At 41.3% G+C, this 144,179-nt stretch overlaps 1 protein-coding gene across 3 annotated transcripts; it reads right to left on the reverse strand.

The window, feature by feature from the left end:
* Positions 1-12,753: 12,753 nt before the first annotated feature.
* On the reverse strand, positions 12,754-85,401 carry LPAR1 (lysophosphatidic acid receptor 1). Of its 3 annotated transcripts, XM_066569201.1 has the most exons (5): positions 85,290-85,337; positions 74,157-74,307; positions 60,848-61,018; positions 48,693-49,440; positions 12,754-18,451 (listed from the first exon to the last, which is right to left on the reverse strand). In XM_066569201.1, exons 3-5 carry the CDS (start codon positions 60,905-60,907, stop codon positions 18,150-18,152), a joined length of 1,110 nt encoding a protein of 369 aa, XP_066425298.1. In that variant the 5' UTR covers positions 60,908-61,018; positions 74,157-74,307; positions 85,290-85,337; the 3' UTR covers positions 12,754-18,149. The 3 variants fall into 3 exon arrangements, with proteins under 3 accessions (XP_066425298.1, XP_066425297.1, XP_066425299.1); XM_066569200.1 differs by lacking the exon at positions 74,157-74,307 and having other exon boundaries at positions 85,290-85,401; XM_066569202.1 differs by lacking the exons at positions 74,157-74,307; positions 85,290-85,337 and adding an exon at positions 84,689-84,776.
* Between the last annotated feature and the right edge of the window lie 58,778 nt (positions 85,402-144,179).

The raw sequence follows: 144,179 nt of genomic DNA on the forward strand, positions 1-144,179 counted from the left end.
GTGAAAAAAGGGGAAAAATGGCCAGGAAATGCAAATCTATCTTTCCAAAATCATGTTAACTACTCCCCAAAGAACTGACTTTGTTTTCTCCAGCAAGATTATTTCAACTTGTGGAATCTAGAGAGCATCAGAAAATCTCTTGCCTGGTTCATATCTTCACTGATCCAAAAGACAGTTTTACAATGGAATCAGTCCTTGGAGGAGTAACTGTCTATTTGTTCGAAAGCATTTTAAAGGGCTTAGCAACAGAGTGAGACAGAATCTCACATGTGACACTCCACACTACCAAGTATGCAGCTTATGAGTTTAGCATGCCATTTCTCTGACAGCACAAACTCTATCTTGCTTTAACATGCAAGGATGGGCAGAAAAGAACCTCCCAGATACTTCTTTCTGTAGGGCGGGCTCATTTGGGATAAAAACCAGTATAATTTTCTAATGATCATTGCATGTATAAAATGCCAAACCTTTTATTTCTTCCTACTGGAACAAATCCTCAAAACATATCGTTTGACTCTAACTTAAGGGGTTTAAATTTGCTGCAAAAATCTTGGTGGTATCCAAGGGCTCTCTGTAAAGAGTTAGGACTTTATGGTGCTAGGTGATGCAGAAGCATTCAGGAAATAGAAAAAAAAATGTCCTATATTTATGAAAACATGCAACAGATGGGGAAACAAGAGGGCAGGGAGAGAAAGAAGAGAGAGTGAGGTAGCAAAAAAACATATTTTCAGATAGACAAGTGCAGCTAATTTGTTGAGAGCTTTCATTGTAAGACCACCTTCTGGAGCTGTGTTTCTTCCTAGATTGTGTAAACTGCTTTTGCTTTTCTTACAGCACTTGGACACAAAGAAATGCTGAGATTGAATATTCCTGAAGAATTGTGCTTGGGACAGCCAGAGCTAGTGATGAAAGGTTTTTTCATGAGACTAAGAGTTGAGCTCAAACCAGAGAGGTGTGTACCTTAACTGAATGTTCTGAAAGATAGAAAGATTGAGTTCATCTTCATGTTCTGCTCTTGCAGAGGGTATGACCCAGAAATAGAAGAAATTTTAATGGAAAGTATGTGAAGAAGCTGTGGTCAAAGCAAGTAATCAACAGGGAGTAAACTGACTGTCAGAGCATCACTGAGTCAGGAAGCACTTGGAAGATGAGGAGCATGGTCAAAGAAAAATGGAGAAATGGAGAGGTGAAGAGGGAAGAGCCCTGGTATGTGGCAACAGAGCTGAAGCAATCAACATCCCAGCTAGTGGAAAATTAGGAATTCTCCTTTGTTTTTAAGGAAGACAGTTTGCTTCTGCAGTGGTCAAACTAAGTTTTAGCAGCTTGGAGTTATTACAAGCAGTCGGATTTTTCCAGACCACCTCTAGATTTTTATAGGAGAAAGGTCACTTAATAACACCCTTTCTTGCAAGAATCCATTCCACAAGAATTTCCATTAATCCCTTGGCCATCACATTGCTGAAATATGTATTTTCCAGCTGCAGGAAGAGACTTGTCAATATGAGCAGCCCTAAGTACTGGGATAGTTTTTTACAGCACATCTCACATGATTATGGTTCTTTGTGCAGTTTCTTCAGAAGCACATGTTTTGATTCACTTTAAGATAATTTAGAAGACAGACTAGATGATTAATCTGCCTGTTCTGGATGCAGAGCTAAGGTATGCAATGACAATGTATTTCCATATTCTTGTTTCACTACAGAAAGACAACAGCTGTGGATGAAGAGATCCTCCTGTGCCAACACAAAGTTTGATCTGTTTCTCCCAAGGCCCACGGTCATCCTGGGGGCTAGCATCAATACAGACATTCTGTAAAGTGCTTTGGGGCCCTCTGGCATGCATGAACTTCTTGGTGGAAGATGGTGACATTTTCTACTTGCTGCATCAATGTTTCTTTTTTCCTTTCAGGTGCCTCAGGACAGATGCCTGCCTGCCTGCCTTTCCCCTTCTCAGGTCTGCTGGTAGCTCAGATTTCAGCTGGGTTCACAAGCATTTCCTGGTGTTTGGGTTGTGTCAGCATTTCCATACTTATTTCCATCTCATAGTAGTTAATGAATGATACTCTAAACAGACAAATATTTTGTACTGGTTTTTGCTGTTTTCCTCCCTGTAGTGGCATTGTAGCAGCAATTTCAGAAACAGAGTAGTGTTAAATCTTATGGAAAAAGACACCTCTGAAATAATGAGGAAGTTGTTTTAAACAACTACATGAAAGAGACATTTTCCTGGGTGAAAAACTGTGTGCATTGGATTGGAATATCCAAAGCAGTAATTCTCAAACTACTTTGTAGTGACACCGCTGCCTGGGTTAGAGAGAAAATCCTCCATTTATGAAGGCTGTGCTTTCAGTTTCCATTTCCTCTTTGTGGGTCCCACACTTCCTTTTTCCAAAAATTTCTCCCTTCCTGCTGTTAACACCTCTGCATACTGTGAATGTTGTTGTGACATCCCTTTCCTAGAATCATCATTCAGCTAAGTTCTCTCCCTATCACAATAACTACAAGTGCTCATTCACAAAATAATAGGAAATGAAGTCAGCAATCCTGACATGTCCGTGCTAATGTATGATGGATCATTTCTGGAAAGACCTCCAGCAGCCCGTCCTAATTCAACTGCATTATTTCTGTTTACTCTGTCAGAGTTTGCTGTCTTGTGCTTCAGAGTTTGCTGAAGACAAGTCATTACAGAGCAGCTCTGGCCCCTCAGCCCTTCTGCTGCAGCTGGAGATGGGAGAGGCACATTCTGGGATTTACTAGGGCTGGTGAGATACTGGAACCAGCCTTCTAACTCCCAAAAATAATTCTTGGAGGCCAGATATTCTAGGTATTTTCTAAAGATGGCTCATCTTTATGCCTGAAACTGTGAGCATTCTTCAGCTGATTAAGATCATCCTTTTGGCCAATAAAGCATACACCAAAAGTATCCTTCAGCCAGTCTCCTATACATTCCCTAAGCTTTCCTCTCTCCACACCACCCCATGACCTCTATTTATAATAAACATCACAACACCATGAGGATTTTCGCACGAGGGAGTGAGTTGCCCCTCAGCAGATGAACAAACTCAGGAAATGCCTTCTGGGAACAGCTCACCACAGTGTCAAACTGAGGTGAAGAAGGAACTTATACGCCAAACACTGCACCTGTATTTCTGCTCATCCTTCTTTTCAGTTTACTTTTGGATGCCAACTTATTTGCTGAAAAATAAGTACCTTACAGAAAGTCACTGTATACCAGTGAAAAATTTATTGTAGGTGGCTATCTGACTATGTAGCAGATAAAAACAGTGAATATCAAACTAAATGGGAAATAGTGTTATTCTCAGCTATTCTTTAGATTTCTAGAAGAACAGTGGGTAGACAAACACTTTTGAAAAATTGAAAAGTAAATACATTTCTGTGTTCAGGTTCTATGAACACAAGGTTTTAAATGCCTACAATATATAAAAACAACTACAGGAAAAGCAGGTTGTTCCACTTACTATAAAACCTACCTTTGATAATATTGGCAGCGCCTCTGTCTCTTGCCAAGGGTGCCACCGTGTCACTGGCTCTCCAAACACATGCTTGCCTCCCCAAAGAGGATAATGTACCAGGGAACAGGCATTATCTCCACTGGATGTTGATCACTACCTGATTTCAGAGCTCCAGTTTTTTGACAACCACTCCTGACTGAAAATTCTCCAAAATATGTCTGCTATGAATGGCCCACACAGTGTAGTGGCAGTTTTGTAGGAGACTGTGAGGTAGGGTGGAAATGTTTCTCTGAAACTCATTTGCACTGTTGGTTTAAGATTCTCACTGGTTGTGACAAGGTTAGGACTAATTCCATCTAAAATAATGTGGAAAGGTTTTCTTTGGAATTCTCAGCCATTGCATTGGTATAATTTCAAATTACAAACTTCATCTTCACTTTTAAAAAACCCCAAAAATATTATGAGGATAATGATTAGGACAGTAGGAAATCCAGGATCCAGGTCAACACTCACCCAGCTACTGTGAGTGACCCACAGCCATGCTTGTGCCATCCACAGCCTGATCACTTGCTGTCACAGACACACCTCAGAGTCCTAATACCAGTCCTTGGTACAGGGAACCTTTGCTCTTGTCCTGAATATTGGTATGGACTTTGGCCTTTGTTTTTATTTTCATGAGTTTTCAGAGATTATGTCAAAGACAGGTATAACTCCTATTTAAAAAAGTATAGAAGGCAGTGCCCAGGTTTTGATCGTGGTCTTAGGAGCACACCTGGATTTGATCTTCTGATTGCAATAGGATCATCTGGCATTTCCAGAGAAATGAGATAAGACCATGACTGTTTGGGAGATAGTAACACCACTTCCTGTATTTCATCCTATGAGGTTCTGTAAACAGCTTAAAAGATCTATTTTAGTAGGAATTTAAACCCGTGACAATTGATTTTTCCAGGGTATGCTATCTGCAAAACTGTGCAAACAAGTTAATGATCTTATTGCAGAAGTAGTTCCCACCTGTGCACTGAACATTGCAGCAAATTTGATGGAGAATTGATAAAAAAGGGATACTATTTTTCTTCCTAAAAAGGGCCACTGGCTTGCCTGAAGGGCACTTGTTTTACCTAACAGAAAAATGTGCTTATAAAGTAGACATGAATGGCTGGTGTTGTGCATTCCAGTTAAACGCCTGGTGTGCTACCTTCTTTTCTGCTTCCAGGGAGATGTCCAAGGGCTGAGTGGGTACTGACATCCTGAGCATCCTGAACATCCCATACAGATGCTAGATGCTGGGCAATATGGGAAGCTCTGTGCTAGCTTCAGCCCCTGGAGCCATTGGTGAAACTCCTGCTTCCTTCCACGGCAGGGATGTTTCCACCCAAAAGTCCCTGAAATCAGCAAGACTTTCATTGCATCACCTTTAGTGTCCTGGGAGGAGATTACAGACCTCTGAACTCAATGATCTTGCAAAACAACTTAAATGAGAAGGCTTTCATGTGGCACGACACCATTTGAATTTCATACTTTCAGTTATGCTAGAAGGAAATCCCTTCCAATAGCACCAGCCTTGTCTGTCTTGGATGCCTCATTCACATTCAGTTATGTTTGTACTTGTAGGGGAATATCCTTTCTGCCTTTTGGTCTGTCTCTACAGAGAGACATAAACACTCTGTCCTAAGGCTTATTTTGAGCAAATGTACTACCTTCCTTCTGAATTTAATTGTTACAACAAAATTTAGCAAGAGACTGTCAGGTTGATTATTTCAGCAAAACATAGCTTTGGCCATGGCCTTGGCTCTGGTGTGGGAAGCAAGGAATATGCTTCTAGCCATCAGAAAGGGGAGGAAAGAAATAAGTCCAACTGAACTAAACACAACAGGAAACTGTGGCTGGCAGCTGGATGGCTTGGCCTCCATCCTGCAAAGAGTGTGGTGGAAATCAGTCCCAGTGAGCTTGCAGCTGGCACACAGAGGGTCAGTTTGACATGGTCACCAGAGCCCTTTTTATCCCATTTCATCTTAGGATTTGTGAATGAAAATTCTTGGTTGCCCCTGAGGAATCACCAAGCCTGAAAGGACCATAACCCGAGGGGAGAAACCCAGGGAAAATTCAGGTCATGTTTTTTCATAGAGTGTTGTGGATTCATGCTCCCATCCAGCAGCCATCTCAGCCGCTGGTGAGTTTGATGCTGTAGGCTCCAGCCAAGATCCTCCATAATGGATCTCTTGTTAACTACGTCTGCTCTAACAGATGCTGCTCTGTGCTTTAGTCATATTTTGGAGCTGAATGTCTCTGCTCCCTGTTTTTCAAGCAAAGCCCATTCCTTTATTTCTCTCCTCCCAAGCACCACAGGTTCCCCCTTCAACACCACTCCACAGGCCTACATGGTCCCATTGATTTTCCATAACCTTCCTCAGCAGCTGTAAGGGGTTTGTTTAAATGATAAACCTGCTGAGTAACTCAATCCTTCCAGGTTTTCAGGAAACAGCCATTTCCTGGTGGACTCTACTTCAGCATCCTACTTTTCAGCAAGTCTTTGATGGCTTCCTCATTTCCAGGCCTGCAGAAAATCAAGCTTAGCAGCCCATTAGTTTCCTGTCTGTGGTTCAGCAAAGCTTAATTGCAAGGAGTTTCTCACCTTTACATTTAATCCATTAATTTTATTTTTTTCTACAATTTTCCTTTTAGTTTATAATCCCTGAACATTTATTTTGCTTTCTTCCTTCGTTACTACTTCTTGGTGTCCAACTGATTCTTATGTAATTCTCTCTCTCTTGTCCAAACTCTCCTCCAAGAATGAGGTAAAAATATTACCAACCAGCTCACGCCCGAGTTGACAGTGAGTCAGTGGGGTGACAGAGCTGTTTAACAGAGTGACTCGAGTCCTGATGTAGAAATGGCCTCATCTGCTGTTGGAAATGTTTTCCCATGAACACATTCATTTATTGCTCTGGGTTCTGCAAAAACACATTACAAAGAGGTATTTCCCGTACTGTAGAACTCATGGTAAAAAGGGAGCAGAGGGCATAAACCTAATACCCCTTACTGAAATGGAAAACTTAAATACTGAAGGCTAATTGCCTAGTTGTATATAACATGTGGCAGAGCCAGGCGTAATTTCTGTGTTCGGATTCTTGGCACAGTATTTTATTCATCTGGCTGTATTTCCTCTTTCTTTTGATTATTCCTTGCATTTGTTGACTTTGTCCTGGGTGTCTGGACTAGAGGCAGACCAGAAGGTAAGGCACGGGGTGGCACGGTGTCTGGACTTCTGCATTGTATCATGTGGTAGCCTTGTGCTTTGGCACTGAGCTCCAGGAGAGGGGCAAACACTGGGACTAGAACCACCTCCTCAGTGTGGTGCTTCACTGCTGACTGTGGGGGCAAATCCAGCCAGGAATGGGCTGGTCATGATTAGGGAAGAAGGAGGAGGGGGAGGAGGCAGAAGCCCACCCAGACCGGTGGTGGGATTGCAAAGGCTTAGGAGCTTATTGATGGACAATTCTTTGATGAATGACTGGATCTGCTTTGTTTTTCACTGTATGCTTGACTTGCAGACAGTGTTAACTAATGAAATTATGGGGTTTCTTACTAAAATCAAATGTATGTCACTGCTAGTTCATAGCAAACAACATGGCTTCATTGTAAATTTATACGCTGTGTAATTTTTTTTTCACTCTTAATGGAAAACACACTGTTTTGTTTGGACCATCTCCAGGCATTTCAGTTATGGAGTTACTCACTGAAGGTGAAGCATGTGGGAGGTTGCTTTAAGCAACATTACTAGTAAAGCCACTTACTCTGAATATTGGCCGCTCTTTTACTTTATTTGGATGAAGAGCAATATTTTCAAAAGTGTCTGAGCTACTTAGGAGTCCATGGCTTACACGAGAAAAATTTCACTGGCACATGTTGGACTGGATGTGATGTTTTTTCTTCAATGCTTATACCTTCAGATAGAAGTACAAGACACTGGAACAAAAGTGCCTTTTACTAGTGCAGTTTCTTTTAGTTCCTGAACCAGATTAACCTGGACTGGCACAAGCAATAGGAGACTAACATGGATACCTTGACACAAACTGAGTTGTGTCTCTTCTATCAAACTCAGTAAAATGAATGCAGCCACCTTTGTGCACATTTAAGGCAGTTGTGAAGAAAACTGTTTTTGAATTTTTTAAGAGCCAAATTACTCTAATAAAACTTGATGCTTCTTCAGCTATGCAAATGCTTTTTGAAAATGCTAGCCTTGCAAGTAAAAGAACAGAACACAGACATTAGGGAAAAAACAATGCTATAAAGGCTTCCTTTTATACCACTGTTCATTAGAAAATGAGTAGAAAAAGCAAGAATTTGACTTTTGCAGAGATGACTTAGATGTTTTTTCTTTCACCACTGTCTGGTGCTCACTAATTAATAATTAAACAGTAATAATTAAATAATTAATAATTAATTAATAAAATTTCTACCTCGGCTGTTACTGTGCTGCAATAAACTTTTAAAATGTTACTCAAATGCTAGACAGAAAAAAACCTCCCACAATGTGCTTCTATGTGCAGGATACATGCATCCTTCTGGCAGTACCTGCTGTGGGATGGATTCTGCTGCTGTAGTGCAGCCTTTGGGGCAGGCAAGCAATCCAGAGTTGTTCCTCTGTGCAGTACACACTGCAGAGGCAGAGGGGCCAGGAGGCTGTCATTTTTAACACACCCCTGGAAGAAGCCTCTCACATTTTCAAAGCCATATATGTTATTTTTTTGGAGCTTGCCCAGGAGGGCACAGGCCAGATACTGGCCACACAGCCACATCACAGACAAGAAACAGTGAGCCTCAAGAAATAAGAAGCCACAACTGATGACATCCAGACAGCTCATGATGAGGAGTAAAGGACTCACCAAGGACTCTGGGACCAGTTGGGGGTGGCCATGCAAATCAACAGCCCAGAAGGCTTCTAGAACATTCTATGAGAGACTCTCTCTCTCTCTCTCTCTATATATATACACACATATATATGTGTGTGTGTGTTTGTGTGTGTATGTGTCAGCCTCACATCAGGGTCTTCTGAAGCAGCCTTTTTATCCCCTTTTTATGTTTTGTTTTTCACCCTTGTTTGTGTCCTTTTATTTATTTAATAAATATCTTCAGTTTTGGCACTTTAGTTGTACCCGTCCCTTTCTTATTGCCCATGACCACACCACTGTTGAGCTCCCAGAACCAGAGAGTTTTCCTGCACGCCCTGAAGATCCCTCGGGGTGTGCCAGCCCATCTCCAGCCGGGTCAGAGATCACTGGTGGTTGGACGCACGCTGCAATTATTTCGCCTGTCCTTTTTGGCTTTTAAAGCACGATTTAGGGACAGTGCAGAGGATCCCATCCTGAGTTCATTGTGGAGAACTCTGATACCTCCTCCTTCTCAAGTCTCATCCCAGACAAAATTTATATCCTTGCTCTCTGGGCCAGGTCTTGAATCTTTACAATCCATTTTATGGGTTCATTATAACCACATAGTCCTTCAATCCCAATTTAGTGGTGTTCTGCTGTATCTCTACAGAGATTCCACCTCTTTGTAAAGTGCTAGAGGCAGACAAGAGGGTAGTCCAGCTTGTCTCCATTTCATATAACTCCTTCCAAACATTTTTTGCTATGTCCCTCTTGCAACATGGCCCTGTGGCTCGTTTGTGGCTGCCTCACCTGGCCGGGCTGCTCTGGCACAGCTGCCCACCTGGGCTGATTTCACACCTCAGAGAAACAAGTGACCCCCCACTCCACAGCCTGTTTGGTCCCTGCTGCCCGCTACACCATGCAGCCATGGCAGGGGGGTGAGCAAAACCTCCCTGACTGCTTCCCCTTCCCTGAGTTCACAGGGGGCAGGGCAGGTTCAGAAGCTGGCAGCAGTTTTCAAGCACAGTAATCTTCCTACAGCAGCTAGGTTAGACATGGTTTGTTTGAAAAAGGAAGCTGTCATCCATGGATTGCAATTAAAAAAAGAAAAAAGTAGTTCCTCCTTTCAGTCTTGTTGTTTCTGCTTTCTCAGGATTTTGGAACTCTTACTTAGATTCAGGGTATGTTCTTGACTAAAAAAAAAAAAAAATTAATGCTGCCCACTGTTATCCAGTTTTCTGCACAGAAGTAAAAAATAGAAATAAAAAAATATACCCTTCAAGTTTTCCCTGAAAGTTTTCCAGTCCTGCAAGTTTTCATGGAGTTTGGCTAAACAAAATAATTGCCTGTGTCACAATTGTGTTTTATGTGTACCCTCAGAATAAGCCATTAAACACGTCTGGTATTCTCAGACCAAAGGAGACCTCAAAACACAGACTGTGCATGTGACCAGCTGTCAAGTAAAGAGGTCTGACAGTCAAGGTCTCACAGTTCCCACTCTGCTGTGCACTCTCTGGTAGATCAGGTGTGAATGCTTTGTGCTTTTAAGCATGTGGACTGAAAATCAGGTTTTCCACTATATAGAAAATATGCAGGCTCTTTCAGGAGCACAAATAGGAATGTGCATACATTGAACAGCAGGAAAAAGGACAGATGATCTGGAGACTAAACAACAGCTCACCTCTAAGCATGTTCATGCAAAGATGTAGGAATGATGTTTCAAAAATGAAAGAAAGGTCGGTCACCTTTATCAAATTCTTAACCCCGTCCAGCTCAGGAAAGTCTGTTTTCCTGATGAGTCTCTTTAAGAAACACAACATGGGCAGCCAGCCTGCCCGAAGAACATTGCGTTAGCTGTAGAGACATATATATGATACTGACATTTGCCCTGACACAAGAATTTCTAAACAAAATAATTGTCACTTGTTAGCATATATTTGTGGCTCAAAATCAGACCTCACTGTGATCAGACAGGAGAGGGGTCTGGAAGGCAGTAGCAGCTGGACTAGCTCAAATCAGGCACATTTTTGAGTAACTCCCTTGAACTAAGGAGTGTTTACATATTTTGAAAAGCAGGATTGCGAAGAGACACTTGAGGACAAGAAGAATGTACAAACTTAAAAATCTGTCGCAGAATAAGCAACAAAATATCCAGATGTCATGAACTCTGGAAAGACAGAGAAATAGAGAAACCCCAACCTATATCAGTGATCCTTGAAGCATCGTTCAATCTTTTGAGTGGTAAACACGCTTTATATAAAAACAGTTTAATTTTGTACTCAGTGTGGGTGGTAAATGGGAAGGCTTCTACTTGTTTCAGTTGGCCTTTTGATCTCTTAACAAATTAGATACACCTAAACCAACAAAGTTTTTCATCAGAAACAAAAAAAGTAATGCCATGGAAGGGACATTATTCTTTCCTTTTGAACAAAAGCAACAACCAAGAATTCTTTCCTGAACTTGCCAGAAAGCCTTTGAAAGGCTTCTGCACAGAAGGTAGGGGAGTATCCTCTGCATTGTCTCTTCCTTCTCGCAATTTTTCATTTCCTTTTTCTCTATATATTGTATTTATTTATTTCCCATTAAACATAGAATGGTTTTGGTTATAAAAGATCTTTAAGACCATTGACTATCACTGTCAGGCCCAGCAGCAATCCATGGTCCTAAGTGCCACATCAACACATCTTTTAAATATCTCCAGGGATAGTGACACCCTTCAGGCATCATAGATAAAGATATTAAACCAAACTGGCCCCAAAACTGGGCCCTGGGGAACACCACTTGAGACAGGCTGCCTACTGACTTTAACTCCATTTCCACCTTGTCCTCCAGGGAATTACAAAGGAACTGCATCTGTGGTGTAAAATGCCTGGCTGTCACCTTGAATCTTGCCACAAAGATGGTTTAGGCTTTCTAGAGGAGGCACAGAGAAAGGCAACACAAATGAGGAACTGGAAGGACTCTGAAGGGTGGAAAAAAATGTTCAGCAAGATGTTGGGCATGCAAAGACTGGAGGAGTGAGTAGCAGATCTGTAACCATGTGAAGTCTAAGCAGCTAAGGAGAGAAGGGCTTTGATTAACATGAAAGAGGCTGACTTGCATTTGGTCCTGCTGGGTCCAGCTTGTGAGAGGCAGTGCTGCCAACCCAGACACACCTATTCTGAAGGGGCACAAAAAGACACAAAGCAGGAAGGGAGTGTTGGCCCAGGCGATGCAGGGAAGTGCACTGCGGGCTCTGGGCACTGTGATCTCAAATGTGCTCTGGATCTCTGCTCTCAGAGATCCAGCTCTGCGCGTCTCCTACTGTGCGCCGAGGCTGAGAGCTGCAACACTGCATGTGTTGTGTATTTATTGTTAACAGATAGCCATATAAACAGTCTGGCTTTCCCAGCAAATGGTGATCCAGGGCTGAAGCAGAAAATCCCAGAGGTATTGCAGTGCATTTTCATGAGACGTGATTTATTTTGGAATTGTGTGTTTTGGCTTTCTGCTCATTGTGTCCAGTAATCAAGCTCTATGCAGCTTCTTTACATTACACATGCCATGCCATGGAAAGCCCAGCACCAAGGCATTAGTCATGAATCACCAGGATCTGGGGAGATGAAAAAACTTGAACTCTTCTCATTTTTTATTTTTGTATGTAATAATGCTTAGAGTGATTAGGAACACCAACTTCTTTTTCTGTTATTTTGCTGAAGCAGACACTTGGCTCCCATCAGTGTGTAAGTGATTGGCTTCTCTAGCAAAAGGCAGGGGGCTAATGAACCCTTTACATAAATCCTCTTTTCTTCAAAATGTGAACTAGGATTTAGCAGAAAAATAGAGTCATAAAGACCTATACTCAAACAGCATTGAAAGAATAATTTTATTTCATTTCTGCCCTCTTCTTATGGCTATGCAGATCTATGTGTGCACACATCCATTTCTATACATAAGCCAACCAGATTTGGTTCAGTTAACCTTCTGTGGTTAAATCCAAACTGGGGACACATTGTAGGACAAAAATGTCCATGCACAAAAAAAAAAAAAAAAAAAGGAAAGGAAGGTGAAGAGCAAAAGGAAAAGGAAGAAAGCAGAGGGAGGAAGGAGGGAATAGGAAGAGGGAAAAGAAGCAGTAAGTTTGTTTTCTCTGTGCAGGAAATGTTTTCTCTATAGCAACAAGATGAGGTCTGAGGTTAAATAGTGCAAATATGGACTTCAAAGAAAGGAAGGTGGGCATATAAAAATCACAGAGTGGATTAAGTGATTTACTGGAAATAACCTGTCCCTTTGCTGCCCCTGTGTTTTAGCCCTATGCTATCTCCTGGAAGAGACAAGCCTGTGTCTTGATACAGCTTTTGATTAATTCCCCTCCACATTCAAAAATACCAGCTCTCCCGAAAAAGGGTATTTCTTTCACGCTCCATATTACACATGCCAAATACTTTATTGTACTAGATACAACCTCTAAACATTTACAGTAAGTGCACTTAGTAACAAAATTGTTTTCCAAAGCTCATTGGCTCTCTCAATACTTTTGAATTACAAACATGGCTTTATTTAAACAGGAAAAATTAACAGATTCCTGAGTCTCCCACAAACACTTCTGGTTATCAGAATTTTATCACAGGCAAAAGGGAACACTTCATGGAGGTTCTTGTTAAAATGTTGGCAGCTATCAGTGTATTGGATTTCCATGTGCCACAGAAAACAGCAGCATAGTTTAATATCCATGTGCTCTGTGTTTTTCTTGTGGCTTTTTTAGTTTGTTTTGTGAGGTTTTTGTTGTAATTGTTTCGTTTTGGTTTGGCTGTTTTGTTTGTTTTCTTTAAACATAAACCTCTTTTTTGTCTTCTTGATAGATTTAGAAAAGAGAAGCTGGGTCAATAGCTTCTTAGAAAATCCTCTAAGAGAGGAAAATGGAAGGAAAGATAAGGGCACATTTTCTTAAGGAGCTGTGGCTGGACAGGTGTAGATGCCAGTAAAGCTAACTCTCTATTGGAAGTGGCCTTTCCAATAAAATGGAAAAGCCAAGCAATTTGTCTGAACAAATGAGATTGCAGTTGCAAATCCCCTCCTTACAGACATCAGAGTACAGCACAGACTGATGCCTCACAGCAAGAACTGGTTTGAAAGGACACGACAGGTACACTTGCAATAACAGGAAAGCCCTTAACAGGACCAGAAAAAGGAAAAGCCTGTATTTACCTCTGCAGTGAGTGGAAAAAATTTGCCAGTTTGCTAAGACTGACCTCTGCCAGCTACATCCAGTCTTGAAGTCAGAAGAGACAACGACAGGAACACCAGGGACGGGGTCATGCCTCCTGCACAGGGTGGGGACAATGCCCAGAGAAATGCCTTTGCCCACTCTGCTTTGCATCACCTCGATTCACACAGACTGAAAGACAGACCAGAGGTGTTTGCATCAAAGCCTCTCCATTGGTGGTCTTCTTTCTAATTCCACCTGGTAAGACCAATCTGCATGGTGGACTTCTATTTCTTTCACAGAAAAATCTGCATGTTTTTTGTCTGAGGATACCCACTGCAGACAGACCTGGCTGCAGCAGTGTCACAGACAGAAACCCTAGATGGCTTTATAGTAAAATATGATATCTGGTAGTATGCTACTGGAGCAACACAAAGGTCAGAAAAAGCTACAAAACCTGCTTCAGAAGCAGAGCCCACTTCAGTTTCCCCTGACACACTGCTCCTGGAATCCAGGCTGGCCATGGTTAAACCCCTGCCCACCACACCAGTACAGATCAAAAGATAGCCCATGCTGTGACCTGAAAAGTTTAATTTCAGTGCAATCCTATACTGGGACAAATTTATGTTGATATTCAGAAGTTACATAGCAGAGGAAGGAGAACTTTTGACATCCAAGTTACCCAGGCAAACCCAGGTGTAGTTTGCCCCATGAAGATAGCAGGCCTGCCCTTTCCTTTTCACCAAGTGGCCTACTCCAAGCCTTTGCTGCCTGATTGTTTAAATGCTGCTACAGCTGTGACTCTTTGGTAAAGGCAGAGTTAAAAACAAACAATGCAGCAATTATTTAAAAAAACTCCATTACTGGTGCACTATGGACAGATTCCATTTTTAGGAATCAGTGCAAAAGCCTTTTTTCGGTCTGCCCTCTCTTCTATCTGCCCAGCTTTTGGTATCTCAGACAGAAGCCAGCCTCAAGCTGCCAAGGGATCCCAGAAAACTCAGAACAAAAAAAAGGTGCTGACAAGAAAATCAATGTGTCAAACATACATAGAATATATTTTCAATCTTTTATAGAAAAAGTTGTGCTTTTTCTGACCAATGGGTTACCTAGCTTCTGTATATATCACAGCAACAGGGAATTAAAATTCAAAGGCCATCTTTTTAATTAGTTTTCAGATTTATACTGCCACTGAAAATACATGAAGTAGAAAAACACATTTTCCTTGATCTGCATATTCCTTTTATTACACAACTTCCCACCACTACAATTGCTGACATGAACACCATTACATTTGAACTTCAAGAGGATTTACTTGGACCAGAAGCAATCAGCAACAAAAGAATTTTAATGACTGTGGGAGGATCGTTGGTATTTTAAGAAGTCTTCTAAAACCTTTTGAAGAATTTGAGATAAGTAAAAATAAGTGGGGCAATCTTTTTCCCTAAGTACTTTGCACCATGTTTTCACATAGCAGAAGTGAGCTCTACAACTGCACAATGTGGCTGGAAAAACTGAATAGAAGATCAAAACATAAAAAAAATTCTGAGATGACAACAAATGGCTGGGAACCATTCTAAGGAACACAGGAAATGGGTCCTTCCATTCCAGGCTCTGATTTTTATTCTTTTTGCTCACTGGAGCTTTAATTTCATTAGCTTGCAAAGAACTACTCAATTCACAGATCAGATTTCTTAAGGATATAGGAACAACATGTCAACAACACAAAGCACTAATCAAATTGTTATACAGCAGCCATAGGCTCGGTGAGCTCCTCTAGCAGAATTGTACAAGCAATATTCTTCCTGCTGCATTTGATCTGAAACATCACACTTCACCTTTTAGAAGAAAAGCCACCTGCTGTCAGACATGCTCCTGGATTAATATACCTGACAACGGAATTTAACTGCTGCTAAGAGTTCAAAAGGTTCACCTTCTTGAATTGTTGAGTGACTCCTTGGGTTGAACTATGTACCTGGACAGTAACTGCCCTCTGTCACAATTACAGTGAGGACAGAAAACCTCCCTGGGCATCTGTCTTCACAAGAGGCCTTTGGATCCACCCATGTTCAAACAACCACACCCCTCCTGTTTTCAAGTTATTCACCCATGGCTTTTCAAAACCCACCAGACTTCCAGCAGGTAAAACTAGGGTGAATGATTTGCTGCTATTTTGTAACATCATCCTCCCACCCTATCCAGATGAGATTCAATAAAAGCATGCAAATAGCAGTGAAAAGAACACTTGGAAAGGACAACCCTCAGCTCAAAAACCTCCAAACCTTAGCCTAAAGTGTCTACGATCTTCTACTTTCGTGGGGATGTTAGGGACAGGAAAAAGTGCTCTTGCTGGATCCAAGGAAGAAAGGAACTCCAAGCACTCTTGAGAAAAATAATTTTTTTTTTACTGAGATATCTGTCTTTGGAGGCAGTCTTACTCTCTCCTTTCTTCTGCTTACCTGCACTAGTTCAAGTATCAAGCAGGCACTAAGGAAAAAATATGAGTGGATTAGCAAGCAGATGCTTTTAAATGAAAAAGTTCATGCAGACTGCTTTTCTGTTTCTCAGTACAGTTCTGCAAATAAAACCAAATCCATCTGTACATTCACTTGCTCTCAAATACAGTCAGAAAAAAGACTGGTTTTGTTCAAAGCCAGTGGATATATTCAAAACTTTGGTCAACTGGCAGACAATGTAATGTTTATTCTCTCTGCCTACTCCACCTTCCACAGCGTCCACAAAAAACTAGCTTGACTGTTCAGGTGGATTTCAGTTTTACTGAAAGCAGTGTCATAACTCTCACTTCATTCCTTGGAGGCAGGATTTGTTCACTTGTTTCTCTTCCCTCTCTAAGCAAGGAACTGCCTATTCCAAGCAATTTTTTGCTTGGAAGCACAAAATCCAAGCATCTCCTCAAAGCAAGAAATGCTGAAAACACTGGATTTTGCTGAGCTGACCCTCCACCCTCCATTTTTTCCCTGCCCAAATGGGAGAATATCATCCCTTAAGTTACATTCCAGTATGGTACAATGAAGGATATATATCTCTGGGTTTTTTTGTTTTGTTTTGCAGGGTTATTTTTTTGTGAGTGTGGTCTTTTTTCCCTTGGATTTTTTGTTGGTTTTTTGTTTGTTTTTTTGTTTGTTTGTTTGTTCCCCCCCCTTTTTTTTTTCTTTTCGTTATAGAGACAAATTACAATGACGAGAACAGCACCAGGAATTTACTGTTGATATATTTTACATTGTTAGGATAACAGAGTTTCCTGGAAAGAGGTCCCAAGATTTTTATCAGCAAGATCCCACCTTTGCTCACATGTATCCCTCTTGATGAGTTTTGTTTACTATCAGTGATTCTTGGTAACTGATATTCACATGAGTGACATTTCTCTTCAAAACAGTCTCATATGAAAAAAACACACCTGTTAGCTTAGGTATTTATAACAGTGTACATGTGTGGCTATTATCTGTAATACGGTCTAGTCATTTGCATTGGATGACTATCTTATAAAGTGTTGACTTCACAACATAAAATTGTGCCATGGTTCTTAGTAGCCCACTGCTTCTGAAATGAAGGAGGCATCATTTGAATGGTACCCTACAATATTTCTCAGTGCAAAAATGCAGAAGGTGTTTTGTTTTCAATTATAAGAAAGGTTCCATAAAAACATACCTTTTCTTTTTTGCCATTAAAAATGAATATGCTTTTTGCCATGAACAAGAAAAGCATTCCAAGAATATGCCATAAATACAATTTTTCTAATCTACCAACCTGACTGTAGCCCTTTAAGAGCCTTAGGGATGTGTCCTACTTTAAGAACTTACCCATAAAAAACTTGGTACCCCTCACATGTTACAAATTTCATACTGTACTTCAAAGAAGAACCTTATATACATTGTGACTAATGTACTGTTTATTTCATAATCTAAACAAACACTGGAATACAGTCTATGTTTTTCTACTTTCTGGCAGACTTTACAAAGAGATTTTTTTTTCATAATTAAAACAATCTGCATACACACAGAACATGCATTCTCTAACACCAGTAATGAAGGTAAGAAGAGTCAGTTTCCCTCATCTTCCTGTTGCCTGTGTTAGAAAAAAAAACTTTTCTTTTTACTGTAGTTATGACAGTGTGGCTAAGGATACAAAGACTAGAGCACAGTTTTACTCCCTGCACAGAAAATGTTCATCACAAGCATGCTGATGGTGATACATATTACATGTCTATTAAATGATAGGCATATTTTTATCCCCTTTACTCCCTTTTTAAAAATACTAAGTGGCTACATGTAAATGCAGTGAAGCAGGTATAAGCTTAATTAATCAGAGTTTATTCAGACTGGCACCAAGATGCAGCAAAGTCCAACAAAGTCTCAGCAAGGCTTTTGCGGGTCACTGATGGCCTCTTCTGCAAAGCAACTACTTTCTACTTTTTCAAAGCAGAAATCAAAGGCTTTGCAGCATGGCCAGTCCTGTGGACAGGGCAATCTGCGCTGGTATGCCAGGCCCTCTGGAAAAGATGCACTTGTAGTCCATTAGTGTTTGAGAAAACGTGAGTGGGTTACCTTCCCTGGGGCCACGCCTGCTGCTCTGTGTGGGCCAGGGGCAGGCCGTGGTGTCACACCACGGAGTGGTCGTTGCTGTGGACGCCAGCCAGGATGGTGTGGTTCAGGGAGGAGGCCGAGCGGTCCGAGCCTTCGGTGGGGCCGTTGGCGCTCTCGCTGCGCTGGCAGCACAGGATCTGCTTGAACGTCGCGCTCATCTCCTTGTCCCGGTAGGAGTAGATGATGGGGTTCATGGCAGAGTTGAACTCTGCCAGGAGCAGGAAGAATTTTTCATAGGCCAGGACATTGCACTGGGGACAGCAAACATCGAGGAGCAGCAAGACTAATCCTGGGGTCCAGCAGATTATGAAAGCACCTAGAAAGAGAAAGAATGGACAAAACACAAAGTCTACAAATATACTAATACACCATTACTTGTCAAAATTCCAAAAGAACCATCCAGACAGAAGCAGCAATGGTTAATTTTCTCTTTCAGGACCATTGTTCCCACACTCTCTTTTCATTGACCCAATGAGAGGGATGCCTTTCAAAGATCTGTAAATGGTTATGGGCAGCACATCAAAAGAGCAAGACACACCCCCAAGCCCCAGCCCCAGCCCCCCACCATCTGAAACTCTGCTTGGCAAATACATTTACATTTAAAGTTGATAATGAGGAACATTTTTTCCCTTCAGCTAGAGACCTCTGACTAATCAATCTCTTGATCAGAAGAAATAATACTGCAATTTACTTCTCAAACTTATAACAACAAAGAAAACCTTTCTGTGAGTGCTGAAAAAGAAAAAGAGAAAGAAAAAGAGTGGTGCAGGCAGCAATTCTCAAGAAAAAGAAAGCCTGGTTCTTGTTAACCCATTTCAGCCCCATTATGTAATGGCAAGTCCTAAACACACATCCTTCTTGCACTGAAATGCCGTCCTTCAACGGATCTACTTCTTTTCTTATGGGTCTATTCAATCAAAATTCAGAGGCTCATCAGGCTTCAATAGTGTCAAAGCCACAGAGTCTTACCCAGATTAAAATGCTTCCCCCCTCCTTTCTCTGTTTTCCAAAGCTCTGAGGAGAACAAAGCCCAGAAAAAAATTCAGAGCTCAATGCAGAAATTAAGTCAAATGCTTTGTACTTTATTTGGAATACTGAATTAAAGGAAGATTGTAACTCCTTGCAGGAGTTACAGGAGGTTAGAGAGACTTTAAATATAAGCTCTGCTGGGGAAGCCCTTACACACCAGTCATGTCAGAACAAAGACAGGGCTCCTGAGATTTTCCAGGCTGCTTTACTGAGGTGGAAACCAAAGTCTTATCAACACTGAGCAGGATTAGCACGGGCAGCAGCAATAAGGACTTCCCAGCACTATGCTGAGAGTGCTGCTTTCAAACTGGTTCTCCCGTCACTGTGGTATTTATTTGTTTATATACTGCTCCCGTTTTTATTACAGTGATGGCCTCTTGCAGTACTAGCACCTAAGTCAATTCCCACACCAGGCAGACTTTGCCATGCCTGCCAAGAAGGTGCCAGCAATTTCCAGCTTGGTCAGTGACAACTGTAAACTCTGCAGTTTGGACAGCAAACCCAGGTAGATCAAATAGAAGAAGATTTTCCAAAGGGTCTTCAAGCCTGCAATATACACCAGGGGACAGACACTGATTACCAGCCAGGAAACCACATACACAGGCTTTTTACACACCAAAAAGCATCCCTAAACTGAGTTGGCTTGCAACTAATGGTGCCACTCAATGCCTATCACTTTGCTGACCAACAAAGCTCATCAATGGAAAGAAGCTGGGGGATGGATGAATTGCCAGCTGCCAGGTCAAAGCATTGAGCTCTTTCACCAAATGACTTTGTTAGGGTCCCTGGCAGCAATTTGACAGCATGGGGATGAAACTCTCCCAGTCTGAGGTGGAATCAAATACATGAACCTGCTTCATAGCTTTTGTCTTTTTGCAGCTATTTTGGATTCCAGCAGTCCTAGAAAAGAGTAATTGAAACCCATGCAAAGGACTAGAGGCTTTTGTCCCTTCCTTTTCCTGTTGCCATAAGAGTAGAAAACTGCATTTCTTTATTTGCAGCATTGTCCATGCTGATAGAATTTGCCCCCTGCACAGAAAAGCTCTGCTGAGCTGCTTTTTGCAGAAACAAAGTCATTAATTCAAATTCAACAAGTCACTGTTGAAATTGTGCATGTTGTGTTCAGCCTCCTAGCTAGTAAGGCAGCAGTGCACTTTGTTTTAGTTTAAGCATATATTTTCTTCACTACAGGCTGCCTTGGGAGAACAACATCAGAGATGGGAACACTGCGAGTCATGGGATCTACAGTGAAGGACAAAAGACAATGACAGCAACCTCACCAGGCCTGTAGCAGGAAAGTCCAATGTGGAAACAATGGAACTAGCAGGAAAGCTCTCTTAGCATTGTTCAAAGTTGCAATTGAAGGCTTCCAATTTTCCATTTTTTTAAAAATCTGTTGCTAAAGAATAACAGAACGCTCTGTTGGCATAATTTTTGATATGTTAGAAACAGCAACAAAAAGCTCTATGGTGAGGCAAATAGGAATTTGCTCCTGAGAAAGTCCCAAAGTCATCCAGAAAAATCCACATGCACGGCACTGCACTGCACTGAACACTTGTCTCAGATGGAGTTCCTGAGCCTCTCTGGGCTCCTCAGTATCTCAGACAGGTCTGATAACCTATGTGCTGAGGCTTGATTGGCTGCACTCAAGAAAAAGTGGACTGTGGTTGACAACCAACTACTTGCTCTGTGCAGCTCAGGCTACACTGAAAAATGATAAAAACAAAAGTTGTGTTCCCACCCAGCTCTGGAAGGAAGTCACCATTGTGCAAGTTGTCACTCTTCTGCTCCTAGCAAAACATCCCCCCATGCTAATGGCTCTGGCAGCTTATTAAGTGCTTGTAAATGGTGACACAAAAATGCCTCAGCTTTGCTTTATTTAACTGCTGGTACACTGGAAAATACTGAGACGCATCACTCAGGTAAGGATGTGTTTGAATTAGGTACAGAGGAAAACATAAATGTCAGGCTCTTAATACTTCAGATTTAGGAAACTTCATCTGGTTAAACATGGAATTCTTTTTCTGCATGAAAAAGGAAAACAAGGATTGATTTTTTTTTTCCCCTCTTACTTAGAATATTTGTTGAAGTAAGCTGGAAGTGAAATTAAATTCTTCCCCTCCCAGAAATCTGTTGTGAATTGACTTCACCAAGAATGAAGATCTAAAAATACCACATTTAATAAAACAGAGACATCCAAAAGCTTCCTGCTGCCATATACTGGAAAGCCTTAATCATACACCAAAATATTGATGTTTTTCTGCTCAGGATCAGAACTAAGAGCAGTCTAAAGTACAGTATTAGTAATTTCCAGGTGCATCTTAACATTTTACAAACTTGGTCAAACCTAAATTACAATAACAAACAAAGAAGATCTGTTGCATTCAGTTACTTGAACCTTTGTGGATATGCCAGAGTTGTACCAAATTTATGTCTTTGGCACTAGGAGAGCCCAACACACTTGAAAAAACGTGCAGACTTTATGTCTTTGGGTGGCTGAAGAGCAGTGGACAGAGAGCACCTTGGGATATTACCTCCAGCTCTGGCAGTCCTTCAAAGGTGATGGCACTGCAAGAAGCTAAATGAGCTCTTCAGTTGCAGCAGAAGAGCGTTCCCATGGAGCATGGCCAAGGTCTGTCCTGTGGGTCAGGCCACAGAGGGCTGGGTGAAGAAGGAATGCCAATCAGGCTGAATGCCCATCAGGGGTGAATGGCTAGCCATTAGACAGGAAAACTTGAGGGAACCAGAAAAATAGCACATCTTAAAAGAGTGAAGGATTCCTATGGACTGAGAAGCATGTTTTACAGCAGGAATGAGTTACAAAAAAGCACTTATGACCTAATCTAATTTTCTGCTGAAGTGTGATACCTCTCGTCACAATAAGAAATGAAACTCTGACTCTTTGTGCATTGTCTGTCTTGCGGAGCTGTGGTAGAAGTCCACTGGAGGCTTTCCAGTGTCCATGATATGACTACATCTCATCTGTCTTGAGCCTCTGTCTGGTGCATCAGTGCAGATTATGTTTCCATGGTAGCTGGATGTTACCCTTGGGTAAATGAGACAAGGCCTCATAGCTAGGTTTGATTGCAAGAGACTAAAAACTATTGTAGGCAGTAGGCATATGAAACCAGCCATGATAAATCACACAAAAATCAGTGAGAGCAAGAACAAAAGAGAAAACTCCAAAAACCAGCAGCAGAAAAGAAATAAGCTACACAAGAATAAACACTGATGAGCTAGTCACTCATTACTAGGATACCAGACTGGATGGCTACTCATGAAGCTTCTTGTGTTAGCAGGCAAAGTGTTTCCTAAGCAGCACTCTTTTTTGTTTTTTTTTTTTTTTTTGTCTTTTGCCTTGGAGAGCCTATGTCTGTGTTTATTCTGTGAACATTTGTTTTCCTCTAACTCAAAAAAGCAAAATAAAAGAAGCACTTCTGCTTCTGCCAAGTCATACACTGCTGTCCTTCAGAGGCTCCAGAGGGATGTAGCTCTTGTCAATGCACACCTATTCTGAAACACCCTTCTTCTCTGCCTTAACCACACTGTGTCCCTTTCATGTGCTCTCTTCTATTCATCTTGTGTGTTAACCCTGATATCTGGCATGGGCTCACACTCAGCCTGCAAATTCCTCAGTCTGTGTGGAGAGGAAAAATACTGAAAGGGCCTCTTTTAGGGAGTGAGAGAAGAAAAAAAAAAAATCTCTCCTGTATTTGCAGTTTTTTAAGGATTACAGGAATAGGATAAAGAACTAGCATATCAAAGACAGAAAAGCAAAAAAGATCCATTCCAGCTGAACTGCAGGAACATTTATAATCTGCTGCTGTTGCCCTTCTACTCTTGTCCATCTGCTGTCCTCTCCAGATCCCCTCCTGCCCTCAGAGTGGTACTTGTGGCAGGCAGCTGCACCCCCTCTTCCTCTGGGACAACAGCGACTGAGAGAGGAAAGGGCATTGAACGTCACTGTTATCACTGTTATCACAGCTACCAGCAGGGAGAAGAGTCCTTCTGCACTTGGTGCAGGCTAAATGCAATGCCCTGGGAGAATGATTTGTTTTAATTAACAAAACCGTAGCCAAAAAGGGCTGTAGAAGTGCTTGGCATTTTCGACATTCTGATTCAATCCCACCCTCATCAGGGAAAGCCACTTGCTATGCTAGCTGAGGTGCAAGCTCATCAGCTGCAACACAACTGCACTTCTTCATGTCCTAGCCATCTGTAAACTGTATTAATAGTCATTCTTATCACACTGAGCATTCTCTTGTGCATGGCTTGAACAGAGAGAGATAAGTACTGCAAGTACTGCAATAGTGCCTGTTTACAGCTGTGTACTGTTTTCCCCTGACACAAACATGACAGCATGAAATCTAAAATGAATGAATGATTATAGATGCCAAAGATCATGAAGAGTATTTATCATGCTCTAAACATACAGAGTGCAGAAGCGATTCTTCTAATTCTAGTCTGACCTAATTTTTCCCAATTTTGACACAACACTATTACAATATATGCTAATAGTTCTTAGCTGATGAAAACACTGTTGTTGTTTTTCATATTTTTTGCTGGAAATAATTAACCTAGAGGTAATGTTTGCTTTGACCCATGGAATTTTCATGTGAAGAGATAAAATGTGACTACCACATTTTGATCAGATTAATAGATTTAATTGTGTGCTAAACTTGAAAAATTATGAAGAACTTGATATATGAAAGGCTTGCCTCTCAATCCACAGACTCTAAAAGATTTGAGAAGGATGACAGTGAAGGAAAGTCCTTGAAAAATACCCCTGGTGGGGGAGAACTGCCTACAGGGTAGAGGTAATGATGGCCATGCTGAAAAAGGTGCTATCAGAACAGCTTCATTTATTGAAGCTGTTTATTTTTATTTTATATTATTATTTATTGTCTTTATTTAAGAAACCTGTATGAATTATGAAAGAGTGAGAGATTCATAGCACACTCCTGCAGTTTTTGATTGATTGTAAAATGCTGCCTTCTCTGACGTGCCTATGGGAGACTTTAACACTATGGGTGCCTTTGTGTTTCAAGCCAAACATTCATCTTGTGAGGCTGTGTGTGAAAGAAAGAGGAAATATCCCCAGAAAGAAAAATGTAAAACAGTGTAAAACAGGAAATGAGAAACAATGCAAACATAAAAAAAACTACATTAATATTCATGCAACACTGTCTTACATATACTTTTCTAAGATGATTTAAAGCAAGAGGATGTGAGCACGTAAGAGAAAATACACAACTAGAGACCATATGAAAGGAGCTGGGCGATACAAGCCACTATCTTGTCTTTCATGACAGTATCTATGCCCCGTCCCTAGGGACCTGTGTTCTAGTCTCCTGGGAGCTGAGCAGCTCTAAATGTGCAAGTTATAGATAAAACCCTATCCTCAGCTTTATCAAATATCTTAACTCTGCATGAATTCTGTAACTGTCAGGTCTGGGAGATTTTTCAGTCTACTGTACCCATGGTTTGTAAAGAGATTTTGGAATAAACTGGTTATGCTAGTATTGCATCAGATCCCTGATTCCCTACTTTTCCACAGATACATGCACATGCTCAGTCCAACCCCTTGCTGAATCTTGTTTTGGGAATTTCAGCTAGCAAGTTTGGCCAGACTTTGTACAAAATAATGGCAGGATTGTGTAGGAATAGAGAAATCATGTCCTGCTCAAAAATGTGTTTCCTCTTCTCAGCAGGAATTCAGAATGTGTTTGCTTCAAACATTTGTTTTCACCTTTGAAGGTGCACATAATTTTTTGGTGTTTAAGGCATGGCTATCTTTGTCAACAAACCATCCCTCCTCAGAAGAACCCATCTGCTTCCATCTTCACACATTTGTCTGGCTGAAAACATGTTAATGACTTAACATGAAAGCAGCCTTGGGGCTCTGCCTGTGCTCTGGCTGAGCTGGGAGGACCAGCAAGCCTCAAACCCAAAGAGTTAAATCCTGTGTATATTACCATCACTTCTTTCTGGGCCTTAATATTTAGTATTTCATGTGTGTCTTTTCACCCATCCAGTCCTCATCACCTTCTTTCATTTAAAATAAAAGAAAGTAAAAAACTCTTTCTCTTGACTACCAATGATACTTCTGCTGGCACCTAGACTCCTTTGCTACAGGCTGGCCTCTGCTCTACCTGCTGTCTTCCAGCACTCACATCATCACATTGCCCCCATTGGAAAACACATAAATATCTTGGCGAAATCTTTAGGTCAAAGTCTTTCTTTTAAACCAGACACACTTTGGCACTTATACCTGCTACACAAAGGGTTAACTGAAGAAACATCTGACCTTTTATGGTGTTACACAGGGAGCTGACAACAACCATTAGCCAATAATCCCACTGGCATTGCTAGCTGCATGGCCACCATCTCTGAGCAGCATGGAGACACACAGACACAAAATGCCTGTGGTCAGTAGGGCTGCATCTACAGTGATCATACCTTCCCTTACCTCAGAGCGAGCCAACATCTTTCATCTTCTCTCCCTGCTTCACTTTGCAAATCCAGACCAGAGGTGATGAAGAGCAGATTTTCCCTCAGCCAGACTCCCAAGTGGCAGCTGTGGGAATCTTTGTGACCTTGCTCTCTGCAGCACCTTGTGCTTACTGCCCCGAGTGCTCACTGGCATGTGCTGGAGGCAGGGTATGCTGACATTCAGACTCCTGGCTTTCCTTCTGGAGATCCTACCTGCTGCATGGCTTCCCACCTGGACACCACCAGGTGGTCCTTCCACAGAGCCTGGTACCAGATGTGGATGTTTCCAATACCGCACGGTCTCCAAGCACTGTGGTATCCCTGTAGCATCTGAAGCTTTGACAGTGTGAAACAGCAAAAAGACAGAAAAGACTGGGGAGGACCAATAAGAGAATAAAACTAACTGAAGAGAAAATGAAACTGGGCAGTAGCAACCCACCAGAAGTGATCTGCTTATTTCATGGGTACTTGCCAAACTCTAGCCCAGGTTAACACCTGACGTAATTCCCCACCTGATGCTTACAGTCTTGCAAATGGTGTACTGGTTTTTGGCCAGCTGATCCAGCTGCCCTCAAGTATTCCGCAGCTGACATCTCTGAAGGAGAACTCCAGTGCTAATGCAAATGGAGGAGACCAGGAGGGTTTCTCAATTGACATCTGCAAACCAAAGGTGTCTGAATAGCCCTCTTGTAGAACATACTTGTAATGGTTTTAAAGAACAACTTGCACAGAGGAATGTGCAAAACATATTCTAAAAATAAAAGCAAAAGCTTAATCCTGCTGCAATTTATCTGTATCCATTTGAATCCCTCAACACAAGAAAAATGGAATTTGTTCCTGACCTAGTAACTGCAGGAGAGAGATGGTGCACTGCCCCTCTTAAAAGGGAGAAACTAAGGCTTTTATCTATAGAAAGCATTTTAAACAAAAACAGGAAGTCATTAAATGCCAGTGGTCAGCATTTCAACTGATTTCTAAATTCATAAAGATATGTGAAGCTCATGTCTGAATAAAAGCTTGGCTGTTGCCAAAGCAATCTGATTATTTATCTCTGTGTAAAGAAAAACAGTAGTCCTCATGGAGTTTCTCTGTTGCCAAAAAACCTGACACACAGAGGAAATTTTGGTGTCTCTTTCAATTTTCTGGTGTTCTAGACAAGTCTTTATGCTCTAACTTGAAAACAAATACTCCTACAGTCCCAAATCAGTGCTGGTAGCTTGGCTGGAAAATGAACACGTAAGCCCAGCTGATAACAGGCTCCTGGTACTGGTCTCCCTGGGTCACAGGAAAAAGAAAAGCAGGCAAGAGATATCTGGGGAAAACTAGAAGCAAGAACCATAGAATCCCAGAAAGACTTGGGTTGAAAAGGACCTTAAACATCTAATTCTAACCTCCCACCATGAGAAGGGATGCCACGCATTTCATCAGGTTGTTCAGAGCCCTGTCTACCAACCCTTCCAGTAATGGGCCAATTTCTCTGGGCAAACTTTCCAGTGCCTCATCACCCTCATAGTAAAGAATTTAATCCTAATTTCTAATCTTAATCTACTCCTTTTCTATTTAAAGCCATTCCCACTTGTTCTATCACTCCATGCTCTTGTAAAAAGTCCCTTTTCAGTGTTCTTGAAGGCCCCTTTCTGGTATTGAGAGCTGCTATAGGCTCTTCCCAGAGCCTTTTCTTCTTCAGGCTGAACAAGCCCAATGCTCTCAGCCTCTGCTCCAGCCCTCTGATCATCTTGGCCCTTCTCTGAATCTGCTCTAATGGGTCCAATAAACAACCTTTAGCTCATACCTGGCAACCTGTTTCCACCCCCTAGTCCAAACTCGGTTAGGATTCTCTTTGGGCCCTGATTGCTCATAGGAATGACTTGGGACTTCTGGTGGGGGAGAGACCTCTCCCTGAACAGCAAGAAGACCCTGTCTGAAGGGTCTGGGTGAGGCTTTCAGGTCCCATATGCGGGGCAGCTGGAGGTCACCAGGTCTCCTAAAACGTGAAGACGCTTCTGCAGAAGTGAAGGCTCACTGCAAGAGGTGGTGTGAGGCCAGGGCAGGACAGCTGGCACATGCAAGCAGGGCTCGCAGGCTGGACTGTCCTCTGCCTGCTTCTGCAAAGTACATTTAGTGTGCTCGGGACTTGGGTGTTTCACTGCTTTTTTAGCAGCTGCAGTTTCCAATCACAGAAAAATAATTCACAGCCATGTTGTAAAAGCCCTGTCCATTTTTCCTACAGAAATCAATATAACTTCTGTGGTACTCTGCTACACAGTCAGAATGCTACGCTCAAACAATACAGCATATTTAGCAGATATCAAACAACTTTGCTATGTGAGATTGTTTAATTGTATTTTCCTTTGTTGTTAAGGACATTAAGTGTAACTGGTATTATGTTTGGATAAGCTCCAGTTGCAACACAAGATTCCAAATGAAGCCTGGGTGGATGCAATTTAATACGTAAAGGACTGCCTTGATTCCTACATAAGATTAAAATAATAATATAAGAAGAAAAATATTAGCCTCTGTTGGTTCGCTTAATAGGAATAAAACTTATTTTATTTAACATGCTAATACCAGACTCTGAGTAGGAGAAAGCGTTACCAAGTGTTACCAGCTCTACCTGAACTGCAAGAAAACTGTGTGTGCTTTTAATTTATATAGTCATACTAACATTTACCTATAGCTATCTGGTTAAGCTGTGGTAGACATCCTTTGAGGGAACTGAATTAAGATCAGTCACCCAAAGTGATTTTAAGAAGCGAATCCATGCTGACAGCTGTGCTTCTCAGAAAATGAAGAGTACAAGCTCCAAAGTGAAATAGGCAACAGGGTAAACCCCTAAGGATAAGGGAATGCCACTCTAGGATAAACCTGCTCGGGAAAATCTGTCTGCCTTTGGACAAGTTAGAAACGCCTTTCTAGTCCTCACCTGACTATAACAAATCAAACTACTGCCTTAAAGCAAAAGCAGCCTTGTACAGACTGCACATGAATGGCACTATCACCTGAGTTGTCTGCACACCTCACCATCCAAGCTGCGTTAAGGTAATGCAGACATTATTCAGGCTATCAGACCATCAGGGAGGCACCTACAAATGGCACTGCTAAAACGGAGGGGAGCAGACAGATGTGGCATTGCATATCACAGGAGAAGCACTGAGTACAGAACCACCTGTGTTTTGATTGTGGGAAGCATATACTTACAGATTATCAAAAGGGTAAATTCTAGGTTTTGGCACTTAATTCTACATGTACCTTTTAAAAATTATCTGGATGAAGCTGGTATCTAGGGCAGAAAATATAGGTTTTGTTCTGCATTTCCACAATGTGAAGATAAGACATTGTTTAAAGGGATGCAGCTACCTTTTGGCTCTCACAGATTTCTCTGGATTCCCCATTAGGATGTTTGCTGCATAATTTCAGTGTAGTAACAACAGTATTTTCCATACTTCAAATGAGAAATTCAGTGAATAGGACTGGAAATGTTTAACTGCTGCTGATGGATTCCAGGGGCAGCTTCTCTGATGCTTCTCTAATAATTTACCATATCAGAATCTAGATTGATTTAAAATTTTCAGACAAATACAGAAGAGAGCTCTAATAAAACCTAGCCTTTCTTTCATGTCATATCATCAAGAATCACACTGCCACGCATTATCTGGGGAGAAAAGGGTGTATCTTCACCTAGCTCCTTCTCTCAGCAGTACACACTGGTGTAAAACCCTGGGTATGTGGCTACACCCTCATGACTACAAATGAGGGCATCCCAGTCTCATCCACTTAGAGGATTAGTCACTAAAACTGCTCCTGGGTTAGACAAGGGATGTGTTTTCCCCCTATGCCTTCTCCCTTTCCCCTACAACTGAGCTTCCCCAAAATCACTGCATTTGTTGGAGAAGTGAGCTTGATTTGGCTTACAGAACAGATCCTTGTGTTTCCATTGGCTTACAGGAACAGTCTTCTACCTTTGGCAGTCTGCTCTCCTGTTCTAAATTTAACCTCTGCTAAGAAAAGTATGGCATCTAAAAGTACCCAAGAGTAGTGCTTGGACTGTGCTAGCACCACATCCTTGGTTGCTTGGCTTAAAGATTGCCATATAAATAGCCTCTGAAACCACAAAAAAGCACATTATCATGCTTTTTTGAAGGTTACTCAGTCTGCATATTTCTGAGGATATGACTCCTTTGACCTCTTGCAGAGAGTTTGCTCCAGTGTCCCTATAAAAAACTGTACATTTTGGCTATATATAACAGGGGACAACAATGATGAAGTTTAAAAAAAAAAAGGTGCTAAGTCTCTTAACTTTCAGTTCCCTTACTCCCACCCTCTTATGAAAGAGCAATTGAATAGCAACAAAAAACTGAAATAACTGTCTGTGCTAAAAGTGGGCTGACTCCCAGCCACCTTCATCTCTTTCAGGGGTGTTCATGAGAAGTGCCAGACAAAGGTCATTTAGATCCAGCCCCTCTCCTACCATGCAAGGAAAGCAGAGGTGTTAACACTGGTGCTTTCTCTGCAGCATGCCTTCCTTGCTGCTTGCCTTTGTCCTGGGTTTTCTGCTGCTGGGCACGAGCAGGAGTTCCCACTGAACTCTTGGCCTCTCTAATGAGGCTGTCAAAGACAACAGTTATCATTCTCTTCTGTCACCTGTCTTCAGCCCAAGGGCAATGCAAACTTGTTTCTCACAGTGACACAGAGAAGAGATGCTGCTGCCAGGGCAGAGCTCATGGCTATGCTCACACAGGGGCTGGTCCCCATGGATCTGCCAGTGAATGTGCTGCTTCTGCAGGGCAAGAACTTGAACACTCTTCCCTTTTAGCACTCTGTTTGCCATGGACTTCAGTCCTCAAGTGATGAGGGATTTATATGCCATCCAAAGTAAAATCTTTGCCAGCTGAAAATTAAACAATATAGAATTTTTCAAAACAGAAAAGACAGTTTAAACAACTCTTTAAGATGCAGACCAAGCTGATCTGGTAAAAAAGCAGACCGCCATTATGTACAGCAGGGTAGAACTCTACTTTTAAAAATAACCGCTAATAACAGTTCCTTAAGATGTGGCAGATAATGACATACCATGCAGATCACACCATGGCTGCTAGAGACAGAAAATACTTGTGAAAGCATTTGCTTCACACTTGGAATGCCTGAGACTTTGTGCAGACAGTGTCGAAGCATCCAGAAAGCAAGCCTAATATGTTCTGTCTCATCTGATGGCCCTTATAGCTGTCTAATCCCCTCCGTCTGATCCTGTGCCATCCCCAGGCACGTCTGTGGAGCATTCTGCCCTGACCCTCCGTGTGAACAGGCTCTAGGTGCAGGGCTGGGATGTTGGTTTCAAGGGAGGGGACAACATAAAAGCAGGGAGTCAGCCATCAAAGATACTGCACTCCACTAACTCCCACAAGCAATTGCAAAAACAAACAACTGCAATCACCACAGCTGCATTGAAAGCTAGCCTCTGAAAGGAAAACAAAAGGCTCCTCCACACTCTGTGGAAACCCACAAGAAGTTTTGGCATAGTTATCAGTCCTCAAAAGAAGGTCTTAGTATGCATAGGCTATCTACTGTTTTGTGTCCTGCTTTAAACAATACATTGGATGCAGGATTGTGAAATAGAAAACCGAACTAGCACACGTCAGTTGTTGCCTGATGGAAGAGGAAGTAAAGGACCAAGACTGCTACCAAACCACAAAGACCATTTCCACTTGCATTACATTCAGCAGCTGCACATTCAGCTGCAGCCCACCTAAGGGGCTGAGGAGGCGTAAACTGACAGAGTAGCAGAAGGGGTAAAACAGGATCTAAAAGCATTTTGAGAGGATCAAAAAAAAGACACCTCCTCAAATCCCTGCTCCCAGCTTTTGTATTGCTCCATGTTAAAAAAAAAAGCACTACACCAAGCAGAAAGGCTGTGCCCGCCAGCACTGCTCAATATTACCAGCACATGCCCAGGAGGTAGAACCTGGGGACACAGGAAATATGTTTTATTGCAATCCTAACTAATCAAAGCTCTTCCACTGAATACTCCTCCTCCAATACCCCTCCCCGCCCCCCCCCCTCCCCCCCCCAAATTAGTCCCGGTAAGATCATTCTTAGTTTTAGTTCACGTTGATGTTTTAGTTCATCATTAGCCCACAGTAGTTCAAGTCAGATTATTTTGGGACAGACATGCTGATATATGAATCTGAAAGACTTCTCCAGGATTGTGGTTTTTTATTTTGTTTTAGCAGATACTTGTAGGCTTGCGCCTAAAGTAAACAGGAAACTGCATGAGATAAAATGAGACCTTCCAGGCAAAAAGGCCCTCCACTGAGGAATTTTTGGGTTTAAAATAAAAGAGATAAACAAGCAATTAGTACATTGAAAGAAAATCGCTTGCAAAATCCTTCTATTCAGCAATTTAATTGCTTCTAAGAAGTACCTCTGCTGTTCTAAATGAAATACAAAGTTTTTCTTTCTCAGAAAAGATTAAAATTCTCCTAACTACTCAGCAATGTGCTGAAGGGCACCACTCAGGAATGACTTTATTTTCTTTTAAAATGTTTTAACAATGGAATATTCAAGCAACACTGAGGTAAACTCCAACAAAGCCGCAGTGTGTATGGAAGATGCATAAAGAAAAAGCCCTGAGGCAAACTCAGATCAGCTTTTGCTGGACTTCATTTGAAGTTCCTGGTGATACTTGCTGGCTTCTCCTCATTTTTCTACAGAGTTCAGAGCAGCGGCCACACCAAAGTCAGGCTAGCTAAATGAGAGACAAATGCAAGGCAGAGGGGCCATTTCAGTGCTGTAGGAAAAGCCCATGCTTCCAGCTCCTTATAAACTTTATGGCCTGGAGATCGATCACAGCTGTGCCTTAAATAATAAGGAGCTAAACCAAACACCACTGCAAGCTTTTTATCTGCTGGGCTCTAACTGTTCTGCAAGCTACAAGGGGAGAAAAGGAGCAGAGATTTCTTTGTCCCTGGTGTTTTCTAGGAGAGACAAGCAACAAGGTATGAGCCCACTTCTTTGCCCTTCAAAAGAATGAGCACTCAGTTTCCTTAGGCATCCTGTGACACCACAAGCATTTTACTGTCATTGGTGTTCTTGCTGTTGTATGCTATCCAAACCCTGATATTGTAATCTTGCTCATTAATTATCTATGAGCATGAGAATACATAGCCATGAACAGTCTGACCTACTGCAAATTTGTTGATTTCACAGTATTTCCAGTACATATTTTTCTGAAAACAAGCATTCACTAATTATATTTTTCGTTGTGTGTCCTCTTGTTTTTAATTGTATTTATTAGAGAAGGCTCATTCAAGTTTCACCACCTGGAAGTCCTTTAAGAATGCAGCATCAGTGGCTAAGTTACAGGTATGGGGCAAGTAACATGGTCTGTGCAGGACAGTTTTCACTCCCTGACACTTTAATCCACTTTTTGTGGAGCTCATGTGCGAAGCTGGCTGAGCACTCTGCAAAGCCTGCAGTGTTGGGATGCCACAGGAGTCTCTTGGGCTGGTGAGTTCCATGCCCCAGTGCACAAAATATCATCCTGGTTACAGTCCAGCCACCCTTCCCCCTTACTGACATGGCTTTTAGATGAACTTTGCTCTCCTCCCACCTGACCCATGGTTGGAGAAGCTTGCATCAGTCCCTGAACCATGGGGTTTTGTAAAACCCGAGGTGTGTGTGACTGGGGGAGGGAATGAATGAGAATGGGGAGAAGCAGTACTGCTGGACCCCTCTTACCCTCCCCAGACAGGAGAGTTTTGTTCCAGTAAGTTATAAACAGTGTTACTGTCTCAAATGGTACTGGATCTCATATTTTCTCTGTGGGCCAGGGGAGCTCCCTACAGATTAAAACTGCAACTGTTGAAGTTCACCTTTTGGATGTTCACTGGCTTTGATGTGTTCCATGTTTATGCAATTATGGCAGCATGTTACTGCAGATATGGCTGTATGTTTCATTCATAAAAGAAACAAACAAAAAACCAATAAAAAAGGCACCTGTAACTGACCCACAGCCTTCATCTCTTCCTTATTCTTCATGACAGACTAATTCCCATATCCATAAGGGTTACTTTGTGCAGGAGTTCAGGGCTGATGGGAAAGGGCTTAATGCAGAGATCTCCCAAGGTTCACTTGTGGCTGTAAAACACGGCTGCTAGCTGTGAAGTCTGAGCTTGAATGTTGCTGCAATGCAAGCTTTTTCTCAGTGGAAAATTCACATGTTCAGAGTAGACGATGCAGTGCACAGGCAAGAGCAAAATCATCAATAAGTAAAGAAATGAGTTGGTTAGCTGATTGCAGTAGACATTGTCAGGAGGCTTTGAGATAAGCAGTGAGATGATCATATACAGGGGTCACCATCTGAGCACTGTCCAAGAGCACAGAGAAAGGGAGAGGCAGAGGAGGCAATGCCAGCAAGAACAATGCATATCACTGCAACAGACACATGTAAAAGTTTATGGACACAACAAAAACTCGGTCTTTTCCAGAGAAATGTTGTGTTGTGTCAGCCAGATGGAAAGAGAAAAACCCAAGAGTTATTTTTTGTCAGAAGAGAGCCATTTCTAACTTGCCACCTCTCCATCTTTAACCCTACTGTCCTTTCTCAATGTATCCAGGCATGGTCAATGGGCTGTACACATCTCCTCACCCACAGGAACACCTATTGGGTCAGACTCGGCTATACTAAGTGTTTTACTAAGGGGAAATTCAGAAAGCTAGCTTATGTTGTCATCACACTTCTAGCACATATACTTCTCTCACAACTTAATGCATTTTTTGTCACCTGCATTATTTGTATGTTAAGTATTCAAGCATGCTTTCACAGAGAGTGTATTGATTATGAGCAATCCAAGAAGAACTCACATCTCTGTTGCTCATGAAATGATACTGTTTTGTACCTGCTGGTGAGTGCTATTGAATGCCACCAGACCTTTTTGTTCTGGCTGTGACGGTTCACTGGGCATGACTAGGCTTACAGTGTATTGCATGGTATTGTTCTACCTGTGAGTCTGTAATAGGAGTAGTGCTTATTGGACATTGCTGGATTTAGAGTGCTGCATTGCCTCTGCATTTCTGTTACTTAGTGTGGACTTGTCTATGACCCAGAATCTAAGCCCAGCCACCACCAGCCCCTTTGACATCTGAGGACCAGCTGGAACACAAAGGCGTTTATTTCCCTGTTAAATTTCTTTACTCTTCATGTGTCAGAAAGGTTTGCCTTACTCTTAATGTGACAGCACCACAGAAGTGTCTTTATCAGCTCTTGAGTGTTTTGAACTCCAAGCAAGTCCTAGAGCCAGAAGACACTGCCATGAAGACGGCAGTTGTGGTCACAGCAATAAGGGGTCTCCTTGAAAACCCTCATACCAAGGGCACAAACTGCAATATGCCTACACACCCTTTAATCAAAAAGGGTGAAAATATTCTAACACAAGTCCTCCATCTAAATTAAAGAACAATTCATACATGAACTGAGCTACTGAATCATTAAATATTTCCAGATATTTCTCTTGCTGATACCTCTCATGTTGGTTCATCAAATTTCCAAACCCACAGCTAGCCTAATAACTATTTTCACAGGTCTTAAAAAAGCTGGTAATGTGCCTCGTGTTTCCAATAACTCTGTGTTTCATTTTTCTGAGGCGTGAGAAATAGAGGTGTTTAAACAACAAAAAAGTACACTACCCATCTTCTAAGTATGTGGACTTCTCTCGTTTTTTTGAAAGCGGTCAGTCTGTGTCACAGAAGTGGAGGATATTGTTTCAAGATGTGGCAACAAACATCTCTTACTATCACAGACGTCAGCACACACAGAAGCCCTACCATAACACACTGCTGCAAAATGCTGCCTTCAAAATTACCTACATGCAGATATTTAGGCAATTCTATCAGGGTACTAGAGGACTAGAGGCTGTGCACTGTACTAACAGTACTTCCTGTTAAAAAAATCCAACTTAACTCTTTACAACAGAAGCTTTCTGCTTGGGCTGGTATTTTTACTTGTGCTTTCTGCTTTCTTACACACATCTGAGGAAACGCTCAGTGAAACTGCTGCATCTGTTAGACATTTATCTCTTCTGTTTGAAAGCAACTGCAGCAAAAAGAGGCAGTGAACCTAAATTTCAAATGAAAAGCATGTCAAGCTTCTCTAATAAAGGCAAGTATAACATTTTCTTTGTTATTTTGGGGGAAATCTGCATTCAACAGTGCAATATGCCACGAAGACATCCCATAAGAGACACTTTGCAAGATTCCCTCTACTGTAGGAGTCAAAGGTAATTCTTGGTAGCCTCTGGATGCAGAAGACACTCTGCAAACTCTGGGGTGAATTGTTTTAAAGTGAAGTGCATAAAGTACAAAGCTTATGAACACTTTGTGGTCAAGGTTTTAATGTGTTTCATCACTGGTTTCAAGGTCAAGGCCAGGTTTGAAATCTGGTTCATGTCCCTGCAAAGATTTCAACAGTACACGTGGAGAAATCCATGTGTTTATACAGACAAATGCAGAACTTGTGCTTCAGCCAGCTCTCTCAGCTCATTTTAAATGCAGGAGATTTTGGAATTTGAGGCACTGTTGTAGGCACTGCATGCTAGAAAATTGCTGCATCTCTGGGTGTACATGCCTCCCAGATGCAATTTCCTTATGAATCAAACCTTAACTGGCCATTATTTCTGGGCAATCCACTTTTTGAATTACTGATGATCAATGAAGTCCTGGACTTAGGAACTGAAAGTGCAAGACAACTACAAAAATGAAATGAAATAAAATAAAATGAAAAAATAATAATTAAAAAAAAATAATGTAAAATAATATAAAATAAAATAAAGTAAAATAAAATAAAATAAAATAAAATAAAATAAAATAAAATAAAATAAAATAAAATAAAATAAAATAAAATAAAATAAAATAGTATCTTTTTGATGTTGGGTTTCCCAGGGCACTGAGGAGAAGTTATAGCCCTGGAAAGTCATGTACCCTCTACACCTTTAACCAGAGGATGTGTCTCAGCCCCAGCTGGTTTCTCTGAACTCCTGTGGGATGCAGAGGGAGCTAGCTAAGGAAAAAACCCAACCCCTCTACCCCCAAAATCTCAGCAGCAGTAGTAAATTAACTTGTGCCTGGCCAGTGGCCAAAGACAGCAGGCTCTTTTGCATCCTGGTGCCCCCCTTTCTTGGATCAGCATAGTCAGGGAAGCTGGGAAGCAAATGGCTGCCTACCCAGCAGGCAAAGCATTCAGTACTCCTCCCACTGAGGTACTTCTCTCCTACAATCAAAGAGATAAATCAATCAGAGGCCTAAACGGTGAACTGCCAGGGTAAAAATGGAACAGATGGGCCTGCACAACCTGGTTCCAATAATTCAGGAAAAAACCCATTTGTTCTTTCTTCTAAGGGTAAATCTCTATATATGGGATATTTATGCCTACGATAGTGGTTTGCAGGAAGGTGGCTACATTTTATTTTCTGGAAATAGGCCTGGAATTGCTTTTCTATGCCATGCCACAAGCCAGGACAGTCTGGCAGCCCAATCCAGCTCTGAGGCATGTGATATGGGGCACCCCTTCTCCAGGACAGGGTGGTCTCTACTGTGAAGGCCCCAGAACATCCTTTGACAGCTCAGGCTCCCACAAATTACATTGGCAGTTAAGCTGGCTGTCAGAGGTGCTGCTCCTGCCTGCCAGCCAAATAGGGGCAAGGCAACACTGAGAAATAAAGAGAGCAGAAGAGATGGGAACAGAGGGAAAGGAGAGGCAGGAGTATATGAATAATAATAAAAAAAATAAATAAAAGGAAAATCTCAAGGGAAACAGCATCAATCAGTACTGTGTTCTCTGGAATGTGCTTAAAAGCTAGTATTTCTGGAGTGCATATGGCTTTATCCACACCTCTCGCCCTCCTTGCTGGGGCCAGGCCAGTGTACCTGAACGCCTTCTGCTTTATCACAGGACTACACATGGTGAGTGCAGCACTCAGGTATTTGATGGCTGAATTGGCTGAAAGTTCTTCTAAAGAATGCTACATTACTTATTTCAAACTAAGTACTTTGCTTACTTAAATTGATCCCTCTTCCCCATAGAGTGAACCAAGCCAAGCTTTTCTGCTGGAAAGACAGATACCCACACAATTCATCTTGTGCAGAACTCTAGCTAAATAGGCAAGGATCAGATGCAGATCACCCTCAATGAAGGACCATTTTCAGCCCCTATGGTTTACAGGGGCATTACAGTCTATTAACCAATATGCATTCATTTCACCTTTTCTTTCTGTGTGTGTGGGTAACAACAATAGGAAAGAAGTTATGCTACAATATACTCAGATATTACACTGTCCTTGCTGAAGGGGGGTAAATACAAAATGCAACTGGAAGGCCAGACGTGCTCACAAGGCTGAGTATCAGACAGCAAGCAGGCTGCTAGCAATGATCCCTGGGCACCCAGCACCTTTAGAGCTATGTCTCCCAACATGGCATCTATCCATTTTCAATTTTAGTCTACAGAAAAAGTACCAACCATTCTACAAAACCACAATAGTTTTACACAATATTTTTTTACTTTCTATATACTAAACTTTTGCTTAGAAAATTCATCTCTAAATTACTCTCTGTACTTTTCTAGAAAAGTAAAAAATGAGCACCTTAAAGCAACTTAAAACAAGGAAGATGAGAATTATCAATGCCATGTGTCAGAACAAGTTCTTTCTAAGGTTATATCAATACCAGAAGATGTGAAACAGTTCCTTTAAAACTGCTTTTAGAAGAACAAGAAAAGTACTGAATCCAGGAGAGCTTGGCAGCCTTTCCTCCTTTTAACAGCTAAATCCCCTCCCTTTTCTTCAGGAGATGACTTCTTTAATGAAGGAAGGTATTTCAAAAATCTTAACTGTTCTCGCATATCTATGGTTATATTAACAAACTTGTAATCAGATACCAAGTACTTTATTAAAACAGAAAGACCCAGGCAGATAGCTCTTACTCAAACACAAAAAATGCAACAGAATTACTCTTTCACTTCTCTCAAACACGTCTCAACCTTTTTTCTTTATAGTAACCTCACAGTCTTTTAATGCCAACATCAAGGAATTAATTACTTCAACCTCTGCAGCACACAAGAGGCTACTCTCCTACCAGCAGCAGATGGCCACCCCCATGGCAGATATGTCTGGGGCAGTTTTACAGACCAAGTTCTCACTTTTCCAGTTGCAAAACTTTACATCACCCTATCCACAAACTTCAAAGCGCTCATCCCTGTTCAAATTCCTCCTGTTTGCTAGTGGGTTTGGAAATAAAGGATTTTCACTTAGAGCAATTCCCTTTGCTCCAGTACGTCACTAAGTAGCGCAGACTGATGGACAACACCAGAGCATGCAAATTAAATACCTCAGATTAACAAATGATGTCATAGCTTCCAAAGTCTCATCACCTTCCATATAAACTCTGAGCCCTTGCTGTCCTCTAGGCATTGATGGGAGAGGATATGTGTCCAGCAGTGGACCTGCCACACTACACAAGCAGCACGCTTGGACATAATATCACCATTTGTCCACATGGATAGAGGAAAATTAACTTCAGAGACATTATCTTATGCTGAGGAAGTGTGACACAAAGTTTTCCCAAACAAGAACTACAGAAAGGACGGGGATCTTCTGCTGTGATTGTTGCTTCCAGCTTTAAAGAAGGGTACCAAATGTGTAAGTGTTTGAGAGAAACTTATGGTGGACCAGCTGGGAAAAAAAAAAAAAAAGGAAGGAAAAAATCCTAAAAATATCTTTGAAAGAAAAAAAAGAAAGTAAAAGTAGCCCATCAATGAGCTCAGTGACAGCATCCCCATGAGCAGGAAACATGCAAAGAGGAAGCTGTTCTGCTGCCACCAGAAGAACTCAATCATATAATCCTTCCATATTCAGATTCTAAATATCTTTAATTTAAAAAAATGCAGAAACTAAGCCTTTTTGATAAACATTTTTTATGCTGAGGCTAGAAGGATAGAACCATGGCTGCTGTCTGAAAGCTATCAATCATTGCTGACCATTTCCCACTGCACTGACTGGCTGCTGTACCTCAAATGTCTCAGCAAGTTTTGTCAGCAGCAGTAACTCTGTGATTTGATGTTAAGAGCCATAGTTTCACTGAAACTCTAAAGGCAAAAGTAATATTGAAAATTGAAATTGAAATTTGATATTGAAAATTGTTTTTCTTCTGTTTTCACAGATAATCCCAGAAAAAACAAGCCTAGAATACTTAATCATACTGCTCATATGCAATGAAGCAATGCAGAAGGAGGACCACTGCTTCTCTTGCACAAAACAGTCTGTTGTTGTCAGTGCTTTCTTTCCACTGGTGGAAACAAACAAGAGTTCAGTGCCTCATTGAATGCAGTTTTACATTGAGACTAGTTAACAGCTGGCATTTTTGTTCACAAAATTTCTGAAGCTGAGGTCTAGCTGTAAATTAGCACTTAGCACTTGGATGGTGTGCTGAACCACGGGAAAGACAAATGGTATCACAAAGGTGAAAACAGAAGCCAGTGGGTGGACAAGGACCTTACCCCATACCTTCAGACTGCAAATGCTTTCCTTTAGGAGTTGCCAAAGATATATCAGTTTTAGCTGAGGGGGCAAGAAATATAATCTGGAAGGTCCATGAACAAAATAAGCAAAACATTTAGAAGAAAATTTTCCATGCAACCATGTGCTTTCTAGAGGACAAAAATGTTATTTTGTGAGCAGCCATTTTGTAAAAGCACTGTTGTTGCCTTTTCTAAAGAAAGGACGGGTTCCCATCTTCTCTTCCAAAAAATTCAAAATTCTCAAATTTTGAGAGATCAGCAGGACTTGGCCATGTGCTGGCATTTCACTGTAAGCCTTCTTGTACATGCTGATTTTCAAAATTCTTGGTAACAATTTCTGACCTGGGTATTCAGCAAAGTTTACCAAGGCCTCTGTTTTAGGGCAAATGTCCCACAAAACATGCCCATCTGCATTGTTTTGCAGAAGCCCAGGTTGATGATTCCTAACTCATGGATGGAGCACTGCTAAGTGGAGTCTGATATCAGAGCAAGATAGGTTACCAATTAATTTTTGATTTTGGTGTGGATTTTCAGTAAGTGAATATCACTTCTTAGTCAGCATTTTGTTATTTTACCTGGATCCAAGTGAAAAGTCTTGGATTCTACTTTTCAAGGTCAAGGTGTGATTTCCAAATCCTATTATCAAATTAAAGGAAAATACAAATCAATTCTCAGGGCCTGTTGAGAAATATACCTACTTTTGCCATTGCAATTATTTTTTAGAAGCTTCTTGGTAAAGGTCAAAACCTATGCAAGCAAGAAGAATCAGTTTTTTGTTTATAATTTTTTTAAAATCAAAATGTGAAGTGTAAGAACTACTTAAGGCTTACTCCTTTCTGGCCATTCCTGGAAAAATGAAGAGATCTTTCATCTGCCCTTTAAATTTATTTTTTCCCTGAAAAGGTAATAAATTATACTGAAGTCAGGGGAAAGACTTTTGTTAAACAAGGCCTCATTTTCATCATACTTAAAAGAATGTATTTACTAGAGACATTTTTCCCTCTCAAGAATAAAATAAAATAAAACCACATTCCTGTCTTGGGAAATGATGGAGGGTCCTCAAAGTGCATTTTCAAAGGATTTTGAATGAAAATAAATAATTCTGATTCTTAGCTGAAGGGGGAAAGAAGGAGAAAACTTCTAAATGGACTCCCCAGGGCAAAGCATTGAATGCTGTAGGGATACCTGGAATACTTTAGAGAAAAGACATTCACCAGGGATGTATCAGCTTTAACTGAGAGAGTCAGTGAAGAAATAAAACAAAACATTTACAGTGAGACTTCCCACACATCCAGCCGTACTCTGGGTTCGGTGAAAGTTGCCTGAATAGAAGGCATCAGTAACTTCTGCTTCATCAAGTGGAGCTTGCATGGGCTTGTTTTGGAAAAGAAAACTACTTATGAAGTTTCTCACACAAACAAACTGACCTCACTCTAATTTCCAGATCCTGTGCTTCCTTATTATTTTTCCTTTCAGCATTCTCACCAGCCAGCCAGTAACAGGAAGACTTTGGCTTGGGACTACTAGAAAAAATTCAAGAAGATCCACCAGAATTCATTTGCTGGACTATAAATGACAATAAAAATGATTAGTGACTGACATTTTGAGACAGAGCACACACTTCTGTACTGCTTCTACCAGCAGCATGAAATATATCAAGCAATCAAGAAAAATCCTACAAAGGGTGTTAAATTTAAAACACACTACAATCACTGCATAATCACGTACATATTGTACATAGATCCTTGGCAAGTTTTCATGCCTCCACTATTTTAACTGGAAAAGAATACCTAATGGAGTTTTAACAATTCTTTGTGAAAATTTCTCTTCCTGTTAGAAAACAGTGCTAGACCTGTCTAATATAGTGATCAAGCTGTATTTATCAAGAAAATAGAAAACAGATATTTACATTTACAAACATAAAAATATTAGTACACTTGTTATGAATCACTGACTAAGAGTTAAAGTTCTTGTTATCAAATCACAATGATTTCACAATTAAACCTTCTAACAAATATGAATGAATACATTTTATCCCCCTTCATCTACTGGCAAATTGTAAGTACACTGTTACTTAAGTCAATACTAAAATGTCATTAAGATGCACAGGGGAAATAAAAAAATACAACAACAAAACCAAAAAGATAATACATAATTCACAGTAAGTGGAAATGGCAAGGCCTGGAAACCATGGATTCTCTAAACTGCATGTTTTTTCCCTCAAGGAGGCTTTTGAGCAGCAATCAGAACTATTCCTAAGGCCAGAGGGAGAAGAGGGAGAAGAGGGGGAAGAGGGGGAAGAGTGAAAAATCCAAGTCATCCAAAATCCAGTAGGATAGATAAGGTGTGCTAAAATAATAATTTTAATCAAGATTTCACTTTTTCATGCAAATATTTGATGATACAGCTTGAAAGTACTGCTGTCACACTGCATCTCTGAAAGCATGTTACAAACCTTTGCTCTCCATACTATGAAACAAGATTTTATCCTTTAAACTTATGAGCCCTCCATTTAGGCTACAGTCATGGGCAACAATTTCCCAGATTACTTGATTGTAGGGTTAAATTCACAGTATATGCACATTTAAAATATACTGATCTAAAAACACTGGGACTGCACATAACTGCAACCTCTATGCTAGAACAGAAATTCATTGATGCTTAGACTTGTATTGTCTGCACCAACTACAGAGTTTATTGCCCTGTTTTTCTGTCAGGATTAAATCAATACACAAGTGACATTTCTGTGGCGCAGGGGTCAGGCAGGGTTGGTGACTCTGAACTGGCCCCCTGTGCAGACCACAGGGTAACACAGTATTTATGGCTTCACATTGCACCACTTCCAGACAAGAACCCTTGAAAAATGCTGCTCTCATCTGAACTTCAGCATGATGTTACTGCCCAGCCCAACTCTCTATGAAAAATGTAATAATTACAAAGAAAAACACCTGACTGGATGCTGCTCTTCTCCCCACAAGGCCACTGCTACCTGGTCGAAGGACATCTCCAAGCTAAGACAACATCCTCAATTTCAGTCATCTCAGGAAAAATGCTGCTGCAAAGCTCATCTCTCCCAACAGCAGTAGGACTCCTCAAGGAGGAGGTAAATAGGTGAAGTTGTCCTCTTACAGTCACTGGGCTCAGAGTTAAACCCTGGCTTCTCCAAAAGATCATCTTTTAAGCTGCGCTGTGCAAAGAGGGCTGATGCTTCCTGTGGCCCACAGGAATAATGTTCTACAGGCAGGAAGGTCTGTCAAAGTTTGAGAGATGCCATAACCAAGCTCTGTCTAGATATGATCATCTTCATCTCAGTCCAGGACCACAGCCTTGGTAACTGATGAAATGTATTTCATATTGTTCAAGCCTTAAGGCCAACAAAGATAAACCATTCCAGTTAATTACTTGACTGAGGCTGCATGAGGGATATGGAAACAAAGACATGCCTCTGTCACGACACCATGTGCTGTCAGTCAGGTTGTAGCATTATTTCATAGTCTTTTTATATTTTACTGATAATCAAGTGCTTTTAGTGCATGAGAAGGAAAAGGAAGTGAAAATGCAGACTGCCTGTCAAAACAACCATTCCGAAAAGTAAAGTTATCAATAATGTACTTTATTTTCTTCAATGGTGTAGCTACAGTATATGTGAATGCTCATGTGCATTAACAGTTTGTTTTTGTTTTTTTTTTTTGTTTGTTTTCCACTCACATTTGGTACCTAGATGTGAAAGAAAAGCTAGAAAAGTTCAAAAATAAGTCTCGTGCAATTCATAACTGCTGCAGAGAGGGCAGGAAAAAAGCTGTTGCTGAGCAGTTCTACCCTTCCAGATGTTTATACTGAACTTCCAGATGTTTTTCTTACATTTATTTCTTCATTATAATAAGTAAAGGACTGTCTTCAAACACTGTGAGACTCCTTTAAATCAAAATTTATACAAACTCAGAGTTTATACAAAAAGAACCTTCAGCTTTTTTATCTGTGCCCACATTAATGTCCCAATATTACAGAGTAAACCACATTTCTGCAAACAAAGGGGATGATTCTACAGGCAGGAAGGTCCTAAGTGTCTTTTTACTTCCCAGGAACATAAAGGGTAAACAATTCTGATTTCATTGTTTGGTCTCCCTACATCCTGGGGGCTAGCTGTGGTTCTTGGCTCAACAGGCATGCCTAATTTTGGCCAAACAACATTGAGAGCTCACCCAACATCGAAAGTTAATCATCAGGATTAGTAAAATACAAATAAGGATTGTTGGTATCGTGCTTATTTGAAATTCAGTTATAAACCCTCAGTATCACAATCTCACAGTCTAAATTCTAAATAGAGACAAATGCCCAAATATGCATATGGAGGTATATGGCAGAGTTATCCACACTGTAAAAATGAGAGGTGACAAATTAGGATGGATATTTAATCAGCATTTAGGTAGGAGAAATAAAGACTAACTTTTCAACAGCAACATTCTAAGCCAGTACTTCTCTAGAAATGCAGGTATGCACCTGAAAACTTCAGAAAGACCCTAGCCTTTCACGACTGATTCAAAGCCAAGGAAATCCAGACCAGAGCTAGTTTATCTAGGCCTGGGCTCTGAAATCCTTAAGTTGGTGCTTTCACTATTTCTTAAAACAATAGTTAGATATTGTCATCCATTTTTGGGCCAAACTGGCCCCGACAAATGCTTTCAGAGTCTATGATCCCAGCAGAAAAACAGTTTAGCTTTGTCTTTAAATGTAACATGAGAAAAAGTGGAGAACAGAAGAGAGGATGCCAAGTTTCAGCTGATGTATCTGCTCAGTTTCTGCCAGTTCCCTGATTGCTCATTTAAAGGGAACACATGGTGGTGGTGAAAGGCAAAGTGTCACTGAGCTGCAAGCCAAACCAGACATGATTTTATGGCTGTGTGCAGTACACAGATCAGTTCTTCCTTAGTTCCAATGCAAAGGAAAGGCATGGTTTAGAGAAAGAGCTTTATGTTCCTTGTTACTTTTGAAAGATTTCAAAAGCAGCCTTGTTAAAAGAAAAAAGAGCTCAGCTATGAAATCACTTCCTTCTGTTTAAACTATTTCACTCAAGGAAAAAAACAAGAGGGCATGAAAAAAAAATAAAAATCTGTTCTCTGCTTTTGACTTGTTGCTAGGACTCAGCATCCCACCCGCTCTGTGGGATGACGCAGTGTGCCAGATCCCGACCGCTCCAGTCAGTGCGTCAAGCGGCCATAGCCCTCCCCACACAATCACCCTCTTGTCAGAGGCAGCTGGCACCCTCCCTGCACATGCTGACAGCATCACTGCCTGGAGGACTGTACCCCTTTGGGGCAGCTCTTCTCCTGTTGGAGCAAGGCAGCAAGGCATGAAGAGGGCAGGCCGTGTTAGGCAGCTAACAAACAAGAAGCTCTTGTGTTATTCCCTCCCCCTCCTGCCTCCCAAACACAGTGAGAATGCAGGCAGGGGAAAAGATGCTCTTCTGCTTGCAGCAGCAGCAGCAGCATGGCTTTGCCTGGGAGTAAGCAGGACAAGTCCAGGACACCCGTTTATGGAAGTTTAAAAGTCAAATGAACAGTTCACTGCTGCCCAATTCACAATGGGGTTACTTATGGCTAAGCAGCATTTTAACAAAGATTCTAAAATGAGGAATGGTTTGCCTCCCTCTGCCAATGCTCACAGGGTTACCCAGAGCCCCAGTTCTGTTTTCCTTTCAATCCCAGGGCACCCTCCCTCTCCTCCAGAATGAATTGTCTTCTCTTGTGTAAAGCAAGCTGACACAAACCAGCTCCCTTCCCCACTCAACTGTGGGGAAGGAGAGGAGGGAGGAGCATCTTCAGAATAAACTACTCTCCTTCCTAGCTTCACTTCCTGCAAAAAGTTGGTTTCTGCCTCAAACCTCATTGCTCAATGTATTGAGCAATGTATTATTACTCTGATCTGCACCGTTAAGAAAGGCAGGGATTCTTTTCCTGCATGTTTTTGAGGTTCACTGATGTAGAAAAAGCCAGATAACATGAGATAAATGTTCAGCAAATTGCTCCATGCAGACTAACACACTCACCTTTTCTGCCCTTCCCAAAGCTCCAGTAGATAAACATGAAGCACTACCTTTTCAAGAAGGCACTCAGGATGTATGACCCTTGAAATTAAATCTTCTGCTTAAGAAAACTTTAAGCCAGACTTACAAGTAGACTGTAAACAGTGATAGAGCATCACCAGACCTGCCTGATCAACATGCTGACCACACTATTTGCTTGAGAGATACCTGCTGATATCTGTGATATCTGTTGCCCAGAAGTCCTTTGAAGTGAAGCTTAGCTTTTCTTCTTTAGAACCACAAAACAATCCTCCCCTGAAGTGCAAATTCAGCAATATGGGATGATACTCCCAGGTGATGGCAACTAATGAAAATTTCTCATGGTGTACATAGCAGTCTGGTAACACCTTGATGCACAAATATTTAACTCCCTCAAAGTCTCTGTGGTTACTCCAAAGCCTAACTCTTGACTTCAGTCTATTCTTTATTTATTTATTTCTTAAATTAAAAGAATTTACTCAGCAAACCCACAGCTGTTTCCCAACCATCTTTATTTTGCAACTGTGCCTCCCAGGTGGTAAGGAGGTGAAAGCACTGCTGCTTCTTTACACTACAGGCCTATGACTGACCTCCTCTAGCTTTCCTCTAGAAACCACATTGCTTAGGGAAAAAACCAAACCGAACCAAACCCCAAACTCTTTGCAAAATAATACCAAGGTGGGAGCTGCAAAAATGATAAAGAGTGTCTACAAGCACTTTTGTTTCCTTTGAACAGATTCAATAAAATAGTAAGTTACTTAATAAAATAATAAGTTATTTAATAAAATAACTTATTAATCCCATACATGCTTGGGATTAGCTGACATTTGCCATTTATTCAGTGACTGCTTACTGCTACAACTCCACATTGCATTGATAGAAATGCCTACTATTTTCCATCCACCTTTTTTAGTAGGTGTTTTTGGGGTCTTTTGCCTTATTTTTTTTTTTTTTTTTAAGTCTGAGCCAGTCTTTCACCTCATAGGAAATACTGTATGAACAATAATGTCTTCAGGAAGGAAAACAAAGAGCTATTTCCTAAAAGAGGACTGCAACCCCCAAATTTTCTTGGTATTCTTAAGCTCATCTTTCATTCTGCCATAAGAATCATGGAGATGGGAAAGGACAGATTTTTGAACCAACTGGAGGTCAGGAGAGGTTTCACCAACCACTACAGTCTCCCTTGGAAAACTCATATAAGTTCCTTCCTTGAAGAGAAGAGCGGGACATGAAGGAATACATCTTATCAATGGTTTAGCAGGTTAGTTAACTGCACAATTCATATTCTGGTTAGAAAGCAAATTACTAGGTCAGAGTACAACATGTAAATTCTTGAACTAAAAAGTGAGTTGACACAGTGACTCACACCCAATCTCTGCCACCATTCTGCTACGTTTGTGATAGAAAGATCAAGTCACAGCATAAACCTATGGGAATCATAATGTCAAGGAGAGAAATGAGGCTAAGTTTTGGGTTTTGTGGACTGCATAACAATTGCATTTATGAACTGTTAGGGCAACCATCTGATGCAACAGGATACTGGGATACCTGGAGACACATGTACTGTACTGGGAGACCTAATAGGTGAGAACACATATTGGGACAAGGAGACAACCTGCACAATCACTATCATCTGCAGGAACAAAGAACAGAACAAACAGCAAAGAAGATCAACAGGAAATGGTACTCAGCCTTTAGGCTGTGCTTCTGCATAAGGAAACTGGGAGCCCTAGACAAAACCCTAGTAAAACTATACACAAAATTACAATAACCTCCTGAATCCAAAATGTGTTATGGTATTTCCCTCATGCCAAACACTGAAGCCTACGCACCTCCTGAGCAGTGTGCTGAACACCAGTATCTCACATGCTACCTTCCTGTAATAGCAAATGCACCAAACACTATAGGACTGGGTACATGCAGTCCTGCTTAACACACAATCTTTTTGTGAATAGCCTGTAGCTCCTGAGGTGTTCCATATACTGGAATTTCATATGAATACACACAACACCTTTTTTGGTGGCAAAAAGGAGACAACAGATATTTCAGTGGAATACCAAGCCTTCCCTGTACTACTTTAAGTTGGAAGCCATTGGCATCTTCAAAGGCAAAAGGACAAACATTATGTAATAGGTTGCTACAAAAGGTTTTAAACATGTGCTGCTGCAAAAAACCACCACATTACATTTTCACTGGTTTCATGTTACAGGGCTGAGTGACCATGTCACATCAACTTCCATAAATAAGCTTGATAGTCCTAGTGGTCACAGTAGTGAACTCTGGGTGTCCTTATTGTCTGCACCTCTTCCAGTGTCTTCCAAATTCTGCTGACTCCCAGGAGCTGAGCATGCATTACTGAAATCACCTGATAAGAAACAGAGCAGGGAGAACAGGGTGGGCAAAGTAGGCACTTACCAAGCACAATGACCACAGTCTTCAGGAGGCTCATCATGGTGTCCCGATTCCTGCGAGGTCCAGAACTGTGCCTGGACATTCTCATAGTCCTTTGGCGAACGTACCCAAAGATGTGAGCATATAGGACCACCATGACCACAAAAGTGACCAGGTTGAAAATAGCCCAGAAGACCAGGTAGGAGTCACTATAGAGCGGTGCCATGTTGGAGCAGTGGGTGATATCACAAATGCAGTTCCATCCGACACTCGGGATGGCCCCCATGACGATGGCCATAGTCCAGATAACAACAATGACAACGACCACCCGGCGGTTGCTCATCCGAGTGTGCAGCTGCATTCGGAAAACCGTAATGTGCCGCTCAATGGCAATGGCCAACAAGTTGGCTACAGAGGCTGTCAGACTGGTATCAATGAGACCCTGACGGAGAAGCCAGGTGCTTACAGTCAGTCTTCTAGTGTTGGGTCCTGTGTTGAACATTAAGTAAAAGTAGGCCAGCCCTGCAAAAAAGTCCGCAGCAGCTAAGTTGGCCATTAAGTAATAAATAGGAAAGTGGAATCGGCGATTGACATAAATAGCCACCATAACCAAGAGGTTGGCCAGCATTATGAAGATGCAGACGGTAATCCCCAGTCCCATTACAAGCTTGCTGACAGTGTTCCATTCAGTGGCTAGATATTTTCCACTTCGGTTATAAAAGAAGGCAATGGTTTCATTGTAGTAGCACTGTGGTTCACTCATGGCTGTGGACTGAAAGAAGAGAGAAAAAAAAGAGAGAGAAAAAAAAATCCAGATGACATCAGAGCTGAGAACATGATTGCCTTCATGGCTAAGACATACACAAAGAGCTGGGAGGGGGACAGGAAAGGAACATGCCTCAGAACAAATAAATTGTTGCAGACTACATGGTATTCCACAACTCACAAACAATTGCTCTGAGGAATCTAGTAACAGCAACCAGATTAGAAACAACCAGAAATGGTTCCATCTGCTCTGGGAGCCAGCATGATTTCTGATGTAGTTGTAAATTGCATAGAAAAAGAGCTTCTGGCCAAGCAGTTCTGCAGAGAGATTCAGTTAAAGGCATGCAATTCATAATTAAGAAAAATTAACTCTGCTAAACACCTTATTTATGTTATCAGTGCACAGAACTGTTGTTTGATTGTAGTGGAAGAATAGTTCTTCAAAGAGGAGGAAATATGCATTACGTTCCCAAGTAGGTTTTAACTCATTCCATTTCCCATCATGGGTATTCCTTCTTGTCCCATCTTAAAATGTGGGAAGAGCACCCTAAATAACGATTGTCAGTATGTTCTGAGACCGTGAATTACAAGGGATAATGTATGTCCGTAAAAAGTGCTTTTATGAACAGTAAAGGAAGCATGACATAGCATTTCTATGAGCACCAGCCACGTTTCTAGAAATGGTTTGAAATACACAATGCTTTTAAATATAACCCACCAGAACTGACTTATTCCAATTTGAAATAGGAGTAAGCCAAGAAATAAGAAAAGTAGTATTTGGCTTAACTAGTGTTAAAAGCATTCACCCTTATTTCCTGCAATAACTATTGTTGTGGCTATGTCAGAGAACACATGATTAATTTTTTTTGCAGAGTACTCTGCTGAGAACGGCAAGGGGAGCAACAAACCAGCCCATATTCCACACTGGAATGTGGAAGTTTTGGATAAAACTGTTGGCTTATAAGAAAATGTCTAATGAGTTTCCTTTTCCAGTTCCATTTAATTTCTGAAGGTGCAATTCCCAAAAGGCAAACCTTAGGAAAAGAAACCCCTCTGAATAAAATCTGGTTTCTTGTTTAGCATGGGTAAACAGCAAATATGTAAAAATAATAATTAAAAAAAATCAAACCAAGAAACACATGTCAAAAAAGTCTTTTTCTATATACGATCTGCCTTTGCCTCTCTGCTTTTATTGCTCTGGAACTCTATTGACTAAACTTGAATTTTTACAAAAACAGGACCAGTTTTAGTAATGCAGGTAAGAAGCCAAATCAAGGAACAGATCAACAACACTAAAAGATGGCAATTTCTTCCCATTAAAACATACAAAGTTAACCATAGGTTTTGGACAGCTCCAGTTACTCTGCAGGAAGTCTTACAGCCAACCTAACCTTCTTGTTGAAAACAAAAACATACAGAATTGGGAAACAGAATTCATAGCTTGACTGAAGTGAAAATAGTATCTGATAAAGATCTCCTTAGAATTACCCAAAACTGTTTATCTTTCTTTTCATTTCTACATTTGTCAATGCAATTAAGCCAATTCCAATAAAGCAATATACAAAACTTTCCACCTATATCCCAAATGGACTACATGACGTTTAAATTTATGTTAAAGAAAAAAGGTCTTTTAAGAAAGATTTTACCTCCAGCCTAAACATTGACCAGAAACATTTGCAGTCCCAGGATAATAAAAAGTTAGAGTAAATAGTATTTCTCAGCCAGTGAGTATAATACCTTTATTGCTCCTCTAGGATACATCAACCCTTGGGTTTGAAGCCTTTTAGCCTTAATTATTTAAGAAATTTTGAAAGTTCTCATGTAGGATCTGTTGCATATATAAAAAAAAAATTATTATAAGGGATGTTTAACAAAAGGAGACCTAGCTACAAGACATCTGGCTTTAATTCTTTGGTTAAAGACCTTGTAGTAATAACAGGTCAAGTATAAGAACCCTTGAGGGAGAGAGGAAGTAATATGAATGAATTAGTGGCCCTTATAAAAGCTTGCCAACATCTGCATTAATTATGTAATGCACAGGATTTTTAGTCTCTGTAGGGATATCTGGATGCAGGATCTAGTGGACACTTGTGATCTTGAATAAATTCTCTTTGCCTGTGTATTTGTCACTCTGTTTTTTTCCTTCAGATGTCTGCTGCCCATATGTAATGATTCCTGCTTCACTGTTGCTCCTATGGAAAGAGGCGTGCTACACCTGGAAAAACATGAATTTTTAATTCAAAAATTTAAAATGTGGCCAGTATTATGCTTTTTATTTTCTTTTTCCTTCTTTTTTTCTTTGTAGTTTTGTTTTGCACATGGGCTTAAAATGTGAATTATTCCCTGATTGTGCAATGTTCTCCCCTACTTTTTAGTTTGAAATCTGAAACAAAGTATGACAAAAAATATGACTTAATCATGAAATGCCAAGCCAAGGTGGAATGAACATGGACACATAAGGGTATGTAAAATGCTACAGAGCCAGACTTGTTCAATTTAAAACTATGACAGCACTTGAGCAATCTCAGAGAAGTTAGCATGAGGCTCACTTGCTGCCTCTCTCATTTTGAAGACAGAAAAACAAAATGCTGTGTTCATGTAAGGGATTTTGGAGAAGCTTTGTTTTTAAGGCATTCTAATCTAAAATCTAGGATCTCCTGTAAAAGTAATCTTTTTGTGCCCTGCACCCCCCACCCCCCCAAGGGGAAGAAGAGAAGAAGATGAGACAGTTTGCTAGCAAAAATTCCAGCAGGGGACTTCCAGATTATCAGCTTTCTTGGATGCCACTGTATATCTTAAAGGAAGGTTTTGACCTCTCAGGTCACAAACATAAAAATCCCAAGGCATCACATTTAGCTGTGATACTGACTGGAAAGGCTCAAGCAGGAGAGAAATGCACTATATCCCTCAGTATTCAAAGTGTTAACATACCACAAAGGCATATCCAAGCAGGCAGACCCCATCTCCTCTCCTGCCCCTGCAGGAAAAGGGGCAGGGAAGTTTATATTTTAATTTCCTGAAGTTTCACTCAGTGTGTTTCACTGCCTGTGTAAGCCAGATGTGTGGTGCCCGGAGATTTACCTCATCCATTCAGTATATCTCAACAGAAGTTTAAAACAAACTGAGCTGCAAATTGTCCATGTTAACTAAACCTCTAGGATGAATCTGTGGAAGAAGTAAACATTGAGTTATAAACCAACAAGACAGATAAAGAAAAATAGAGTAAAAGCAGGCTAAAAGCGAAGTCTCCTCTTGCTGTATGAAAATGACCCAAGACACATTTGTCCCAAATCAAAGAAGAAGAAAATGTACTTTTCTTTGGAAAATGGAATTCAATCTCTTAATATCATGAGACATAGTTATAACCACAGCACAGTGCACACAAACCAGGGAATTTGGGACCAGGACTTAATAAATAAAAGTCACTCTTCTTCAGCAATGAGTCATTCAATTCACCTTGGCACTGGCCTTTTCAGGCATTATTTGCCTGGTTGTCTTCTCTCCTCTGGTTATATGGTATCACACCACAGGGGTGCCAGTGGGAACACTGGGAAGAAGAGTCCATGTAAGCTTTCCCATGTTTTGTGCCTGATTCATCTTGCTTCTGTGCCACCTCTGCATCACACCCCAAAGAACAGGATGAGGATTTGGATCCACAATAGCCTGACCACTGGATGTCCTTGGGAGAGCAGCCCATTACTACCTGCGCCTCCTGGGGCAGAGACAGCAGTGGAGAACACACAGCCTGCCTGGAGCAGAAGGGGAGAGGGGATCTCTGCATCCTGCCAGCTCCATAGTGAGTGACAGCTCACCTAGTGAGGGCTGCTCACCTGGTAAGGTGTATGGAGAGATGCTTGGGGTGGAAAACAAACATCAAAAAGTTTTCAAATACCATTGACTGATCCTGCCTAAAAAAAGCATTAATTAGCATGAGGTGCCGGAGGGGAAGATGATCAGTTTACAAACCCCTCTGCAGTCTCAGAGGTTGAGAGTTCCTTGATCCACAAAACAAAAAAAGGCAGGTTACTGTCTCCCCACCCCCAGTACCCATGGGTGCACCTATTTCTTGTTGAGAGAAGCAGAGTGGAACATTCTTAGAATACTAAGGTATGACTTTTACAGCACTTTTCAAACTTGTAAGCCACAAATAAAGAATCCATATCCAGGAAATCTCTTAAAAATATCTTAACCCTAGACCCTCTAAACACACTCTGCTCCTCTCTTTTTTGTCTTTTGCTGAATTCTGAACCCAGAACACAGAGGAGATGAAAAACAATTTTTCTAATATTGTTGTGGTAAACTAAGACTAAAAAACCATAATAACTCTCTTATATCTTTACTTTTTGAGAAGCAGTGAATGGAAATCAGTATCCCTGCTTTCAGCTTGTGTAAATATCTTAAGGTTACCAACATATTGAAAGGGGTCAAGCTGAAAAACTTCAGGGAACTACCAACTTCAAAATCCCCAAAGAAGGGTAAAAATAAGAATGTCTTTAAAATAAGGACAAGCAAGTAAGTATAGGCATAATTGAATCAATATGTAAATACTTCATCAACCCACAACTGCTAAACATGGGGTTTATGAAAGTAAAGTTGCAACAGATGAGGAAAAAAATCCAATTTGCAAAAACAGTTGTCCATTACCTAATGAGAAACATAGACTACTTTTCAAACTGCAGAACATGAAAGAAAAGATTTAAAATAAGGCAGAAAAGATGTGTTTCCTTCAAAGATAAAAGTAGAAGTAAAAACAAAACCAACATGAAGTCACAAGACAAGGGTTCTGATTCATTATAGCCTTATGCACAGACATATTTTTCATCTGCACAATGGAAGTAGGAAACCCTGTCACCAACACAGAATGGCTCCTCCTCTTCAAAATTGCATTTCCCAACATAACCATTCAACAGACTTAAAGATAAATCTGTATAATAAGATGGGGTGGGTCTGTCACAGCAGGTTACTTCATTTCACTAGATTCATTTTGGCCTTCACAAAGATGACAAGACAGAAGCAAATTAATCTCTCTCTTAATCTCTAAAGGGGATCCCTTTAATGCTATTAAAACATCCTAAAGCATAAAGTTACTTAAGGATTGTGTGGCAACAATACTTAAGGATTGTGTAGCTAGTACATCCAGTAATTTTTAGGATGCTTCCGTAGCAGACTGTATTACTACAGAGTCTCGGAGCTGACAAATTGTCAAGCTGACAACTACTTGAAATTGAACTGAGAATTTCTCTGTATCCTCCAGTTTATACCTGAAAATGCAGCTTAACATTCTAGGCACTCAGTGTATTAAAGAGACCCAGCTCCCAGCAACAGTGAGAAAACAGGCAGTTTTACTCTTGGAAGGTATAATTCACAAGTGACACAGATCCCATTGATTAACTATGATTATACAGATTGGCTAAAAAACCAGAGAGGTTGTTGACCTTCCAAAATTCTGCAAGTAAAAGGAGATTTAAGAAATTAAAAGCTAGAATTAATTAAAAAGAAGAATTGAAAAAGAAAAGACAGAGTGGCCTTATCCAGCCACAACTTAGCCAGCAATTCACACACTGTTGTATTGCTGCTCCTTTTCCACAGATCCAGCATTTTTTCATGAGCTGTGTCCCTCCCAAGTACTACATAAATGTTCATAGAGAAGTTTTCCAGTAGAGGAGGAAATGAAGACTGTTTGAATCAGGGCATAGTTCTACATATCACACCCTCACTTACATTCCTAGAATGGCTTATATATGTTGATTACTAAGGACTTATTTTTTCTCTGCCATCCCTTATCTGTCATCCCAGCTCAAAGGGAGATCCTCACTGTAATGTGGAGATATTTGCAAAAAAAAAAGTAATTGGCTGTGGTGCAGGTAGAGCAAATTGAGCCCAAAATGGGTACTTAAGTCCAAATGCTCCAAAGTACAGAAAGGGCTTCTGCAAAGCTCTTAAAACTTTTTTTCCTGTGGGGTAGCTTTCATGACAAGCTGAGCTTCACAAAAACTAGCCAAACATGGGCACAGGCTCAACATTTCGCGGCTTTGTGGGAGACACAGGAAGACAATTATATTTCATCATCTCATTCAGCGACTGAAATATTCCACCTCTTATGCCTTCAGAAAATGTCTTTGCCATGATGCTGATTGGGCTGCTCCACTTTTTTGCCCAGCTCACCCCCTGTTGCCCTGTTGGAAACAACTGTGTGTCCCTGAATGCTGCTGTGAGGATGAGTGCAGTGCAGGACAGACCTTTATCGGAGACCCCCACCTTGGGACGGATTTTCTGGAGAGAGGTGCAGCACAGAGTCCTATCTGTGCACTGCGAAAGCCAGAGTGAAAGCAGTCGGAGGGGAAAAAAGTCTGCACCTATAACATCCCAAATGAGTTTCCATGCATAAATCATTTCATTATTTACAATGTGCATCCTTTAAGCCCAGTTAGTAAACCAAGCTGGGAGTTAATTATTGGCTACAGCAGCTCAAAGATAGCAATTTTATGCTGAAAAAATGCTATGGGCTACACTGGGGCTGCTTCCACCTCCAGGGCACACCTCCCATCACCCCTCACCAAGCAAACCAGCAAAGTGAGCACTTGGGAGAGTTTAACCTACAAGCAAAATGCATAGCAAATTTCATTTTGGGACTCAAAATAGAGATTTACAGATGGAAATAAGAAGACTGTTCTGTATTTACAATACAGTAAAGTAAAACAAGTACATTTATTTAATGAAATATATGCTAGACAATTAGGGTTTCTTTTGCTTTGATATATTGAGATATTTGTGAAATATATAAACAATATAGAAAAATCTTTGTCTCAAAACTTTAGAAACAATGTGGTCTCTATAACTAACTTGTACACACTTTACTGAGCAGTTGCGTTTAAGGCAGTATTGGTCTACTTTAAACAAAATGGAGATGCATTTTGAACCTCCAGTAATCTCATCTAGTAAAATAATTTTTGAAAAAGGTGTACTGGTATTTTAGTTTTTCCTATGATGTCTGTAACTGGATGGATATACAGCTAATCACAAATTGTTTCTTCCAGCCCCACCATTTCCTTTTGTTCTCCTGTTTGCTTTTTTACCACCACAAGAGGTCTGTTTTGGTAACAAGGCTAATTTGTTTATTCAGCTCAAGGGGGACAAAAAAATCCACACACTTGTTGACTGCAGAAACTTGGGCACCAAATTCAAAATGCAAATTTTGTTGCACTTCGTTGGGGAAAGCTGTGCCAGCTCACGGCAGACAATTCTCAAGCAAATTATAAGAAGGATAACCATTCTGTGGCAATGATAGCTTAAATCTCTTCCCCCCCAGTTCAAACAAAGTGAGGAGAAAATAGAGATGTTGTGGCACAGAGTGGGAGAAGTGGTTTTTGGCTCTGGCCATGAAAGGCCATTCTAATGGAAACTGCTCTGGATTTCTCTTTGGAACAGCTGCAAGGCAGTTATTTAAGGCAGTACTCATTTGCTTCTAGTATTTGGCTGGCAGGATCCACTGCTGGCAAAAGCAAAGAGAGAATGATGAATTTTTGTTGTTTTCTTGTTTTAAGCATTTCTGAGGCACTGTTGGAAGTCCCTGGTTCATTAAGTAACTGGAGCTCAAATCATTACTTCTTCAAAGCTTTTACTGCAGAATTCATCTCATGCCATTCACAAAGAGAAAATACTAATTACTTCAGAGAATACTTTAATCAGTATTGGTCACTACTTGTGATGTTTCTTTTTTTTGCAAACAGCAAAGCCCTCTGGGATGCTAAATAATTATTACAGAATTATTTAACTTTGTTTAATGCATTATCAGACTAGTCAGGTTTCTATGAGATCATTTTACTTATCCATATTTGAGGTATGAAGTCATAACATGTATGAAAATATCTCCAAATTAAAAATCATAAATTTCTTTTACATTTTATTTCTCTTTAAGAACAGAACAGCTTATCTAATCAGAAGTCACTAGATTGTGGTTTATTGTGATTAACTTGAGATCATTTTGCCTTACAATGACATCCTGTGGCAAAAAGCTCAAAGCATATATAGGAAATTTTTTGTTTCATTGACTTCTTTGACATTTTGTGAATGCTGTCCCCTAACTATTTTCTGTTTCAGATCACAGCTATAGACAGGTAAACTACCTTGAAACTTTACTTATCCTTCACCTTTACACATGACCAGGATGCCTCTGCTCTTACCATTACTTGTGTCTGGTAAGAAGATTCTGGGGGTGGAAAAGAAGAGGGGGGATTTGAATAAATTAGTGTGGTGAGAGGATATGAAGAAACATGACTGTGGCAAATGCATTGCTTCAATAGAGGGTTGTAGAGCAGCACCAGAAGCAGGCCCTATGTTGACACACTAGCTGTAAGAATATTTAAGCTGTAAGAATATTAGCAATTTCACATTGCAGTACATCTGGTACCCAGGAGTGACTTTCAAAAACTTTTATAAAATGTGAGCCTTTTGTTACCTGACTCAGAGGACACAAATCTTGGGAAAATGCCATTTGCCGCTAAATTAACAGAAACTTCTCTTATTGTGGTGCCACAATGAGCAGCTGTAAGACTGAAGTCCAAGCAAAAATCTATCAGAAGGAGCTCTGGCTTAAAAAAAAGGTCTTGCTGAGGTCTCTGAGAATCTCTCCCAGGGAAATAAACTTGTTTGCCTGGTGGAGTTAAAGACTGATGATAAGTAGTGGAGTATTTTTTACTGCAATGTGTAAACATGTATGCGTATACATATGAAGGTATGCAAAATAGGTAGTATTTACTTCTGAGTCTAAATTGACCAAATGGGAAGGAAGCCAACTATGCTGGCAATGCCAAAGGAAAGTTTAAAGACAAGGATTAAAAAAAAAAAAGAAAATTAAAAGTAAAGTCGCAAAACTCTTCTTTTGCAACTAAGATGCTGTCTAGCTCATGCAAAAGGCATGCAAGGTTATTTCCAAGTTTAAAAAAATCCTTCCTTAAAACACTAGTCTCTAAATTACTTCTGCAGCACACCATGGCACCTCAATTTCAAAAAGCAAAATAATGTCTTCTGGGGGAAAAAAAATAAAAATTTAGTCAATGTTGTTTTCTAAACTGTATCCAAAAATTCATTCCAAACATGAAAGGCAAAAGCTGCCCATGCAGCGAAAGTATAAGAAGTGCTTTACTTCAATATTTAATCTAGTAATTGTCTCTTTACATATGTATCTCACTATGTCCTTGTGTGTTTAAAAGGTCTTCCTTATTCTCAGAAACATATAGATGGCTCCCAGCATATTGTCTGGAGATGCTTGAAGATATTTATATATGATTGAAGACTTTTATAAACTGTCATATCCACAATGATTTACTGAAATCTGTGGGAATTCATGTAAACAGTGTCTTCTTGTACAGACACCTATTTTGAGCCTACTTTTGCAACTTAAGGATGAGAGAATGGTACTTCTTCTACCATAATCTCCTACACTGAGATACCAGTCTTTCCTCTGCTTCTTGTTGTCATTTATTTTTGGCTCCCAAGTCAAACCTCATTGAAGCAGAGATCCTAAACCTTGAGTGTGGAGAGAGACCTCTCTATTACTAATCAATGAACCTATTTATTTCTAGTCTTTGGCCTAGTGATCCAGGCAGATTTATTAAGTGAAAACTTTCTGTAGACCCAGGATATGTGCATTTATAGAACACAACAGAAAGGTGACCATGCTGATCATCAAGTCCCTTACAAGTGATAGCATTCCTTCTGCTCATTCTCACACTACAGCTGCTCTTATTCTCCTTTTGAGAAGGCATTTGTCTTGAACAAAAATCCTTAGATGCACACAAATATGAAACATACTGCAATCAAGCAAACTACATGAGTGAAATCTCCTCGGAATAGAGGGTGGTGGCTAGGTTTCCAAAATGGTGAGGGCTGGCAAAATGACTACATTGTGCCACTGCCACAAACGCACCAAAGCAAGAGCTGCATATTCACCATGGTAGAGGCAACAACTGTCTGGCTGTAAGCATGCCCTGTAAACCATTGCCACTCCTTGGAATGCCATCTGAGGCCTTGAGGGACAGATTTTGTAGTGATATGGTACACCAGAGGGAATCTAATCAGACAATGGGACTCATTTCCAAAAAAACCTCAGAAAGTCTTGGGCAAAGAAACACAGCATTGAATGGATATATCATATTCCTTATAGCCCAGGAGCCTCTGGGAAGATTCAGAGGTATAATGGACTGCTGAAGACCATATTAAGAGCATTAGGGAATCGGGCATGGTAGCACTGGGATGCAAATTTAGCAGAAGCCATTTGGCTGGTAAACACTAGGGGATCTGCTACAAAATCCCTTCACACTGTGGGAAGAGATACAGTTCCTGCAATACACAGGGAAGTGGCTGGGGAAGTCAGAGTGGGTTTCTCCTCCCACTAAAGCAAACCCATTTGTGGGATTGTCTTTACCCAAGGACCTAGGTGTACTTGGTGGGTAATGATTGGTGGGTAATGTGGAAGGACATGGTGTGTGCCTCAAGGAGATTTAATCCTGGTGGAGAAAACATTCTGTGGTGTAAGTTGTATGTTGCAGGAAGTAAAGTAGCAGGAGTGACATGAACTGATGAAGAATGAATTTTGTGAGGAGCAAGGAGAATGCAATGACAACCCAGGCAAGGATGGTGTTGGTGTTCAATGATCAAGTATACCATTGGGTCCTGTCCTGACCACTCATCCCGATGCACTGGAGATCTGGAGGGATGAAAGAAGCCCATGAAACAGGAAAATAATAATATCTATCTGCCAAAGAGCAGTAGTTAATGAAAACGTATGTTTGGTAGAGAGATGGTTTAAGGATGTAGTTTAAGTTGTGTGTGTGGGTAAGAAGGGGCTCCAGTAATGAGAAATAAATACAAAGGAACAGTCAGAAGATACATTAATTATGTGGGATCTGAGTGTGACATAAATGGTATGGAATAAGGGGTGGAGATTATAATGGGTCTGGCTGAGCAGGAGCTCATTTCCCCTTTAACAGCTCCCAGAGCGCTGCTGCACTTTGCACTGGTAATTGGAAAGGTGCTGATAACCCACCGCTGTTTTGGCTATTGCTGAGCAGCACTGACACAGCCTCCACCGCCTCCATCAAGGGGGCTGGGGGTGGGCAAGATCCTGGGAGGGGACACAACCAGGCCAGCTGACCCAAACTGACCAAAGCTATATCCCATGGCATTTGATGTCAGCTCAGATATAAAAACTACAAATAGTACTATAACACAGCAATGTCATGTCTCAAAGTATAACAACAGTCTTAGTAAGCGTTGAGTGTCTTTAATACAGTATTTCCAGAAAAGTCCCCTGAGTACTCAAAATAAGAGAGGAGAAAAGGCTAGGATTCAATGAGGAAATAAAAAAGAGGTTTAATCAGTTCACCTGCTAGAGTTTCATCATGTGTACTCACCTCAATCACCTCAGGTTGGGACATCATGGATGATGGCACCAAATCGGTGGGGACATCCATGGTAGCTCAAAACACCCCTGCTGCTCTCTTTGCCTGTTCCTCTGCACCAGCAAGCTTTTGGTAGGAACACAGAAGCCCTTCCTCAGACTCTAGTCATACTGATATTTACTCCTAAAAGTAAAGAAAAAAAACCTGTTGAGAATAACAAGAGAACTGGGTAGGCAATCAACACCTAAGATCCTGGGCTGCTGCAAAACCACTCTGAGTTTGTACAGCTCCACTTGCTGACATGACCACTCACAACAGATTTGCAGAAGTCTCAATAGGTATACTGGAATTTGATCCAGAACAGGAAAAAAATTCACTTTGCAACACAAACTAGACTCACACAAACTGAAATCAGCAAGAAGGCTAACACACAGACTGCTTTTCTTTTGCAAGGAAATATGGTTACCTACAGAACATTGTGTTGAGTTTTTTTCCCCCACAAAAAAAGGAAAAAAAAAAGTCCCCACAAAAGAGTACTCATAGAATTGCTCCCTGGAATTCAGGAGACATTTATTCCCTCAGTTAAGTGATCACATGAACTCTTCTTCTTTGTTAAGAAAAACAGCTTACACATTATGACTTAAAAATATGACAGCCATTTTTCCCAGGTAGTCGCAGATTTGCAGTACGTGAATATACCAAACTGTAAAATCTGCTCAGCTGATTTAACAGAATGAAGTTATCTCCACAGCTATCATGTTTATCAAGGTCAGTCTAGCTTCCATATATATGTTCTTCTCTTTTTCTACTCTTGTGTGCACAGAAAACAAGCTAACAAAGAGGTGGAGGGGGAAACCCCTGTAAATGTCCAAGATAATAATTCCATTAAAAAAATATTAAAGTAAAGTAAAAAATTAAAGTAGACTAAGACAACTGGTGGCTTTTTCCCTTAGTGAGACCAGACATATACAACACAACCCACAAATTAGTCACCACAGAAAGGATTTTGGAGAGACACATATTGCTGTCTTCATCTGTCACTTCCTATTCTGCAAGTCATTGCAGAAATCTACTCATGCAAAGTGTAATCAGCATCCAATAAACATACCAAAAATTACTCCAAACTTCTGTGGTATTTTTCAAACTGAGGACATGCTATAGTTACACAGACAATGCCAGTAACTTTCCTTGCCATAAGCTCATTTTTTCAAAGGCAACACTTACCAAGCCAAGAAAGAACAGATAAGTGCTGTAGGAAAGTTATGCTCCACATGCTTTTCTGATTCAGTTATGTCTTTGTTTTTGGTCTTGTTAATTTAAACTCAGCCTTTGCACGCCACTGTGGAAATTATTCCTCCTTCTTAAAAAGCATCATCTTGAAATGCCTGCTTCACATTTCAACACATCCCCACATGCCTTACGTCACATGTAGCTGTCTCATCTTCCAAGCTCTAGGATCACTTTTTCCATCTTTATATAGCTTTCCAGTGACCCCTATTCTTTCCTACTCAATTCTGGCTAGTAACCTTTCATTCTTTCCACTCCCTACTCCAAATTTCTTCTCCTATACTCATGGGGAGGGCAGAAAATGGAGCTGCAGCATCTCTCCAAGATAGTCTCCACACAGTAAAAGAACAAACACAACCTTCGGGCTTCCTGTTTTATTTAAAAAATGAGAATTTAACGAATTTTCTGAAATCCATTAATTTTTCTATGGACAGATAAGGGAAACAGATAGCATCAGCTTGGAGTTCTGACTTAGGAAAGTTTCTGCAACTTGACAGTAAAGTTTTCTATCAACAGCCTGAAATCCTCAACCAACATATCTCATCAATGTCTTGTGAACTGTTACAACTGTAACTTAAATATGATCTCAGAAGAAATTTTTCCATTCTTCTTATGGCATGCTTAAAAGCAGTAGTTTCAGTGCACCTACTTTACAACAGTCATTGTTAGTTTCTTTTAAAATTTTTCTCTTAATTCTGAAATGCTGCCATTTTTGGATAATGAAGGGGGGGGAAATAATTACAGTTAAAGTTGACTTTAGAGAAAAATGTCAGAACCAAAACCAAAGGTATGCTTAGAATCCTGTCTGTCAAACAAAAAGGAGAGAAAACAAATATTTTTACTATGGAGCATCATAAAGGAAAAAAAGTGAAAAACTAAGGAAAAAAAATTCTGAAGTCTGTTCAGCTCATAGTGTAAAGCACTAATTGATCCCAGATGGTTAGGTTCTGTAAACTCATCAAAGAAAATAAAACATTTGAACACCATGTAAAAAAGGTGAGAAAGTAAGAAAAAGATCTCACACAAATGTCACACTTCCAGATGTCACATTTGAATTTCTGCCATCTGAAAGTATTCATTTGGCATCACTTGCCTCTGGCAGCCTTCACTAAACAATCCTGCTTGCAATTAATTCATTCAGCTCACAAATAAATACATCACCCCACCATGGCAGCCTTACCAGTCACAAGGACAAGTGAATGCCATCCAGGGAAGGGCAACAGCAATGATATGTCCTGTAATTTCATTTTACTACTTGTTGAAGTGATAGGTAGGACAACGGGTGTTTTTCTGCTGTCTCAAGTTGAGATAAGAACAATTTACTGGAAACAGCATTGAGATAAGAATACAAACAGTAACAGCAACACTGTTAATAACATAAGTATACATAGAGAAGGTGATATACATGCAGAAGTGCTCAAAGACCAACCTGGTGCCATGCTGCCCCTAAGATGATGAACCATGCACAGACTGCCTGTACCCATGTTTTTCCTCCTGACTGCAAGCCTCTCCTGTTTCTTGGAAGCAAGATTCCCTTACTTCCAGCCCCCTGTGGTGACCTGGGCCATAGAACAACCACCTAGGCATGCCCACAGGGCTCCGGGCTCTGACCCCTCCCAGCTCCTGTGAGAAAATTAACTGTCCTGGCCAAAAATCAAGTACTATCCACTCCTTACTCCATGCCATCTGCATCATGCCCCAGTGTTACACCTTCCAACTTTACACACATTCATATACAGATACACACAAACACAGGTATCAATTCCATAGTCAGTGGCCGTCCCTCCAAGATGTTTGTTGTGTTCATTTAGTCCCTGACTGTGGGCTCTGTGAGGAGCTCACAACTGCTGTATCTGGAGCATCCATACCCATTGTCCTTGGTAGTTATGGAATATAGTGGCAGTGTCATTCTGCAACCAACATTACAGACTCTTCTCACCCAAAAAGCAAATCCTTTTGAGGTACACACCATGTTTCCCCATCCCTCTGCATTATCTGCCAAGTGCACTCAGTTCTTGAACAAAAACAATCCCATGGAGGGGTTTGCCTTTTCTTGAGGCAGCACTAATCCAAATTGTCTTCTCTTACACATTTCTCATATGCACCACAGCAACTTTATCCCCTTCCACAGTACGTGGAGGTTTGGATTGGGCACGGCCAGGTCAAACAGTAGAGCCTCCAATACAAGAGGCTCTAGTGTCAACTAACCAGGTGGCCTTCTCTAAATGTAGATGCCAATGTTTGAAGGTCCCACTCACTAGCCATTGCTTTCAATGTGGTTTCTAGCAGTCCATTGCATTGCTCAAATTTCACAGAGACTGGTGCATGATAGGGAGGGACTATGATAAACCCACTCAATCCTCTGCTTTCTAGGCCAGCTGTCTATTTTTGAAATGACTCCTGTTGTCACACTCTGTTCTCTGGGGGGTACCATGCCTCCACAGGACTTGCTTTTCCAGGCCCAGGATGGTGTTCCAGGCAGTGGTGTGAGGCACAGGGTAGGTTTCCAACCATTCAGTGGTGGCTTCCACCATGGTCAGCATGTAGCACTTGCCTTGGCGTGTCTGGGGCAGTGGGATATAGTCAATCTGCCAGGCCTCCCCATACTTGTACTTGGACCATCGCCCACCATACCATAGGGGCTTCACTCGCTTGGCCTGCTTGATCACAGCACAGGTCTCACAGTCATGGATAACTTGGGAGGTAGTGCCGTGGTTAGATCCACTCCTAGATCACAAGCCCAACTGTGTGTTGCATCTCTTCTCTGATGATCTGAAGCATTATGGGCCCACTGAGCCAGAAGCAATTCTTGTTGCCAGTCCAGATCCACCCGAGACACTTCAACCGTAGCAGCTCATCCACCTGTCTGCTGTTTCAATGCTCTTCACAAGCCTGACTCTTGGGTGCATGTGCATCTACAGCACACACATTTACAGCAACTCCCCTACCCAGGCAGAGATGTCTTGCTAAAATTCAGAAGCCCAGATGTGTTTCCCTCTGTGCTGCCAACTGTCTTTTTTCCATCATTCCAGCCATCCCCACAGAGCATTTGCCACCATCCATGAGTCAGTGCAGAGATAGAGCACTGGCCACTTCTCTCATTCAGTGATATCCAAAGCCAGCTGGATGGCTTTAAGCCCTGCAACCTGACTTGATCCAACTTTTCCATCAACAGCTTCGCAGCTTGCCATACAGGACTCCATAGAGCAGCTTTTCATTTTTGACATACCCGTAAGACATGGCACAAACTGTCAGTAAAGAAAGAGTAAATAGTTTCCCATTTTCAGGTAGCTGACAATATGGTAAGGTCTCCTCAGTACATCACCACTACCTCCTCCTCCACTTCTGATGATAATCTGAAATTTTTGCTTTTGTACCAGTCCATGATTACTTCCAGTGATTTGGATTTCCTATTTGATTTTGCTGTGTGATCAAGCGCACCCCACTTATTTCACATGGCATCAGTGGCATGAAGTGTGGAAGGGACTTTCCTTTTGAATATCCAGCCCAGCACTGGGCAGACAGTGTGCCAGGAGGAGCTATACTTTCGTGCCAATCACTTCTGAAGCAGATTAATCCCTCCCATAAGCTGCCAGATATGCTTTTTCAGCCAGGCTGTAGGATGCCTTGGATCCTTTGTATTGCTGACTTCAGAATCCCACAGGTTCTGAGTCCTTGAGTCTCTCCAGGTACTTGCAAGAGATTCCAGGATGGTCCATTCTCCCTGGCCGCAGTGTAGAGTACACTTTTTACATCCTGTCTCGTCCTGTCTGGCCCAAGGGCTACTGCATGAACAATCTAGTGTTTAATTTGACAACATCCATCTTGTCATTTTACTTCTAAAAACTGAATTTCCTGGGCAGATCCCTTGAGTTTACTTCACCAAAAACCATGATACCACCAAAGCATAAGGACAAGCCAAAATAATTTAAGTTGTTTTGAATATATTTAATGAAGATAGCTCAGTGTGTGCAGATTGCAAGCCAAGCTATCTGCATTTAGTGTATTCTTCAGTGGAAGTGGTTATGATCTTTACAATTTCCTCCTAATTCTCCCCTCTCTCTCTTCCATGGGATATTGTATATGCAGCTGAGGAAAACCCCCTGCACTCTGTTCAGTAGCTGCAAGAAGGTAATAGCCATGATTCAGTGTTGGGCAAAAGAAGCAGAAAAGAAATAAAAGAGAAGATTTCCAGACAGATGGTGAAGCCCACTGTTGTACACTTGCCCTAAAGTTCTTCTGATCAACAGTGAGCAACTTTTTTTCCATTTAATGAGACTCTCTACCATCTCCCCATCACTTTCTGATGTCTGAGCAAAGAGACTATGGTTTCTCTTGCCTCAGCAGATGCACTAACAGTTTGGAAGCTAGCACAAAATTAACGGTCCCCGTCAAATTTTGCTGATAGGGTGTGCTTGGATACACATATTTTACAGAGCAAATTCTGCATAGTGGTTGGTATCAGCCTGGCTCTATTACCTGACACCCCTCTCCAGAAGGCAGGATAAAGAGTGTCATCACATCCACTATCTAGTACCATGGCAATAAGTACTGAAATAGATCTAGTATATGGCATTGATTAAGCATGTTCAATAGTGGTGACTGCAACAATCAGCACACCTTCAGACCAATTACTGTCTTAGGTTACAATGTAAGATGTAACCAAAAGTATGTATTCTATCACCATTTTCATAAGCTGTTAAAACCAGGTGGGGGAGTGCTCTTTATCTCTTCCATGACTCATCCCTGATAGCTCTCTCTGAGGGATATCTTCTGCTAATGGAACATCAAGGTCTCACTGCATGACTCATAAATTACATCAGCCCTTTGTGAGATGCTCTGCCCAGAGGGAGGAACCAAGCATTCCTACCTGGATATACTCTGAGGATTGGAACACCAGAGCATCTACTGCTGGATTCCCAGAGTTCAAGAACTCACAACCACCACTGGAGCAGGACGAGACTTTACTACAGGATCACCACTTCAACAGAACCACATCCACCATTTAACTGGACTGCTATCACCACCCTGACCAACAGAGTGTCATGTTGTATTCTGACTTTGTCAGTTTAAGGCAGTGTTTTCTGCCTTTATTTCAATTTTCCTTTTAAACTGTAGTTCTGACTTGGAATCTCTCATTGGTTCGCTATCAAACTGGTACAACTGCCAACAAAATGCGCAGGTTACACCTGTTCTTACAGCACATTCAGTGCCTCCGTCATCCCAGTGAAGACCAGTTCTACAAATATGTCCACCCCCAAGCCTTCCTGTCTGCTGTTTCTAATCACTGGTCAGACTGCTTGAAAAAACTACAGAGCTATAACTTCTCACCCAGTTGGAAGCTCTTCATAAGAATGAATAAATTCACTGTGAAAACGGATTTGTGAAGTATTGCTGAGGGGTTGTGGAAGTCTGGAAGGGGAGTTCCAAAAACAAGGGACAAGCTCACCACATTTCCTGTGCTAGGCTGCACCATAGACCCTCCTGGAAACAGTCCCTGCCAGTAAAGCCAGACATTTCTTGACTCCAACTTCACTGTCTAGAAAAATAGAATGGAATTTGCTAACATATGAAAAGGTTCAGACACAGCAATAGGAAATCTCTACCTTGCAAACACTGAAATAAAAACAAAACAAAACCGAAACTGATAGTAAAACATACCTGACTCTGCCATTTCCCAGCATTAAAAGTGGGATACTTTTGGTATTAGTTACAAAAACTTACAAAATTAACAAAAGTTACAATAAACCCTAAGAAATTTGCCAGATTTTTAAGTTTAAGACTAAAGATCAAAGACAGACTGAAGTTACAACAAAACTGAGCTTATTTGTTCACTTCTGCAGAAGAAACTGAGATACTCACAGGAAACAAGGTGAATTTTTCATGCTGCTGTTGGACTAGCATGCTATATAGGGGCAAAAGCTCTTACATATGCACCAAAGACAGGCAATAATTACACAGAATAAAAGATGCTTATATAAATAATACCTCATCCCCAAAACACAGTGCATATATTTACCCAAACCACAACAGGAAATCAATTTATATCTAGAAACATTTTTCCATTAAATCCCTGTCTCTGTGGAGGAATCCTCTAGGGACCCAGTAATTTCTTTGCAGTTGTCAATAGTTCATTCACTTTGACATTAAATCTAAATTCCTTGCAGATATTGTTTAAGAGACCAGAATTTTCTCTTGCAATCTGAGAATGAGAATCAACAGCATCAATTTCTATCCAGGCCACTTCTGCTCACAGAACTCATGCTGTTGATGAAGCATTGTACTTTTTGAGCACAAACATACCCAGAGCAATTATTAAAAATTGTCATTTTCCAACGGCATAATAAATACAAAACACAGAAACTGCCTAAACAAAATATCATTGAGGCTTAAAAGGGAGGGAAGGAGAGGGAAGAAGACCTGCAACAAGAATAATGTAGTGTTTTGAAAGTTTCACTGTCATTAAAAAAATAAATTGTGGTGTGTGGGATTTTTTTGTTTTGGTTTGGTTTTTTCTTGTTTTTCTGTCTTTGGTTTTTTTGGTTTTTTTTTTGTGTATGAGTGTGTGGTTTTGTAGGATTCTTTTTCTTTGTTTTCAGCAATCTGAGCACTCAGGACTTTGACAACCAGAAAAACAGGACAAAAATCTCTCCCAATTACAGAGGAAACCTAATCACTGAACATGTCAAAACAGGTAATGCCGACACCACTGCTGCCCCTTCAGAACGACAGTGTCTTAAACAATTGTCTTGGAAGTAATTCTGTGATACAACAAAGAATCAAGGCTTTTATTACTGCTATGGTTCCATATAAGTAATGCATCTGCTTTTGTGTGGTATGATGCCTGCTTTGATTGCAATTTGTCACCCAAAGCATACATTAATCTTAATATTAAGTGCAACCACCTCTTTAGCCATGAACAGCATTAAAAGCAGAACATGTTTAGCTGTCTATCAGCTTGCAGATTGCTTCACTGAAACAGCATCAGCTGGCCAGAGCACTCAGCTTTTATTTAAGCAAACCAAGACAACACCTTGGAAAAATTAACTTCAAGATGCCCAGGTACCTGAAAAGCATCTGACAAAAAACCCCAAACCAAAATGTACATGAAAGCTCACTTAAAGATCAAACTAAACTGCAGAAGTTCCAAAGTGCATTACTAACCAGAAAAAAAAGAAAAAAAGAAGCTCATGTTTCCTATCTTCTCTTCTGTCTTCCACCAAATCACACTGTACACCTCAAAGACTTTTAGACTTTTTAAAAGCTGCCGCAGGGATGCTTGCAACTTCCTGGGGCTACAAGAGATTTCCAGTTTCCATTACCTCAGTCTTTACTTTTCAAAATTTCAAAATACGGCTGTTGGCCTTTCTTAGGTAAGTAAAAAAGATGAAGAATTCAGTAGTGATTAGAGGCTAGAAATTTATTTCTATACAAATTTTAAAAACTGCCCTTAGATTCAGTGGGCTCTTCCACAACACAAGGTTACAACAGAGGCTCTCAAATTGAATCCATTTGCATTCACAGTGCAGTCTGTGCTTCAAACAAGAAAAAAATAATTATGTCATTCAAACCTTTTTGAATAGAAGCTCTGTGGCTAATCTGGGGAAGATCATTGTTCTGGCTTCAATAATACAAGCACTGCAAGATTGCTCCTAAGGCTTCCCATGATAGAATAGAGCCTGCAAGTTCAGCAAAGATGTCCCAGGTGGAGCCTCCTTAACCAAGCTAGTTTCATGAACTCTGTAGAGGGAATGTGGTCTGAAACTGTCCTCTTTCCCCATGCTAAGATTAGGGAGATGATCGATCACCTTAACAATTTATCATGCACTGAATTAATTTACAACAATAAAATAGTATCATCATGCAGTTGCACTCCCTCAGAGAGATCATCTGCTGTCACAAAGAACGTGGTTCAGCAAAGGCACCTTCACAATGACCCCACCAGGGCAAGGTTAGAGAGCCTGCCCACATCCCCAAATAAAAGCAGAAGAGCAATCTGAATATATAAAAGGACAGAAACCTCTCTTCCCAGATTTTCAATGAAAATAACCAAACAAACCAGTAGATAGAACAATATCCTCAAGCCTTTACCTTGCAGGGTAATCTTTTCCATATGCCACTCTAATTTGCCTCATACCCCTTCTGAGGATGACAAAAGCAGACTGACCACAGTCACGACAGGGGTTCCACCAAAGGGCAGACAGCTCAAGAGTCTGTAATTAAACTACACATGTCTACCCTTCTCCTCTATGTGCTCTGAGGTCCCGCCCCAGAAAGGACATCCAGATGATCTTAAGTGAGTAGATTATTCCCAAAATTACAAGATGTTAATTCTTTCAGGAATTGTTTTTGTCTTAGTATTGTGTATTTTGTTATTTTGGGGTTTTTGGAGGGAAAAGAAAATGTCACATTTTATTAAGTGACAGAAAGCATCCTTTGAAAGGACAAACCCATAGGATATGGCATTGTAACATATGAAGTCATGAACACATTCACCCTAAGTCATTCCAGTAATGATACAAACTGGATTCACATCAGCAGCAGGCCAATCCTGCAGATTAGCCAATTTTTTCTGCATACTGATGAAGAGAAATTAACCAAAATCAAGGAAATGAGACAATAGAAAATTAGGAGTGTAACATCTAAACTTTTTTTTTGCTAGAACTGCCATGACTGTGCTCCCAAAAACTGAATCATATGCCTTTTCCTTGCTGAACACAGGATACCTTTTTCTCTGCTGCAGATTGAGGCACTTATTCTCATTCGCAGTCAGACAAAACTTTCACTTATTTTATGAAGTTGTCCTTTTCCAGAATCCTTTCCATACTTCCCTGACCTAGGTCAGTTTGCACCATTCTGTGCAATTCTCTCACTTGCTAAACCTCCCTTCCTGATTATTTCCATATTGTATCTATTCCACACCCATCTCTTGGGGAGCATTTTGTTGCTGTTTTTTCAACCCAGAATGATACCTCATCTTATATTGAAGCCTCGTACTTCTCTGAAAAGCAGAACTGTGTGAGAACTCAAAAATAGTTCTGTATGGCTTCCTCAGTTTTCTCATTTTCCTGCAGTTTGCCCTTTAAAGCCAACACATCAGTCTGCCTTCCCATTACTATCCAGCACCCCTAGAACTATTTCAGTCATTATCTAGCTTCTCCTAATGACTTCCATAAGTGTTTGCTTGTTAGGAATTGCTTAGAGATGATTGTTCCTTTGCCACTCATTAAGGCTGGAGAACCTCTTCCCACTCCCTGGGGGAAAAGTAAGCATCTGCCTTAATGCAAGGGATGCTGGCTGGTAGATGCACATCTCTTGGGAAGTATTAGGAGCTTCTTCAACACAATGAACAGGTCAGTGTAAAAATAATCACACCAAACACACAGACATACAAAAATTGCTTTAAAGCACCATCTTCAAGAAATGAAGAAGCAGCTCCACAGTGTTTTTTTTTAATTGGTAAATACCAGAACAGGAAGATATTCCTGAAAGTGAATTTTTAATTTTTGCATTTCAAGTAAAAGAGACTTAAAGAACTAGGAAGATTCCAGAGTGATAATTCATGCAATCATCTGATTTCAACATTATCTCACTACTTTAAACTTCCAGAATCACAAGAAAATAAACAGGAAAAATACAGCTAGACACCAACTCCAGGAGAATAATGCCTGCTTAGGCTTATGAAAACAAGTCACTACAATATGGATGGTCTCTCATAGCACAACCACAATGAAGTTGCTGTCATGTGACTGTATTTTCAAAATATACACTTTCATCATATTGACATCTATAGTACCAAGTACTCCTAAAAGAAGTAATTTCAAAACAGTTTCTGAAACTCTTTTGAAATTGTTTATTTCTACTGACAGACATGAAATTTGAACTAGTTAATGAAGAGGCAGAAAAGTTCAAAGTAACCGTAGATAGCTCATAATCTAAGATACATTATTAACTGTTGCCAGCACTATGTGCACATGTGTGTATAAAAGAAAGTATGGTGCATGCTTTTGTCCTCTTCTGTCTCTTCTGTTATTAGAAAGAAAAAAAAAATAAAAAGAGAGGGAGAAAAAGAGTGACAGAGCAAGGAGATGCTCATTAAAATTATTCTGAGCACTGGAATTGCAAAGGTAGTGGACAGAATTTCTCTCAAAATATATTGTCATTATTATTTTGCTTATTAATTAATATAATTAAAGAAGATAACAGAGGACAAAGGCTTTTGAATCAGCTTTATTAATGACATAGCCAGAAGGATAGAGTGCACCCTCAGCAAATTTGCAGATAGATATCATCCAGAGGGACCCGGAAAAGTTTGAGAAGTGGGGTCATGGGAATCTCATGAGGTTTAACAAGACCAAGAACAGGTGCTGCACCTGGGTCAGGACACTCCCAGTATCAGCACAGGCTGGGGGATGAACGAATGGAGAGCAGCCCTGTGAGCAGGACTGGGGGGTGCTGCTGGGTGAGAGGCTGGACATGACCCAGCCATGGGCACTCACAGCCCAGAAAGCCAAATGTGCCCTGGGCTGCATCCAAAGCAGTGTGGGCAGCAGGGGAGGGAGGGGATTCTGCTCCACCTGGAACCCTGCATCCAGCTTTGGGGTCCTAGCACAGGAAGGACATGGACCTGATAGACTCTGTCCATAGGAGATGTTGAGAGGGATGGAGTACCTCTCCTATAGGAAAAGGCTGAGGGAATTGGGATTGTTCAGCTGGGAAAAGAGAAGGCTGCAGGGTGACCTAATTGCAGCCTACAAGGACCTGAAGAGAGTCTTCAAGAAAGATAGAGGGACTTTTTAGAAGAGCATGTAGAGACAGGAGGAGAGGGAATGGATTCCAACTGAAAGAGCGTAGTCATATATTTAGGTCATATATTAGGAAGAAATCCTCTACTGTGAGGGTGGTGAGACACTGGCACAGGTTGCACATAGAAACTGTGGATGCTCCATCTCTGGAAGTGTTTAAGGTCAGGATGGATGGGGCTTTGAGCAACCTTGTCTAGGGAAAGTGCCCCTGTCCATAGCAGAGGGCATGGAACTAGATGATCTTTAAGGTCCCTTCCAAGCCATTATATGATTATGATTCTAGCTATATCAGAAATCAGGATACTTTTCTCCAAACTATGACTTCTCAGCAGAAAAAGCACAAGAACTTAATCTCCTAAAAAACTTCTAAAAAGAATTTTAATATTTTTTCCAAGAAGAAATAACAAATTCAACACTTCATGGATCAGCAACAGAGACTCCATTTGTAAACTCCACCTTTTGTTTTAAACTCAGAAAAGTAGCAGAAGGCTGGTACTCTTCTGAAACAAGTTTGTATTTAAACATTCAGGCAATATCCTTTTGCTAGATAAAAAAAAAAAAATCTGGATGATAACAAAGTGTCACAATTCTCTAAGCAGCTTTGAGAGGGGCCAGCCTTAAAACAAATACTTCCTTTTAACCCCACATCCACAAAACAGATGTTCAATCTTCAGGCAGAATAAACCACCACAAAATACAATAATTTGGAAAAGCTGAAGCCAAGGAAGTTCACAATTAAGCATGCCAAACCTCAAATCCCAAATTACAAAGGCACCACCTCAGTATAGATCTACATGTGCCATGACCAATGATACAAAAACAGGAGTTTAGTTTAGTTTATCTGAAGCAGAAATTTGCCAACTATTCCACTCACTCACAACAATACATTAGAGACTCTAAGGCAATAGCTTAACATGGTTCAGGCCACCACCAGTGCAGACACAGGAACTATTTATCAACCCCTCAAACCAGAAATAACAGTCATGCTCCTTCAGAAATATTTATGCAACATCTGCATTGGTTCAACTGACTGCTCTCCAGACACTTTCTGCAGTGCTGTATTTTGCAAAGTTAACCTGAATGAAGTTTGAAAGAGCTTAGAATTAACAATAAGAAAGAATTATCTTAATGACAGGATTTAAATTCCCTATTCTCATGTCACTGCTCTTTCCCAAGGCCACAAACAAACTTATCTGATAGACAGCAATGACCCAGAAATAAGATCTTACCTTTGATCTTGTCAAAATGGCGGGGGAGCAAACCCAGTAGCTCAAGACAACAAAAATCCTGATGTTGACGAATGAAAGGGAATTACTTCTTGTCCATCATGCAAGTATCTGGTGTCCTCAGAACAATACACCCAGAATTTGTGAGTCCCTGCTGTAAAATTGGGGCTGGTTATTAATTTCTTGGCAGAGGTCAACAGGGCTTCCTAGTCCTCACAGTCTGCATCATAGTCCCTGCTGCTTACAGTATACCATCTTAACTGGTCGGATTTTTTGTGGAATAGTTGTTATGGATGATCAAGAAGTAACAGACTTTGCAAAATACCCTGGGAGCAGCAGCAGGCTCTGTCAGGGATGCTTAGTAGAGAACTGCAGCAGAGTACTGGGTTTTGGCCTTGGGTAGCTTATGCTGATCATTCTATGAATTCAAGATTTATAAATGTAAAGCACAATTGAAATATGCCCTGAAGGGAGAGATACGAAGAAAACACCAAGACTTCATCACCTTTCCTCTGACCCTTCCCCTTTCCATTATCAAGTGAAGTTTAAAGCAACTTAGGCTTCTGGCTATCTGAACAAGCAGGTAAACACAGAGGATTAGCTCACAGCTTGACTAATTCACTTTAAAAATTGACTTGGATTAGCTCTGAGTTGTGTTTAGCAGACAGGCTCTTAGTGCTTGCAAGAGGTCACATGAATTAAGTAGGCTGTTGTAAATTCACACCATACTTCAGTGATTATTTTGCTTCTCTGACTAAGTCCTCAATATATACAATGCCCAACAGAAACAACAAATATTCAATCAGAATATTTGGGAGATGCCACAAATTCAAGTGAAAATAGAAAGCCAGGAGGCAGAATGGAGTTGATGTAAAAACAGAACAAAACCAAAAAATCCTATCTTCTAACACATATGATGACCGAAAGGTTAGTGTCCGAGCACTATCTAGTCTGTCTCACCACTTTTTAGATAAACTCCTTTTGCATCTTTGTTAAAGAATAAGAAATGCAAAAAACCCAATCCTATTGGACAAAAGCACAACTGAATATCAATGGATTATTCTTAAAGGAAAAAGAAAATAAGAACTAACTAGTAGTTTGCCTCCAGCTCTTCCATTGGATCTTGGTGCACATTAGCATGGGTACAAACTTTAAACAATGCACACTTCAAAGCCTGCTTCAGACAGTTTTGTAACAAAAGCATAAGCCATAAAGCATTACTTGGGAACCACTAAGACTTTTTTTGTGACCACACAAATAAACTAAGAAGTTCAAGGGATCCAGGCCACAAAAGGAGAACGTACTGAAATCCACCCACAAACCAGACTTTTTAGGCATGCCACAATTGCACACACCAGCTGTGTCCATGACACCAACGCCAGAGGCCCATGCACAGCTACTCTCATCCCTGACACACTTAGTCATGCTGGGTCTGATTTTCAGCCTCCCAGTACTGAGTGGCCTCTCTTTGGTCAGCCAACCTTATACTCCCCTCTCAGGAGATCCTGCCTGGAGTGCTGCATCCAGCTCTGGATCTCTTAACAGAAGAAAGAGCAAGTTCAGAGAGGACCATAGAAATGATGAGAAGGCTGAAGCACCTCTCTTATGAAGACATGCTGAGAGAGTGGGGTTGTTCAGCCTGGAGAAGTCAAGGTTCTTATAGCACCTTCCAGTACCTAAAGAGGGCTCATAAAAAAAGCTGGAAAGGGACAAGGGTATGTAGTGATAGGACAGGGGGTAATTGACCACGAAAGAGGGTATGCATAAATTAATATTTGGAATAAATTATTTAGTGTGAGAGTAATGAGACACGGGAACAGGCTGCCCAGAGAAGCTGTGGATACCTCAATCCCTGGAACTGTTCAAGGTTATGCTGCACAGGTCTTTGAGCAACCTGGTCTAGTGGAAAGAGTTCCTATATGTGGCAGGGGCCTGGGACCTACCTGACCATTAAGGTCCCTTCCAACCCAATTCTATACAAAAATGCACTATGGCATGCTGCCAGTACAGTGTTTTGGAGTAGCCCAATATCTACTACTTAGTCAGCTGCTGCCTTCAGTCTTGCAGCAGCCTTCTTCCAAGAATACTCCACTTAACCCAACAGGCAACACTGCCAGGTGAGAAGGAAGAGTAAAGCACCGTAACTTACCAAATCCTCAAAATTTCCTACTGCAGCAACACTGGCACCCCCCTCTAGTGGAGACACAGCTAATACAAGCAGGAGATGACACTTGCAGGGTCTTGGGAAGAAAGTTAATCAAACCACAAAAGGAACAGTCAGAGGAATACACAGAGCACAGAATGACTACTGGAGCAATTGCAAGAGGCAGATGCATGGCGAGTGCACGTTCGGGTTTCCTACCAATTAGGAAATGTTACCTCATCTTGGGAGCTCCAAGAAAACTCAGTATTTCCCTCCCCCCTTTCTCACATGAAGCACAAAGGAGCACAGTGTGGCTTCTTTGCCAAAGCTCTTCCCACACTTTTGTGCCGCTCTTCTGAGGGAAAAAGTAACTGTTTTCACACAAAAATTACACCAAAGATCCCCACAGAGATCCCCTCCTAATATTTATAGCATATTAGGAACAATTTAGAAAGAAGAACTGAAAAAGCTGTAAGCAAGTCTCTCAAACAGAACTTGGTCATAAAAATCTGTGCAACTGATGGCAAGAAACTTTGTGGAAGAGATGTTGGGGATGGAAATATGCAGGACCGTGGCATAAGCCTTTGCTCAGGCACATTATTTTTAAGACATTTATGTTTTCTAAAATCTTATAATTCCCTCCTGTCATCAGATTGTCATCAGCTTGCACATCTCCCACTGAATTTTTTTCCTCTAGGCTGAACCTCCTAGGATGCTTTTGCATGTGAAACTTAGGCAATCCACGGCAGGAAACAAAAACACACTGTACTTCTTGGAGAAGCAGGCATTAACCTATGCTATTCCTATAAACTCTTTGCAAAATTGAATAATTCTAAAGACCCATTTTTAATTCATTCATTAATAGCAGGATTGTTCTGATTATAATATTACCCTGAAGTCTCAGTCAGTTTCCAGTCCCACTAGCATGGAAATAGGACACTGTAACTACTGTAAACAAGAAAGCTAAAAGACTAGGAGTGCAAACACTAATTCAGAAAAGTCTTCTTTTTTTTTGCAAGGCTTCTGTACAGGGAAATACACTGCTCTGAGGTAAAGTTTTCAGCAGTTCCATCAAAATATTTAGGAGGAGCAAAACAATCCTGAAATGTTGCAAGCTCTCAAAGCCCTATGCAGAAACCATGCCCAGGGCAGCTCAAAGATACGTGGCTCATTTCCACAGAATTGCTCTCCACATATGACACATCTTTGGGTGGGATAGAAAGGAAAAGGAAAGACAGAAAGACCAACAAACTCAATAGACATTTATAATATAGACATTTCAAGTACAAGTCACATTCAGGATGATACTCCTTGAATGCTGGGTACCTATCCACACATCCATTTCCCTGAAGTTGTTTGTCCTGCTGCAGTATCTCAGGAAAACAATTTGGGAATTCCATTTCCTTGGCAAGAGGAATGAAGGGGCAATGACCTATTGATGCATTGGACTTGTGTCTGCAGGAATGGAACAACAAACAGGGAGACACAGCTGAAAATCCCAATGACTTCTTCACTGAAAGCCCAGGCTTTGCTCCTCTACCAAATCTAATGCTTACATGGATGGTTAACATATGCTCAAACACCACTCCTAGTACATCCCAGTGTCACTGAGGCACACAGGACATCATGCTCTTACTAGCTGGCTGGTTCATCCTGACAAGACAGAAATTCCTGTAGACATTCTCAGATGGATGCAGGAAATGTTCAGGTTATTCTCTTGTACTAATAATTTGCCAGTACAACATACAACACTTTAGCAGGGCTGTGTACACTTTTGCAAAGACACCTTCCAAGTGCAATAGTCACTGACTTGCAACAGAGTAGCAATACAGACCTTGCTGCACTTTACTCTCCTTTGGGATTGACAAACTGACCATTATCAGTCTGAATTTATGCTTCTGTATCTAACATTCCCCTCCCAATTTCCCAAGTGCTTTTTACTTCAATAATTAGTTTTATATATTCAAACTTAGCATGCAAGTACAGAAACACGCTATGAAGTTTACTCCTATAAGCACAACCTTAGGCAAGGTAGCCAAATTTCCACTTTACATTCTACATTACAGCTTCACAACCACATGAAACCCCTTCCACTGCAACTCATATGAGGACTGTACATATCTTGTAAAATACTGATCCAGTCCCTACAATCACTGAAATACTGATCCAGTCCCTACAGACAATCACTGAAAACACACCTATCACAATAGGCATTGAAACAACAACTCAATTATGCACAAAAGCACACAATTGACTTATATTAGCTGGAGTATCAATGAAAGAGCTCGGAAGTGTCTGGAGTCAGGCACACATACACACTGCCACCCTTTGCTACTTCACATTTGGTTACAAGTAACTGTGAAAATAGTAACACAACCACAAAACCTTGAAAGCTCCAGGGCCCAAGAAGCGACACAACTGTTGCAGTAAGAGATTGTAAAAAAACCCACAGTAGCCACGAGAAAACAGATCCCACCAGGAGAGTCAGTGAACACCTAAGGTAGACACACAAACCAAAAAAAACCAGACCACAATAACGACCACCACAGTCCCTCCCAGTGCAAGGCAACATCTAGGGGCAAGGTGACCTTTTCCTGACACTGCCACTGGCTTGAGGTACTAACCTGAACTCCTCCCCCGAGGTGTTCTGCCACCAGCCATCCAGCTGGCAGCAGCAGCAGGTGCGACTGACAATTTGTTTGTCCTTGATCCAAAGCAGCAGGAAGGTAGGGGTGCTCAACACCCCCTGGGTTTCTGTGCTTTGAGCTGAAGGGACAGTGAATGTTGCACTGGTGGCACCCCCAGAGCCTTCCACCCCTCCTTCAGCCCTTCCACCTCACTTGACACCAGCAACGCTGATTCAGAATTGAGCAGCAAGCAAACTTGAGTTTTCTTCTGCACAAGCACCCTGGCTGTGTGAGGCGTGACACCCACCCTGACACCCACATCCTGGCTGGGTGAGGCTTGCTGTCCTTCTCACATTGCAGCTCTGCAATACCATCCCAGCTCCCTTGCCCTGTCACCAGCAGCAGCTCAAGGACATTGTTTGGCAGATCTGACAACCACAACAGGTCAGAAACAGACTGCACTATCAAAGACTAAACACTTAATGAAATCCAGCAGCTACAGTCCCTTTATCAAAACCCCTTCAGAGTAGACAAAACAACACTTGCCACACTCAAAAGCTGTGTACCTATGAAAGCTTGAGAGTTTATCAGCCTTTCTCCTTTCCTACAAACACCAACCTGAAGTATTACCACCTTAAAAACAGGTGTGACCTGTACAGCATCTCTCTTCTCTGCTTGGATTCCAGTAAGTCTTTGCTAGAGCTCATGTTCAGCTCACTGCTATTAAATAATCACCCACTTACTCAAAGAAGATACAAATTTCTCTATGCTGCAAACATTCAATACTCATCCAACATTTATTGCTGTAGCTAACTTCTTCTAAATAAAAAATGGATACTACTTTAGCTATATTTTGGGTGAGGAGGATGAAAACAATCCTCCTCAAATGGCAAAAATACTTCTAAGGAAAACTTCTGCTCCCATAAATAATGTACCAGCACCATTTCATATCTGCCATACACACCCTAAAAAGATGGAGGAGGGAGGGAAAGGGGCTTGCAATGAAAAACAGTATGCATTTCCTTTGCCAGATTTTTACCCCTCTCACAATCTCCAGCATTCTGTACAGAAAGATCTTGCCTTTGATGTCAATCCAATGCTTTCAGGCTTGCTCCTGCAAGCACTGCAATATGCAATACATTTTCTAGCTGGCAAAGAAATGGATGTATTGCATTTAGTGCCTGTTAAATTCATCCTACTCCAAAGGTCACTGTGGCATGTAAATTCCTAGAGAAAAGCCAGAATGGTTTGTAATTTGGCAACATGAGGCCCACACTGAACTAAGAATTATCATATGTGACTATCAAACTCACAGACTTTTTTTTCAGCAGTTTCAAAAATCTACTTCAGGAGGTGTTTGCCTCTTAGTCACACTAAGAAGCAAAACCAGAGAGATAATATTGGTCTCTCATATTTATCACCTTTGTATTTTTAAAAAGAAAATAAGAGGACCTCTGAATTTTATCTAGAGTATATCACATGGAAGCCAAAAAAAAAAAAAAAGGTAGTTCCAATTCCTCTCAAGTTAAGTAAGTCTAAAATAAAGGTAATTCAGTTGGCACAGAAGTCTACATATAGTTCTCTGCATCATAGTATCTGTACTCCCAAAATACTTTTCCTTCTAAAAGAGATCCAGCCTCCCCACTTCTGCAACTGAAGGCATTTCTTGTGCCACTGATCCACACTGCCTACCATCATTTCAGCAGCAGACCACATTGCAATGCATGAGTGGGAAACAGTAAGGCACAACCCTTTGCTCCTGTTTCCCCAGCAGCCAGGCCATTATCCATCAAAGAGTGCAGGAGCACAAATCTTCAAGGCACTTGGAAAGCAAAACACTCTGCACACACCCCAGGCCAGAACCCTGTCCAGGCTATTTATCCTGGGAGTGGCTTGAGGAGGAGGGATGTGGCTCCCCCTCTCTGGCTGTGCTGCTGGCAGGGGCAGGCATGCCTTACCCAGATGCCTTGAACCACAGCAGCCCCGCAAGTCTGTGGCTGCTTTTGCCTGCCAGAAGCAAAGGGAGAAGATTCACTTTCTTTTTAAGAAGAAATACATCTTTACTTCTGAGGAAAAGGCACCAGTGCTCTCCTCTTTAAGTGCACTAACCTAACTGCCTACAGTATCTGGGTCAAGAAGGACCCAGATCCAGTAGGAAATCAGGACAGGACTGAAAAAAACATGATCCACAAACTATTCCAGGCTGTGCCTATCGGGAAATTCTGGACACTTTGCACTAATCCAAGCTAGGCTATTGTTCCTCTGTAGAGAAATACAATGCCTTAACAACCTCAAAGGTGTTTGTCAAGAGTTTATAAGAGAAATACCACGGTCACCTGAGTTGCCATGTGAGATGGGGACACACATATACTACCCAAACCAGCACGAGCACATAAGCCCTTTTCTTTTCTGGTTGCTCAATGTTGTACAAATAGAAACAGTATTTCAACAATTAGAGACACCAGCCATTTAAAAATGAAAATTGACCCTAGAATGCAACATTCATCCAAGCAATTACCAAGATTTTGCAAGCCAGGTGTGCTGTTAATCAGCTTGGGAGTACAGAAAGTGTGTCAGGCAGTCAATAAACACCAATGGAGATGAGAAGGAGAGGTCTGGGTACACAAAGACATTCTTAGAATTCTCCCCTACTTTCAACAAAAATCAAACCAAGGTACCAGACATTCAGATGTTCACCATCGCATATATCAATACATCTATGAAAGTGCAAGAAAGCACAGGCAATGCTTCTACATGTTAAAATCTAAGCTTGAAAACATAAACGGAGAAAACCAAAATTCAAGTTCCCTGACATGTAAGTAGAACAGCAGCTCTCATTTCCTTGAACTTTCTTCTGCCCTGGGAATACTTTTGTATTTCTGTCAAAGCAACCCATCAGCCTTGCACATGATCCAAAGTAATTCAGTGCCACTACAGATTTTGCCATTGACATTTGTGGGCCATGGATGAAGTCTTAAGCTTCTGCTTTAGCTATGAAGAAAAACACAGGGGAGAAAACATGAAGTGTGTAAGTTTAGCCCTCATGCAGCACTGCTGAGGAGTGCCACATCTCTACGGTATCACCTTGTGACATCTGGAAAAGTCAAAAACACATCAGATGCTACATAACCCCTGCCAGCTGAAGCCACTACTGCCTCAAGTCCCTCATGATCAAACATTTCTGGAGAGCAGTGTTCTCCCTTCAAATTATCAAAACTCCTAAGGCAACAAATGAGGACCATATACCTAAACTGAAAGCAATCTTAAAGAAAAGGACATGGGAAGATGGAAAAAGAAAAGACACACTTTCTTTTCTCAAAAGTTGGGTTTCTTTTCACCCTACTAAAGTGACAGAAAAAATAATACAGCCCATTGTGAAAGATGAAGTAGTGAAATGCACAACATATAAAGAACTAATCCAGTAACTAAAGATGCTGGAAGGATCAAATATTGATTGCTCTATTCTTCTTTCAGTAAAACAGTTGAATGCATCTTTCTCTTGGCTTTATGTGTAGCAGGAGCTCTTCAAATATCCCACTTAGATGGATTTAAGCTGAATTTAAGTGTCCCTTAAATTACATGCACTTTTCTTTCTGAAAGGGAGGAAATTGCATTTGTGTAGCAAATTCTAATTTTGTGAGGGAAATAGCAGTGAAAAGGACAATTGCCATACAGTACTGGTTACCACTCTCAAATTCTTCCACATATCCTTGAGCATTACCAAGACCATAAGTAATGGCCTCTGAAGGGTTCCCCACTCAGCCCTGATGGCAAAAGAGCTGCATTCAATTTTCTCTGCATCCATATGATACAAAAAACCAGATACACAGCAAGAGTGCTCAGTAAGTGCTGGCAGGTCACCACCTAGAGGTGCTCAAAGCCAGCTCTTCTGACATCTGGAGAAGGCAGCTCACCTCTAAGAGTGCTCAAACTGCTGGGTATTCAAAGGGAGTATTCCTTTGGTGGTCTCCCAAAGGAATAAAGTGCTCAGAAGAATTACTTGCCTTTTAATTTAAACCTCTGAATATGAGACAGAGCAAGCTCAGTATGGATAGGCCACTGAGAAACAGCAAACTATTCATTAACGTGTTATTAAGAGCTCATCACAGTGATATCAAAGTGAATCCCATGCAAGTACAAAGCAGAGCAAAGCACTTTCTTCATCAACCTCTCCTGGATTCCCCAAATAGTTTAACTGTGTAACACTATAAGACCAAGTTAAAGTCAGATTTTTATTTTTTCCCATTTTTAAGCAAAGAAGGAGTTATATTTTAGCTACAATCTTCCAGAGCTACTGATTAAAACCACATGACCATAAAGTATTTTTGCTCACAGTGATAAGATTGTCTGTTACTCACACGTGGAGTTCACATATTAAAGCTGGGTATGCAGTGTAGCATTACTTTAATTTTGCATTTTCCATGTGGTTCATCTCAAAAGCTGTTTAACCTTTTGACCCTCAATATTTGTTTTGAAGAGCAAAGGAAGAGAAAGCAGACACCAGCCAATGTTTTCCTCTCTTCAACCAGCACCGCTACTGCTAAGTTCTCAGAACAAGGTTTATAACAGCCAAGGGTCTAACTACTGCAGTCTGTAATAGGGAGTGATAGAGACAGCTCCACACTGATCATGCAGCAGTGCTTCCCAGTATTCCTAAGAAACATTTCCTTAGTTATTTGCCATAGAAAAAGGAAAACAATCACCATTCATGAACAATTGTACAGGATGAGACAGAGTCAAGCTATTCTGGAGCAGAACAGCATTTAATTTTGTGTGGTTAATATTTAATAAAAACAACAGTAAAACACAGGCCTATCAAGTTGCTTTGTAAGTCCGAGCCCATATCAGTTAAGGAAAAACACGCGGCACGCCTAGAGCCAGTAATAGCAAGCTGCAGGGCAGAGCTTCACTTACGCCTGTGCACAAACAGTATTGCTTCAGTCCACTGCTGAAATTGCCAGAAATATTATTTTAGTGCTGCTGTATAGCCATCCTCACACAAGAGTAACAGGCTGCACGGCACACAGCCCTGGCCGCCAAATTGAAACATGACTCTCAGACCTGAAAGTGATTCATTTTAGACCAAATGGTACAACACTGCAAACCTGAACTAGCATGCAAAAACTTTCTTTGAAAAGATAAGAGTTGCAGCAGTTCTTGGCAGCAAAAGCATTGCTGCTAAAACAATTTTGCTAAACATTGCTAAAACAATTCCACCACACTTCGAGAAAACAAGTTGCCTTCAGGGTCTCCCCCAAGTTATTTTGCCTTGAAACTTCAAAAAAACCCCAACCAAACAAAAACCCAACCAAACAAGCAAACAACAACAATTAAGAAAAAGATGCACAGAAAACCAACCTAAACCTGGAGCAAATAAGGATGGGGAAAAAAAAAAGAAGAAAGGGGGGATTTAGGCAGCTTCTAACATTCACAGACAACTGCAATCTGTGAAGGTGTGAGTTTGTTTCACAGAGATATCCCCAAGAAAATGAAATTTAGACATTCCAACATTTCTGTGATAATGAAAACTTTGCACATATTTCCATAGGAAGCAGGTATCGTTCCCACTGTGGAGCTACTTTAAAAGAACATAGGAAAGAAGTGAGAGGAAAAAACTTGGTCCCTCTGGTTCCACCTCTGTCTTCTCACTTCAGTTTGCTAACGGCTTTTGTCCTCTAGCTTCCCTCCTGCTCCCCCCCGCTCCCGGTCTTTCTCTAATAAATCACACCCTTGTGCTTGTCATTCATCTTCTCCCCGTCCTTTACCTTTGTAAACATCATGGATACACCGACACTACTCCCATCGGACTTGAGCAGGCTCTTCGTCCGAAGGACTGAAGTCAGGAGAGAGAGGTGGCAACCATTTTTTATCTAGGACTTTTTCCACTGCCTTAATTTTGTATAAATAAATCCAAAGAGATTTCGGGGTGGAAGGGGGGACGAAAGGAAAGAAAAAAAAAAAAAAAAGGAAAAAAGAAAAATATGAGGGCAGCCCCTAAGTAAGTCCTGTTAGTGTTCCTTAATCAAACAAGTGCCCATCACTTATTCCACGCCAGCCCCGGAGACGCTAGCCCAGCAGGAATAGCAGCCTGACCCGACGCCTCGAACTCATTCGAGCCCACCCCGGAGGAGCCCTTCGCCGGAGAGCACCCCGACAAGTCGCGCCGCCCGGCACGCCACTGCGCGCCGCGGGACGGGAGCAGGTTCGGAAACACGAGCGAAACAGGCAAAGAGAGCAGGCGAAGAGCGCCGTGGGCACAGAGCCCTCGGGGAATGGGAAGTGGGCACCTTTCCGCGGGCGAGAATGGTGGGACCCCCCGCCCCGCTCCGCCCCCGGGCCCGCCGCGCCGCGCTGCGCTGCGCTTACCTGCGGGGGCTGCGCGGGCGCGGCTGGAGGGAGCGCGGCGCCGCCGCCGCTGGCGCACACAGAGGGAGGCAGGGAGGGAGGGAGGAGGGGAGAGAAGGAGGGAGGAATGAGGGGTGGGACGGGGAGGGACGGGACAGAGCAGAGGAGAGCGGAGCGGAGAGGGACGGGACAGAGCAGAGCGGAGAGGGACGGGACGGGACGGGACGGGACGGAGAGGGGAGGGGAGGGGAGGGGAGGGGAGGGGAGGGGAGGGGAGGGGAGGGGACGGGACGGGACGGGACGGGACGGGACGGCCTCTCTCCGCCCCCGCTCCGCCTGCGCGCCTCCGCGGGCGGGGCCCAGGTGTGCCCGCCCCGCCCGGCTCGGCCCGGCCCGGCCCGCGGAGCCCACGCGTGCCCGGCCTGCGCTCTCGCTCCGCGACGGCCGCGGAGGCTGCCTCGGGCACGTGCGGTGGGGTTGGGGCTGCGCGGCGGTGGAATGCAGGTGTTTCTGGAACAGCCACAGTTCTCGTCCTGTGAAACTTTCGAGTCTCCTGCCGATGTGGTCAAGAGGCGTTTGGGAGCCCCAGTCAAGGAATAGTCAATTTACAGGTTCACCAAGCACTCGTCCTTGGAAAGGGACAGGGTTGCACAACAGATACTTTTCCAGATTAGAAGAACTATTTTATTATACAAAACCAGGTTCAAATTGCTTCTTCTTCCTCACCTCCTGCCCTCCATAAGTTTTTAGTGTGCAATAGCCAGATTTCATTGGATTTATTCATTCTAGAGGCCACTTTTGCATGTACTTGCATCAAGTGAAAAGGCATATGTTGCACAACACTTAGAGTTCAGTAGCTGAAATGGCTAAGTATTTCTAACCCCTGTAGTGAGATTTCTAGGGAGGTTACCTACAGCTATGCAAGCCATCAGTGCCTCCAGCAGCACAAAAGCCTATCATGAAGCACCAAGACCACTAAAAGCACTCGTATTTCTTAAGGAACCAGAAAGCAGCAGAGACAATTCTCTGATGTTTGCTTGTGTGGCATCAACAAAGTGATGACACTGTCTGCTATAGCTACTCGCAATATCTGCTGCACCACAGGTATGGTTATTAACAAAGGTTTTGGCACCAGTGAGAGCAGGTCTCTTGCTGTCATGGCTGGGGAGATGCTTTCTCTGTAGGAAGTTGTCACCACACAGACCTTGTTTTTGTACTCAGCATTGTAATTTTGCTCTGAAACTAGACTTGAACATGCTGAAAAGTTTTGTTAAGTACTCAGCAGGCTATTAACTTTGGAATGTGCTAGATTTCATCTTCTACCTGTTCAAAGCAAGCTACCAAGTGTTTGCAAGAGGTGACCAAAAAGCATGTTCTATTACAAGCTCTAATAGATTGTTTAGCCTCTATACACCAATTATGGTGACAGGTTTTAGTAGTTTTCTCACCTATGCACAGGCCACATCTGGGCTGGACAACTCCAGTCATGAAACAATGTGCTTAAACTGCATGTGTCCTCTCCTGATGACAGAAAAGGGATGACATACATGAGTCACTGATTAGAAAGCAGATCTTCAGAATGCAGAATTGATTATTCCAGTCTTGTGGCAGTGTATCTGCTGTAGCTTCATTATAAACCAGATTGACTCATCTTTTTGGGACACAAACTGTGTCTGTACCTGTACATGTCTACAGAATCTGTCCTGTCCTCAGCCAGTTGCCCAGATACCACTATAAGAGCCAAGATTAACTTGAAAGCAATCAAAGCTTCGAGCAAAGGGTGATCTGACAAGATTTACATCTCTGTGGGTGGGACTTACAACCTCAGGCATGCAGGAGTCTTTTTCAGTAGGACAGTACTTGCTGCTAAGAGCTACTACATCTGCACATTGGAAATCACCACTGCTTAGCATCCCTATGGTTACTCAAAAAGTGCTGGTTAGGATGTCCTCTGCAGCAACTCTAGCTACTGACCCCTGAAAGAAAATAGCAGAAAATAGCATCCCGAGCTCATGGGAAAATGAGCATGAGATGGAATTTCATGAAGGTAAAATGATTGCAAACATTTTGTAGAAAACTATTTTTGAGTCCAGTTCAAGTGAACTGATGTAGTTAAAGCAGCAATGTTCTTTCAGTTATTTTGTTTTCTGTTAGTGACTTCAGGCATGCTTGCTCAGCCCTGAAACATTGACTTGTCGTTTATTCAAGGATAATATCATTAATTCTCAGTCAGCCACTCTTGGTCTAAATAGAAGATATAGGGAATATTCAGTAAATCTTACAAACAGGCAAATATTGAAGGTCCAGGGAAGATCACGTGGTCTGATGTTTAATGAATGTAACTGCTATGAGACTTGGCTGTGTTGCTCTGTGGTCTGAGACGTGTTTATGTAATCACACACAGATGTACTGAATTGCATTAGATAGGGAAGTAGTTTTCACATCCTTCAGTCTGGAAAAACTTCTGTTTCCAGAACAAACCATGTAAGTTCCATGTGCTCAATTTAGTGAATTGATTCAAATCATAAGTATGCTTAACATGTGCAGACATTGATATACTTATATTTCATTCTCAGCATTCATAAAGTTTCAATTGAGTGGCTGCAAGATTAGTCATACAAACCCAGAAAAGTTAAACATCTAATTCCTCTTTGGTCTGGGCCTGGAAAGTACCTCTGGTCTTTTTAATTTAAAAAAAATTCTGTGAATTTACACTTGAGATCTCTCTTCGCTCTGTCACTTCTCTATGCAGCATACTCTGGTGTGGGTAGCAGTGGATAATTTCATTTTGGATTGGAAATGTGCTGAAATTTTCAGTGCAATTTTCAGTGCTTTGAACGAAACATTTGATGAGATCACTACTAATTCCTGTGGAAAAAAAATGGCATGCTTCAGCTCTATCTGAGATAGGAATAACTAGACACTTGAACAGTATAGTCACTTTTTATTGATCAGCTTTTGTTTTTTACAGTCCCACCATTTGTGGGAGTCCCAGATTGCTAAAGCATGTGTACATTACAAAGAACAGCTCCAACAATTCACAAAGAATAAAGCACTCTCTGGAGTTTGACTTTTTGCTCATTTGTTATGTACATACTCTCTGAAGCCCAATGCTCACATGCTGGGGATCTCTGTTCAGAACAGGATGAAGAGGAAATAACATTACCTAGAGCTAGAAAACTGAGCAAATGATATTACCTACAGTTAGAAAACATGCTGTTTTCCAGAGATACTTCAGACATATCAGAAGTCTCACAGAAAGAAAGCATTCCTATCCATGTCATCTTTGTTCTGTGGCAGTGCTTCTGCCTTGGTTCAGTCTCCTCAGAGCTGCTGCTATGATGCAACAGCAGTGCATGACATTCTATGAGCCACAAACTCCTCTAAAACCTCTAAGTCTCAAGGCAAAAGAGCAGCTTTTTCCATGGAAACTCTGTCTCTCCCCAGTTCAGCCTCCTGTTGTCTGGACCTGAGGATATCCTAATCCTTCTGAAGAGTAGCAGATTGCTGAAAAGTGAATGTGATCATAGTGCTCCTGGAAGCCAAGCTTTGGCTCTTCATGGCTTTCTGCCCATGCCCAACCCCTAACAGCAGGATTGCAAGGCCAGGATTGAAGGAAAAATGGATGCCCATAGGTGCCTGAGCATGTTGAGGATTAGGAATATAGCCACAAAAGCAGAGGAGGTGATTGATTGTCATAGCCTCTCTGGCAAAATCTAGGTCAGATCAGGCTGTTTAGACAATGCCTGCACAAGAAATAAGAGCAGTGTCTGTCCAAGTGACCAGGGCTCAGGGCTCTTCGTGAAAGAAGGTTTGGGTTTGTCCTGGCACTTTCATCATCCATGTTGCCTTGAGATGACTGGACTAGGGTTTGCAAGATGCTTCAGGTAGTTATGGCCAGAGATGCAAAGGAGTTCAGTGCATTAGTGAGTGATCCAGTAACAACTCATAGAGAACCATAAACCTCTGTGTTACTCTTAGAGTCTTACGGATTAGGAGTCTTACGGATCACGTGCCATGAGATGCATCAAAGAGAGCTGATGGCTGTGTGAAGCATATATGGGGTTTGTCTGGGTCATGCATGGAGGCAGAAGGGTGCCAGGAGGCTCCTGGATGGGAGGCCAGGAAGCTGTTGGTTGTCGTTCCACTGTGGTAAGGGAGGCGAGACAATGAGGAAGAGCTTTGGCTTTGTGGTAAGCATGGGCTCAGGGATGGCTGCAGGCTCCATGGAGGGAAGCTGGGGGGAGGCTGGGCAGGCATCTCCCATGGGATGGCTGCAGCATTGACACCTCCATGTGTTCTTCAGCTCTATGGAACTCCTGTGTTGGAGCCTGGGGCTGAGTCACCACTGCTGTTTCAGAGGAGCTCTTCATTTATGCTGCCCGAACACTGCTACTCATTTGGCCTTCTCTTTCCAAGCTGTTGAAAAAATCTTTGTTTGTAGGGTGTTAAGGGATGACTAGATAATGAATGTTCTGATTTGTCTTTTCATCAAGCACAAGGCTCTGGTCTGCCACAAAATGGCTGAAATCCCTCTTCTAATGAGGAGGGAAATGCAGATACAGGGAAAACAAGGAAAGCTTTACCTTCAGCAAGTGCAGCAGCAGTTGTTGGGTCCATTGCTCCAGCACCTGCCCCTTTGGCTATAACTCAAGGTCCAATGAATATAAAATCCTACTCCAACAGCGATCCTTAGTCAATAGACAGCATCTAAAATCCGTAATTTATCCTGTCCGTGCCCTTTCATTTTGAACTGGATGATATTTTTACACCAATAAATTGAGTGCCATGCCTCTGTACTGTATATAACTTTGCACACCAGTTTGGTCTGGTTAAATGCCAGGTCTTATATGGAGCTCCTGGAATGAGTCCAGCAGAGGACAACAACGGGGCTGGAACATCTCTTGTACAAGGAAATGATGAGGGAGCTGGGCCTGTTCAGCCTCAAGGACTGACAACTGAGAGGGGACCTCTTCAACATCTATAAATATCTGAAGGCACAGTGCCAAGAGGAGGGAGCCAGGCTCTTCTTGGTGGTGCCAGTGGTACCAAGGACTAGGACAAGAGGCAATGTACAGAAACTGTTGCTCAGGAATTTCCACCTGAACATGAAGAATTTCTTTACTCTGTAGCTGACTGAGAACTGAAGCAACCTGCTCAGAGAAGTTGTGGGCTCTCCTTCACTGGAGATATTCAAGAAGTGTCTGGACACAATCCCATGTTATGTGCTCTGGGATGACTCTCCTTGACCAAAGAGGTTGCACCACATGACCTGCTGTGGTTCTTTCCAATCTTATCCATTCTGGGATTCTGTGGGCTTTGAAAAGCTGCTGGAGCTATCATTTGAAAAAGTAAATAATGCCAAGTGAAAAACTCAGTGCTACATTAGAATTTTTCCTTCAAGAGACAGTATTTCTTACTAGTTTCTTAATGTTTTTATTTTTACTGAAATAATAATTGACCCCTTCTGTCTTTTCTAGAGCTTCGGCAGCAGAAGTCACTAAAAGTTTTCCAAGAGTTGCCATGTCCACAATGAGATGGGTAACACACACACAAACTCAAAGAGAAAATAGTGTGGGACTGAAGATTTAACTGACCAAAACTGAACAAAATACCCCAAACCCCAGCCTTTCCAAAACACAGGATAGGACCTGTAATACTAGCTGAACAATAAAGAATTTGGATATATTTAGTTAATGAAAGCTCTTGCTGGAAGGTAAGATTGGGTCATTTATGTCTGCACAATAGCAGCCCCAGTGTAGAACATATGAATACCAGATGGCTGGAACTGTTCCATTAATGAACTGATGCATTCATTGTTCTGAATTTGATTTTGTAGCTTTTTGCTTATAATGATTTGATTGCACCACCATTAAAAACCTTCACTAACCTCAGAATTCCTCAGAATGCAAAAGAGGAGATGCCTCTGTCCCCACTTTCCACTGACCTGCAGGTGTGCAACACCTCTGTCAGTCAAGCTGATGAATACATTTCATGCTGTTTTTCGTAGTTCTTCAATTTAAATAATGTATGCACGATCCATGCACAATATATTCTTTCTTCCAAGGCACAGGAAAATGCATTCCAGGTGACACTCCATTATAGTCAACAGGGTTATCCTGTGATGGATATGTAGGACAAAAGAAAATCATAGCTGTAGGTATGTAGGGAGAAATTCCTTCCAGATATGTGCAAATACAGGAACAATGTCAGGCACTAGGAAATACACTTTTCCTCCCGAGCAGATGCCTCCTTATTAAACATAATTCCTATTGCAATAATCTGTCCGGTCTCCAAGCTTAATTAATGAACAGTCTAGGAGCCCACTTCATGTGTATGTTACCACAGGAAGTTTAATTTTTCTGGCTTACACAGCTCCTCTGTAAACTTTCCTCCACTTCAATACTCTACTCCAACACTGGCTCTATCTTCACTGTGGCTCTGCAGACACTTTTTGTCACAAAAAGGCCTGGTGTAGTTAGGTGACAAACATATTTCTATCCTTTGTGGCTCATCACTGATCCTCATGTCTGAACAGACCAAAAGGCATAAAGAAAAAAAAATCTAGAATATTAGAATATAGCAGTGAGTAAAGGATTTCTGTCAGAGCAGGGCTTTTGCTATACACCTGTTTTTGAGAGGCTGGAAAGACTCCAATCCCTAGTATCAGAAGTGACCCCAGGTCTCTCATTTTACTTCCATTTCAATTCATTTGTGGTTGCACTTATTAAGAAAGCTAAACTTAGAGTAAAATGAATAAAAACCCAAAAAACAATGAAGAACAAACAGGAGGGAAAAAATGGAAGTAGACAAGTGTGGATGCAGACTGCTCACAAGACCCTTGGAAGCAAGTTCTTTTCTTCCCTGGGGCTCCTCTGCTTCCTCTGCTCCCCTAGCTCCTTTGAACCCCTGATGGTGTTGGTAGAGATTAGTTATCTCTGATACTGCTTTTTGGGGCAGGGCCACAGCAAGAAAGAAGCAGAGGTCAGGTGGCAGGGGGAAATTCTCATGTCAACCCTCCCTAGCATGAAGGCAGGAGACATGGATACCAGATAATAGAGCCAGAAGCCCATTTTTGAAGGCACTCCATTTCTCTAAGAAGAACATCCCAGGTTTTTCCTGAGATGCTCTGTGAGGTTAACTTCTCCTGAACTTCAGCATCATGTCTCAGGGACACTAAAGGACAGGAAATGATCTCCAGCTATAAGAATGGTATTCACACCATCTTATTACTTGTTCCACAGACACTGTTAGGATTATCTAACACCCATCCTGTAGGTGTTGGCACACAAGGAAGCTGCAGGACACCCTTCTGTGTCTTTCTGGAATACGGGGAGAGGACACTCTGGGGCACCGCAGATGGAAAGAGATGTGTAGGCTTGGATTCTGTTCCCCACCTAGAGAGAGCAAGATAGGATGATCAAGATATCTGAAGGTTTTTCTCAGCTCCCCAGGAGCAAAGCCCGTGTAATCCAGCTGCTGCACCCTTAGGAGTGCTCTAGTGGCTGGCTGCCACGGCACTGCTTTCCCAATCACGCTGGTGCTGTGCACTCGGTGAAATGCCCCTGCTCTGCTTCACCAGCACAGAGGAGAACCTTGGGGTCAGTCCAGCCTTGTTAGTTAATAATTGAAGGCCTGGTTGCCTGCTACTCCCTTTGCCATTTAGGGCTGAATCACTGCTTGTGTTTACAATCCCACATGCAGTATTTGCAGCATTTGTTTGCAATTGTTCTTGTAGTTCTTTTGTGTTTCTTTCACCAGGCAGGCAGAGTAAGGACTTCAATGGAAAACAAGTAGAAAGCCATTTGTTTAATGCCAGCAAAGTAGGGGGACAGAGTCCCTGACCTCATCAACTAAAGCCACTTTAAACCTGATGGAAGTCTAACCCCATATTTTCAAAAGATGACCACACCTTTCTTGGTGGCACATCTACTTTTTTGACCAGCTGACAGATTTTGTCTGGCTTTCCCTGTGATTTCCCAAGATTTCTAGATGCACAGCTCTCCTTTTTTTCAGTAGGAAAAAGGTGTTCAAAGTGCATGGTAATTTCCATAGTAACTCTTCGGAGACATACTTGCCCTGATGGTGACCTCCTTAGCACTGGGAGAAACAAAAAATAGCTCCAGCTCTGTGCCATAAAACAAACCTGGGGCCCCATCAGATTTTGGATATTAATTTTTCCCTTCAAGAGCCTCTCAAGCAGCACAGAACAAAGAGTCACCCAGGAGGGGCAGGGAGGAGGCTCAGGAGGGCATACAGCCTGTGAGGACCCTCTACTGGGGCAGTGAAGTCAGGAACGAGAAAAGCAAAAGTAAAGGAACAACAACCAAGTCCCCTGAGTCATCACCCACATGTCAGAAGGGGCTGAGTGTAACAAAGGGAGTAAAAAGGGAGGAGGAGAGATGTCAGGCACAGAGCTGAGATGTTCCTCTATGTGTTCGTTTATTTATTTCTCAGTGCACAGCTGGTAACTAACAGCTTGTTAATTGGCAATAGAGTATATTGGTTCAAATTTCCTGTCACAGAACTGGGGTTTTCATACCATGACAGAAATAAGCTGTTTGGTAGGCAGAAGAATATGGGTTGCTGATACCTATAGTTTTGTTGATGGTAATAATGGCTATCAGGTTGTCCAGGATTAGCAATATTTGATTTCAAGTCCTTGCTCTAACATGGCTTAAGATCTTCAAGCCAAGAGCATGTATATATTTTTATAGAAAACATGTTTTATCAGTCATCAGTTTTGCACACAGAGGATGAGTAGCCAAGGCAACCTCTGTGGCAGCTATTGCACTTGTGGTCAGACTTAATTACTTTTCCCTGAGGCTTCAAGTACACAAGTACGTAATATATTGAGTGAAAAGGGCCAGCTTGATTGTGCATCAGTCTGAACAAGAAACATCCTGCCTTCCAGAAAGTAATAACTGTGTCAAAATGGAAGGGAAAAAAGTGTGCTGCATTACAGGAACGAGGCACTGACCTCTGCAGAGGTTAACAGGCAACGTACCAAATGGAGCTTTTTTGTTCATTAGGAGGAAACATGAGAGGATAATTAGAAACAGGCCATGCTGTATGGTTTTACCCACTACTACTATTCAACAGAGTAGAATAGATGAAGGTATTCACTAGTTTTGGGATTGAATTAACAACCAGAAAGTTAACAGTGAGTGATTAACATGGACATTAATTTTTTTCCTCATAGGAGTCAGGAGTCAAACTTGTAATTGAATATTTGAGCTTAACATCAGCAGAATAATGGTAATTTTTATGAAGATGTTTAAAAATTATTTTATAATTATTTTATAATTATTTTATAATTAATGAAGAACATGCACCATTTGAATGATTGTTAAGTGGATGCAATAATCAAATGCAATAGGAAATCTTCAATATACCACCTGAGACTGATATCTTCAAATTGTTCTGAAACCTGTCCGCAGAAGATTCTGGGCCAAAATTCAGTCTCCAGATCATAAGCTGTGCATGAAATCTGAAAACAAAGACATTTTCTTTCTTTGAGGTAGGTGCATGTGCCCTGTGAAGGTTAATGTGTACTGCATTTGCCCTACAGGGAAATGGATTAAAACTCCACATTATTAAATTGCTCAACCAGAAATTTGGTCTTTAGCAGTTACACAGATATATTGAAATTTGGAGTTTTTCCTTCTCAGCGAAACCTCTCAAAAAAAAAAGTTGCAAAATGTTGAGGTTGAACGGGAAGAAATGGGTCAGGGTGCAAGCTTGTTTGTCTCTATATTCTGGGAGCCTTACTGCTGAACTGCACACACTTGTGGCCACTTTCTTGAGCTATGTAACATCGAGGCTTCACAAATCTGCCCTGTTCAAACTGCTGTCTGTTGAACTTGTTCTAATTGGGAAGAACCGATTAAGCCATGGATTTGACCCAATCTCTTGGTCAAAGAAATTATTTCTGACTCAGGTGGAGTAAGGTTTGAATCACTGGAAACAGCAATATCACTGTGCCTCTTTCCATTTGGCTGGCATCTATTGGACAAGATTCATAGCCTGAAAAAATAAGACAGAAAAAGCAGAAATAATCCTTCTTTTCAGAAAAAATCCCCCAGGTACCACTTTGAGTCACTGATCCATCATGCCAGAAATGCGTCTTACTTTCTGACACATAGTAAAAAATACATGTCTCTGAAAATTGCAATGACAAAAAAGAAGAATTCCCTTTATTTGACTGGAAAGAATCTATCTTTTTTTCTCTTTAAGGAGTGTTTGAGGACTATGAGCAGCTGGATGAGTCAAGTGAAATCCACTTCTCTGGGCTCTTCCTAGACAAGGGTGAACACTCTTGCATGGTAGTGAATCTTCTTGCGACTCAGATAAGGTGAGCTTATGTGATTCTGTAAGCACGAATAAGAGAAGTTACCTATTGTGTGCGAGATCGGAAAAATCCGGATGCAAAATGATTTAAAAAAAATATTTTTGAGAGGACTGGCATTGTGTACATTCTCTAAATTTTGAATAACAATCTGTACAATGTGCTAAGTAAGCCTTTTGAGTACCATGGCTTATTATGCCTTCCTGAACTTTGCGAGAATAGCTTTTAAATTTGTCATATTAAAGAATATATTCTCAGTAAAACTGTTCTGGACCCTATTATTGTCTTTTTCCTTTTTGAATTGTGACCCATTCTTTGTGCCTAGTATGATTCAGCCAAGCTTTTACCTACTGCAGTAAGCGAAAGTTTACATTTTTTGGAGATGTAGTACCTAATAAGAAGAAGACCATGAAGTCATTCACACAGCCACATGCATAACATGTGTGAACTCCAGAAATCAGTAACTACCACAAAGTACAGAGGTCATGTAGGCAATGATGAGTTAATGTTTGGGGTCAAAATCAAGGTCTTAGTGTCAATAAAGGGCCAATGTAATTTAAGGGGCTTTTATATGAAAGTGTCCACACCACTGTATGCCTAGGTAGCTTGGCCTGTGAGTTCCCTTAGTACCTGAAAGGAGTGTGACTGGAAAATATCCCTCATATTCAAAATAAGAATACGGCCTTGTATTTTAGCACATTCACAGGAAGCCTGAAGCTATGTGCTTCTTGTGACTCAGGAATGGTGGTTTCCAGATGCTCTTTTGGTCAGTCATTCAAGCGAGGACTGCGCACAGTGCTGCTCCTCAAATTGCAAACCTCCTCACACTGCCTATTCAGCAGAACAAATACTCGTGCTCCCTGGGATGAAGCCTGAGAATAAAAGGCAGCAGGACTTCCCTGTTCTGCTCCCTACTGAGTCAGGAGCTTGGGCTTTGTTATGCCAAAAATTTATTGGCTTTACATTGCTGGAAGTACAAAATACTCTCTGAGTACAAGAAATAGGTTATCTCTCATAGTAAATATGCTGCCTGTGCAGAGCAGGAAAAGCTCCTTTCAGCATCCTTGGCATGATGAGAACATAACTCTCTGTGTCTGTACCATCCCATTCTAGTTTCCACTCTGCCTCCAAGAGCAGTGAATCTGCTTCTCTTCTACCCACATATGGATTTTATCTGGAGGAGGATTATTTTATCTGGAGGTGGATAGTGAATGGCTGCCTGTAAAAAAATATCTGTTTCCCAAAACGTCATCATCCTGAGAAACTTTCATCCACATGGAGTAGTGGAGGTTAGGCTGGAGGGAGGAGAAAGGAGGAGAAGGGTGGCATGTGCAGCTCTGGGACCCATCTGTAAGCTGGGCACCTACTGCAGTCCTGAACAGCTCCCAGGATTTTTGGAGCATGCCAGGGTCAGAGGTTTCAAGAGGGCAGTCCCTCAGAATATGGAATAAAGAGGGGAGCCTTGAAAACTCTGAAATTAGTAACTCCAGTCAAAAAATACATATTCTCATTTCAAATGTTCCATTTAAATGCATCAATGCAAAACTTGGTCAAAGTAACTCTAGGGATTTGTAAACTCCTTAAGGCAGAGACCAGGCTTTGACAGTCTCCAGAAGAGTGAAACATCAGTTTAACTGGAACCCACAAGTACTATAGTTTAAAGCAAACAACAAAAATGCAGTTGGTGCACGGCCACTCCATACATCTTTAGCTGTTGAAAGCATGTGACTCCTGGCTTGGAGTTCTAAATAACATAAAAGATACATTGGCATAGAGTGTCTTACTACTTACCACGTCTTGCTACGCATTCTTACTGACATGGACATTGTCCTGGTCTCAGTCTGTGCTGCCCACTTCCAGCTCTGTGCAAACTGCCATGATGACAAAAGGGACATGAACTGGAGCTCCTTGATGACATCACAGCCACCAGACTGCCCTGCTTTGCCAGCTGGCAGTGGAAATGGCAGGCCTGACTCTCAGCGATACAGAACACAGGACGTGTGGTGCAGGGACACAGAACGTGGGGGAAAAACAGGGACCTCCATGACAAAAGGCAGCCGATCTCCAAGAGCAAAACAAATCCTGTGCTGGGATTTTAAAATGCTCATGTCACAGCTTGGAGCCACTCTGTAGAAGCTTCACCCACCACTGTGCAATGGCAGACTTGGTAGCTCACAGGTGGCAGAACTATAAAAAGCCAGGAAACCATCAAATAAGCACAGCTGTGACCCATAAAGTTCCCCTTCCACTGTGCAGCAAATCTGAAAGCAGGCTAACTCTGAACATTCCTCCTCCTCTGGTCCATGAAGCGCTTGGCATATGGATAGCTTGGTGCTGGGGACAACACCAAAGATGCAAACCTGGCTATCAAACCCTCTTCTAACTCCACCACTGCCAGTGTGCTGCTGCCATTAAGGAAAACTGTGTTAAGGAGATGCCTTTAGTTGAATCACATGGAGTAAAAAGACTGGGTATAGAGCAGAAATGTTGGAAGGCTGTGTAATGTTCTGAGATTCTAGAGCAAAAATTTATTAAAAAGCAAGAAAACTGAAGTTGGCAAAACCAAATGTATGGCATAATAATAATAATAATAATAATAATAATAATAATAATAATAATAAACTGTAAAATGCTTTTTGTCTTCAATATTATCCCATATGTTTTATTGTTTCCTTTTGCAAACAACATTATCAGTCAAAATTTCCATTTAGTCCAAGAATTGTGGTGCTCTCCAGTCATGTATACGCTACAGCAGTGTGGGGGAAAAACATATGACTTGTGCTTTTTTAAAAAATAAGTTTAGACCATATCTGAAGACCTCACCTAAGAAGAATGTTTTAAAAGCAAGCATATTTCTCTTTCATTTTTGTTAAAACTGGAGTCATTGGTGATGCCATAAATCTCTCCTGCCAGCAGTAAAAGACTTGTTTTGCCCTATAGGCATGACTGATTTTAGATTTCATGTTAAGATTTGATCAATACATGGTTTGTGTATCTGAACATTTCAGTGAGAAGAGGTAGGCTGCCTTTCAAGGGTTGAGGTAACTGCTGGAAGCAGAAATGTACATGCCAAAGGACACACATTCCTCCTTCTCATTTGGGTCTTTTTCTTTCAAAGTACACTGACCCCCTTTATCTGCATCTACTTCAAATTGCCCGTCAGTTTACTATGAAAGAGACTTCTAAGTAAGGTCTAATAAACACCTCTGTCATACTGAATATGTCTTGTAATAAAAGTCCTCCAGTGTTGTTTACACACAATACCACCTTCTTGTGTCTTTGAGAGGTGTGCTCTGACAAAAGCCACTAGTACTGACCTTGGGAGAAGGGATCATTTATAATTAGGAGTGGGGGAGCCGTAGCTATAAACACGTAAACAAGACCAAACCATAGCAGTGTTAAAAAGCTTGTGTCTATGTTGAAAAAAACAAAAACCCAAACCTACCAAGAATTACACATCTCAGCTCTTTTGTTTAATCTTAGACTGAGTAGCTCTTGCCTTGTGCTGTTAGTGAGCAAGAGTGAGCATGAAAGCTCCTGTGAGTCATGGCTACTAAAGTGCTTGTGTTTCTTGCTCACCTGCTTGCTTACCTTTCACTGCATCTTAGTCCTTTGCTGGTGCATCTGGAAACTCTTTCTACTGCAGCAGCATCTCTCCTGCCTCTGAGGCTCCACCCGAGGGGATCAGGACTGTATTGTGCCAGATGTGAACAGATATTCATACTTTCTAAAGCTTTCACTCTAAATAAGTAGCGAGTGGGAGACAGGGAAGAGGTGCATTATCCATTAAGGAATGAGGGAATATAGTGATTTGCTCAAAGCTGTCCATGTAATTGCTGTCAGAGCTAGCAATCGAAAACTTGGGGAGCTCCCAAGTGCCAGAAAGAAGAAACTAGACTTGTCCAAAATTTGCCCTGCTCTGATTAGAGAAAATAAAAATTGCTTTAAAAATGATTGATATGTATCAAAACATGCACCAATAAAACCCCTCCTTTCTCAAATGCAGATTCTGTGTACAGACACACACGAGGAAGAAGTCAGAGTTTAAGTGGGTGAAGTTTGGTTTACTCATCTGAAACTGTGCCTGTTTACATATGGCTGAGTTAGAGGTATTATGTCTTTGACAACGTACTTCATTAATATTTTTGTACAAATACATCTACACCACAATCTCCAACGGCTGTCTATTACCCTGTTTTTCACTTGATTAAACTTTTCACCTTCCTGCTGAGTTCCTAATGGAACGGTTTCCTAATGCTCTGGTTCTGGGGTAGTGTTTTTGGTCTTTTTTTTTTTTTTTTGAAGTTTGTGAAGATTGTCCAGCACTTCAAGCAAAATCTTTAGTAATAAATGTATAACACTAGGACCAATCCCTTTGCTCTTCCTCATTCTGAGGTTCCTGTTTTGATTTCAAGAACAGAATCAGCTGAGCAAGACACTACTCAGCACAAATAACACTGGCAGGAGGACCCACAAAGCAGAAACAGACTCCTGTCCTTCAGCCAGAAAGCATTATAATTTCTGTGACGAAGAAGATCATGTTGCACTTTTGTTCCTACAGTCACAGTAAGAGGAACAGTCCGTTCTCAGAAATACATGATTTTATTTTAAGGAGTGTTGCATGGGAGAGAGAACTGAGCTGACACTGCAGCTAGGCTCCTGCAAAGAAAAGTCAGATCATGGAAAATGCAGAGTAGATGCAGTAATATAAGGCAGAACATGTACTGGAAAAGAAAGACAGTGCTGCAAGAAGCTCCTTCTTTACTGAGGAATGGATTGAGAGAAAGGAGAAAAGGCACACTGGAAGAATAATTGACATTATCCAGATACAGCAGACATCAAACTGTATGTGGAACAACTGGATATCAATCTAGTGAGCAAGAACTGGAGAAACAGAGAGATGTGGAGAACTTCTCAGGAAAGAAAAAAACCACAATGGAAACTCTTGCAAAGCTCACTGGAAAACTCCGGGTGGGGGAGTGAGGTGCCTGAGGAAGCAGACAGAGCAGGCAAATGCAAAGCAAAAGAAGTAAGTGAAGAACTAATGATTGAAGCAGAAACTACAGTGAAGTGGGTAAATGCAGAGCCTTCTCCCAAGTGACAATCTGCAAGAGAAGAAATGGCTGAACTGAAAGCAAACATCCTCAGATTTGGGTGGAACAACACATAAAATAAATAAAATAAAAGACATGGGACTTCCAAACAGAGTTAGTTCCACCTTAATACAATTTCCAGTGAAATGTGGGAACTTAGCCAAGATATCATTAATATCACTCTAATAGAAATGTCAGCAATACAAGCTGCATTGAGAAGATGAAAAACAACAGAGCAACAGTCAAAAAAGTTGTAGCACTAATGCTAAGGATATGTGACATCCACAACTTAAAAGAAACTATGGCAGAGCTCAGCAATGATGCCTGAGGGAAAAAAAGACATCCCTCTAACATACTGAAAACATAAAATTACTGTCAAAATGCTCCAAACTGGGATTGCAAGAACCATGATGTCTGGAAACAAGTTGTGAACTATATCTAATCTGAAAAGTTTTCTGCAAATGCTGCACTCCATGAAGTAAAAGGAGCAATGGATGGAAAGTTTTGTGAACAGTTTGGATAGAGGCTTAGCCCTGTACAGACTAGATACATCCACTTAGCCCACTTTAGATATATGCAAAACAAATCACTGGCTTTCAAAGCTTCCAAAATAGCTTGAAGAAATCTTTGTTATTGGCTCTTTTGGTCCTAGAGAAGCTTGCCTGCTGTCATGGATGGACAGTGTCAGTGTGCACTGACAATACTAATCCTGTGTAAGTATGGAAACTGCCTCTACACTTTTGACAGCACAAATGTCCCTAGGTACAACTCATTGTCACGTTGTGTCACAGTGCCCAGCTTCTCAGGAATGGTCATAAAAGAAGGGCTAGGTCATAGAATCATTAAGGTGGGAAAAGATCTCTAAAATCATCCAGCTGTAAAGGTAGAACCACCATCATGTTCACCACTAAACCATGTCCTCCAGCACCATTACCACACATTTTTTAAACACTTCCAGGGATGGTGACTTCACCATTTCCTGGGCAACCTGATGCCTTGCAACTCTTTCAGTGAAGAAATTTTTCCTAACATCCATTCTAAATGTGTTGTAACTTGAAGCCATTTCCTCTTGCACTGTCACTTGTTACCTGGGAGAAGAGACCAACCTGGTGACGTGCTCCATTCAGGTGGTTGTAGAGGGTGATAAGGTCTCTTTCAAGCATCTTTTTCTCCAAGTTAAACAGCCCCAACTCCCTCAGCCACTTCTCATCAGACCTGTGCTCCAGACCCTTTCTCATCTCCATTGCTGTTCACTGGACACACTCCAGCACCTCACTGTCTTTTCAGCAGTGAGGGTCCCAAAACTGGTGACAAGACTTAAGGTGTGACTTCACTGGTGTCAATTACAGAGGGACAGTCACTGCCCTGCTCCTGCTGGCCACACTGTTCTTGGTACAGGCCAGGATGCCATTGTCCTTCTTGGCCTCCTGGGCACACTGCTGGCTCATGTGCCAACCAGGAGCCCCTGGTCCTTCTCTGCTGAGCCACTTTCCAACCACTCTTTCCCCAGCCTGTAGCACTCTAGGGGGTTGTTGTGACCCAAGACCAGGACTTGGCACTCGGCCTTGTTGAACTCATTCATTCAGCTGGTCTCAGCAGCCTGTGTTTGTATGGCTGCCTGTGTGCATGCATTCCACATAGATGTTTCTTTGGTAGGATATATGCAAAACTAACCACCCTAAAATTGCCAGTGTTTCTGGCCAAGTGATGGAAGGCAGATGTTATACCATGGCTGTGACCTGTGATCATACCTTTTTCATGTGGTCAGCATCTAGTAGTTTCTTGAAGGGGTCCTCATGCATCCTCAAGTTGCCTGAGCTACACATATCCAGAGCTAAGATCCTGAATGCTTTCAAGGGCCTCTGGGAAAAGCTAAAGGGCAGACAACTATCAGAATAACACATGCAAGCTACTTCTTCAGGTCCTCTTCTTATCTATGCACCTGACAGTAGGCTGAATATATTTATCTTGTGGCAGCAGCACACATCAATTTACTGTCACTGTGGGGAGTCCTGTAACTCCTCCTCATTCACATGACAGACTCATTTTCTGGTTATAAAATAGTATCAGATCCAAGTAAGACTTAAATTGCAGCTATAGTTAGTTGACTACGCTGTCTGCATTCCTCTGCCGGAATCAATGGAAGAGTGCTTATTCTCCTGGAGGACACTGTCATAAATGCACTTCCTGATTTCTTTGCCACAAGTCACTGACAGGTGAGCTGCTATAACTTCATGATGGCTCCTAAGGCTCTCCTCCACTGACTTTCAGCCAGCTAGGTTATAGAGCACTCTTGTCATGGATGCAGCTCTTTTGTATCCATCCCACTCCTTTTCCCATCCATTTTGCAATGTGGCATTTCTGAGCAGTTTTTTTGTAAATTCACAGAACAGGTGAACGTGTGTAGGATGTGATGGTCAGCTTCTCATATTCATCTTGTGATCACTTCAGTTCTCCATGTCAGCTAACTCCTTACTAACACAATAGTATTTGTAACAAGGTCCATAATTTTGGAGAAAGGTTATTGCAGCTCTTCCACTGGTGCTGCTTAACACTGGAGGTCTAAGTCAGTAGCAGGTTGAAATTCTTGCAGAGTTTGCAGGGTTTGACTCAAGGAAGTGAGAATTCACTGCCTCCTCCTATATGGAGAGGAAACATTTACAGATGCTCCCAGCAGAGTCTTCAAAGGGTGAGGCAGGAAAACATGTGGTGAACATGTGGACTTCTGTGGGAGGTGGTTCTGCTTGATGGATATTTTTCCTCTGTCAGCTTGTAATACAGACAGCAGACCCTGAGGGAAAAATGGGGTCGCACTTAGGACTGAAAGCTCTGCTTGTGCTGAAGCAACAGGCAGAGCTGCCATTGCAAGCATTTGTATTTCCAACACTTAAACACTGCCAAACCACCAATTGGCTTTAGTGGGACAAACACAGTATTGCAAGGAAAGGTGAGCACATTCTGTAATGGACATTTCCTCAGCCTTGAATCTTTTCATTTTGTGAAGATTATCAGCAGAGAGAGAAAGAAAGGCAACTCCTCCTGCTTTGCTTCACTGCTTCACCAACTAATTATCACTTATACGTTGCACTTGTATAACTGACTATCCCAAAATTAATTAAATCCTTCCAATCCTTAGAACTCCAAACAGCTGGGTTGCTGTATTTTGCCATTGTATTTAATCAGTCAGTAGCGGAAGGAAACTCTTGTTTAGAACAGAAAATAGTCTGAATTTTTCAGCCTCTGCTTGTATCTTCCAGAACCCAGATTCTTAAAGGAAAATCTCCTTATGGTTTGAAAACAGAATGCGTATAAAGAAGCCTTCTGCTTGTTCTTCATTCAAATAACACCACAAGAGCCCCCTCTTTGTCACTCATGGCCCTGCACTGAATATAATGTGTACACAGGGTAATTTTATGTCTCTGGCACATCCCATGAAGAAACAAGCCATTCCTTCCTTTCTGCCTCAATCTTCAGCCCAAAGAGCCAAGCTCTGCCTATTGCATGCATGCAGAACTGTTTCTGATGTACTGGCATGACCTCAGCAGCTTCTGCACAACAGATTTGCAAGGAAACTTTGTGCCACCAATGAATTAAAAGAGGATTCCAAGACACTAGGAAAATATGAAAACTGCTCATGTGCCTTAGCAATACTTTCTTTAGTTGATCAAAGACTGGGAAGGTTAGGAAGAGGCTGCCAGTTGTTAGCACAAAGAAGCTTTTCACTCAGCAGAATGCTGTATGTCCTTTACAACATAAGTAATTTTCCTCCTGCAAAGAAGTCATCTTTTTTTTCCTTTCATCGGCTAAGATGGTAAGTATCTTTAGAGCATGTACATCAGCAAAAGTTTTCTCAGTATTCTCAGAACCAATAACATGAAAACAAGCCCAAACTCTTTCACACACAAAGAACTTAAAAGTCTGTGTCTCTGGATATTGTTTGTCTCAATGATACAGCCACTTTGGTATTAATTTGATTGATTTAATGAACAAAGCAACAAAATCACAATGTCACAGAATATGTTGGAATATATTCCAATATGAGTTGGAAAGGACCCACAAGGATCATCAGGCCCAACTCTTAGTCCTGCACAGCACCATCCCTAAGAATAACAGCATGTTCCTCAGAGCACCTATTGTGCAGCAAAGTAGAAAAAATAATTGAAGGTAGCTCCTTCTCAGTTACCCTGGGTGGCTTGTGAGTGCTGGATAGAATGAAAGCCAATGAAAAATAATAATTTTGACACTAAAGCATCCTGACATGAGCCTAAGTTCAGACCAGGAATACAGCAGGGAGGAATGGAGATGACATTCTTTCATGTTCAGAGCAAAGACACATTCCAAGCAAGGAAAGGATGGCATAATCTCTGGATTAGAGATTCCTCAGTAAAGGATGTGATGCTGTTCAGGAACTGTGATATTCCAATATTTTGCATCTGGTCAACAATATTTTTGATGTACTGGGAAAATAAGTCATGCATCCAAGTGCAATACAGGTTAAAGACTCTTACCACAGGAAAGGGTCATGGGTAAGAGTGAATTCTGTGCCTTCAGCATGAATTATGAGTAGGTCAGAGGTAACAAGTGTAACAAATCACAGTTCCACAAATACTTTTCATGCCATTTAATGTCCTGCTGCTTCATCATTCCATGAGGACATGGAGCAGTTGGAAACCTGTGAATGCAGCAAGTTTCCATCTGACTTCAGCAGCTATTTCTATATGGTCTGGAGTAATCTGCAGCCTTAATACATTTGAGATCTGTTTGGAAAAGCAGTTAAATATACGGATGCCTAACAGAGTCTCTTAGTCTCTGCAATTGGGCTAGGACAAAACAAATCCTTCCTTATTGGGCTTTTCTATAAACTGTCTGGAAGCACAAATTGTTCCTGTCTAATGGAAACAATTCCCTTCTCTATCTTCATATCGCCATCTTGAAGTCACTCAAAAGATAAAGAAAACTGTAGGAGAATTCCAGAATTTCAACATGGGAAGTTTCTGAGTAAATTTAGTTTCTTCTTCCTGTTAGAAGTCCAAATCCCCCTAGCTCCCTGTGTCCTCTTCATCCAATATTAATTTAAAGTCTTGCCCAGTCTGAGGTACCTTAGAACTGCAGCCTATATCTAAGAAATGCTTTAGAGAAAGAGTGCTGAGAAGACTGTTAGTATGGAAATAACAACTTCAGCAATACTCACAATCCACAATTGAGCAGCTTCATGACTAATATATTCTAGACTATATCTCCGCTTCCCATTTAGTCCTAAAAGCTCAAAACCAGAGTTCCAGTCACATGGGATACTTTTGTGAAAGAAAAAAGAAAAAAAAAAAAAAAAAGGGGTGGTAGTTTTCAGAAAATAAAAATATGTTCCATCCAAATTCTCTTCCCTGTGTGTATGGCACAAACCTTTTCAACAGAAATAGCTTCTACAGCAAAAACCCCCTTTTGTTGTTGTCTGGACTCAAGCGGATACTAGATGCAAACTGTAATGGTGGGCTCTGCATGAAATTGGATATACAGCCCTTCCATTCTAATCCCTAGATGGAAGTTTTCCCTCAGTATCAGAAAAAATTACTCTGAAGATTCAATCCACATTTCCTATGTTAAGAGGGGAATAAACAACACTAACAAAAAAAAAAGTATTTTGCTTAATAAAGGCATTAGTTATATAATAAGGATCAGCTTCAATTGATAAAGAGTTAAAATTTTTCCTTTTGCTATGAGAGAAAAAAATGGGCTTCAGGAATAAGAAAAACCTGTGCTTTTAACCTACTGAGTCACATGGCAAAGAACATAATTGCTTGCAGAGTTATTGAGAGTATGTAAATCCTGTTGCAACAGAGCTTCCATGTCTTAGCTAAATATAAATGTAAGGTAACCTTTGGAAGTCACAGATTGGCAGAGAACAAACTAAGAGCAGTTTGCTCTGCAATTGCATGCAGACACATCATAGCCATCTTAATCATGTTTGCTTTGGAGTCGGAAGACAGCTTTAGGAAACATGAAGCAAACACTAGATCCAGCCCTTTGGGGAATTTTTCCCCTTTTTTTGATTATTAAGCTGTGTAGCTTTTTCTGCTACTGAGGATATACTTCACCAAGAGCAAGTTTTGTCTCCTTACTGAGGCAGACATTGCCATCTGACTGCAGTACTGCTTTAAGATCTAGAGAGGTGGTGTAGGGAGTTCTTTATGGGGAGCACACAGTGTTCCCATTTGGTGCTCCACAGTAATCCATGGGAATAATCCATGTGCCCCAGATATGTTTTAAAAAGAGAGTTTTGTCACTTTGTGAGTTTTTACTTTCCTGGATTTCACATGGCAAACAGCTCATTCTCAGACATAAATTCAGTATCTTGGAAACTGCCACACCTTAACTTTTGTAGCTTTCTTAGAACTTCTTTGTTTTATATAACTCAAATGGAAATGCAAATTTAAACATATGATACTAAAAAACAATTTACTCTTAATGTGCTTTGAGGACTAGTCAAAAGGAGTTTGGCATAGATTTTTCTATAGATCACTTATACATTTCAGCCCAAACTTTTAACCTGTGATGCTGGCTTCCCGTGATATCTTTACTATTGCAATTCTGATTGTTCTTTAATGTATCTGGACTAACAGGAGACATAGACTCAGACATAACACAGTGATGCCTAATGAAATTTGTATTTCTGTCTTTTGGAAGCAGAATCTACTGTCATGGATTTCCTGCTTGCTCCTTATTGCTGCCATTGTTCTTTTAATTTCACTCTAGTAAATTAAAAAATAAATCTTAAGCTAAGTATTGCATTAATTGAAGTGGCATCCTGTAGAATAAAGTTTCTACCTCTTCTACTTGAAGGATTGTCTTCAGGGTAATCCGAGACATAAGTACAAACTAGGACAAGAATTCATTGAGAGCAGCCCTGTGAAGAAACATTTGGGGATTCCTGTGGATGAGAGGCTGGGCATGACCCAGCCATGGGCACTCCCAGCCCAGAGAGCCAAACGTGTCCTGGGCTGCATCCAGAGCAGTGTGGGCAGCAGGGGAGGGAGGGGATTCTGCCCCTCTGCTCTGCTCTGGTGAGAGCCCACCTGGAACCCTGCATCCAGCTTGGGGGTCCCAGCACAGAGAGGACATGGATCTGTTTGAGTGAGCTCAGTGGAGGTCACCAAGGTTAGTAGAGAAATGGAGGACCTCTGCTATGAGGAGAGACTCAGAGGGTCAGTGATGTTTAGCCTGGAGATGAGAAGGCTCCAGGAAGACCTTATAGCACCTTCCAGTACTTAAAGGGGGCAATAAAACACAGGGAGAGGGGCTTTTACAAGGGTAGAGAGAGTTAGGACAGAGCAGAATACAATGAATTCATGAATGAATATCCCCTTACTTCAGCTTCACTGAATAGAACCTTTATCTTAACCCTTATGTGATTGAAAAACAGAGGACTGAGAAGTTTCTCAGAGACGCTAGAGGAAAAATCTACTGTCCTAAATTTTTTGAGGAGAGGAGTGGGAACATATCTGCTTTTTGTAGGGATGTTCTGGAGCACCTCCATATGCACTATAGAGCCAACTGACAGACTTGTCACTTGTCAATTTGCCCCAATCCCTTTTCAAAACTTTCCTGTTGTTTTCACTTGAGTAACCTTTCCATTTTTTAAATGCAATGTGTTCCTTTTGAAAGCTTTTTAACTCTTACAGACTGTGAACGATGAAGGGTTTATTTTGCTTTGTTTTATTTTGGAGCAATGGTACAGATTTTACTTTGGCTTCTAACTCCTTATTTTTTAAAAGCTCTCTGCCTGATTGTAAGCTTTTCTCCCTCCCCAGCCCCTGCCCCCCCTTTTTTTCTTTTTTCCTTTTTCTTCCTTTTTCTTCCTTTTTCTTCTTTTTTTTTCCTTCTTCTCTTCTCTTCTCTTCTCTTCTCTTCTCTTCTCTTCTCTTCTCTTCTCTTCTCTTCTCTTCTCTTCTCTTCTCTTCTCTTCTCTTCTCTTCTCTTCTCTTCTCTTCTCTTCTCTTCTCTTCTCTTCTTTTTTTCTTTTTGCTTTCCCTTGCCTTGCCTTTTCTGCTTTAAATATTACTATTTGCTTTATAGGTTGCTTCATTTTCTGCAGTTCCTCTCTTAAGATGATGCAGCTTTGTACTATGTTTATTTGGCAGGCTCTCTTCTTCTATAAACTTAATGCTATACCTTTCAAATGGAGTTCTTATTCTAGTTCCTAATTTTGTTATGGTAAGACCTAAGATCTTGTTCTGTGAACTCTATTGACTGGCATGCTGAGTGCTTCTGCCTGAACTCTCTTCCTAAATTTATGCTTGCTCTAGAGACAGAGATACAAAATCTTTAATTTTTCATTGCAAAATATAAGACTAAAAGTCTGCTCTTGTAAACCTAATGTGGATCTGCTTTGCAGTGGCACGCTTAATTTTGCTGTACAGCCCTGACCTTCACAACTTGCAAATTAATCTTAATTTCAGCCATAATTTAAGCAGTGACACTTTTGTTATTTCACTGATAAACCTAATTTTGGTTGTCCCAGAAATACTCTATGATTAATTTCTAAAGAATTGACTTTGAAACATCTTTACTGGAAAAGATAATTGGAGAACAGAACAGAATGATTACAGTTATTGAATACTAATATTTAATGAAAAAATAGCCAGGAAATACAATTTTACATACAAAAGGACTTGAAACTTAGTAATTAAATTCCTAGAAACTTCAAAATATGAAGAAAGATGACTATTCTATTTACCATTGCATCTTTTTTTTTTTCTGAAGGGGAGCAGGGGTCTCAGTGTACCCGCTGGTGAGAAGTTCAGCATGTAGTGAACCTAAGGTCAGAAGAACATTTTTCCAGATGAGAGGAGGTTTTTCATTGTCTCATCATTATTATTATTGATCTGTGTTGTCAGAAGTGACTGTATTTAATAACTTCCTCCTGGTTTTTTTCCTAGGAAGAATCTGTTTGTGTTTATCCCAGTTTTTGGTTTGTGCTAATCCTCACCAATATGGTTTTATTCTGTAGTCAGTTGGGTAGCTGGGCAGCTCTTCTTGTTGCTCTGTCACCAAGCCTCAGTGTACTAGGTGCTATCTACATAGCCCGTGGAAAAAAATAATCCCATTTTCTCCCTAAGAAACCTCATGGGTACAGTGCTCAGTGCATCTAAGGTCTCTTAATATCTTCAGGAATTACTGTGTCCAAAACTACACTGGGATTTACTGCTGCCCCCCTTGCTTTGACCCAGACCTGCCATACTTTGGTGGCATTGTTCTCATGGGTGATGGCTGTTCCTGGTCTCCTCTTTGTGCTTCCACTGCTTCAGCACCTGACTATCTGGTGAGTTTATTCTCTTACATTCTTATGAGACCCTGCACCACTGTGTTGACTCCTGAGTTACTTTTCAATGGTTACAATGGAGATTTTTGCCAGTGCAAGTAATTGTTCTCTGTCTTCAAGATCTGTGTGCTTCCTGTCTTGGACAATTAAATTCCTTTGTAAGGCTTTCAGGGATGGCCATCAGAAGGGACTCTGAGGGCCCTGTAGCTTTGTGATCAGGCACTGAGGAAGGATCATGCAAAAGTGACTTCTCCTCATAATTTTGTTGCTCTTTACCCAGTGCTTTCCTCTGGCAATCCACCATTAAATACTGCAGGACTCTGCAGGACCCAGGGAACCATTACCTGCTACAAAGGCAAAGATATTCTCTGGATATCTTGATGATTGTACCTTATTTCTGGGTGTCCTTTGTATGGGAGTGCTGTGGCTAAAGTTGACAGTTTTGAGTGGTCAAAGCCAAAAGTGACTTTGTCATTGGGTTTTTAGCAGTGGTTGGTGTTCAGATAATAAAGCAATTTAACAGTTGAGACAGAATATTGTCTTCACTATAGCATTACTACTATGGCAAATAGAACACTGTGTTGAGTCAACCTCAGTTATCTTTTCCTGTTTGATATTCCATATTGATGGGCTCAGGGAGGCAGCTACCAGCTTGGTGCTGTGCTTTGCCAAATAATCCTTTGGAAGAATGCAAGCTAACAAAGCCCTGACACTCTGTTGACTTTTCCAGTAGGGCTTCAGGAAGGTAAATTTGACTAGTTGTGAAGTGAAAGTAACCCAGTACTTCCAGGAAGCAAATTCTCTGATATCACTTGGGCACTTACTTGTTGCCTGCTGAATGGGGTTACTGGGAGTGGCCTGGGATTCCCCAGCTCTAGTGGACAAGTCACAGCATTCCTGGGAACACAACTGTGCTTCTGAATGCGCACATATGTACCAGTGTGCACAAGGCAGCACATGCACAATCTCCAGGTTCAAACAAAACAAAAGCATAACCAAACTTCCCACAGAGATCCTTCCCACAGGGTTACAACTCTGAGTTAAGACATGACATCACATGCCAAAGAGTATGTTGTTGCTTTGTATTGTTCAAGTATATATAAATACAAGTATTGTTCCCTGCTTTGTACAGACAGATATGACACTACACACTACCTGTATCTAGGTAAGTTACAGCCATTCATTATTTATCCCTCTCAGTCTCTACAAGGTAAGATTTCCCTTAGGGTTTTAAACTTAGCTGACCTGTCTGAAGTACTGTGACCTCTCTCACTGCAGGGCCTGAGAACTTTTATGCCTGTAATGTCACTCAACTCACAACCCTGCCTGCACTGGAGCAGCACAACTGCCCCACTTGCACCAGCAAAAGTGGGAATGTTGGATGGTAAGAGCCCTGCCAGACAAGTCGTCAAAGTAGGTACAATCTTCATGTCATCCTCTCTAGGTACTGCATGGAGACTCAGGACCTCCTCATATAACAGAAAGCAGTGACCAACAGCATTAGGACAAGTTTTGCTGCAGTGGCCAATTTGGGGATGGGGTGGCATTTTGCTGAAAAAGCATCAAAGGGTTGATAGATGGTTCTTTTACTCTTCTTTCCAGGGACAAGGAGTAAAAGAAGGATAAGGAAAGGTAGAACAGTGTGCTGGCAAGTCTGGTTAGGGGGATATAAAAGGAGATCTTTGCAATTCAAGACCAATAAAATCCTCTTATCCCTTGTTTGCTTGCATTTTTTTGCAGAATGCCAGACTACTGAGAGGATGTATGAGCCACATGTCCTCCTGCTGTGCTCTTTTTCTGCCCTCACAGTTTCAAGATATTTTTCATAATAAAATTTAAGGACAATTAAATGTCGTTCCAAACAGCAACATATCAGCCAGAGGCAAAGTTCCCTAGTGTCCAGCTCCAATGTGAGCTTTCAGACTGAGCCTTGTCTTCTCCCCGAAGCTCTGGGTTTCTCCAGTGTCAGATTTAAAAAAAAAAGTTTGTTTTTTTTTTTAAAGAGTGTTTTGTTTCTATCAAGAAAGTCATATCATATTTACACTATCAGATGTATCAGCCATGATTGAAAAACCGGAAAGTCCTACAGTGAGGGAGCTGACCAGTGCTTTCAACATGTTATTTAAAAATGGTATTTATTGGTTTTGTAGATTTCAGCTACATAGACAAAACACAGCCAGTTAAAAAAATAAAATTTTAAAAAGTCTGAAAAATGTCTCATGGGACTTAGATGCTTTGCCTTTTGTGCCTTGATTCTCGCTAGCAGGACTAATTCACAAAGCATAAGGCATCCTTTCTGCTCTGGACATCAGGAGGTACACCAATGACAAACTATTCCTGGGGGGTTTTCTAGACCTGCAGACACTCTTCTGTAGTTGTTCTGCTAATGCAATAAGACTAATCTGCTCCTAATTGGATCCTTTTAATGCTACTGTCTTACTTTCTGCTTCTCTTCTGTCATTACTGTACTCAGAAACCTTCAGGTTTGCACTAGTAGGGCCACCTTCCTCAAAACAGTCTATCATTTCTTTGTCACATGAAACATGAATACTATTTCAGCTATCTCCTTCAGTATAATCATGGTGTTGCAATTCCATACCAATCCTAAAAGAACACCTGCTAAAATATATATATATAATTAAACAAACAAACAAACAAAAAACCCCACCAAACAAAATATCCATTATAGAATACAATATAATTATTAGAGGGGAAGGCAGCTTACATGCTTTTGTAATAAAAAACCCCTTGTGGATGACTAGTCCAGCATTTATCTTCCCCTGGCTGTTCAGCAGAGAGGCACAAATGTACTCAGACAGGAAAAAATAAATGAAATTGCATGTATTAAGCATGAAACCATTCCGTGGTTGTTTTTGTCTATTCCATCAGGTGTTATTGTAGGCCCTGTATTGTGGCATTGGGGGCAGGGGGTTATGCTCTGGGGTGCTTCAATGACCTGGCCTGCAGAGCTATTCTGTCTATTTATACTCTTGTAAATATCTCTCTGAAATGGTGCAGAGCTAGCTAAAATTAAAATCATATGTCTTTCCAGTTGTAGCCAGTCAATGAGGATAAAGGCATTCCTGTATCCCATTAGAGGATCCCTGTGGTATTTCAGACATCTTGAGGTTGCTGTCATCAGGCCTGTCCCTACTAAAAATCTCTGTAGCCCTGTAAAAAGCTCACTCTTACAACTGTCATTACTGCCATGCTGATTGCCTGAGGAGGTAGGCGCTCTCTTGCTCCTCCACCATGGAACAAAGGCTGCTCCTTTGCAAATAACCCCTGATGGAAGGCTCCCAGAGCCTGGCAGGCAGTCCTGCTCGAGTGGAGGCTGCCGTGGGTCCAGCCCTGTGTTCAGATAAAAGCCTAAAGGGTGAAATACATCAGAAGGAGCAGAGAAGCAAGAGGAGCAGGCAGCAGAACTTGTGCGGGTTTGGACAGACCAGTTTAACTATGGAGAATATTAAGCACATAAAACCTCATATATTAAACAAGAGGAAGGAAGTGGTGGAAGTGGTGGAAGGCAGTGGCAGAAGGAAGTGGCGGAAGAAAGTGGCAGAAGGAAGGAAGTGGCGGAAGGAAGTGGCAGAAGGAAGTGGTGGAAGTGGCGGAAGGAAGGAAGGAAGGCAGGAAGGCAGGAAGGAAGGAAGGCAGGAAGGGACAGAGACACATAATGTCATACAACTCCCTCCTTCAGCACCATTCCATGAAACTAGTAAATTTTCTCTGATTCTGTAAGACATTTCAAGTTTCCAAATGTGATAGCATCATCTGGTAAATCACCTGCCATCTCATTAACTTACTGCCACTGGAGAACAAAAATGGCTTTTATTTGCAAAATGATGTATGACCAAGCAATTGCTTATGGTTATTACAGGGCCACAGTGCACTTCCTACACACAGAGCTGCATTGCAGCATGAGTCTTCGCACCACAAAAGGAAGTCTTGTGTATCTAAGACATCAACAGCTCAGCTCACATTAGGTATCAGTTCCTCTGCCAGTGAGGTTTCTGTGGCCTTTAATATCAGGGCAGAGATGTTTTCAGCTGCAGCCTTGGACCCTTGCTCTCAACTGTGCAGACAGGCAGGCTAAACCAGGTGAGCCAATGTGGGCAAAGTGTTCTTCCACACTCACCTCTGACTATGGTTTTCCTGGTAAAATTGGAAGACACAGTCACCGAGATCTATAAGCCACTGATAAGGGTGGAGGGTGTGTGGTGTGAGCGAGCACTGACTTCCCTGCCTCTCTTTCCAAACAGCAGCTGCCCCCAGAAACACATCTGCAAAGTATTTCAGAAGAGTCAGTTCTCAGCTTGAACACCACTGCCAATCAAGCTTGTCAGAAATAAGCTTTTAGACATAGAAACAGAACTGAAGAAGAACCTCTCTCCCTGTTTTCCTTCCAAAATGTCTTGTTGAAGCACAGTTTACAGGTGAGGATTGTGACTGCTGATCTGATACACAGTGACTAGCTGCGTGCAAATAAGAAAAAACTATTGCAAAATATAAAGAAGTAAGAATTTTTATTGAAGGGGGTTTTATTCCTCATTTTAACTGAGGAACCCAGTTTATCATATAGAGCAGAAAAATGTTCATTTCTCTTCTTAGTTTAGACATGTTTAAGGGGTTTTTTTCTTTTCCTTCCTGTTTGAAGACCGTTCCTTACCTCAGCTGCTGAAGGTATTCAGCTATTGGTATTCTTTGTCAGCCACCATAACCACAGGTAAAGAGATGCAGTTAAGAATTTCACCAAATTAGTGTTGCAGAGCAAATGCAGAGGTTAATTTTTCATCTCATATTTTGCCAAGCCTAAACAAGAGAGCGTTCTTGTGAAATGAAGTCTGCAAGACTGAGATCACAGAGAAGGTAAAACCAAGAGCCACAGTGATTTTCTAGATTTTATGCAATATTAAGGATAACGACCAAACATTTAGAAAATTGTGATAATTTTTAGAAATATAATTTACTTACAGACTCAGGTTTTTTTGAGGGGATGCAAGTTATGTGTTACTTTTTGTGCATATTTTTAAATGAGATTAAAGAAGAAATATGTTTCAGGGAACAGGGTGAGAGAATTTGCTGCCTTGTGAGGATCTTGGGCTTCTCTGAAATCATCAGTAGTCCTCAGAGGTAGAAAAAACACCTTCTGTGGGCCTTTTATATTTTTCTGGTGCAAGAGTGACAGGGTCACCACCAGTAGGCAGGAGATGAAAGCAAGATATATGGGGAATGGTTCTCATGGGAAAAGGAAAGGAAGAAGAATGGCTTTGAAATACAGGTCATTCCCAATCTGGAGTTTCTCACATATGTATTTTAACTTTGCTTTCTGGAAGTATAGTTTGAATGAAAAAGGCTTGGGCCCCTGCAATACTTGCTTTGCACAGACACTATTTTCTGAAATGTAACTCCCTCTTTGTTTTCTGACTTGTTAGGATCTAGATGCTACAAGTACCATACTCCTGAAAGGAAGCATTGAACAGTATGCTATACAGACCATATAATGGCATTATATCTAAGAACTTAAAAATACATTACCTGCAAAAAGTGCTTAAAAAAAAAAAAGGCTTTTCACTTCTCTGGAAACAAGGAACTCTACAGCTGAGAGAGACCTGAATGACAGGAATCAAGTTCAAACTGCAATGCTCAAAAGCTGGTGATGTTTGGATAAAGAACTTTTCATGAGAGCACTGCTACTTCAGTGAATATTGAATTTAGCACCACATGTGACAACAAACTCTCTCAAATCTCCTTTGGATGCAAAATTTTGGGCTGGGCACATCTTTGCTGAGCATCTCTGGCAAAACCTGAGAATATCAAATTTGTGCCTGGTGAACCTCATGTTGATTTCTGCCCTCTACTGGGAGTGAATCCAGAGGCACTCAGACAGTGACAGCAAACTGGAAATGTCATTGGTGATAGAAAAATATATCCTTGCACACACACATGGGTGATGCCACTTTTTTATGCTTTGTGACAGCTGAACAATTTAACCTGTTAAACTGCTACTTTGGATGATGATACAGGAACTGAAATAGCTGTGGAATCATAGGTCCAAAGCACTTTTGCAAATGCAGAGAGGATTTTAAGATTTGAAGAATAAAAAAACCCAAAACATCACATTGTGTAATTTTTACATTCAGTAGTGCAGTGCCAATATTCTTCTTTACGCCCTAAATAAGTGATGTGGCAGTCACGCATGGCTCACAGAAGCAAATACCTATCCTTTCCTACTAGACTGGCATTTAGGGGACAGCTATCAGAGGCTTACCAGTGACTGCCAGATTTCTTCTAAGTTATGGCTATCATTTTATGGCTGTATTGGCTTGTTGATATGTTGTTCTGCTTGAAAGACAGCGGCTTGCTGGAGAGCTCTGGGAAAAAAGGGCAAGTAAGCATGTTCAGGAAAAAGTAATTGTGCGAATATAGATGAAATTATGAATGACACAGTAAAGTTAAATATGAATGAATGGAGTTATTACAAAGAGAAAAAACTTGTATCAAAGGACAAGAAAGCATTGTATGGTGCAATATGTTCAACTCAAGTGAGAATCTCAGTCCCTTTCAAGATTTCACTGACAACCCCTTCTCTTTGACCATTGAAGGGTTTTGCATTGAAGTGAATCTAAAGACTAGCAGCTGTAACTTCTGGCTCTTTCTCCCTCTTTTCTGTAGGTTTTGTCCACGTGGAATGCTGGGCCAGTGTTGCTTGGAGGGTATTTATACCTAAACAATTAAATCAATATAGAACCCCTGTAAATAAGAAGAATGAACAATGTATTACTTCTAAACTTTCTAGTTCTCCTTTCACTGCTTGGAATAGCCCAGACAGGGCAGACGGGGCAAAACCCAGCCTCTGTGTTTGAGTCTTGCTTACATTCTGCTATTTTTCTTTTCTTTTTGTGCCATTTCTACACATCAGCCTAAGGAAGCATCATACACAGACCAAGGCTGGCATTCAAGAACAAGTACTCACTGCAAGGAAATGCTCCCAATGTAAGGAGCTGCTGAAAGAACAAAGAGCTGTAATGCATTTTCCTATTAACTTCTAATGAATATTATGAGTATTTACATGTAGGAGGATGTGTCCTAATTAGCATGTTGTATGCTGCCAAACAGAAGAAAACATTGCATTGGTTTTCATTTCAAAGTTTGAGTTAGTATTTTTTGGGCTTTATGGAACCTTAGGGATTTCCTGTTAATAACCATGTCCCGCCTTGAACAAGCTACAGGTTTTCCCCATTTTGTTAGCCTGCCTTTCATTCTTTGTGGCTCCTCAGACTTCTCTGTACCAGCCCTCGCAGTTGTGAATTCTCTTGCAAGAACAGTGGAGAATTTCAAAGCAATTAGGAGGTGTGTGGTTAACCTTTGGGAATCTTCACAACTGGTGTCACTTAACATTACTCTAAATAGCTTCAGGGTAATTAAGCCAGTACGTCTGTTTTTCTGGTTTTGCTTCTGCTGCTTGTAAGTTTAAAATCTTAATTGGAAGCTTTATGTTTTCTGAGCTGGTAGCAGAATACACATTCAAGCTAGTATATGTGAATGAGTGGGCTGGAGAGGTAGGCAGGGAAGCTGCTGAGATGGCTTGTGGAAAAACTTCAGGCCCAACAGAAACCCACAGCATACTTTCCAAAAGCAAAACCCCAATAAAACCTCACTGGATTCGTGGTCTGATTTAATTTCTTCCCCTCGGAGCTTCATGAAGGCAGGGGAGCTGGTGACTCAGCCGATCGCGGCCTGCCGAGCCGTCCCGCAGCCCTGACGGGGAGGAGCCGGCTCTGAGTCACGCTCGGAGCTCCTCTGCCGCATCAAGCTGTGCTTCAGGAGGAGCCCTGTGCATCTCAGCTCCGCTTCAAGTCTGTGTTCTCATCCTTTGCAGTTGTGTCAAATGCCTTTTACGAGCTGTAATTTTTACCCTGTTCCCAGGGAGGGAGGGAGGGAGGGAGGTGGCTGCGTTACTACACCCAGGCTTCACCACCTCCAGTGAGTGCAAACGAGGGGTCAGCCACAGCTTGTCTGAAACACCAGGGTGTTTCTCTCTGTCCTCCATTTTAGGCCAAGGAGGTCGTGTGGGCACTTCACAGCCCTATGCCCAAACCTTTGGTCAGCAGCCAACCCCCTTCTCACCAAACTGCTGAACATTTCCAGTTCATGCTCCCCACATTTTAGCTGCTGCTCCACAAATCCAGCATTGACCCAACTGTCAGCTTAACCCTGAGGAGGAGACACTGCCTTGTTTAACTTCAGCTTATTCCACTTTATCTAGAACAAGCGCTGTCCTTGCCAGTTTTGGTTTTTTTTCTCTCTCCACTCTTCACCTCATCCCAAAGGACCGAAAAGGAATTAATTTCCAGCTGTGCAGGAAAAGAAAGAGAAAAGAGCAGAACAATTCACAGTGCAGCCAAATATCAATTGAAAGATGACATTGCCTTTACTGAGCTGTCAATACAGATGATATGCTGCTCCTTTATGAAGTAATGGGGAAAGAGAAAGCATAATTCTATCAAAATGAGTAAAGGTATCTGCAATATCATTAATTTAACAGCATTTCACATTACAGTATAGAGAATGCTTAGCCCAAGATCTAGAAGATAAAGGGCTGAAGCAGGAGGAAATGGCCTCCACTTCTGAAAAGACCGCTACATTACTAATAGACTCCTAGGCAAAGGTTTCTTTATTGCACTGAGGTTAGAGGAAGTCCAGTCTTAAGAAGATGGGACTCAAGACAGTGACTCAGGATACAGCAGTGTCATAAGAAAAGGGAGCTAGTGGAAGGGTGTATGCTGCTCATCAACAAGATGTGAGGCAGCACTGTAGAAAACTGCTGTGCACTTACACTTGTAATTTTGCCCTGATTAAATGTACAGCCTAATTCATTCTGATTTATACTAAGCTCTGCCTGACTTTCCTTTTCCAAGTTTTAAACCATGAAAATTCAGAGTACAGCTAGCCCTCATTTCAACAAGGTATTTCTCTCTACGCCTCTGTTAGGATCTACCCTGGCACAGAGGGTTCTTGGCTTAGGATTTACATGCCAGGTGGGGAATTTACCATCATTCAGAGCTCAGATTCCTAGCCTGAGGTTCAAGGCAACATGCAGGACTTGGAGTGATATCATTTCAGCCCACACCTTTCCTTCCTCTTGCTAAACTGGGACCATCATTCCTCACCTCTTTGCTGCTCTCAATCTGTTGTTCTATGTTGGTACCTCTGTCCTGCTTGGGTACAGAGACATCTCTGTAGCACAGAAGTGAGAAATGTTCATTGTTTTTTATGCTGCAGTCAGCGTGCAGGTGCAGACAGACCCCAAAGGCCATGGCTTGATTGAGTGCATGGGAGCCAGTGCATGACTGTGCCACGCTGGCTCTGAGGGCCACCCTGCCTTTGAGCAGGAATCCCTCCTACCTGTACAGGCAGATCTGTGTTTCTGCTTCCAAACAAACTTCCTTTCTGTAAGACAGCCCAGTTGCCAGAAAACCACACGTGGCTGTGTCTGAAATACCAAGAGTGTGATTCTGTCTCAGGGATTTGCTGCCTTCACGCTGTGCTCCAGCTGTGCTTTCATGGCAGATGACATCAGCAGCACTCCTCAAGACCAGCATATAATATTCTCAAAGTAAGGCAGAAAGTAATTAATTCCAAGTATTCCCTTAATCTCATAACACAGCTTGTATATGGCTTTACTTTTGAATATGCAGGAATCAAGCCTTCTTCTTTCTCCTCATCCTAAGTGGTCTTGAAGTAACTGACATTAAATAAACATGCAAGGTTGTATGTATTCCCTAGAGACAGCACGACGGTTTTGCAATGTGGGTCTCATTAAGATCAAATGGACAAAGGGAATAGCAAACCTGGCATTGAGTAATAAAACAATCATGACAGTCCTTGTGTAAGCCTAAGCTTTTAGAAAAATTTACCACCAAATTCAACATTTCAAAAAATGTCCTTTTTTTCACAAGTGAACTACACCACTTCATTGATTCACATCCTGACTGTCTCACACTGAATACAAACTAATAGGGGCACCTAAAAATCAGGAGACGTCAGTGTCATCTCAGTCCTGCAGCTTTTGGTAAAAACTCTACAGAGTTGGTAAGAAATATTTTCAGAAAATTCAGCAATTCCTAGATCACATTAAAAAAAAAAAAAGAATCCCCACTGACACTACACGTCTTTTAGGGCTTGTTTTAGATCCAAATCCATTTAGAAAAGTTAAATATCTGACAAAGGTGTTATATCTGTTTTGACACAGTAAGAAATGGATTTGGTTAGATTGATGTAATTTCACCAGACTAACTCTGTGGTACTATGATCCTGAGCTGACTGCCCATCATCACAAATGGTAAGTTTTGCACCTTTTCTCGAGCACTGTACACAGCTCTGAGCCCATCTCTGCTCATGAAGTTGTTTCTTGAATTTCACAGACTATGCATTGCTGCTGCCATTGTAGCCTTCATAACGATATGCAGCAGTGGGAAAAAGTGGTTAATAAATGTACTCCAAAATTCAAATTGAAAATGAGAAGAAAAATAAGTATTTTATATTACTATTGGGTTTTTTCCTGTGTGTTTTTTTTAATCAAATTGAGTTGTATTTCCCTTGTTTGTCCTCTGTCTCATGCAGCTGTTTGCTTGAGGCTACACTGAATGAACGAACATGAATGAAGCCCCAGGAAATGCCTTTTTACAAGGTTTCCACTGTTCACAGTGGTAAAAAAAAGCTTAAAAATGTGAATAAAGCAATTGCTGCAGGGTTAGCAACTGTAAAATAAAGAGAAGGGAAGTCACTACATAGTACCAAAAGTTGTTGAGGGTGTTTTCTTCTAATCTAGGTGTCCTGAGGCTTTTTTTCAGGATTTTGTGTTTTGGAATGATGTCTGCTGCAGCAGGTTGGATAGAGTGACAGCTGAAAGATCTGGGGAGACCAAAGGAACAGATCAACTGGCATATGCTTTACTTGCCTTCTAGTGTCCCTGACTGTAGCCTCTCAATTAAGAGAGTCCTTTGCATGAGGCCACTGATTCCCTTCCAGTACAGAAATGGCTGGAGGGCACCCATCCACATGAGCCTCTGTTGAAGGATGTGAGGCCTATGCTCCTGGCCTGTTGCACAATTTAATTAGTAATGGCGTAATATTGGTGTAACCATTAGCACTTGGGGCCATGGTGGTGGTGTTGGACTGATGTCATGCTGACACCACAACAGGTAACATGCCTTGATGGCAGTGATTTTTGCAAGAAAAAGTATGTGATTGACAGCCTCAGCATCCAGCACTGGTCAGCAGTAATGAGGCACAGCTTCTTGGAAACTGTTGCAACTGTTGAATTCTTAGGGGGTTTTGGTTTTGTTGTTTTTTTTATTCCTAGTTTTTTCAAGATGGGCAACATAATTTGCCAAGGACTTGTTCCATTTCCACCTCTGGTTGTGTGTACTCCCAGGCTGGGACTTTCCTTCGGTCAGAGTGCCAAAAGTGTCTTTGCTTGAGTAGGAAATTGAGCACAGGGGAGTCTGATCCCACAACTGGTATCACTGCTTGCCAGAAAAGTAAAAGCAACCCCAGAAACACCAAAGGCTTCTGTGTGATGTAGTGCAGAAAGCCTCTCTCTTTGCACTGGATTTACCATGGTTTACCCATGTAAAAAACCACTGTCAGATGTTTCACGTACAAGACACAGCCCAAAATCACATCTCATACCCAGGTGGGTGGTGTAGCATCTGTTGGCTTTGTAAGGAGGATCATGATCCAGCCCTGAAGACAACCACCACCCCATTATCCATTTATGAAATGTTGCCTCCAAGAAGGTGATGAGCAAGTGGGAGCTGTGTCACCTGTGGATCTGGAAGTGACCTCTCTGCCAGTCACAAGGAAGCAGCAGCAATGGTCTAAACATCCAACATACACAACACCACAAAGCATTGCAGGGATTCAAGTGGGTAATAATATGGAAAATATGTTAAATATTTCTGGGCTCTTAGGGTACAGTGGATGCCTGTCTGGGTTTAACACAATTTAAGGGGAAGACACTCCAAAATGAGTTACCATCCCTTTCATTTTTAACCATTCCCTTTTTTACCAATAAGGAGAGACCACTGTGATGACAAAAACTCCCACTTCCCCCAAACAAGAGGGAACCAGGACCAAACAAAAAGAAAAGCTGGAGTCCAAAACCAGGGAAATGCCCCTTCAGTCTCTCTGGTGGTGGCTGTTGTCTGCCAGTCTCTCTGTTGATGAACTGACAGAGAGGCTCTGACGTCTGGAAGTCAGGAACAGAAGAACTCATCCAATGTGCAGTTCAAGCCTCTCTGAGGCCTCTCCCTTGGCTGGCAGTGATTCCGAGCTGCTGGTGTTCTGCAGGGGAATGGAATGGTCCCACTGAGCACTGAGGGACGATGGCCTGGCCCTGAACAGCCCCAGCTCCTGGCTGTGGACAGGGATTGTGGAATCTGCCTAATTCAGGAGTTCAGGATTGCGAAGTTCGGCCTCTTGGGCTGCTGCTTGGAGATCTGCCCGAAGCAATCTGCTCGGGAGCCCAGAAGGAGGAAAAACAGGCTTGTGCCTTGCACCATCCCAGCTTCCCGACAAGAATGAAAGATAAAGGCAAGAGAGCTCCTGCCTGAGCTACCCTGACCTTAAAAAAGGTCCTGGCATTTCCGAGTGCCACAATTCCCTTTCCAGCCGACAGGCCTTAAAGAGACAGTAATGATTTTTGGAGTATAACATAGCACAGAGACATATGGAATACATATGAATACATATGGAAGATGTATTCCATATGAATACATATGGAATATTTTGAGTTATCCAGTGCAGTCCCAAATTTGATAAAGTATTCATTGCATTCAAAAGTTCAAGTGCAGAGCTAATTGATCTCCATGGGTTTATCATACTTCTACCCTTATATTATCTTTTTATTCCAAACCCATTATTTTATGAAACTCTTTAACGATTATTACACACATTGCATTATCTTATGTTCAGTCTTCCAGGATTGCAAACAAAGCCTAGGTTATACTGTTTATTTAACTTCAGCTAGGCTTACATCCAGCTCCCTGGTTTTTTTTTTGTTTGTTTGTTTTTTTTTCTTTGCTGATGCTACTGGTTTTGGTTTTCCTTTCTCTGGAATCTTATTATTTTTAAATAAAACAAATAGCTCAATGTATTTTTTTTCTAAATAATGCAGACTATCTAAAGAATGCTAGAGTAGTTATTTTCATTCACTTCCTTCTAAAACTTCCATTGTAATTGGAAAATGCTTTAAACCGCTTCTGAAGTTCCTGTCTAGTGCTTTCCCTTTTGAATATTTTACACTATTTATTTATTTGTTTCCTTCCTCAAGTGCTATCAGGCAGGCTTTTAAGTTAGAAGTTGCTGTAAATAAAATGTCTTGGTATTTCTCAAGGTAGGAGAGTGTGTTAGCATGCTTGTTCTGCCCTTGTGCTGGGGCACACCTGCAGTACCAGCAAGTGCCTGAGGGATCTGCCATGTTGGGATGTGTCATCGAGCTGAGACCAGGCTGAAGACTTTTCCTCTCATTAACATACACATACGGTATCAAAATGCCTCTGGCATAGATCATTTAGGTCAACACACAATACCCATATTTTTCTCCAAAGAAAGAGCCATGCTACAAGGCACCCCGGAAAATATATTGATCCAGCCTGCATAAGTCAGCCTGACAGATATTCTAAGTGATTCAGTGGGCATTACTCATGTCTACTCTTCCATTTCTGGAAAATATCATGAACTCAGTAATTACATGTAAGTTCTGTGTCAGCATCCCTTGGCACATTGACCTGTTTCCAATAACCCACTCGTGGCAGGTAAGTGCTTTACAAACTCTGTTCCAGTTCCATGTCATTGCCTATGGTTTCATCACCTGTTGCAGGCCAGCTATGGGCAGACCTCAGTGATACTGAAAAGATACTTGGGATATCTATAAACTGTTGTATTTGGTTTGATTCACTTCTTGCTTGGATTGCAGATAATATTTGCAGGCCTCTGCCCTTCTGTACCAGAATAATCTTCTGCCTTTTTCATACATATGAACTATTTGGTCCAAGGCATGTGCAGTTGTTGTTTCTCCATGCAAAACACACAAAGGCAACAGAGTGGTTCTAAAACATTGCAGAATTCATTTACAGAGTGATACCAATATTTGAAGTTTGGCTAAGTAAGAAATGCTTAAGAAAAAAAGCAGAGAAGATACAAAAATACCCTGTGTTTGAGCTACCACAAAATAAAAAATGGATGAATACTTTGGCTGAAGTTCAGAAGCAGTATCTGAAGTGGATCAAACACAGACCTATTGTTAGAGACATAGTTCATGCTCTTTTCAAAGCATAAGTTGTTGCTTGCATTGCTGTGATGAAGAAACAATAAGTTAAGCTTGGTGGTTCCTTAACTTTCCCATGGAACTTTTTGCTTGTCTAAAGCTGAGTTTGCAGAGAATCTCAGAAATCCTGGCTAGGTAAGGGTTGTAAGGCTGAAGTAATTGCTGATTGTAATTTGCTGAAAATGCCAAGGACAGAGATTCTTGGCATTCCTAGCAGCATTCAGTTACATCATAATTCCTCATGACTGAGTTCTATCTAGAAGTTTCCTGAGATTTCTGAACAAATATCATAACATTGAGGACTCTGATAATATCATATAATTTTAAAGAAATCTGCACACTACTGGTTCTTCTTCATTAAAACATGGAATGTTTTGTCCCCTTGTAAGGACACAAGGTAAGCTGCTAAAATAAAAAGGATGCCACCATGGTGATTGAAGAGACTAGTCACTTTCACAGAGTGCCTGACAGGATGGAACCCAGCAACACTCCAACTCTGTAAAACCTCCAGATTTATGCTGTGGATGTCTGCATACATTTCATGATGCTAACCAAAACTTCATTGCTTCAGAGGTAGACCAGCGCCACTCCCAGCTCTGAGAGAGCCTATAGGTTCCTAGTCTAGTCCTGACCAACAGTGATCCAACCCAGAGTTTGAGAGCTGCTTGAGGCTCATTGTGCTCTCCCCTGTACAAACAAGACAATATTGGCTACAGCTCTCTCCTCTCTTGCTTTACTGCTGCAGCTCAGATTTCATCCACTCTCAGGTATTTCTTCCCCCCTCACCCAGATCCTACATCTTTGCCCAGCTTTTTGAGATGGGAGGTTTCAGCCCAACTAACTGCACCTTCACTCACTCTAAACATCCTGGCCCTTTGTGGCAGACCCTGCAACTTCCAAGGAGTCACTGGGGAAAAATACTGCAGTGGCATTGCAGTTGCTTCCCTACAAAGCAATGAAACCACAATTTCCTTCCTATGCCTCTCAAAGCCATTCCATCAGCTTTGCTAGATCCCCTGTTCCACCTCCTAGGCAGGCTTCATGTCTCAGTTTTGGATGAAAATGAAAATTATTTCTTCCCAGCTCATTAACACATGCACAAAATAACAGATGTTTGTATCATTTGTAACCTGTTTGAAGGTTTATGTGCAAATGCGCCTTCTCTAAATTAAGCACTCTTAGTTATCTGCAGGAGAAGCCAGGTAATATTTTTCAAACTTTCTTGTGGCTTTTCTTTGTCTCTGTCTGTCAGAAAGCGAGGAAGCACATTCCTGCCAAGGCTTCCTGAGCTTCAAGTAATTTAAGGGATTTGTGCCCCAGCTGAATCTCTTTAGTTTTAAGTGTCTTCTTTCGCTGTTAACACCTTCTAAACCTCTCCTGAAAATGCTTGCATATATAATCATTTAACTGCACTGACAGTGCAGTTACACAGGTTTGCTTTTATGGAGAGGAAAAAAGTCATTGCAGTTTGCCAAACAGAGTTTAAATGCACTCACTCTTCACAGAAATAGGGCCACTAGACCTTGTAGGTGTCCAGGAAAAGAAAATGATGCAGTAGTTATAATGACAAATAGACAGTAAATATCACCGTCAAAGACATCCTTATCTCCAAAGGGATGTCTCTGGCTAGAAAAATTCAACTTTTGTGACCTCTCCCTTCTGCCTTTTTTGTAGGTAAGCAGCTGGTTCCAATTACCCTGCAGGAATGCCGACCCCGGGATGGTGCAGAAGTGAATGTGCTGTACAAAACCTGGAGCCTTAGTGAAGAAGAGAAAGGAGTGTCCTGCAAAAATCATTGAATAATAGTGACTAATGGCCCATTTCCTATGTACATGATCTATCTGGAGACACTATCTGATCGGCTTGTGCTGTTTCAGCTTCCCGTCTGAAAAAATGTGTTCCAGAGCACAGAAGGCCCTGGACTGACTCAGGGAGAATGTATGCTACACCTCTATAGCCTTCCCCAATCTGTATTAAAAATATTAAAAAATTACATTCTTCTGCACTTCAGAAATGACTACCTAGTGGTGGAAATGAATCCCTTCTCTTTCTGTGTCCCCTCCCAGGCATTAAGAGTTCTATAACCTTGTTGACATTACCCTGTGCCAGAGACACAAAATGTCTTTAATTATGAAAATGGAACATTAATTTCCACACATGTTTAGCTTCTAGTCTGTTGTTTTGGTTTCAGACATATAGAGAAAGCTTGTGTGCCTGTCACCTGGTCTGTTTTTTGGTCAGTAGTGGATGTGTTTGTCTAATAAGAGGTGCCATCCCTCCCAGTAAACCTTGCACTGACAGCCATCAGTAAAGTCACACTGAGGTAACACATAGGTAACACATAGCATAACACATAGCACAGAGGTAACACATAACACAGAGATAACACATAGCACAACACATAGCCACTTAGCAGCAGTGTCTCCAAGCACACACACAATTATGTGAAAGACAGCTGGCTGGTGGGACATGCCACACATGTTTAATATATGTGGGAATGTACTGAACAGCCAGAAGGAAGAGTGTTAATTTTCTTTTGCCTTACATGTGGAAATGAAGATCTTTCAGATGTAAGGTACATTATGAATGGTTTGTTTGAATTTGGAGAGGGAGGCTCTCCAATTCCACAAGAAGAGGAAAAGGGAATACTTATTCCAAACTGGATGAGTTTAAAAATTCCCTTAGAGATCATTTGAAAAATGGAAAAAATGTAATGGCTATTTTACATTAAATGTTCATTTTTCCAGTATTATTTCTCATTTTCAGAACAGAAGTGCATATGTACAAATTTAAATTACCTGCAGGCATAAAAACTGCCAAGTGACACAGGAGAAAAAATAGCAGGAGAATTTGTAAGATAAGAAAATCAGGAAAAAAATATTTCTGTCTTTGGAGGTGATAAATAAGCTATAAGATCACATATCAGCTAAAGAACAGCTGAGAAATCCTTTACAAAACTTTGATATTTTCCTTCTGGAAGATCCAGATGCCTTGGGAGGCTCCTGACAGCCTTCCCAGAGCATGGATCAGTTTGAGCTCTGCAAACACACCCACATCCAGCTCTCCCTTTGGAGGACATCAAAGGTCACACATGAGCTTAGTAATGGACAGGCATATTTCATGCATTATCATTCTGCATTTTCAGAAAACCTGGCTTGGAAAGTCATGTGAATCTCTCCAAAGACAGTTTTTCTGTTTTTGTAACCATCCTACTAAGAGAATTGTGATTTGAATGTGGCCCAGAGTCATAAATGTACACTGTTTCTAGGAGAGGTACACAGTTCAACTAATTGGTTTCAGTGGGTTTCTCAGTGGTTCCCATGAACTACCCTGTAAAATAACTTAAGGGGAACACACCATCTCATTGGACTGCCAGATTTCTATTTTGAGCCACGGCATTTTATCAGCTGCCCAAGAATTTATACAGTGTCAAACAAATGCTATCAGATCCAAGCAAGTGATGATCAGCTTTTCTCTGGATAGTTTTGGGAGACCCTGAAGTTCATAATCATTCTAAGAATAATCCTCTGGGGACCAGAGGACAAATTTTAAATACAACCATTTCCTCCAATCTTATCCTAAAAGGGCTGCATTTTGTCTGGAGTGACTGCTTCTGACCGGTGTTTGAAAATGAAAGAATGGCACAAGAGGTATTTTCCAGCCTTTGTTACCTGCATGATATCCAAATTCACAGCAGTAATGAAGAATTATTTTCTTTCAGACCCTGTACACTGTAAATCTCAAAATACTAAGATATCACTGTTTGTCTGATCCTGTTCCTGTTCCTATTAACAGAACTTTTATTACTGTTCACAGTGACAGCAAAATCTGCCTGGAAATGTGCATATTTCAGATATACCCGGACTTACAAGATTTACTCCTAAGTATATCTTACACTTTCTACACATAAAGCATTTCCTCTTCCTGGCAGCAGGTTTGACCATCTTGCCATGGACAAGAGTAGCATGCTTCCTATTATTTCATAATGAAATAGGATTAAATATTTCTGTGTTCGTATGTTTTACATGCATGTAGTCAGGTTTTTGTTCTGAGCAACAGCAAAGACATACATGACAGTAAGACATATAGACACAGATCTTCTGCCTTGTTAAGGTATTTTAGCTGTGTTCATGAGACTGTTTTAGTCTCATATAAGGTTTTTTTCACCAAAAATCTATTGCTATATTTTAGTTACATATCCAGACTTTCAATACGACAACACAGGAAACTACAAGGCAATCTGCACAATCACTCCCAAGAAAGGTTATGCCCCATGTGGAACCCTTTGAATACTTACACACTGGAGTCAGCAGTTGTGCTTAATATCTGCAAGATATTATTCCACGATGACGTTTAAGGTCATATGTATTTTCATGCTTAGAAGCTAACTCTGTTATCAGATTTTTAAGAAATACATGAAGATTTCTTCCAGGCTCCTCCACTGTCAGAAAGCAAGTTCTTGTCTATTATTTGATGGCACGGGAAGATGACCTCTGTTGTAGATACTGGAAATAATGGAAATGCTCTCTTGAAAGATGGAGTGGTGGTGGAATGGTCCATCCAACCAGAGGAGACTTCAAACACTTTCAGTAGTGAATGCCAAGGCTATCCAAACCTCAGTGTTGCAGAACAGGAATTAAGTAGCAACAGCAAGGAGTGTGTGATCCTGCCATGGTTGCACACATCTGTGGCAGGGCCAGAGGAGCAGTCTGTCAAATCAGGAGTATAGCAAAGTATTGCAGGTACACTGTGGCATTGCCAAGCTGCTTGCTCATCCCTCTGAAATCGTGGAATTATAGAAGAGTTTGGGTTAGAAGGGATGTTAAAGACCATCTAATTCCAATTTGCCTCAACATGGACAGGGACATCTCACACTGGATCAGGTTGCTCAAAGCCCCATCCAACCTGTTCTTGAACACTCCAGGGGATCCACAAGTTCTTGGAGCAACCTGTGCCAGTGCATTGAGCCCCTCACAGTAAGAATTTCTTCTTGATATCTAATCTAAACCCACCTTCTTTCAGTTTAAAGCCATTACCCATATCCTATCATTATGTGCCCTTGTCTAAAATCACTCTCCAGCTCTCTTGTAGGCTACATTTATATACTGGAAGGTGCTACATGGTCTCCCTGAAGACTTCCCATGCTCCAGGCTGAAGAACTCCCATGCTCCTAGCTGTTTTCATAGGAGAGGTGCTCCAGCCATCATCTTTACAGACCTCCTCTGAACTCATTCCAACAGATCCATGTCCTTCCTGTGCTGGGACTCCAGAGCTGGATGCAGGGTTCCAGGTGTACTCTCACCAGAGCAAAGCAGAGGAACAGAATCCCCTCCCTCCCCTGCTGCCCATGCTGCTTTGGGTGCAGCCCAGGACATGCCTGGACTTCTGGGCTGTGAGTGTACCTTGTTGAATCATGTTGAATTTTTCATTCAGCAACAGCCCCAACCTCTTCTCTTCAGGGCTGCTCTCAATCCCGGGAGAGCTAGATGTGGGGCTAGGCTCAGCCCTGCCTGGCTTTTCCACCTAGACTTCTGCCTAGCAAAGGAATGCTATGAAATAATAATCAGTGAGAAAATAAAATACCTTGTATTATGCCTCCAGCCCCACCCATCAAATAATACAAGAATATTAGAGATACTGCTAGGAACACTGACTCAAGTTCATCCCAGTGTAACTTTACCTCAAGCAACAGAAGCAGAGCTGCAGTAGCTGAAACTAGCTCATTATGTTGAAATCCCAGAGCTAGTGATGTGTACAGTGTGTCCTGCTTGATAGATCTCTCAGCTGGAGCTCATGTCCTTACCTTATAAAAGAGCAAATGTATCTCACTGGTAGAGCGAAGGCCAAAATCATTAACGCTAATTAAAATGGCACTCACAGTAGACTATTCCTTCTCTGCTCAGGCTGAAATGAGCAGCAGCTTCACCTCACTGGGAGGAGCACTGACCATGTTTCTCTGGGAGGAGCAAAACTAAATTGATGGGTCTGTTTTATGTCTTTATTGAATAATGCCAATGTAGGTTTTCACATGCGTTGGGAGCCAAGCAAGACCTTAATTTTTCCTACAGCTGAATCTGTGATCAAAATTATCAAAACATCTTCTCAAATTTCAGATGAATTTTGCCCCTGGTTGTGATCTGGCCCAGGTTCATATGAAGCAGCCAGTTCTGGCTCTCCAGAGCATGCTCACGATGGAGACCTTGTCAGCATGCTCCCTCTCTGGTCCCAGCAATGAGAGTGCAACACCACGGAAAGGAAGGATAAATCACTTGTGACCTCACTGGTTTCTGTCTGCCATTCCCATTCCATTTGTGCTGCAGCAGACGCAGCAGATGGGCAGAAAAGGGGAAAGGCTGTAGTGCAATGCAACAGGCACACATCTGACAGTGCTAGGGTTCTGGACTGCTGTTCTTAAAAGTAATTATGTGATGCTGTTCATAGTCTGCACAGAGACAGCACATAAGCATTCAGAGCAAAGCAGGCTGGGACTTTTACTGACTGCTCTTACGTTCCCTTGGGTGAGAAAAACAGCCCTGGTCCTGCTGCCCAGACCCAATGCTCCCACCATACTTCTAGCCTCACAGTCTCTTGGTGTAGGATGACAGCAACCCTAAAGGGACAGCAAAAGTTTTATTTTTTGTAATTTTTCTCTTGGGTTAATTCATTACTTCTCCACAAATTCCAGTGAAATCTAAATCTGTGCACAGGGATGACAATGCTGCTACCCTTTTGAGGGCGTTCCTCCACCACAAACAAATCTCCCAGGCGTGGCTCAGAATAACCTCTGACTTGTCTCATTCTTCCCTTTCGTCCTGTATAAGGCACTTTCCTACTTTGCCAGCAGTGCTCATAGCTAGATTGCTTGGATTTGCCCACTTATCAGGGTAAATCTCCTGTTATCAGGGGCAAAAAAATCTTTGCTTTTTAACAAAATTATTCCAACAACATACTTTTTGCAAGCTTTCATTCCCTGGCTTCTCTTTAAGACTCTCCTGCCTCAGGGAATTCATCATTCCTGAAACTTTCTTTGCCCACCGAACCTGACGCAGTTTTCCCAAAAGCCAGACAGATCCCTGAGCTCACAAAGGATGTGCAGTTCATGGAAAGGAAAAGGTACTGTATGTCTGAATGTCAGTGGTGGCCAGTTTGACATATGATTTGGGTAAATGTTTATCTACTCTCTGATCCCAGGGCTCAGTTCATGTTCAGCCCAGAAGATGATTTTGCTGTACAAAACCAATATTCTGTAAAAAAATTGGAATTGTCTTTCCCCATGCATCTTAGCTAGAAAAGAATTAAATATGGTAAGAAACATCAGCTTGTGTTGGAAATTAAATGTCATGGTGAAGAACAGTACATCAGTATATGAAAAAGTGTCACACGATACTAACTTCATTTTTACTTCTTGACACCACAGGTTTTTGGATTTTTTTTTTCCCATTACCTCCCTTTCCTCCCATTTTTGTTGTTGCAGTTATTGTTGTTGTTGTTGTTGTTAATTTTGTCATGGATGGAGCTTTAAAAAATCCATTGTGATGGCTGGAAAATCCTGGTTTTGGCAAACCCAGTGGCTTGATGGGGCAACACACGTGACCCAATTTTAGCGACAGCTTTGTGTCTCTTGTTTAATGGCTTGCAAATGAGTGCACATGAAGAAAAACAGAAGCCAGTGGAGTATGAGTAATCCAGCTGGGAATGCGCTTTGTTCCGGGGGATGCAGGGAATGCCTGCTCACAGCATGCATCACCCATGCTGGCAGCCAGCAGCGAGGGACTCCCCTGCCGAGGGAGGACGAAAGCTCCTTGTCACATGGGGCCCAGTGGAGGACTCACTGGTTGTGTTGGACAGAAATGAGAGCAAGGAACACAAGGAACACAACTTCCCTCTCATCTCCTGCACATCTTCTTGACATGCATCTGATGGGTTTGGCTTTTTGAGATGTTTTTTTTTCCCCTGGAGGATTTTGACCGCTTTTTCCCCCTTGAGGATTTAGAATGTTTTTTTCAAATTTTACAGAAACAGTAGTGACATTTCACCCATCCTGGTTCTCATGTATCCATCCTGAAGCTTAGGACTTGTCTCAGTGCAATGGAGGCTAACCTTCACATCAGAGTTAGGGTTCAGTCTATGAGAAATAGGAGTTCTGGTTAATGAAGGATAAAACAGATGAATTTGAGATCTTGCACATACATAGAATTTAGTACGTGTTTTGTGTTTTCAAGCTCCCAGGTTTCATGTCTAAATGTAGGCTCACAAATACGTCCTCCCTGCTAGAAATCCCCAAATATTTTTACCTGTACATTTCACCACCTGCTTTCTAAAGAAAACATTGTTTGCACAATAGGTGTATGTATTAACTTTAAACTTAGATTTTCTAGGTATTATTAGACTGTGGAAGAAACAACAAGAAATGTAGACTGGCATTCTGTTTTTCTGAAGTCATTATAATGCAAAAATATATTAGTATCCTGGGGGCTATTTCCAACAAGAGTGAATGCAATAGTTTAAACTTCCTGTCCTCCTTTGCTTTGACACCCAGATAAGGGCTAGTCTTTCCATATAGCATGAAGATGTTAAAGAAGAAAATCTGTAATTGATCACAACATGGGTTTCAGTTTTAAACTTGTTATTCATTGGCAAATCTTGGGTGGCATGTCTAACCAGCATTCACTTTCAAGTACATTTCTGATAAGGAGAAATGGGGTGCACAGTGGGATATTTTCCCCAACATTTGTTTCAAATCCTTTTTACTTATGGTATCTTTTGTTTATGTTAATTTAACTCTGATTTTCAGAATGTTGGACAGCTTATTCAAAGGCTCTAGTAAGGAAAAGATGGTAAGTGGTCTGCAATGAGAATTTGAGGATTGATATGCAAAATTATCTTTTTCATATTTTAGGCTTGAGATTCTCAGCTGTCTTGGTAGTACAGCTGTATCTAGAGGTATTGTGAGAGTTACGTCTTGGTTTAAGACTGTGATAAACAAAAATCCCAAGTGTCATCATACCTAAAGGCCATTTAATTAACATAAAAGCTCCTTTAGCACTTGTCTTCCAGTGTTTTTACGTATCAAATAATGATGGGTTAGTTAACAACTAGGATCAGAAGTCAAAGTAACGTGTTAAACTGGAGTCAGAAGCAGAGAATACATAATTCGACAGAATTGAGGAATAGTGCATGAATTGTCCCCTTACTATTTTTAATCCATAAATATTTGGGGAATATTAAAATATTAAATATACTCCACTTCCAATCTGCCTTAGGTGTGCGCCTCAGCAGAGCACAGGATCCTTCCTCCCTGGGCCACTAACACCAGGAAAGAATTGGGAAGAGTCATGGGACTAATGGGAGGGTGGTGGGTGCCCAGGGCTGGGCTTTAGAGTAGGAGAATGCAGGAAGAAAACATTGGCCAAAGTTCAAACACTTTCCATGACCTGCTTGACCTTGACTTTTTGTGTTTCTGATTTTGGGGTTTTTTGTAGTCTTTCACTGTCTTGCTTTTCCTAACAGAGTATCACCAATAATCTAAGACAAAGCCTCAACCATACCACAAACCCAAGAGATAAAAATATGCAGCAAGCCACACAAGGCCCTAACTTAGGATACTGTCCTATTCTTAGACTTTTCCTTCTATGTTTTTGCTCCCACCCTGATCTTCAAACTTAATCACAGCCCTTGTTTTAGCAACAGTTTTATGTTTGGTCTGGTGTGACGGTGTTCACAGGGGTCTTATGTTGAAGGAAGAGATGGAGATCTGACTTCATATTTCAGAAGGCTTGATTTATTATTTTATCATATATATTACATTAAAACTATACTAAAAGAATAGAAGAAAAAGTTTCGTCAGAAGGCTAGCTAAGCTAAGAATAGAAATGAAAGAATGATAACAAAGGTTTGTGGCTCGGGCTCTGTCTCCAAGCCAGCTGGGCTGTGATTGGACATTAATTACAAACAACCACATGAGACCAATCACAGATCCACCTGTTGCATTCCACAGCAGCAGATAATCAATGTTTACATTGTGTTCCTGAGGCCTCTCAGCTTCTCAAGAGGAAAAATCCTAAGGAAAGGATTTTTCATAAAAAGATGTCTGCGACAGTCTGGTGATCTTTGTGAAACCGAAACCTCAAAATCATCCTGTGCTGAGGATTTTTAGCAAGTGAAACTCTAGTTCAGTGACATTAAAGCAGAACTCAACACTTCCTCAATGGTTTCTTCCTTCAAATACCACAATGCTGCTAATTCCAACACGAGGAATACTCTAAATATGAGCCTTATGTCATAGATATGTATGAACTTCAGAGCAAAATATCTTGGGCATAATGGTGATACTAACTTCCCACATACCCAGGGACCTATTTTAAATTTCTTCCAATTATCTACCTAAACCAGTGTCAGTGACACCTGACACTTGTCCAAGTCGCATGAAATCCAGAATTAAGTAATTTTGGGGCCAAGTCGCATGAAATCCAGAATTAAAAGCAATTTTGGGGCCAAGTGACTACCAACAGTTCTAAACAAGATTATCTGTCAATTTCAAATGCCTTCTTTGCTTCAAGTGTCCCTTTCTTGACACTAATCCCATTATAAATATGAAAGAAAAAAACTAACTGGGTGATTGTTCTAAACACATCTGTCTTCCCAGTTAATCAATTTTATGAAGTCTAAATTCTAATTATAATCCCCCAGACATAGCTTACAGACCACTAAAAGTGGAAGACCTAAAAGCATCCCTGTAACTGATGCATATTTCTTTGTAGGTCCTTTTGGAAACTTGTCCTGAATGTCTTCATCAGAGGTGACCACTCAGCTCTAGCTGCCTAAACCACATTAGGATGCTTGGCCATTGTACTGTAACACCACCAATTTTTTGAATCAGAAAATATGGACCCAGGTTGATGGCAGTCTCAGCACAGCACAGCTGATCCTTCCTGAATTCCCCAATCTCACTATACCTCTAGTTTTTCTTCATCTTCCTGACTTCTAAAAATAGCACCAAAAACTTCTTGCTTTGTGAAGCCCAAAATGTTAATGTATTCCAATCTGCTTTCAGGTCTTTCCTTCCTTCTTCCCCTGTAGCCCAGCCATATTTTCCATCCTGATCACTCCCCAGAGTTACAACTAGTTTTATTCTTAATGCTGTATCTCTGAAGCCTCTGAAACTATGATTTTACCATTCCCAATTAGCACAAAGGAAAGAAAAATTTAGAAAGCCTGTGAACATTACCCATTGTTCCTTTGCCTCCTTGAAACCCTAATGCTGATCCTAATGTCTACCCTGATAGCAGCTCTGGCCCAACATCACCCTACATGCACCCTAAAGACATGTCTGTTTCTCTGAGAAATATTATGAGATTACAAGGTTAGTCTCATAATATTGTAACATCTGAGAGGCCCATATTTAAAAGAGCTCAGCAGTGTATTTTAGTCAATTATTTAGTGTAGGAATCAATTGTTTTCCCATGCTTGTGCCTTAATTTCTCTCACTTAGTACCTTTCTTTTCATGCAGCTGGTACTCTGTGTAGGATAACCTTGCTCATGTTACCATGTAAAACACTTAGGTAAACCATGATACTCTTGGTGGGTGCTTCCTTACAGTACAGGAACTTGCACAACAGGAAAGACGATAGCAAATGCTGAGGCATCCTGTTCATCCAGGTAGAACAGAAAGAAAGCTCTAATGTGCAGTAAGCGGCATGTTAGGAAGATAAGAAATGCAGAGTCATGAATTGCCCTTAGGTGGATACCACCAGAGAGGGAAATCTGGAGAGGTCCAGCACTGATTTCTGGCTTGCTAGTCATAGCCAAGGGCTCCCTGGGGACCTGTGACTCTGAGAACAAAGATTTTGGCATATGGCCTTACCATGATGAAACAGGCCACAACTCAAAAGGATTGGAAGTACATAAGAAGTGTTATTTCTGTAATGCATGAGGTAACTTAAAATGACAAAAATTGAGATGTTAATATATTTTTAAACTTATCATAAGATTTAAAAAAAGGCCTTCTCAAATTTTCAACAAAACACTTAAAGAAGGATATCACATTGAACTTTATTAATAGACTTCTACAGCCTTTGGCAAGAAAAAGATGGGAAATAGTTTAAAATTTAAGAAGATCAGAAGGATTGACTTTGGAACAATTGTTCCAGTAAGACACTTCTTTTCTCTAAAGTGCTAAAATATTTTGATTGATCCCATCCAGCTACCTGCAGTACCCACTTAAAGCTTTTGTGAATTTCACACAGGGTTCTTCATGGAAAAAAAAAAAGAATAAATGCTTATGATGGATGTTAAAAAAGGTGGTCATCCAGGGTTTCACATCAGGCACCAGAGAGATGATGTAGGCCAGTCACAGGAAATCTCTTTCAAATGTTCTTTCCCCAAGGACAGAAGAAAAATTGCTTCCTTTTCCTATGCCCTTGTCATCCAGAGGTCAGGGAGAAATTCTAATGAAAGGAAAGCACCCCTGGTTTGCTTGCACTTAGCTTGGTCATGTTTGGATTTGGGCTATGCAGTATGTCTTCTCTAAGGTCAGTGCTAGAAAGTTCTCAGTATTGTCTGGACTGTAACACAAGCTTTTGCTTAGACAGACTGCTCATTGTGAAGAGTAATTTACTTCATCAGTGCACCGACTGCTCTTAGCCACAGTAAAAAGTGTATGACATTGTCTCATGGCTGCTAAAAAATGTAACATTTTAATAGCAATATTGCTCAAAGAAGAGTTTCAATCATGACTGGTTTTTTTTATTATTCTTTGGAGGTCGTCTTCTAAATCAAGTTCAGTGGAAAAGGGTGGTTTGAAGTTTACATTTTGAAAAGATGAGCTGAAACTTAAAGAATAATTTAACAAATCTATAACATTTTGAGAAAAAATACATAGGAAATTTCATTCTGTACCAGAAGGATGTCCTGTTGTGAGCTTCCACATAGGTTTATTTGGTAGAGTGTCCGTCTATGAAGGGTTTCAATGGCAGAAAGAGACAGAAGCACCTCTGTTTTTGGGCTTCATTCTTTACCTTAGTTTATCAAAGCCTAAACTCATCCTTTGGCAATTTTTTTCCTTCTCCTACTGGTCACATCAGCAAGGTGACAACACTGTGCCTACTCGGCCATTTCAGGCGGATGAAGACAGAAGACAAGATTGCTCTAAGGCACAGTGTTTCTTTTGAGCACCTAGGTGCATCAGCTCCTGAGTGAAAACTCCTGAGTGAAAACCCTGCTGTTTCTAGTTGAGCTGATCAGACATCCCAGATCCATTTTGTAAAAGTCAAATCTGGATGAAGACTGGATTTTAAATAATTCTGTTGTTTGGGTAAATTGTAATACAAAATATTTATTAAAGCCTTATTTATCTTTTTCTGTGCTGTGTTTATACACATGTACTCCATGAAGCTTCAGATGGCCAGTTACAGAAAATGTTCATGTCAAAAGCTGCTGGATTTTCCCTCCTCCTTCCTTGTAACATTGTACTTGTTTTGTGCTATTTGGTGCAGCCAATAGAAGCACCAGTACTACAAAAAGACACTGTTCTTTCAGCTTTTGGAAGGAAATGTTGTCATTGACAGCTTAGAGATATACACCTAGAGATAGCACATTTCCTAAAACAAACATCCAGCTAACTTATATATGGCTGTCATTTCAGTTAAGTACTTTATGAGTCAGACATCTGGTCCTCACTGGGTGCCTCTGCATAAGCTCTTTTTTCAGGGGTATGAAGCAGTCTCAAAGCTGTTTGCAAAGACTGCAGAGCAAAGCCTTGTTTTCTCCATCTGGGATGAGAAAAGCATTTATGAACTGAGGTTCTGTTCCTTAATTTTGTACAATACAACCCACAGGAGGCTTCTCTGAGACAATCCATACAAACCTTTCTTGTTTAGATTACTATACTCTCCAAGTAATACCATGCAAAAAAAGAACAGGAAAAACCTACCGGTAAGGGTTTTATTCACGAATGGAAACTTTTTTTCTAATGATCCCCTGAGTGGATTTTCAGTGTTTTCAAGACAGAAACTAGCAATGATAAGGACAACAGACGTACCCCTCCAAATTCACTGAAAGAACTGTTTTGATTCAAAACACTTAGGCTGCATTTATAAACCACTTACTGGGGCCTGATTTCCGTTGCTTTGATGTCAATCTGCTTAGTTTGAAGCTCAATGTAAATCAAGTCTTCTTTCAACCCCAGGAAACATGGGGAAGGTGCCAACAGTGAGAAGCTCTTTGTGGGCTTGTTTGGAAGAGCAGATTTTAGACCAGAATGTGTAGAGAACTGGCCTTTGCAACTGCCCTCGGGGAAGCCTTAGCTGTAGCCTCATAATTTTAAATGGCCTTCAACAAACAGAGCACTGTGAGGGCTGAACTAAGTAACAGGATGCTCTTATGCAGGCTGCAGGTGTTTCACTGGGGAATTGTGCATGGCCAAGGAACATGCTTGCCTTGAACAATTGCAATAAGCATCTCTTCTGCATCCTGACTGTGAACTGTCCCGTGGGATGTGAAACATGGAAGGAAAAGGGGCCAGCTGAGTGACACAAGCTTCAGGGAAGCCAGTGCATGGGAACAGAGCTCCACATTTTGGATAGAGAAGAGGTGTAGATGAACATTAAACATATTGAAATATTGGTTAAACACCTTAGCTACATGTTGGCCGGGACTAGCTTCTCCATTAATATTTCATGTCATGCTGAAATGACTACATGAAGGGGAAATGCATCCAAAATGGAGAGAAATCTGAACATTCCCAGTACCAAGGATGGCACCTCAGTGCCATCAGAAAATCTAGGATTTCTAGATATAGAAAACTCATGGTGTTTTAGGGAGCTTGATTTCATAACAGAACATGAAATCCTCTAACCTCAGGAAAGCAAACAAGACTGTGGGATCAGCAGTCATTGAGAATCCTGTCTCAGACCAACATGACAACCAGAAAGCCTTGCAGGGAGGCCATACCTACCCAGATTCTCTGATGTGCAGTCAACCTGAGGGAAGACCATTTGTTTCTCCTACACTGTATTCCATGTGTGGGAAATACAGCGGTGCTCTTTTCCCAAGTACACATGTTTAAGCTGGGACATGTGCTTGTTATCATGACAGTATCATCCTGTCATTAGAACATCTTCAGCAAACAGCTCTTCTGGTGACTTGTAGATAAAAATGGAGATGAAAACCAAAGGAGTAATTTTGCCACTTCTGTTTGCTTGAATGCATTCTGGTTGATTATGCCTTCAGTAGGGCATAAACCATTTATGTCTCCACGTCCACAGAGGAACAAGCAAAGATAACTGTCTGACTAAAGTAAAATTCTTTTGCTATTAGGCTCTTGCTGATGGCATGAAAGTACTTAAAATTTTACGTTTTAATGACCATGTTCAGACCCCAACCCCCCTGGCAGTAATGTTTGCCAGGTTTGTCCCTGCTCCAGGAGGCAAAGATCATCCATCACATTGCAGCAATTTCCACTCCATCCACAACCCTGATCAAAAGCCCAGGGAAGTGACCACAGCCGTGACCCCATCCTCTTAAATATGAATTATGGTCTTTGTTGCCATGCCACAGATTTTCAGTACATACCCAATGGCAGATAATTGCCTTTCAGCATGTTGGGAACTTTTTACAAGTAAACATAACAGCCAGAAATGGATTCCTCAGTAAACCGCACCACTTTTTCCTTCACCTATCCTCTTCATAAGCTTATGCATTTAGGTGTAAAAAGGACACCATTCCAGGCCATTAGGTGACTCATGATTACATTTAGTCCAGACATTAAGGAAATGAAAGCTTTTACAGGCATGATATAAGTTGCTTTAATATTTGCAAATATTCCTGTGTCAATAACAGATACTGTAACTATGTCAGTTATTTATTAACTACAGACTAATGTATTACCTATACTACATAAAAACTACAGCCTAGAAACCATAGATAAATTGATAAAACTTAACTTTTGACCAATATATGAACGATATTAAAAATTATCTATTATATAATATATATATATATTTCTGTCTAATCAGATATGGGGGACAGATAACCCGTTAATGAGTTTTGCATTCAAATTCTATAAAAATTCTCAGAAGCTACAGCATTTAACATTGTCCTCTAACATGCACCAGCGAAATTAAAAAATAATACAGAATAGCTTCAACCACAACAAACCAATCCCCTGCATCTATTATAAATTTCAAATCCCATGCCTGTGTGTATAGATACATGAAAAATCTCTCTAGCACTCCTGCACAAACTGTACCCCCAGTAATAAGCCAATTTAAAGCCTGTAGCTGATCCAGGTGCAATCTCCTTTAACCAGATGTGAGCTCAAATCAAATGCATTTAGGACTTTGACAGTGCTTGATATTTCACACTTGTGATGTTGAGTGTGGGTGATCTTATTTTAAGGCTCAGGGTGCTCATTTCCCTGTGGAGAGCACCAGCAACATCTGTGGGTGAAATATTGTGAGAATAAAGTGACTTAGGTAAAGAAGTTTGACCTTTTCAGGAAATGGCACTGAGAGAGGTAATACTGGAGGACCAAGAGAGAGTGAGGTCATTGGTGCCAAAAGCACAGCATTTTATCCTGATTTATGTGATCTTGCTGTTTTGCAGTTTTTCCTGTTGGTTCCCATTTGTGTTTCTTATTTCTAACTTCCATTGTTGTCTCTTAAACATGATTTTTACTGTGTACTTCATTCATCGTTGCTCACTGTGTGGATCTAGCACACTCGAGGACACTGGCTCCATACAAAAAATCCCTACCTGCAGCAGCAACATGGTGCTGCAAAATGCTGCCAAGCCCCACAAAATCAGTGTCAGGTTCTCACTGCAATACACACTGCAGTGGTTTCTTTCCTGATTGCAGAAGGAAGTGCAGGATAATCATACTGTTAGCATCCCTGGTCTCCATGTGCTGTCCCACCGTAAACTATAGCATTGATGAGGATGTCTATGAATTACTGTTTGATAGAAGAGAAAAAAAAGCCTCAGAGATGAATGCAAATCCTGCAACAAACAAAGATTTTGCACTTCCAGGTATATTTCAACACTCCTCTGACTATTCTTAAGTTGAAAAGTGGTTTTTTTCCCTGGTTTTCAAACAGTACTGCTGCTACATTGTGGTGACAGCTTCTGAACAAACTTCTGAAATGGTAATTCATTAAAGCTTCCAGCACAGCTCACTAATGACTGAGGAGTTCTGAAGTAAAAATAATTTTTTTTCCTTTTTATGGCTACATTGTTTGCCAAACCTATATTCCCAAATGGGTATTTAAGTGTACTTCAACCAGACAAAGTCCCAAGAAACACATACTCCACTTCCTGACATGCTCTGAATTGCTTTCAGTTCTGTATTTCTGTACAAATACACCTAGTGGCTAAATTAGAGGGTATGAGCTGCAGCAAATTACATAGCCTGTTTAGACTGTTTAGACTCACAGGCCAGCTCCCCATAGTTAAGGGAACTTTTGCTTTGAAACAGTTCCAGGTTTTCTCTCCTTGGTCCGAATTTCTTTTATCAAGTGTCCCTTTCACCTTTCTATTTATGCCTCCCTCTTCCCTTTCAGCACCTCAGCAGCACCTCTTACATTGCTGGAGGAAGCATAGAACCATTTGAAAAAAAATGTAAAATAAAAAAAGGCAGCCAGCCGCTTTCCTGTTCTGTTTTCTCCCTCTGTTCTCCAGCCCTCTCCATCACCCTCCTGACAAGGTGCAATTTCGTTCTTTTCTCTGCAGGTCTGTTTCTGCTGCAGCCTGTTGTAGCCCGGCAGCTCAGTGCAGGTGTGTGCATGGCATCAACAGCAGGTTTGCATTTGCAGGGGGCTCTGACCTGGTCTGCTGGATTGGGCTGGTCCGTGTCACCATCAGACCCCTGAGCACATCAGGTGGGGCAGGCAGCGAGGAGGGACAAGGGGAGACGTGCAGGCTCTCTGTTCCACTCCAGACTCGTGTTGCAATCACAGCTCCACACACAGCCTGCTGCAGGTCTCTGGGTGAGTCCTTTGTAGCAGTGCCTCCTCTGCTCACTCACCTGCACGCAGCTGGGGTGGACTGGGGAGCCATCAATCCTCTTTGTGTTCACAGCAAACATGGAACTGCTGGCTTTTCTGAACCCCCAGTAAAAAGCTGCACAGCAGAAGTACAGAAAATGGCACTAGGAGTCCAAATTTTAGAACTACATACTGGACATTATATGGTATTGTTATTAGAGGATGTAGTAAAAATACCTGTCTTAAATGGTTCTTAGACTGATTGACTTTAGCAAAAATGCAGATTCCTTTAAAAAACCCCAAACCAAAAACCAGTAATGTGCAGTCTTCATAGCCCATTCTTTTAAAGTATTTTCTCCATGACCTAATGTAGAATAAAATCATACAAATAAATATCTTTATGCATATTGTAACAATGGGAACTTCTCTTGGATCAGCAGGCAAAAACCTCAGTCTCACTGGGCTTTAAGACTGAGGTAAATTTTAAGACACTTTGGTTTTGCAGGTTTTCTATGCCAGAGCACTAAATGCAGTTAGAATTGTTCAAAGACAATTTTCAGTGTAGTTTTTTCCTAGCACTATGGGTGCCTGAGGTCCCAACCAGTTGCATGGTTATTTAAAGCAGCCCTAAGACATCTCAAAGTCCCATTGTTTGTACAGAGAAATTTAAAAATCAGAGGCAACAAGAAAAATAATGAAATTTTGGCAGAATTAATTTTTATTGCATTCTCTTTTGGTCAGCAGAAGAACCTTTTCTCTCTGTCTTCTGTCAAATTGCAAAACAAGGAGGCTTGAGCAGAGACATCAAGCCCAAACTGTGGCAGTCCAGCAATTGTGTGGAAGAATGAAATAAAATATAAACAAAAAAGAATCATTGACAGTCAAACATAAAGGTATGATCTTGAAAACCAGATGATGGAAATCTAGAAGGAAACTGAGAAATAAAATCAGCAGATGTGGTCAATGAATGTTAATGGTGGGAATTAATTTTGTCAAAACAGAAGGTAACAGCCCTGTTCCAAATCTATCTACCAGGACTGAAATGAGCAGTGGCACCACCAGAGTCTACACTTTACAAAATGTGAAAGGCACCTTGGTCATTACAAAGAATCAAGGTGTGAAATTAGCAAAAGGGCCCAAGGAATGTTCCTAACACAATAGATGTGCACTCATGCTTGTTAATAATGGGGTTTCCACAAGATGACTGCCAAATGGTAGCACTTCACAGCTTACTGCCAGCTCCACGCCTACAAATCCGCCTGCTGCACATCTAAATGCTACCATCCACTGAGCTTCAAAATCACAGGAATCAGCGGGATGGTGTGTGAGTGGTACCAGCTGCACCCACTAAAGGGTTGCAGCAGAAAAAAAAGTTGAGAAATTAATGATACAAAAAGCTAACTGCAAGTATTTTGTTAGCCCTGTATCTGCAGCCACGTCTCTTTCTTGAAAGTTAACCTCTTCCTCACCAGAGCAGACCTTTTCATTACAATTATTATTTTTATTTTATTTTATTTCAATAATTATACTGTTCTTATTTCAATAATTAAACTGTTGTTGTCTCAATCCACAGGTTTTGCCTTTCTGATTCTGCTCTGCATCCCCCAGTTGTAGCTGGCTCTAGTGACTGCATGGTACTTAATTGCCTGCTAGGGTTAAACATCTACACTAACAGATGAAATTACTTTGCAATTACTTTTTAATGGCAGCCTCATAAACTGGCAGTGATGAAAGTTCATTTTCCACTGCTTTCATAAATATAGAAGTAGCTTTGCCATGTCATGGTGACCTTTTCAAATACTTCACCCACTGTTTGTACTTTTTTCACCGCTATTTGAAA

The sequence above is a fragment of the Molothrus aeneus genome, chromosome Z, assembly GCF_037042795.1.
Source record: "Molothrus aeneus isolate 106 chromosome Z, BPBGC_Maene_1.0, whole genome shotgun sequence".
Lineage (NCBI taxonomy): Eukaryota > Metazoa > Chordata > Aves > Passeriformes > Icteridae > Molothrus > Molothrus aeneus.

Bases quoted from the DNA above. Each gene is read 5' to 3' on its own strand.
- LPAR1 (XM_066569200.1), bottom strand. From the start codon at position 60,907: ATGGATGTCCCCACCGATTTGGTGCCATCATCCATGATGTCCCAACCT. The intron at 49,441-60,847 runs GTGAGTACACAT...CTCTTCTTTCAG, and splicing joins CCCAACCTGAGGTGATTGAG to TCCACAGCCATGAGTGAACC. The intron at 18,452-48,692 runs GTAAGTGCCTAC...TTCTCTTTCTAG, and splicing joins GACTGTGGTCATTGTGCTTG to GTGCTTTCATAATCTGCTGG.